Source organism: Ranitomeya imitator, chromosome 4, assembly GCF_032444005.1.
Source record: "Ranitomeya imitator isolate aRanImi1 chromosome 4, aRanImi1.pri, whole genome shotgun sequence".
Taxonomy (NCBI): Eukaryota; Metazoa; Chordata; class Amphibia; order Anura; family Dendrobatidae; genus Ranitomeya; species Ranitomeya imitator.
Window position 1 is genome coordinate 41,850,417 of NC_091285.1, and position 104,084 is coordinate 41,954,500.

General features: G+C 44.5%; 1 protein-coding gene across 1 annotated transcript; it reads right to left on the minus strand.

The window, feature by feature from the left end:
• Nucleotides 1-12,780: 12,780 nt before the first annotated feature.
• LOC138673934 (neuropeptide Y receptor type 2-like) lies at nt 12,781-92,168 on the minus strand. The gene is made up of 2 exons (XM_069761957.1): nt 92,093-92,168; nt 12,781-14,064 (listed from the first exon to the last, which is right to left on the minus strand). Exon 2 carries the CDS (start codon nt 14,049-14,051, stop codon nt 12,900-12,902), a length of 1,152 nt encoding a protein of 383 aa, XP_069618058.1. The 5' UTR covers nt 14,052-14,064; nt 92,093-92,168; the 3' UTR covers nt 12,781-12,899.
• Between the last annotated feature and the right edge of the window lie 11,916 nt (nt 92,169-104,084).

Genomic DNA, 104,084 nt, shown 5'->3' on the forward strand with positions numbered 1-104,084 from the left:
ACAGCCATGTAGTATGTAACACAGCCCACGTAGCATATAACACAGCAATGTAGTATATAACAGCCCACGTAGCATATAACACAGCCACGTAGAATATAGCACAGCCCACGGAGCATATAACAGCCCATATAGTATATAGCACAGCCACATATTATATAACACAGCCCACGTAGTATATAACACGACCCACGTAGTATATAGACCAGCCATGTTTTATATAGCACAGCCCCCGTAGCATATAACAGCTCACGTAGTATATAACACGGCCCACGTAGTATATAGAACAGCCATGTAGTATATAGCACAGCCCATATAGTATATAGCACAGCCACATAATATATAACACGGCCCACGTAGTATATAAAACAGCCATGTAGTATATAGCACAGCCCACATAGCATATAACAGCTCATATAGTATATAGCACAGCCACATAGTATATAACACGGCCCACGTAGTATATAGCACAGCCCACGCAGCATATAACAGCCCATATAGTATGTAGCACAGCCACATAGTATATAACACGGCCCACGTAGTATATAGAACAGCCATGTAGTATAAAGCACAGCCCACATTGCATATAACAGCCCATATAGTATATAGCACAGCCCACGTAGTGTATATAACACAGCCATGTAGTATTTAGCACAGACATGTAGTATACAGCACAGCCCCCCTCCCCCCAAGAACGGCCCCATAGTCCAGTACTCACTGTTATAGTTACAAAAAAAAACAAAACACTCCTCACCTCTCAACATGCCCGCGCTGCTTCCTGCCCTGGTCTTGCCGGCTGCCACTGCACTGCCTGACACACAGCGAGGGCGCAATGACCTCATCGCGCACCCGCAGCGGCAGTGTCAGAGGCAGAGTGGGGAATGATGGGAGAGGGAGCGTCAGGTGACGCTCTCTCCTCCATCATTTGCTTTGAACTTTACTGGCAGAGGCTGGTATAGTTCAATGCGGCAGCGGGGGAGTTGGCGCTGGTGTCAGACGGACCCCCTGCCTCACAGAGGCCCCATAGCGGCTGCGTGATGTGCCGGGGTCCCTAGGCAGCAGCGGGGGCCCTAGGCAGCTGCCTGCCCCTAACGCCGGCCCTGAATGGGCCCCCCTGTCACGCCAGGGCCCCGGCATTTGCTGGGTATGCCAGGTGCTGACGCCGGCCCTGGGTATGTGTATATAATGTATGTGTATATATTGTAGGTATATACTGTATGTGCATATACTGTATGCACATACAGTATATGCACATACAGTATGTGCATGTGCATATACTGTATGTGTATATACTGTATGTGTATATTGTGTATGTATATATAATGTACTAGCTATTGAACCCGTTCTACACCCGGGTGGCTAGCATCTATATTGGTATATGGTCTCCATCCTGGTATGTGCTGCTCCATCCTGCGTCCCCATCCTGTCATGAGCTGCTCCATCCTGCGTCCCCATCCTGACATGTGCTGCACCCATCCTGCACCCCCATTCTGACATGTGCTGCTCCCATCCTGCACCCCCATTCTGACATGTGCTGCTCCATCCTGCGTCCCCATCCTGTCATGTGCTGCACCCATCCTGCGCCCCCATCCTGCCATGTGTTGCACCCATCTTGCGTCCCCATTCTGTCATGTGTTGCACCCATCCTGCGCCCCCATTCTGTCATGTGCTGCTTCCATCCTGCGCCCCCATTGTGACATGTGCTGCTCCCATCCTGCGCCCCCATTCTGACATGTTCTGCACCCATCCTGCGCCTCCATTCTGTCATTTGCTGCTCCCATCCTGTCATGTGCTGCTCCCATCCTGTGCCCTCGTTCTGTCATGTGCTGCTCCCATCCTGTGCCCCCGTTCTTTCATGTGCTGCTCCCATCCTGCGCCCTCGTTCTTTCATGTGCTGCTCCCATCCTGCGCCCCTGTTCTGTCATGTGCTGCTCCCATCCTGCGCCCGTTCTGTCATGTGCTGCTGCCATCCTGCGCCCCCGTTCTGTCATGTGCTGCTCCCATCCTGCGCCCCCGTTCTGTCATGTGCTGCTCCCATCCTGCGCCCGTTCTGTCATGTGCTGCTGCCATCCTGCGCCCCCATTCTGTCATGTGCTGCTCCCATCGTGCACCCGTTTTGTCATGTGCTGCTGCCATCGTGCGCCCATTCTGTCATGTGCTGTTCCCATCCTGCGCCCCCGTTCTGTCATGTGCTGCTCCCATCCTGCGCCCGTTCTGTCATGTGCTGCTGCCATCCTGCGCCCCCGTTCTGTCATGTGCTGCTCCCATCCTGCGCCACCATTGTATTATATGCCCCCCATAAGATGCTCCATTATATATGCCCCGTATGCTGCTGCCATATATAAAAAAAAAAAATACCATACTGACCTATCGTCGCTGGGCGCCGAGTGCTGGGGGCCTGAGCAGGCGGGGACACCGGCGCGCTGTGGGGGTCAGGTGCCGGAGTCACCGCTAGCTCAGGCCCCCAGCACTTGCTATACTCACCTGTCTGTCCCGTTCCAGCGCTGTGCGTCGCAATCTTCCTGCTCCTCTGGCTGTGACGGTTCAGTCAGAGGGCGGCGCCGGCGCGCATTAAGCACGTCATCGCGCCCTCTGAACTGGGAACGTCACAGCAGAGGATCCGGGAGACGGAGCCGCACGCAGCGCTGGAACGGGGGACAGCTGAATATACTCACCCTCCTGGCGGTCCCTGACTCTCCGGTGGAGATCGCGGTGTGCGTTCAGTGTTTACGCATACCGCGATCTCCTGGGAGCGTCACTCTGTGAGGCCCAGACTGCGCCGGCGCTTGCGCTTGCGCAGTCTATAAAGGCTTCGGACAGAGTGACGCTCCCAGCGTTATATTATAGATGTGTATATAGGGTATGTGTATATACTGTATGTGTATATAGTGTATGTGTACATACTGTATGTGGATATAGTGTATGTAAGCAATCAGTATGCATTAAGTTATATTCAAACAATAATAATGATAAATTATATTATTTTGCTATAGTAGGTGAAGGTGTAAGATAAATGAGCAATGCATTTAGCAAATAAATGTGTTGAAATCCCATTCCCCACCTGCAAGAATTCTATGCAAATAATGACATTCAGCTAATTGAACGATCAATGCATGAAGAAACTAATGTCAGCTCTTCTTCAGGAAAATACAGTAGGAGAGAATTTCTGGTCTTCCACACAGAGGTGAAGCAATTATTATTTTAATATTTTTTTCTTTTTTTGTTTTTGAAGGCAGCAAATCATTCACAGAAATAAGATGATGGGAAAAAAGCTGTTTTACAAAAGAATTAAGTATTTTACATATCCCTTCTCGTTCTCCCCATCCCCAGGCAAGAGCAGGATGGATAATTGAGCGCAGTGTGGAAGCAGAAAGGTGTCCTCTGTAGATAGCGCCGCTCCACCTCTTATCTATGTGGCCCTTTGGTGTAGTGAGTGCCTTAATACACTGGGCTTAGTGCTTTCAATCAGTAAAAGAAATACAGTATTTATATACTAAAGGAAGAACTTTGTTACATAAAAATACATTCCCCCATGTAAATTACATTGCGTCGTCATTTAAAGGAGTTTAATTTTTTGTCAGGAAAGCGCAGGCAAGTTTTCCAAACTACACTCATCAACATTGAAATTGCAATAAAAAAAAAAAAAAGGTTGTGGAATTATGGAAATCACATCACCGGTAGACAAGTTAATGATATGGAAATGATCAAAAAAAGAAAACTAAATTTTCAAAACATCTCAATTTATTCAAAGTTGTGTATGAGTGCCATGTGCAGAAATTCTTACACACGTTACATTGATTTGGTGGTGAAACAGGTGGCACAGCCATTTCTCCAAAGTGTCCTTGGAGATGTTTTTCATCACGACAAAGCCAGGACACAGGTTGCTTGTGGCACAGTAAGCCATCTCGATGGCCTAAATGTGCTATCACACGTTACATTGGTTTGGTGGTGGAACAGGTGGAACGGCCATTTCTCCAAAGTGTCCCTAGAGATGTTTTTCAACACGACAATGCCAGGACACGTTGCTTGTGGCACAATTGGCCACCTCGATGGCCTAAATTTGCTATCACGCGTCACATTGATTTGGTGGTGGAACGGCCATTTCTCCAAAGTGTCCCTAGAGTTGTTTTTTAACATGACAAAATCAGGACCCATGTTGCTTGTGGTACTGTGAACCACCTCAATGGCCTAAATGTGCCATCACGCGTTACATTGGTGGTGGAACAGCTGGAAAGGCCATTTTTCCAAAGTGTCCTTAGAGATGTTTTTCAACATGACAATGCCAGGACACATGTTGCTTGTGGCACTGTAAGGCATCTGCATGGCCTAAGGCAGCATCCCTGGACTAATAACCAATTGAGCACATCTGGTACATCATTGATCAGCGATTACTAAGGAAGTTGCAGATCATGATGATTTGCCCAATGCATTCAGTGCAGCAGAACATTCCTCAGATCACCTAATGACCTCATAGATAGCAGCCAAGTTGTATATGTGTGTATGTTTCTATGCTTGGCGCTCATACTCGATACTGAATAAATTTAGATGCTTGGAATTTAGGCTTCTATTTTTTCATCATTTGCATATCATTAGCATGTCTATCCATCCTATGATTTCCATAACCCCACGACTTTTCCTTCTTGGTGTTGCAATTGTGATGTTGAGGAGCAAATTTCACTCCTTCAATAAAATTGTTAATCTGTTGATTTTTACTTTAGAGCTCACAGCAGTCAATGAGACATCTTTGTGAAAAATTGATGAAGGAAGATTTGATTTGGAACAATGCCACCTGTAGGGTAAGGTCAGGTATTGCAACCTAATAAAACATCCCAAAAATTAAATTTGAGAGTTAGAGTATAGGTATTTAGGGCATACTTATAAAAAACCCTTCTATAATGATGTTATAGTGTGGATGATTTTTAAAAAGTAAAAAAAATATATTCACTATTCACCCGACAAACAAGTATTTTGCTCATTCATTGGGCGATCGGCAGCATGTTTACACTGCACGATTATTGAGAAACAAGTGTTCCTAGGAAGCTTGATACCAATAATTGCTTAATGTAAATGCAATATAAGGGGGGGAAACATGGAGAGAAAGCTTTTGTGAAAAGGCTTCAGGGGAGAAAAAGACCAAAGGCACTAAGAAATGACCTAACCTAATCCCAACCTTTTAAATTGATGATAGTGGAATTTGTAGACCGTACCCTCTGCAAGTTTTGCAATGTTGTCCTAGAGTTTGCTTGTTTTTAGACCTCTGTGAAAACTCATGTTTCCAAACTTTTAATTATCTCAATTATATTGTCTCAATATTGATGCAATAGAGAGCTCAGCAAAAAAGGACATCCCTTAAAGGAGTTGTGCCCAAAAAATGTTTATATTTATTTATAAAGAAAATTGTATTTTTTACTTTTTTCAATGTACTAGTAAAATATTGAATGGTTCTAAAGATATTAATGTTTTATTATAAGGATGGTGCCCTATACAGTAAATTTTGCTTTATTGGTCATGATTAAGAGCTAGTGTAGCTTGAAATGCGTCGACCGTTATGTTTTTTAAAAATATTTCATTTTCATTTTTTAAATCTACTAATAAACGTGAAGTTTTATGACTTTTGCGGTTACTGGATTTTCCCATTTTCTTCACAGTAATGTATGCTGCCTGCCTTCTGGTTCTGTGTATACAGCTGTTTCTAGTTGGCCAACTTTATTCTTTTGTCACTATCTGTGCTCAGCTCTAAAAATATATAATTCTCCATCCGGCCAGAGTAGTATTTACAGAGCCAGCCAGGCTGGAGGGAGCTATAGTTATGGCTTTGGATTTGACTTGGACTTTTTCCAGACTCTATCTTTTGTTTGCTGCCTTCCCTGACCCATAACTGTTGTATGAAAGCTGCCAGGTCCGGCTCTGGATTTGTATGACTATGCTTCTGTTTATGGATTCTGGTGCCGAGCTTTGGAGATGCCATCAGGACGATCTTTTTCTATTAAAAACTAATTTGGGGGAAGTGCCTGGGGATTTCCTGCACAAAGTCCATGCTCCAGCGAAAATCTTTTTTTAGGCCTCCGTCACACGGTGTCATCAGTGTTTTCCATCAGTGTGTTACCCGTGTATCCGTTTTTACCTTTAGTCATCAGTGTTTTCCAGAATAGATAAAGAAAGAAAGAAATTAAAAAGCTTCTCCTCCTTAATAACTGTAATGTTAAACACAGACAGCACACAGATGGCAAACGTATGGCACACGAATATAGGCATTTTTCATGGACCCATAGACTTGTATTGACCCTTGTCATCCATGCTGCCGGAAAAAAATGAACAAGTCTCCATGTGTTTTGCACAGAAACACTGTCCTTCTAAAATCATGGACTTGGGCATTGCACCATAGATTAGAATGGGTATGTGTGGCATCCGGGAAAAAAACAAATATCACACATACTGTAAACAAGGACGCGTAAAAGAGGCCTAAGGCAGACTGTGATGACACAGCATTTAATCTTAATTATCCCGATTTCTGATTTCAGTAGATACAGAGACATAGGCTATTAGCTGAATGTTGACCATTGAATTTGTGTTTTTCTTCAGTTGGTCAAGAAACATAGACTATTGTCATACGAGTCTGAATGTTGACACTAGTATTGATGTTTGTGAAATTGATGAATGGCTGCTGTTTGCCTCTTATATAAGCTCCTACAGGTTATTGTCTGCTATCTCTGCACGACAGGGACGCAGGGTCATGCCCATGGGAAAGGAGAGCGGGCGTTCAGTGGGATGAGCCCTGGTCCATGCAGTCTCAGGGCAGCGGGCGAGAGCACCCACTGACTCCATGACTCCACACAGACATAGTAAAATCTTCTAAAGGATGTCCACATTTGTCGGATTTGTCTTTATTATCAATGCAAAGGATAAAATCTTCGATATCTGCAGCATGTACACAGCGGCATCTACAGCAACATCTGCACTGATTAACTGATCATACTGATTTTTATCCTGTTTGGGCATACCCATGAAATTCCCTTTGTTCAGCCTAGCCAAATATCCCAGTGACAATGTGTTTGTCGAGAGGACTCATTGTTTCGGAGGAAGGTTTACTGTATATACTAATTTCTTTCATGCCCTGTTTTTAGTTTAAAGATTAAGTGCTGTTTTATTTTTTTACTTATATTTTTCTTCAATCAATAGTACAAGTGAAAATGTGCTTCCGGACAAGCTCTTTCATTCCCAAAACTTTCATTTCACAGGTAAAATCTGTCTTCTGTGAATACAGACTTTCCGATTACTGATATAAGAGGTGACATTTGGTGCCTATAAAGTTATATGGAACCAGCGGCGGAATGTCTGTGTCGGATTCTACAGAATTTGAAAAAGCACCAACAACTGTCTTGTATCTCAGTAATGGAAAAATGTGTCTTCATTGATTACAGAAGTTAGCCGTAAATTGGGTGTTAAAGATCAGTCCAGAAGGTGAAAGAAGCAGATTTCTCTGATAAGATATATTACAAAGTTGCTCATTTTCATGTATGCTATTGATTTATATATGATAAAAATGAAAAGGGTCACTCTTTTAAGATTTTGAGCTTTGGTGAAATGTTAAGAACAAGGCAATTTATTTCTTATGACAGAAAATGCAGCTTGTTCCGTTTTTATAAATTATTGAACCTTCAAGCCTCTCTCAGCTTCTTTTAGCTTTAACCCGGAATGCTGAAGATGGTTGATGGATTAAATTTGTCTCAGGAGCAAAGTCAGGACATGTCGATTGTCAACGAGACCTAAAGCAATTATATTTTACAGTAGCTTCATTCTTGTAAATGGTGAGGGTCTCAGAGGCCAGACCTCACAGCTGAGAACGTCTGCCATGTACCTAATACATCTGAGGAGTCTTCTATGATTTGAGGTATTCGTTATTCTAACTCCCACTTTGGACTTGCAGTCCAGTGTAAGGCCACCATGGGTGAGTGGAATTCGGTTGAGAATCCAGTCGTACCTTGTGGTCTCGTCCTAAAGTTGGTTTCACACATCCGTGAAACATGGGTCATTCTCCGATGGAAAACTCTGCCCAACTAAAGGTCTTTCAACTTAAAAATTAAAACGATGGTTACGCTTTATTTCATAAATCAATAGTACACATGAAATTAAGCGACTTTATTATATATATTATTAGGGAAATCTGCTTCTTTCTCTTCCAAAACTGATCAGTCACTATCAAAATTCTCAATTGTGAGGTGCAAATTGCCTCTTCTGAGAAAAAGAGGACTTAAACTCTATAGTTGTGAGGTAAAATCTGCATTCAGTGCTGACAGATTATTACATTACTGAGATAGGAGATGGCGGCTGCTACTGATCAGATTCTATGTAGACGGGAGGAGGAGGGAGGAGCTCTGCAGTTAGGCCGAAATTTCACCCATCCATGGTAGCCAATGGCTGCTTGATTTTTTCCGTGTTTCTTTCAAACTATCATCTCTCACAGGTGGACAAGGGTCGGTCCCACAGCTAGCCACACAGTGAGGTCTCACCCTAGGATGCTATTACAATTCCTGGTTTTGATCAGGTTTTTTGAGGTCAAAAACAGGTGGGGATCATAAAGGAAGAGAAGTGTGAAGGACAGAAAGAAATTTTTATAGCTTTCTAACCCAATCCTGACTGTGACACAAGAAGCTGAGCAAAAAAACTGAACAAAATTTGGAACTAATAACATCAATTATACACAGAAGTTTGCCCAAATCCGACATTCTAAGCCACGAGAGCCTTCTCCAATTAAAAAACAAATTTCTCGTGAAAAGTGTTTTTCTACTGGTAGAGGTTGATGGACCGTTCTGGTCAATTGCTTCTCCTTCAGCGGTGATTGTGTGTACAGAGGGACTGTGCAGTCTGTGAAGAAGGAGGAGGAGACTTATATACAGTAGGTACGGAAAGTATTCAGACCCCTTTAAATTTTTTACTCTTTGTTTCATTGCAGCCATTTGGTAAATTCAAAAAAGTTGATTTTTTTTCTAAAAAAAAAACAGAAATGTAGTAATTTTAGCAAATTTATTAAAAAAGAAAAACTGAAATATCACATGGTCATAAGTATTCAGACCCTTTGCTCAGTATTGAGTAGAAGCACCCTTTTGAGCTAGTACAGCCATGAGTCTTCTTGGGAATTATGCAACAAGTTTTTCACCCCTGGATTTGGGGATCCTCGGCCACTCTTCCCTGCAGACCCTCTCCAGTTCTGTCAGGCTGGATGGTGAACGTTGGTGGACGCCATTTTCAGGTCTCTCCAGAGATGCTCAATTGGGTTTAGGTCAGGGCTCTGGCTGGGCTAGTCAGGAATGGTCACAGAGTTGTTCTGAAGCTACTCCTTATTATAGCTGTGTGTTTAGGGTCATTGTCTTGTTGGAAGGTGAACCTTTGGCCAAGTCTGAGGTCCAGAGCATTCTGGAAGAGGTTTTCATCCAGGATACCTCTGTACTTGGCTGCATTCATGCTTCCTTCAATGGCAACCAGTCGTCCTGACCTGCAGCTGAAAAACACCCCCACAGCATGATGCTGCCACCACCATGTTTCACTGTTAGGATTGTATTGGCAGGTGATGAGCAGTGCCTGTTTTCTCCACACATACCTCTTAGAATTATCACAAAAAATTCTATCTTCGTCTCACCAGACCAGAGTATCTTATTTCTCAAACTCTGTGCAGGCTTTCATATTTCTTGCACTGAGTAGAGCCTTCCGTCAGGCCACTCTGCCATAAAGTTAAATAGATCAGAGCAACAATTTATCCAGAATAAACCATGACAGTAACTCCCAGCAGCATATATCATTAGAAAAATGGAGTCAAAAGAGCTGTCTTTTTAGTATAAAAATGTAACATTTATTCAATAACAGAAAAGAATCAGCCCCCCGAAGAAGCCTGCGCAAAACGCGCATAGGGGCTGGCATTCCACTTCCACACTACGACCGTGACGGGTGAGGATCAGTCTTATACATGTATATACTACTAGACGTTTGGTGGGACATATAGTGCTTGTTATTTTACGTACTATATACTTTATGAACCTGATACCTTGGGTCGGATTGTTTGCTACTAGTGTGGAATTGTGGAGGTGTTACCTGTATCCTTTGCTTTTGTAGTGACCTCTAAATGACTGTGTGCTTTTTACAATTTTGTATATGGTGACTTTAATACTTTGATTCTTTTCTGTTATTGAATAAATGTTACATTTTTATACTAAAAAGACAGCTCTTTTGACTCCATTTTTCTAATGATATACACTCTGCCATAAAGGCCCGACTGGTGGAGGGCTGCAGTGATAGTTGACTTTGTGGAACTTTCTCCCGTCTCCCTACTGCATCTCTGGACCTCAGACACAGTGATCTTGATGTTCTTAGTTACCTCTCTCACCAATGCTCTTCTCCCATGATTGCTCAGTTTGGCAGGACGGCCAGGTCTAGGAAGACTTCTGGTGGTCCCAAACTTCTTCCATTTAAGGATTATGAAGGCTAATGTGCTCTTAAGGTACCGTCACACTCAGCAACTTTGCAAAGAGAACGACAACAATCCGTGACGTTGCAGCGTCCGGGATAGCGATCTCGTTGTGTTTGACACGCAGCAGCGATCTGGATCCTGCTGTGCCATCGCTGGTCGGAGCTAGAAGTCCAGAACTTTATTTCGTCGCCAGGTCGGCGTGTATCGTCATGTTTGACATCAAAAGCAACGACACCAGCAACGAGCATAGGGCCCCTAGATGTGTGTCAGATCGGTACACTCCGGCTGTTTGACATGGAGCTAACAACCAGAGAGAATGAGAAGTGAGTCGCCGTTACGTCACTGGATCGCTCCTGCATCATTCTGGAGTTGCTGTGTTTGACGTCTCTACAGCGACCTAAGCAGCGACGCTCCAGCGATCTAGTTTAGGTCGGTTCGTTGTCTATATCGCTGCAGCGTCGCTGAGTGTGACGGTACCTTTAGAAACCTTGAGTACTGCAGACCTTCTTTTGTAACCTTGGCCAGATGTGCCTTGCCACAATTCTGTCTCTTAGGTCCTTGGCCAGTTCCTTTGACCTCATGATTCTCATTTGGTCTCACATGCACTGTGAGCTGTGAGGTCTTATATAGACAGGTGTGCGCCTTTCCAAATCAAGTCCTACCAGTTTAATTAAACACAGCTGGACTCCAATGGAGGAGTAGAACCATCTCGAGGAGGATCACACGGAAATCGAAAGCACGTGACTTAAATATGAGTGTCTGAGCAAAGGGTCTGAATACTTATGACCATGTGATATTTCAGTTTTTCTTTTTAATAAATTTGCAAAAATTTCTACATTTCTGTTTTTTTCAGTCAAGATGGGGTGCAGAGTGTATATTAATGTGAAAAAATAAACTTTTTTGAATTTACCATATGGCTGGAATGAAACAAAGAGTGAAGAATTTAAAGGGGTCTGAATACTTTCCGTACCCGCTGTATCAGCAAGTGCCACAAAATCGTGACCCTAACACATTTTTAGAACACTGGTATCTTCTTAAGATGTGAAATTGCTACCCCTGTACCCCTATGGCTGCACCATGATGTTTAGGAGCATTCTAGTGATAATGGGGTTAAAGATGTAAAAATCAACCATTTACCAATATAATAATTTTTAAAATTGTGCCTCTGTTCATCATCAAGGGTAATGCATGGACACATGTAAATGTATTGTTTATAGTGCCCCATATCTGTAGCTTGTTATGCAATACTATTAGCGGAGTCTGCAGTCTCGGAGACCAGAATTTTAATTTTTACACATAACTGAAATACAGTGCCAATGTATAGCTGAAACGTGAAAGCAACCATCTCTTGTTGGCTAGAATGAAGCAACCAATAATTCTCTATTAAATGCTTTCAAACATTTTAAAAATATACATTTTCTGTACATTGGGTCTAATATACACAAATAATTTAATAAAAATAATACTGCAGTCTCTGCTCGGAAATATTTGGTTACAATTTGATGAATTGAATGTGTTTATGAATTAGAAATTTTAGTTGTAAATTTATGTATTTGGCTACCATATTAACATATCTACAACCAAGTTACTCATAAGGTTTTCGGATCTATATGTGTCATAGAACCCCTAACTCTAATGACTTACAAAACTGATTTGTTGGTCCTGATTCATCAAGATGCACAATTTTCTCTCTGGTCTTGATGAGGGGGCATGTTGGAGTCAGATGTGCCACTGCCCACCACTGAATAAATCAAGAGGATCTGATAAGTGGTGGGTGCCTCCGTATGCCACGACAGAACTCTGACTTGAGTCCCTGGCTGGAGTAGGATTTCTTTCATAAGAAATGGAATGGATTGTCTTGAATTAGGGTGATTTCACACTGCGTTCTTTGTCACATTCAGTGGTCAAGTCTGGGATTATGTCCGAACACCCCCCAGCAAAATGGGATTCGGGCATGTGCACGGATGTGGCCATTGACTACAATGGTGCACATAGAGTCTACGTGTGCCCTGTCGTGCATAATTTTTGGGTGAATATGCCTACTTGAAGAGTAGTAAACATAGTAAGTAGACTGCATCTCGGTGTTCATCTCCAGTAGGTGTATATGCCCCAAAATTATGCAAAGCATACTCCCAAATCACAGCTTGCAGAGCAACTGAACATGGTGAAGAACGCAGTGTGAAAGCACCTTTAGATGAACTGTTGAGTCACAAATCTGCCGTGTACCATCCCTCCCCAGCTCTGCCCAAATTGCAGAGCTGGGAGAAACTGGAAGTAAGTCAAATGCAAAAAGCTACAAGTTGGGCAAAAAATTGCACCTTTCAACTCAGTTTGCGCCAGAATTCTGGCCATAGACGAATCGAGACCATTGTGTTTATTGGATACTGTTCAGTGACCAAATGGCTTTTGAAAGAGATTTTGTGAGTAGCCAGGAAGCTTGTTACACATGAGCTGGAGGATGTCCATTTTCTCCGGCATTCCGAAAACTACCATGATAAGTGGTGGCACGGAAAGTATAAGAATGACCCCGGAGTGAGCCATCATGTTGGCCATTATGCAGTTTATTCTTGCATCCAAAAAACATAAGAAACCCATTTCTGTAATTCTTATTCATCCATCCATAAAGGAGAGGGTTAGCGAAGGTAGAACACATGGCAATAACATGAAAGATGGAATAAAGAAGTTTGTACTCTTGGAATACAAGGACCCAATCCAAGTCTATGGCCAACTGGAAGACATGAAAGGGTAGCCAACAAACGGCAAACAGGATGACCATCATCACCAGCATTTTAGTTGTGTTTTTTCTTCGCTGATGAGTGTCACTTCTTGGTGTTGGACTTATGTGGTTCTTCAGCTTCAACCATATTCTGGTATAAGCAAAGCATATTACAATGAGGGGAAGGACATACTGTAGAAGAAGCATCGAAATACTATAAATTGCAGCATCCCTGCTGTTATTTGAGGGCCACTTCTCCGCACAAACAGCTATTTTGAGTTTCAAAGCTGGCAAGTCCTCAAACCTATACTCTCGAAAAATAGCTAAAGGAATAGCAAAAATGGAAGCCACCACCCATGTGACTGTAACAATTAAGAAGCTGAATTTCTTGGAGATCCGACTACTTAGGTGAAATACAATACACCAGTATCTATCCAATGCGATGACAACTAAGGTCAGAGTTGAGACATTGACACTCATGGCTTGTGCATATGGTAACAAATGGCAAAGCACCGATCCAAATTTCCACTCATCCATCAATGTGTAGACCAAGGTGAAAGGCAGGCAAAGACTATCCACCATAAGATCAGCCACAGCCAAGTTGGCTATGAAAAAGTTTGTTACTGTCTTCATATTTTTGTATTTCAAAATCATGTAGATAACCAAAGAGTTGCCAACAAGTCCCAAGAGGATAATCAATGAATATGCTGTGATGAGGATCACCTGAACCCAAATGAGATTAGTGCTATCCGTCATGAAACTGGAGCCATGGAAAAACTGGATGGGGGAAACTGTGCTCTTTACATGCCGTCCTCTCAAATGAAGCTCTTCTGTCATGTTGCTTTGCTTTAATGTCCCCATTTGAGCTGAGAACATTCCTTGATTTTACCTACAATGGAAAGCAAGAGGGACAGTCTTTAAGTTGAGCTTGGAATTTCCAACAGCATTAATATATATATATATATATATATATATACTGTATATATATATATATATGTATATATATATATAGAAGAACACAGCAGCACATGTACATGAATCTAGGCCATGTGAAAACACAGACAAATATTCAATACGAATTATACTTCTCAAAAATATTTTTCATAAAATTTTTTTCATAAATACTGTCCAACAATGCCTAGTTTATTCATACATTTCTAGGAGGATTCACAGAGAAGTAGCCCGACACAAAGTTCTTAAAACAAGATGTTCAAAAATTATTATTTCATGCCTTGGAGAAACGAGAGTTATTGACCTGAAAGTAAATAACTGCCCATAACCAACCCTCCCAAAATACAAAAATATGTCCTCCTCGTAAGTGCTTTATTGTCAACCTTGACTCAACTACCCTAAGGCTATATTCCCGCAATGAGTATTTCGTACGTTTTTGATATTGCAGGTTTTCGGCACCTATTAGGTAAATTAGGTTTTCATTGTGTTTTTAACAATCGCTTTTATTGCCTTTTTGATGCTGCAATTTTTGTCTTTTTTTGGTCATGTTTTAAAAAAAGCTGCTTTGTTTTTTATACTTCTTGTCATTTGGCTTTGGCAAAGCTTTACTGAAACAGTCATATGCCTATTACATGTTTTAGTGAGTTTTCCCAGCAGAAACACCCTAAGAACTTACTGTATCTTTCGGACCATAAGATGCCCCGAACCAGAAGATGCAACCCAAGTTTAGAGGAGGGAAATAGGAAAAAAATAATTTTTATGTGAAAATGGGGGTCTGTTTTACAGTCCAAATATAGGTTACCAGGGTGTTGGCAGCGGTGGAGCAGGTCACAGGAGGCAGGGTCGCCGCTGCAGTAAGCCAGTGACGGCAAGAGTGAGGCGATGCTGCGGGCCCTAGTATGGGTGTAGGCAGTGTCCCAGTGGTACGACGAAGAAGCCATTGATCTCCCAGCATGGGCTTCAGGAAAATGTCAGTGCTGAGAGGCAGAAGCAGAATCCCTGCTGTTCACATTGATCTCCCAGCGGTGGGCTTCAGTAAAATGGCATAGAAGCTGGCGCATGCGCAGAATGAGATCTCAGATGTCACTGAGCTAAGATTTCAATCTGTGCATGTGCCAAAACCACTGCTGGGAGATCAATGGCTCCTGCCTTGCACTGCCGTAACACCTTCTCCTCCCTGCCAAGACCCGGCAGCATCATCCCCCTTCTGCTGCTGCCGGCTTCCCACAACTGCGACCCTGCCTCCTGTGACCCCACTCCACCGCATGTTCCCTGGTTAAAGCTGCGGTGAAGCACGCATTGGGCACATCAGTGAGAGCAGTTAAGCAGTCCATTGCACTATCTGGCACCTTTACATTGCCATCTTTAAGCACTTGTCACTTTACACATTTATTATTCTTATTTCTCATAGCTGGGTGCTATACATGTGCTTGCATTATGCTCTGCCATATGTTATTTCACTAAGGATAGAAGTACTGAATGGTCATAGAACCCCAGCACTTTGGATGTATTAGATACCTTGTACCATGAAATAATAATTATTATTAATACTGTTATATCCTTTAGTGAACCTCTGCTTTATTCTCTATCTTATTGGACATTACTTCATAATTATATCTCATGCTGCTATCCGTTTTACCTTGATTGATAATATATTGTATATTATCTATTATATATAGATTATATATTTTTTATAAATAATAATAATACTGTTATCTCCCATCTCCCGGATCATGTTCTGTTTAGAGATTTTTATTTTTTGATTGCTGTCCTTATATGTGCTATTATGCTAATAAATATTTATTTGCATTTTGGTCGAGTGTCTTAGTATAGGTATTCTAAGGCTTTAGGGGGTCACACGACAATCATAATCTATGTATATATGCTAATGGTTGGTACCTAGTGCCTTTTCAAAGTATCACGGCTTGAAAACGCTTTTTGTTTGAGCGTTTCTCATCCATTCATCCTTGTAAAATTCTTTCAGTTTGGTGACATTCCTGGGTCGCCTTGCATGCACTGCTATTTTGAGGTCTAGTCACAGATTTTCAATGATCTTCAAATCAGGGGACTGTGAGGGCCATTGTAAAAGCTTCAGCTTGTGCTTTTTGAGGTCGTCTATTGTTGATTTTAATGTGTGTTTGGGATTATTATCAATTTGAACAAGTTTTACAAGGTTAGAGGTAAACGTACGTTCTGAGGCCAGGTTCACACAGGTTCTTGGTTTATACATATACAACCCAAAATGAATAGACTGACCCTTGGTCTCCTGACCCAAACTTACAACCTCCTAGGTATTGCCATCCTTGTACCGCCCAAGAAATATATCCTTCTAAACAGGGCTTAAAGATGGAGCTGTCTCTGTACATCCTAAATTACAATCAGCATTCAGCTACACCTAGGAAAATGGTGACACTCATGAGAAAACAAGTATAGTATTAATCACTGTTTTCTGCTGTAGCCTTCTATACTGTTTCATTATGAAGTGTAACAAGATTTATTTTCAGTATGGAGTGTAAAACAGCAGGGAACAAATTTAGGTGTTTTATCAGCGTGTAACGTGGTGCGGGCGGTAGCCATGGGTAAGGCACTAGTCGGTGGTGCTCCAACACGTTACATGAAAGTAGAGGTCCTGGCTGGGTGTGTGGACTTGTGCTGTGAAGGCACTATGCCCATGCACGTCCCATGTAACTGATGTTGCTGGTTTGCCAGGACCAGATATTTCACAGTTCAATGAGGGAGACCATCAATCAAAAATAAGCTCTTTACTGAATGGGGATTTGGTAGGGATGATATACAATGGTTAGCGGGTACAAAATCTTATGAATATACTCATTGCTCTGTAGTAGCAGGCACAGTAGCAGCAGCCGCCAGCTTCCTGCAGCTGCCGGGCTTTCTTGTGTGACCGCTACTAAAGGGAACAAATATTCACCCGCCCATGGGAGTGGAGAGCAGTGAGTATTTATTCCCTTAACTAGCGGGCACACATGATCGCCCGGCATTTGCAGCTAGCCGATGACTGCGACCATTGTGCCTGAAATTAAACAGCAGTGAATTTTCATTTCTCTTTAGCAGCAGGCACAGGCTTTAGCCACAGCAGCTGGCTCCTGCCTCCTGTGACCCGCTGCTCTTCCACTGTCGCTCATCCTCCATATTGTGGGACCCTCACTCGAGTATAAGCCGAGGGAGGCTTTTCAGCTTTAAAAATGTGCTGAAAAACTCGGATTATACTCTAGTATATATATGGTACATATTGATTACCAATTCTCCTTGAGATCATCATGTATTATATACGTTTTTGACTCAAACGATTATATCCCCCATTCATATCACTGTTTTATGTCAGCTTATGTATGTATTTATTTCCGATATACAATTTTTTTCCTCCGTCAAGACATTTATTACTATGGTTTGCTATATTAATGATCTTGCTTTGATCCTAAACGTTATTTCTTTGCAAAGCCTTGAACTACAGGTCACTTTCAATGACAGGAATAACTAGACTGCGATCCAGCTCCTGTCTGTCTTTGTTTAACTAGCGCTATCACTGAGATCTTTAATTATGGAGAGAAAATGGGAAAAAAGGGTCTTTACTCAAGTTCTGTTTAACCCAGTACATGCTGGAAAGCGAAGAACTAATGAAACAATGGATATACAGTGGCTTGTTAAAGTATTCATCCCCTTGGCTTTTTACTTATTTTTTACATTACAATGCATGTTTAAATATAATTTAAATTCGATTTGTATGTGATGCATCAGCACTAAATAGTCCCAGTTGGTGAAGAAAAGTGAGAAAAATATAGGCATAAATGAAGTTTATGGGATCAAATAAGTAAAAATTGGAATGTGCATACGTATGTATTCACCCCTTTTTGCTATGGAGCCCCTAAAAATTTCAAAATTGCAAGCAATTGTCTTCATAAGTCCCATACATAGTGACAGGATGTCCACCTGTGTGCAATCCAGGGGCAGACTGGGCCGGGTGGCAAGAATGCATTTGCCCCCCGGGCCGGTGCCTAAGCCACTGCACAGGGCCGCTGGAGGACATGTGTTGAGCAGGGACACGCAGTGTGCACCTGTGGCCGGAGCCATGGCTGGCTTCAGTAATGTGCACGCTGCAGTGAGAGGGGGCAGCTCCTGGCACACAAGAAGAGGAGGAGGAGGCTGCATTACTTCCATAGTGATCGCACGCAGCCTCCTCCTCTTCTGTGTGCAGATCTGTCTTCGATGTCTGCTCAGCCAGGACCTGGAGGGGAAGGAGCTACAGCATGCAGGCTAGAGCAGCAGCACAGGACGGCAGGACATGGACAAGATGAGAGGAAGCTGCTCTGTGTGTCCACTGCCCAGCACAGTGCAAACTCCAGGTAACCTCTCCAACTGCACATCTCAACGCTTACTGTGTTAAGTGACAGGGGGAGGGGGGAATTTAACAAATTAAACATGGCAGGTCAGAGTATGTGTGTTTTCCTGAGCGTGTGTGTGTTTTCCTGAGTGTGTGTGTTTTCGTGTGTGTGTGTTTTCCCGAGTGTGTTTTCCTGAGTGTGTGGGCGTGTGTATGTATGTGTGTGTGTTTTCCTGAGTGTGTGGGTGCATGTGTTTCCCTGAGTGTGTGTGTTTTCCTGAGTGTGTGGGTGGGGGTGTGTACGTGTGTATTTTCCTGAATGTGTGTGTGTGTGTGCCCACCCGGCAGAATTTTTTTATTTTTACTGAATGCGGCAAGCTCGGGGCAGAATGGAGACATGGGGGCAGGAATGGAACCAACACGGGGCAGGATGGGACACGGGGACGTGATGGAGACACGGGGACAGGATGGGACACAGGGACAGGATGGGACACAGGGACAGAAATGGAAACAACACGGGACAGGAATGGAAACAACACAAGGGGCAGGAATGGAAGCAACACAAGGGGCAGGAATGGAAACAACACAGGGGGCAGGAATGGAAACAACACAGAGGGCAGGATGGAGACACAAGGGGCAGTATGTGAGACAGGGGGCAGGAATGAAAACAACACGAGGCAGGAATGGAAACAACACAGGGGGCAGGACCGGAAACAACACGGGGCAGGAATGGAAACAACACAGGGGGCAGGAATGGAAACAACCAATGGGGCAGGAATAGAAACAACCCATGGGGCAGGAATGACAACAACACGGGGGACAGGAATCGAAACAACACATGGGGCAGGATTGGAAACAACACTGGGGCAGGATGGAGACACAGGGGCAGTATGTGACACACAGGGGGACAGGAATGGAAACAACACGGGGGCAGGAATGGAAACAACAGGGGGCAGATTGGAGACACAGGGGGCAGTATGAGACACAGGGAGCAGGAATGAAAACAACACAGAGGGCAGGATGTGAGACATGGGGTCAGAATGTGAGACATGGGGCAGGATGGAGGCAGATGGGGCAGGATCATGATGCAGGATGGAGACACATGGTGCAGGATCATGGGGCAGGATGGATACGATGGAGACAGATGGGTGGTAGGATCATGGACAGATGGGGCAGGATCATGGGACAGATGGGGCAGGATCATGGGGCAGGATGCGGAGATCATATGGGGGCAGAATGGATCCTCATGAGGGCAGAATGGGAGAACATATGGGTGGAGCCAGGAATGAGATACACAGGGTCAGGATGGGAATATTATTACCATAGGGGCTAATTAAGGGATAATATTACTGCAGTGATGTATTTATTTTATTTTTTGAGGATACTGTTTTAAATGGGGGGGTCCTGTTACTGTGCAAAGCAACATTATGTCGCCTTTTTTCTTTATCTGGTGCAGTGTAGAAGTTGGGAAAAAATTAAGTAATGTGTTCTGCAAGCGGAGCTCTAGATAACTGTGTTATTTCCTGCAGAGCCCCGTCCTGGCTGGAAGACGTGATGGCGGTCTGTGCTGGTTGAAGATGAAAAGCAAAGCTGAAGGACTTCACATAGAGACCTCACTGGTGAGTCAGTGTGTCACCTGTACACTGAAACTATACACTATATACAGAGTTCCTGTGTACAATGTCACCAGTGATCACTGTATTACCTGTACACTGGCACTATATACAGAGGTCCTGTGTACAATGTCACCAGTGATCACTGTATTACCTTTACACTGACACTATATACAGAGCTCCTGTGTATATTGTCACTGATGATCACTGTATTTCCTGTACACTGACACTATATACAGAGCTCCTGTGTATATTGTCACTGGTGATCACTGTATTACCTGTACACTGACACTATATACAGAGCTCCTGTGTACATTGTCACTGGTGATCACTGTATTACTTGTACACTGACACTATATACAGAGCTCCTGTGTATAATGTCACTGGTGATCCCTGTATTACCTCTACACTGACACTATATACAGAGCTCCTGTGTATAATGTCACCGGTGATCACTGTATTACCTGTACTCAGACACTGCATACTAAGTACATATCTCCTGTGCATAGTGTCACTTTTGGTGATAGTATTGTGTTTTGTTTTGTTTTTTTTATTAATGATCAGTATTGTAGTATTCAGTCACTATGTGGTGGTAATATGTGGTCCGGTTATGGTGTTGCAGTATTTGTCCCTTGTATGTGCTATTATTCGGTAACTGTGGTGGTAATATGTTGACTGGTCATGGTGTGGCGGTATTTGTTCCCTGTATGTGGTATTATTGGTCACATGTGGTGGTAATATGTGATCTTGACATGGAGTGGTGGTGTTTGTCCCTTGTATATGATATTAGTGGGTCACTGTGGTGGTAATATGTGATCTGGGCATGGTGTGGCAGTATTTATTCCTTGTATGTGGTATTAAAGGACACTATGTGGTGGTAATATGATGTCTGGTCATGGTATGGTGGTATTTATCCCTTTGGATGTGGCATTATTGGTCATTTAAAAAATTGAAAAATACATAAAAATATACCTAAATTGTATTGCATATTTTAACAAATTTTTAATAGGTTAGCGTAGAGTAGGGCCTGGCCAAATGAGTCTACCTTGTCATGGTGGCAGATTTGAACAATCTTTTGGCCAAAACAAAAGCTGCTGGCTATATATGTGATCTGGTGATGTGAACTGTTAATGTGTGATTGGTGAGAAGTGGAGTTTTTCCAAGAGAGAGCAGTGGTACTGTGGACAGTTCGAGGGGTGGAGGTGAGGCTGGGGTTGGAGCCTGGGCAGAGTCCCAATGGGTCCCGAAAATTTGGCCAGTATGAGGCCATAAAATTACTAGTGACAGCCCTGTTTGAAGGTACTGTATGGTGATGATAAGGAGGTACTCTATGGTGGAGTTATGCAGGTTTTGTATGGTGCCATCATGGAGGTACTGTATGGGTGGCGGACAGCGGGAATGGTGAGCAGTGATCCACATACGAGCTGAAGATTACATGGACTGACAAGGGGAGAGGAGGGAAGGGAGTATTGGGCAAAGTGTTTTACTGCTAGCGCAGATTCAAGGACTGTGGTGTGTGTGTGTTATTGTACAGTGGGGCTGTGTGTGTGTGTGTCATTATATTGTGGGGCTGTGCGTGTGTGTGCCATTATACAGTGGGGCTGTGTGTGTGTCATCATACAATGGGGCTGTGCGTGTGTCATTGGTGCATTCACTCTGTGTCATTCTATGTGACTGCAGACTTGTGAAGCCTCACATTGCTTGCAGTGCTGCGCTTATTCAGCTGGTGTGTGACTGCAAGTTTGTGATTTGCATACATGCTGTCACATGCCGACTAGACTTGAATGGCCTAATGCAACTGTATTGAACAAGGCCAGAAACAGTCTAGTCGGAATGTGGCTGGGAATATATATAATCGCATGCTTGTGGTCACAAGACCACCTGTTCCCGGCGCCAGCACCAGAGAATCTTCACAGCGCACAGTGTGCACAATATGAGGATTCATACATAGTGACTGTAGACAAGTAGCATAAGTTCCGACAACCACTTTAAGGATGGGCCGCTACTCATGGGCCACTGCTGTGTGCTTGCCCCCCAGGCTAAAATTTGCCAGCCAGCCAATGGTGCAATCTAAGTGTCACATGTCGGTCAGTATATACAGTTTACCTTTTCTGAAAGGCCACAGAAGCTGCAACATCATTAACTAGAGGCACCACTAACCAAACACCATTAAGACCAAGGAGATCTCCACACAAGTCAGGGACAAAGTTGTTGAAAAGTACAAGTCAGGGTTAGGTTATAAAAAAAAATCCCAATGTTTGATTATCCCCGAGAGCACCATAAAATCCATTATGATCAAATGGAAAGAACATGGTTCCACCACAAATCTTCCAAGAGAGGGCCCCCCACAAAAACTCTCAGCCCAGGCAAGGAAGGCATTAATCAGAGAGGCAGCTCAGAGACCAAGGGTAGCCCTGAAAGACCTGCAGCGTTCCCATGCAGAGACTGAAGTATCTGTCTATACAACCACAATAAGTCATACAGTCCATAGAGGTGGTCTTTATGAAAGCGTGAATAGAAAAAAGCCTTTACTTACAAACAAAACCTGTAAGGCATGTTTTGAATTTGCCAAAAGACATGTGGGAGACTCCCCAAATGTATGGAAGAAAGTGCTGCGGTCAGATGAAACCAGATTTGAATGTTTTAGGCCACCGAGGTAAACGCTATGCTTGGTGCCAAATCAACACAACTCATCACCCCAAGAACATCATTCCCACTGTGAAACATGGTGGTGGCAGCAGCATGTTTTTTGGCAGCAGGCAAAGGGAAAATGGTCCAAGTAGAGGGTAAATTGGATGATGCGAAATACATGGATATTCTTGAGCAAAACCTGTTTCAGTCTGTCAGTGATTTGAGACTGGGATGGAGGTTCACCTTCCAAAGCTAAAGCAACACTCGAGTGGATTAACCCACTCGACAACTGTGGAGACAACTTATGATGTATAGGTAAGTCATATGCCGGCTCCAGCACTGAAGCCCGTGTGTTTTCAGGCACATGGGAGCTGATCTGATCAGGTGTCATGCGCTCCTAACAATCGTAGTTGGAATCGCAATCCACCCCCCGTGGCTGGTGTTCATAGCAGATGAGCATTTCTGCTACACAAAGCAGGGCTGAAACCTTGTGTAGTGCAAGTGATCAGAAGATCGCAGCTTCTTGTCTAAGGAGACTAATGAAGCAAGTGATAAGTACAAAAAACATTTTTTTTTTAAATATATAAAGGTTAAATCACCGCCCTTTTGCCCCATACAAAATAAAACAATAAAAAAATTTCATTGAGAAATGCCCAATCTATCAAAATGTAAAAAGAATTAATCTGATCAGTAAGTGGCGTAATGAGAAAAAATCTAAATGCCAAATATTTTTTTTCGCCGCAGCATTGCAATAAAATGCCATAACATATAATCAAAACATTGTATCTACCCAAAATGGTATCAACAAAAACATCAGGTGGACAAGTGCAAAAAAAAATCCCTCGCCCAGCCCCAGATCACAGAAAATGGAGACGCTACAGGTCTCAAGAAAACGATGACTTTTTTTCCCACAAACTTTGGATTTTGCTTCACCACCTAAATAATAAAGAACCTATACATGTCTGCCTGGGGAATCATAATGGCAGGTTAGTTTTCGCATTTAGTGAATGTTGTGAAAAAATAAAATTGTGGAATTGCACCAAACAACAACAACAATTATATTTCTTATTTCATTTAAAAATTAATTTATAGGAAAGCCTAACAGTGTGCTTTGCTATTTTCAGAAGTTTTGGAAGTCCGATAGAGAATGTCAAAGGAAGTGAATACTTTCGCAAGCCACTGTAAATAAGATTATTTAGTTGTGGTCCTATCCTAATCAATATCTATTTATCTCTCTGTATAGACATGTGAAACATTGTCAATGCAGCAATGTGTGAACAGCGCTCAGGACTGATTCACACCTAAAAATTAGTTGCCAACATTTTAGATTCTAATCCACAGACAATCTGCTGCTCAGTCAGTGCGTCTTCTGTAATCCTCATGTTCCCAGCGTCATACTCCAAAGATGTGAAATACTAATTTTAATCCTCAAATAAATTTTATTGTAACTAATTCTTCATTAACTCATAACTGCACAAGGACTAAATCTATAGTCATATGAATAATTGCTCCCACCCAATTGCCCCATTTAACCACAGCCTTGCAAAGGAAATGTAATACACCTAGACAGATTTTTTTATTAATGAAAATATATTGGAAAAGTTGTTATTCCGCTCTATATCCCCCCTATAAGTTCCTCTGTAAATGAGTTTTCCAAATTGTAACATTAATATGAAATCTCTAAGGGTATCGTCACACAGTGGCATTTTGATCGCTACGACGGCACGATTTGTGACGTTCCAGCGATATATCCGTGACGTTCCAGCGATCTCGCTGTGTCTGACACGCTACTGCGATCAGGGACCCCGCTGAGAATCGTACGTCGTAGCAGATCGTTTGAAACTTTCTTTCGTCGTCTAGTGTCCCGCTGTGACGGCATGATCGCATGGTGTAACAAAGTTGTGCATGATATTGTATACGATGTGCGCATAGTAACCAACGGCTTCTACATCGCACATACGTCATGAAATTATCGCTCCAGCGTCGTACATTGCAAAGTGTGACAGCAGTCTACGACGCTGGAGCGATATTGTTACGATGCTGGAGCGTCATGAATCGTGCTGTCGTAGCGATCAAAATGCCACTGTGTGACGGTACCCTTAGGCTATGTTCACATTGCAGCCAAAACCTGCTCTCTTGGCAGTATATAGCAGGTTCGGAAATGCAGTAACGCAGGGATTGCAAAACAATGCTGTATAACAACATTATTTAATTTTGAACAAAAGGATGAAACTGATCTCCTCGCGGGGAGTTAATAAACACTAAACAAGAAAGGGGGTTAAAGAGCTAACGCAACAGTCTGATAGTTAAACGGTACTTATCGTAGTCTTCTCTGATCCTCATCCACATACAGTCTGATGGGAATGGGAGTACCGGCAATGGCCGGCGTGGTGTCCTCAGATGAATCCCAAAAAAATCATGGTCCAACTTCTGGCAGCAACAGGCGGTCTCCAGTTTTGCCCGCTGAGCCCCTAGTCTATAAATCTGTACAGCCGAAGTGGGGAGCGCTGCGATAGTCTCTGTCCAACGCAGGGTGCTGCTGTGCGTCTATCAGAAATGAGGAACGCACCTCAGGGTCCTGCACCTGGCCCCCGCTCCTCTGCGAGAGCACTGTACTCTGTGCAAGTTCTGCCTCTGTAACTGCAGAGCGCGCCGCACACCTCCCACTGCTCTCACCGCTGGCGGGAAACTCTGACTTCTTTCCTGTGCTTCCTGTACACTACTCGGCTTAGCCATGCCCCCTCTACCCTGTCCAGTCCCCCATTCTTTCCCCCCTGCAATGCTGGACGTAGCCTCGACAGTTCCGGACCTGGCATGACATAGGTACCCGCAGCCCGGTCTTCCTCCTTACAGCAGTAAAAAAGCTATCTTCAAAATGACTGTCTTGAAGAATTTTTCGACTTTTTTTCAGTGAGGATTATGTGTGTGTTTTGTCTACAGCACATGTATAATAAAGTTAGTTTTAGTTATGAAAAACATTTCAACAATACCCCCCCAAAAAAAAATTTTGCATCTTTTTTTTTCACTTTTTCATTGTTTTTTATAGGTGAAAAAATGCTGAAGGAGTTGACATGCTACAGGTTTCAAAATTGAGGATGGATGCAGTAATGGACTGTACACAGACCAAGGATTTATTAAACAGCAGAAGCTCCACGCAGGGAGAAAACAGATGGATAATATTCCCTAATACAGCAAATGGCTAATGGGAATAACTTAAGGAGCAGCTACAAATAAAGCAGACAATTCAAATAAATATAACTTATCACTTAGACGCCAGTCACGGTCGAACTCCTGTCTGTGACTGGGGCCACTTAGATTGCGTTGCAGTGGGAGTCTGTCACAGTCCTGAGGAAGATGGGGTAGTATTGCCTGACGTTGGTGGTGTCCTCTCGTGGTCCTGATGATGGCGGCGACTCCTCGGGATCCTGATGCTGGTCTTGGGCGATGAAGACGGAAATGTCCTTATCTTCAGTGGTAAGTGTCCCAACACTACGGAGACCTGCATCACTGCCCAAACACAGTTTACAATGGGCAGCCTAGTTCGCTGTGCCGTATCGATGCATTCCTATGTCCCATTCACAGACCTTGTCTATGTGTTAAAATTGAATAGAAAACCTACATATCTTAAATTAAAGCATGATCCTGAAAGGCATTGTACAGGATTTGAAAAACATGGCTTCTCTATTTCAAAAACCATGAAACCTCAGTTCATGGCTTGGATCTGATATTGGATTTTAGCTTGATTATACTTAAAGGGAACCTGTCACCCCGTTTTTTCAAGAAGAGCTAAAAATAGCGTTAAATAGGGGCAGAGCTGGGCTTTACATTAGTGTATTTGGAGCCTTTATTCCCCACCTATGCTGCCGAAATACCTTTGTAAAGTCGCCGTTTTGGGCTGTCACTCACGCTGGTCAGGTCATATGGGCGTGGTGATAGCGCTGTTTCTCCCCCAGATCTCCGTTGGTGGCGTAGTGGTGTGCGCATGTCCAAGTGGCGAATCCACTGCGCAGCTTCAAGGAAAATAGCGAGATCTGCGCTATTCAGCCGTTTATCAGTGGGCGCGGCCATCTTTGTGAGGCAGCACGTGCGCAGATGGTTCTTCTCGGCTTCCCAAGGCTGCAGGAAAATGGCCGCGGGATGCCGCGCGTGCGCAGATGGAGATCGCGGCGGCCATTTTCCTGCAGCCGAAATGTGCACAAATTGGGCAATTTGTGTGTGACCACCAGATATGACATGGCAACCTTTCCTTGATGGGACCCTAACCTTTTTAGATGTGCCACTGTTCTTTAAAAACAAATCAGCCATATTTTTCCTAATTCCGTCCAACCCTTTGATTTCCAGACTTGGACATCAAACCAAATGATAACAAATATTGAACGTGATATTTGACATACACTGTGACTAGAAACAGGTCAGAGATGTGAGCTGAGGATGAAGTGCTCCATCAAGCTGCAGCTCGGATGTCTATCGGGGTCATATGGGATTGATTCGTTGGGATTTTAGCTTTATTCTACTTCTGAGTTTATCTCATCTACCAGATGGAAAATGGAAAACGACTCCATAATATGCTCCTTTCCTGCCAATTGGCTGTCTATAAAACATATTTCTCTTGCAGTATATGACCTACTGAACGGAAGGGAAACAGAGCAGAACGCAGTGTGAGTGAGTGACAGAATACAACACTGATTATTTTAGTTACTCCGTGTTTTGGTAGTTTGGGGGTCCAGCGACATGAAGGGTGACATAACATATTAATAACAAACCCCATAAATAATAAGACAACTAAATACAATAAAGTTGTAGGGTGCCCAAAGCCAAAGCAAGAACATAACAATGATTTTTCTATGGACAGTAGATAGAAAAAAAATATTGTTCCTGATTCAATATGACTTAATGAGAGTCATGCAGGTGTCAGATGCACCAAATTTATGAATTTGGCGCATGTTAATTGTATCATGCGTTTCCATGCACCTCGCTAGAAATATTACCCCAGTCAGGCTATACTAACGAATACTGACCAAAAGTATTTCCTGGAATATAAACTGCATGTAGTGCTCAAATGTGGTGTAAGCCTAAACCTGGCACGTTTCTGGTGTCTTTCTTCTGACAAAGAAAAATTAAAACTTCTGGATTGTTTGCCCTTAATCAAACAGGTTGTTCAGAATTATGACAGACTTAATCCAGAGTCCAAGTTCATTGCGCCATTGATAAATTGTGATTGCTCGGTATGGCTTCCAAATAGGCCCCAAAACAGTAGAATATCCAAAAATCTCAAGGCAACAGAGGATAATCCTTGAAAAGTTAGACCTTTATTCCATAGTATTAAAAAATCACAACGATGCAACGTTTCGGCTATATCTGGTATATGTGGGAATCAAAGTGTGTAAAATGCCTAAGATATAAACTCAGCAGGTACTCGCCTACCCTGGGTCCAGCGACGGATCCCTGGCTGCCACTGCTCTGGTTCTGGTGTTTTCACTTCACCTCTCTAGCCAATCACTGAGCTTAACCTCGCGTGCCGTCAACCACAATGCACTTTGGACGTGATGTCACCACGGCAGCTGAAACACAGGGAGTGGAGGACTGACGGGAAGCCAGTGCTGGACTCAGGCAAAGTGAGTACCTGCTTAGTTTAATATTTTATGCATGTTACACAATTTGAGACCCATTTTCCTGAAAGTGGACAAGCCCTCTAAGTTGAGCCTACTAGTCATTTTGACTCATTTGTATATGTCCTCCCTTTAGTCCCACCTACCAGTTACACCTAATTATCCATTCACACTCAAGCCTATCCCAAAAGCCAATATACCTCATTTTGATATATATGCTTTCCCCTTTACACCACCCACCAGTTACATTTGTGCTCAAAAGTTTACATACCCTGGCAGAATTTTTGCTTTCTTGGCCTTTTCTCAAAGAATATGAATGATAACACCAAAACTTTTCTCCACTCAATGGTTAGTGGTTGGGTGAAGCCATTTATTGTCAATCTACTGTGTTTTCTCTTTTTAATCATAATGACAACCCAAAACATCCAAATGACCCTGATCAAAAGTTCACATACCCTGGTGATTTTGGCTGATAACATGCACAGAAGTTGACTTAAATGGGTTTGAATGGCTACGAAAGGTAACATCCTCACCTGTGACAAATGCCAGGAAAATTGTTCGGGATGCAAAGAAGAGCCCACAAATAACATCAGCAGAAATACAGGACTCACTGAAAACTAGCGGTGTGGCTGTTTAAAGATGCACAATAAGGAGGCACCTGAAGAAAAATGGGCTGCATGGTCCAATCACCAGAAGAAAGACATGACTGCGCAAATGCCACAATACGCAAAACAGCACAGAATGCATTGTATGCATGGTGTGTTACGCATGATACAAATTATAGTCTGCAATTCTTTTGCTACTATTTTTCTTTATGTACCAATCATATGTTTGTAATTGTTAAAGGTGTTTTGTAACCTTTAGGGCTCATTCACATGTCCAAGATTCATGTACAACTGCTATCCTTGTTTTTTACAGATAGCACTTGCCTGTAGGGTTGAGCGAAACGGGTCGAACATTTTCAAAAGTCGCCGACTTTTGGCTAAGTCGGGGTTTCATGAAACCCGATCCGACCCCTGTGCGGGGTCGGCCATGCGGTACGCGACTTTCGCGCCAAAGTCGCGTTTCAATGACGCGAAAAGCGCCATTTCTCAGCCAATGAAGGTAAACGCAGAGTGTGGGCAGCGTGATGACATAGGTCCTGGTCCCCACCATCTTAGAGAAGGGCATTGCAGTGATTGGCTTGCTGTCTGCGACGTCACAGGGGCTATAAAGAGGCGTTCCCGCCGACCGCCATCTTACTGCTGCTGATCTGAGCTTAGGGAGAGGTTGCTGCCGCTTTGTCAGAAGCAGGGATAGCGTTAGGCAGGGTCCATTAACCACAAAACCGCTTGTGCTGCAGCGATTTGCACTGTCCAACACCACCCTCGGTGTGCAGGGACAGTGGAAGTTTTTTTTTTTTTTTTTTTCCCCTCAGCGCTGTAGCTCATTGGGCTGCCCTAGAAGGCTCCCTGATAGCTGCATTGCTGTGTGTACGCCGCTGTGCAAACCAACTGCTTTTTTCAAAGCACAAATCCTCTTGTTCCTTCCTTTCTGCACAGCTATCTTTTTTGTTTGTCCACACTTTTTATTTCATTTGTGCATCAGTCCACTCCTTATTGCTGCCTGCCATACCTGGCTGAGATTACTGCAGGCAGGGAGATAGTAGCTGCCTGCCATACCTGGCTGAGATTACTGCAGGCAGGGAGATAGTAATTGTAGGACATTCCCTGTTTTTTTTTTTTTTTTTTTTTTGGTGGGAGATTAAGATTGGCAATTTGGCATTTCTGCTAGAGTGCCATCCCTGTGTGTGCCATCTCTCTCACATAGTGGGCCATAGAAAGCCTTTTCATTTTTCTGTATTTTTTTTTGTGGGGTGTATAAATTCTCCCTGATAAAAATACAGTGGGAGATTAATATTGGCCTTTGGGCTTGTGTGCCAGTCCTGAGTGTGCCATCTCTCTCACAAATAGTGGGCCATAGAAAGCCTATTTTATTTTTTTTTGGGTTTTATAAATTCTCCCTGAAAAAAAGGGAGATTAATATTGGCCTCTGGGCTTGTGTGCCAGTCCTGAGCGTGCCATCTGTGCCAGCCCTGAGCGTGCCATCTCTCTCACAAATAGTGGGCCATAGAAAGCCTATTTAATTTTTTTTTTGGTTTTATAAATTCTCCCTGAAAAAAAGGGAGATTAATATTGGCCTCTGGGCTTGTGTGCCAGTTGTGAGCGTGCCATCTGTGCCAGTCCTGAGCGTGCCATCTCTCTCACAAATAGTGGGCCATAGAAAGCCTATTTAATTTTTTTTTTTGTTTTATAAATTTTCCCTGAAAAAAGGGAGATTAATATTGGCCTCTGGGCTTGTGTGCCAGTTGTGAGCGTGCCATCTGTGCCAGTCCTGAGCGTGCCATCTCTCTCACAAATAGTGGGCCATAGAAAGCCTATTTAATTTTTTTTTTGGTTTTATAAATTTTCCCTGAAAAAAGGGAGATTAATATTGGCCTCTGGGCTTGTGTGCCAGTTGTGAGCGTGCCATCTGTGCCAGTCCTGAGCGTGCCATCTCTCTCACAAATAGTGGGCCATAGAAAGCCTATTTAAATATTTTTTTGGTTTTATAAATTCTCCCAGAAAAAAAGGGAGATTAATATTGGCCTCTGGGCTTCTGTGCCAGTCCTGAGCGTGCCATCTGTGCCAGTCCTGAGCGTCCCATCTCTCTCACAAATAGTGGGCCATAGAAAGCCTATTTTTTTTTTTTTTTGGGTTTTAGAAATTCTCCCTGGAAAAAAAAAGGGAGATTAATATTGCCCTTTGGGCTTGTGTGCCAGTACTAAGCGTTCCATCTCTCTCTCTCTCTCAGTCAGTGGGCCATAGAACGCCTATTTTTGGTTTTATTTGTTTTCTAAATTCTCCCTGAAAAAATCATTTTATTTTATTTGGTTTCTAAATTCTTCCTGATAAAATCATATTTTTTTTATTATTTTTTTTTCTAAAGTCTCCCTGAAAAAAAAAAAAAAAAAAAAAAACAGTGGGAGATTAATATTGGCCTTTCTGCTTGTGTGCCAGTCTTGACTCCTGGGTGCGTCATCTCTCAGTCAGTGGGCCATAGAACGCCTATTTTTGGTTTTATTTGTTTTATAAATTCTCCCTGAAAAAATCATTTTATTTTATTTGGTTTCTAAATTCTTCCTGATAAAATCATATTTTTTTTATTATTTTTTTTTCTAAAGTCTCCCTGAAAAAAAAAAAAAAAAAACAAACAAAAAAAACAGTGGGAGATTAATATTGGCCTTTCTGCTTGTGTGCCAGTCTTGACTCCTGGGTGTGCCATCTCTCTCTCTCTCTCTCTCTCTCTCTCCAATTGTGGTCCATAGAAAGCCTATATTTTTTTTCCTTGATTTGGGTTCCAAAATCTACCAGAGAAAATAACTACATCAATCATTGGTAGAAAAATATTGGCCTCTGGGCTTGTGTGCCACTCCTGACTCCTGTGTGCGTCATCTCTCAGTCAGTGGGCCATAGAACGCCTATTTTTGTTTTTATTTGTTTTATAAATTCTCCCTGAAAAAATCATTTTATTTTATTTGGTTTCTAAATTCTTCCTGATAAAATCATATTTTTTTTATTATTTTTTTTTCTAAAGTCTCCCTGAAAAAAAAAAAAAAAAAACAAACAAAAAAAACAGTGGGAGATTAATATTGGCCTTTCTGCTTGTGTGCCAGTCTTGACTCCTGGGTGTGCCCTCTCTCTCTCTCTCTCTCTCTCTCTCCAATTGTGGTCCATAGAAAGCCTATAATTTTTTTCCTTGATTTGGGTTCCAAAATCTACCAGAGAAAATAACTACATCAATCATTGGTAGAAAAATATTGGCCTCTGGGCTTGTGTGCCACTCCTGACTCCTGTGTGCGTCATCTCTCAGTCAGTGGGCCATAGAACGCCTATTTTTGTTTTTATTTGTTTTATAAATTCTCCCTGAAAAAATAATTTTATTTTATTTGGTTTCTAAATTCTTCCTGATAAAATCATATTTTTTTTATTATTTTTTTTTCTAAAGTCTCCCTGAAAAAAAAAAAAAAAAAAAAAAAAAAAAACAAACCCCCCCAAAAAATGGGAGATTAATATTGGCCTTTCTGCTTGTGTGCCAGTCTTGACTCCTGGGTGTGCCATCTCTCTCTCTCTCTCTCTCTCTCTCTCTCCAATTGTGGTCCATAGAAAGCCTATATTTTTTTTCCTTGATTTGGGTTCCAAAATCTACCAGAGAAAATAACTCCATCAATCATTGGTAGAAAAATATTGGCCTCTGGGCTTGTGTGCCACTCCTGATTCCTGTGTGCGTCATCTCTCACTCAGTGGCCCATAGAAAGCATATAGTTTGTTACATTTGTTTTCTAAATTCTCCCTGCAAAAATCTATTTTTTTTTTTTGGGGGGGTTTCTAAAGTGTTCCTGAAAAAAATAAAAATAAAAAAAAAATAATAGTGTGACATTAATATTAACATTTGTGCTTCAGTGACAGTCCTGCGTGTGGGGCATCTCTCTAATGTGCAGCCACCAAAAAAAGAGTGTGTAACATTGGGCCTGATTTTCGCTGTGGTCTCACCAACCTGTAAAGGGGTAGCTAAATCATACTGAAGTTATAGCTCACCGTGTAAGTTGTGTGACTGCAACAAATAACGTTAGTTTGGTTACGTTTTTAAAACAATGAGGAAGTCTAGTGGAAGAGGTCGTGGCCGGGGGCGTTCATTGTCAGCTGGTAATGAGGGTAGTGGTAGTGGTGGAGCATCAGGTGGTCGTGGGGAAAAAAATATTGCACCTAAGTCTGGAGCTGTGGAGCCAGGTTCGTCGTCCGGCTACACAAGGCCTCGAACGCTCCCTTTTCTGGGATTAGGAAAACCGCTTTTAAAGCCGGAGCAGCAAGAGCAAGTTTTGGCTTATCTTGCTGACTCAGCCTCTAGCTCTTTTGCCTCCTCTCGTGAAACTGGTAAAAGTAAAAGCAGCGCGTCGTCAGTGGATGTTCACGGTCAGGGACAAGTCACTTCCTTGTCCTCTTCAGCAAAAACAACAACAGAGAAGAATGCAGCAGGCGACACAACGGGTTACTCCATGGAGCTCTTTACACATACCGTCCCTGGCTTAGAAAGTGAAGCAGTTAACAGTCCATGCCCATTACAAATTGAATCTGACATGGAGTGCACTGACGCACAGCCACAGCCAGACTACTATGCTGGTCCTTTGACTCAGACCACAACATTGCCCTCGCAGGGTGCTGATCAAGAATCAGACCCTGATGAGACTATGTTGCCCCATCACGAACGCTATACCACCGAACGACACGGTGACACAGACGAAGTTGCGCAGGAGGTACAAGAAGAGTTATTAGATGACCCAGTTCTTGACCCCGATTGGCAGCCATTGGGGGAACAGGGTGCAGGCGGCAGCAGTTCTGAAGCAGAGGAGGAGGAGGGGCCGCAGCAGGCATCAACATCGCCACAGGTTCCATCTGCCGGGCCCGTATCTTGCCCAAAACGCGTGGCAAAGCCAAAACCTGGTGGAGGACAGCGTGGCCATCCGGTTAAAGCTCAGTCTGCAATGCCTGAAAAGGTATCCGATGCTAGAAAGAGTGCAGTCTGGCATTTTTTTAAACAACATCCAATTGATCAGCGCAAAGTCATCTGTCAAAAATGTTCTACTTCCTTAAGCAGAGGTCAGAATCTGAAAAGTCTCAATACTAGTTGCATGCATAGACATTTAACCACCATGCATTTGAAAGCTTGGACTAACTACCAAACGTCCCTTAAGGTTGTTGCACCCTCGGCCAATGAAGCTAGTCATCAACGCAACATCCCTTCCGGCAGTGTAGGACCACCATTTAGCGCACCACCTGCTGTATCTGTGCAGGTATCTTTGCCAGGCCAAAGCAGTCAGGGTCAGGGAATCACCAGTTTCGTAGTAGGAAACACTGCATCTAGGGCACCGGCGGCAACAATACCATCTCCCACCGTCTCTCAGTCTGCCATGTCCACCGGCACCCCCGCTAGTTCCACGATCTCCAGCTCTCCAGTCCAGCTCACCCTACATGAGACTATGGTTAGAAAAAGGAAATACTTAGCCTCGCATCCGCGTACACAGGGTTTGAACGCCCACATAGCTAGACTAATCTCGTTAGAGATGATGCCCTACCGGTTAGTTGAAAGCGAAGCTTTCAAAGACCTGATGGACTACGCTGTACCACGCTACGAGCTACCCAGTCGACACTTTTTTTCCAGAAAAGCCATCCCAGCCCTCCACCAGCATGTTAAAGAGCGCATCGTCCATGCACTCAGGCAATCTGTGAGCACAAAGGTGCACCTGACAACAGATGCATGGACCAGTAGGCATGGCCAGGGACGTTACGTGTCCATCACGGCACACTGGGTAAATGTGGTGGATTCAGGGTCCACAGGGGACAGCAAGTTTGGGACAGTTCTGCCTAGCCCACGGTCTAGTAAACAGTTGTCTGTAGCCGTTCGCACCCCCTCCTCCTCCTCCTCCTCCTCGTCCTCCTGCAGAAGCAAGAGCTCGTCCACAGACCGCAGTCGCACAAACACTCCATCCGCACCTGCCACTGTTGCACACCAGGTCTCCCATTATGGGGCAGCTACTGGCATACGTCAGCAGGCTGTATTGGCTATGAAGTGTTTGGGCGACAATAGACACACCGCGGAAGTTCTGTCCGAGTTCTTGCAGCAAGAAACGCAGTCGTGGCTGGGCACTGTAGATCTTGAGGCAGGCAAGGTAGTGAGTGATAACGGAAGGAATTTCATGGCTGCCATCTCCCTTTCCCAACTGAAACACATTCCTTGCCTGGCTCACACCTTAAACCTGGTGGTGCAGTGCTTCCTGAAAAGTTATCCGGGGTTATCCGACCTGCTCCTCAAAGTGCGTGGACTTTGCGCACATATCCGCCGTTCGCCTGTACACTCCAGCCGTATGCAGACCTATCAGCGTTCTTTGAACCTTCCCCAGCATCGCCTAATCATAGACATTGCAACAAGGTGGAACTCAACACTGCACATGCTTCAGAGACTGTGCGAACAGAGGCGGGCTGTTATGTTTTTGTGGGAGGATACACATACACGGGCAGGCAGTAGGATGGCAGACATGGAGTTGTCAGGTGTGCAGTGGTCGAAGATTCAAGACATGTGTCAAGTCCTTCAGTGTTTTGAGGAATGCACACGGCTGGTTAGTGCAGACAACGCCATAATAAGCATGAGCATCCCCCTAATGCGTCTGCTGATGCAAAGTTTGACGCACATAAAGGATCAGGCGTCTGCACCAGAGGAAGAGGAAAGCCTTGATGACAGTCAGCGATTGTCTGGTCAGGGCAGTGTACATGACGAGGTACCGGGCGAAGAGGAGGTGGAGGATGAGGAGGATGATGGGGATGAGTATATTTTTAATGAGGAAGCTTTCCCGGGGGCACGGGAAATTGGTGGCGTGGCAAGGCCGGGTTCTGGTTTTTTGAGGGACACAAGTGACGTAGATTTGCCTGCAACTGCCCCTCAACCAAGCACAACCGCAGATTTGACAACGGGAACTTTGGCCCACATGGCGGATTATGCCTTGCGTATCCTCAAAAGGGACACACGCATTACAAAAATGATGAACGATGACGATTACTGGTTGGCCTGCCTCCTTGATCCTCGCTATAAAGGCAAATTGCAAAATATTATGCCACATGAGAACTTGGAACTAATATTAGCAACAAAACAATCAACTCTTGTTGACCGTTTGCTTCTGGCATTCCCTGCACACAGCGCCCGTGATCGTTCTCACACGAGCTCCAGGGGCCAGCAGACCAGAGGTGTTAGAGGGGCAGAAATCAGAAGTGGCGTTGGCCAGAGGGGTTTTCTGACCAGGTTGTGGAGTGATTTTTCTATGACCGCAGACAGGACAGGTACTGCAGCATCAATTCAAAGTGACAGGAGACAACATTTGTCCAGTATGGTTACAAACTATTTTTCATCCCTTATCGACGTTCTCCCTCAACCGTCATTCCCATTTGATTACTGGGCATCCAAATTAGACACCTGGCCAGAATTGGCAGAATATGCATTGCAGGAGCTTGCTTGCCCGGCAGCTAGTGTCCTATCAGAAAGAGTATTCAGTGCTGCAGGTTCAATACTAACAGAAAAAAGGACTCGTCTGGCTACCCAAAATGTAGATGATCTAACCTTCATTAAAATGAACCACAACTGGATTTCAAAATCTTTTGCCCCACCCTGCCCGGCTGACACCTAGCTTTCCTATGAAAAGGTCTTGCCTGTGGACTATTCTGAATGACTTTTACAATCTCGTAATTTTCTTCACCTGATTGTCCAGCATACGACATGTTTCCACCTCACGAAATGGCCAAACTCCCCACACGGGGCCGTGCTATCGCCACTTTGCGCTTGGACCCTTGAGAGTGCTGTTTGTCTGAAGAGGTGGGTGTGGCCGCTTTTGGTCGACGGCACTGCCACTGGGTCCCTCATAGTACAATAAAGTGTCTCTGGCGGTGGTGGTGCGCACCCAACGTCAGACACACCGTTGTAATATGAGGGGCCCTGTGCCTGTACCGCCGGCCACAAGACAGTTCCCCCCCCCAGCTCAAACAGTGCTCTACCACTAGCAAAATTATCTCTCACAGCTTCACCAATGTGTAGTCTAGGCGCTGACATCCTTCAATGCCTGGCACTGACAATACCATTGTTTTGACATTTTTGTTATGTTAGGCCTTCGAAGCCTGTCTGCGGTCCCTTCTTTCTACAACTACTACACTGACCAGGCCACTGCTGGCCGTGTTACCCTGGAACCAATTTAAAAGTGCCTACAGTCAGCCCAATTTTGTTATGTTAGGCCTTCGAAGACTGTCTGCCGTCACTCCTTCCACTAGACTTCCACTGACCATACACTGCTGCCCATGTACCCCTGGAACCAATTTAAAGTGCCTACAGCCAGCCCAATTTTGTTATGTTAGGCCTTCGAAGCCTGTCTGCGGTCACTCCTTCCACTAGACTTCCACTGACCAGACCACTGCTGCCCGTGTACCCCTGCAACCAATTTAAAAGTGCCTACAGCCAGCCCAAGTTTGTTATGTTAGGCCTTCGAAGCCTGTCTGCGGTCACTCCTTCCACTAGACTTCCACTGACCAGACCACTGCTGCCCGTGTACCCCTGGAACCAATTTAAAAGTGCCTACAGCCAGCCCAAGTTTGTTATGTTAGGCCTTGGAAGCCTGTCTGCGGTCACTCCTTCCACTAGACTTCCACTGACCAGACCACTGCTGCCCGTGTACCCCTGGAACCAATTTAAAAGTGCCTACAGCCAGCCCAAGTTTGTTATGTTAGGCCTTCGAAGCCTGTCTGCGGTCACTCCTTCCACTAGACTTCCACAGACCAGACCACTGCTGCCCGTGTACCCCTGGAACCAATTTAAAAGTGCCTACAGCCAGCCCAAGTTTGTTATGTTAGGCCTTGGAAGCCTGTCTGCGGTCACTCCTTCCACTAGACTTCCACTGACCAGACCACTGCTGCCCGTGTACCCCTGGAACCAATTTAAAAGTGCCTACAGCCAGCCCAAGTTTGTTATGTTAGGCCTTCGAAGCCTGTCTGCGGTCACTCCTTCCACTAGACTTCCACAGACCAGACCACTGCTGCCCGTGTACCCCTGGAACCAATTTAAAAGTGCCTACAGCCAGCCCAAGTTTGTTATGTTAGGCCTTGGAAGCCTGTCTGCGGTCACTCCTTCCACTAGACTTCCACTGACCAGACCACTGCTGCCCGTGTACCCCTGGAACCAATTTAAAAGTGCCTACAGCCAGCCCAAGTTTGTTATGTTAGGCCTTGGAAGCCTGTCTGCGGTCACTCCTTCCACTAGACTTCCACTGACCAGACCACTGCTGCCCGTGTACCCCTGGAACCAATTTAAAAGTGCCTACAGCCAGCCCAAGTTTGTTATGTTAGGCCTTGGAAGCCTGTCTGCGGTCACTCCTTCCACTAGACTTCCACTGACCATACACTGCTGCCCATGTACCCCTGGAACAAATTTAAAAGTGCCTACAGCCAGCCCAAGTTTGTTATGTTAGGCCTTCGAAGCCTGTCTGCGTCCCGTTCTTTCAACTACAACTACACTGACCAGGCCACTGATGGCCGTGTTCCCTTGGAACCAATTTTAACTTGCCTACAGCCAGCCCTATGTTATTATGTTAGGCCTTCGAAGCCTGTCTGCGTCCCGTTCTTTCAACTACAACTACACTGACCAGGCCACTGATGGCCGTGTTCCCCTGGAACCAATTTTAACTTGCCTACAGCCAGCCCAATGTTAGGCCTTTGATGCCTGTCTGCCGTCACTCCTTCCACTAGGCCTCCACTGACCTGTCTATTGCTGCCCGTGTACCCCTTGAACCAACATCATTAAATATAAAAAAAATTAATTTGATTATAAAAAATAAGATCGTGTTGAGATCTCAAATGCAGACATTTTAACAATCAAAACAAACACACAACAAATATCTGGAACTGTACTACAAAGGTCCAACAGCTACAATTTCTTTCTCCTGCAAGAAGTTAACTGAAAGTTTTTTGGAGTTGTTAACACAGATATGGCATCCACCGAGTGTTGTCCTGTCGCGTCTCCTTTAAATTATTTCCAATAAGATGTTAAACTATTAATTTAATAAAATCAATAATTAAAAAAATAATTGAGTAAGTCAAAAGCACATTGCAAATAAACATTAATTACAAATCAAGAAGCATGGCGCGTCCGAGGGTGAGTAGATACCGAATAAGAATATAATCACCCTCGGACGCGCAATGCTTATTTACAACAGCCTTCCTTCCTAAGAATCAGCCCTTTCGTGGTGTAGAGAGAGGTTGTGTTACACTCCAAGGTGTTCCCCGGGTTGCCTTTCATGAGCTTCGATCTTCCGGCTCTCGTTTAGTAGTTGGTGGAAACTACGCTGCATTAGGCCTACAAATTTGGTATGGGGTGTAGAGACAGGTTGTGTTACACTCCAAGGTTTTCACCAGGTTGCCTTTCCTGAGCTTCGATCTTCATGCTCTCGTTTAGTAGGTGTCGGAAAGTAGGCTGCATTAGGCCTACAAATTGGGTATGGGGTGGAGAGAGATGGTGTGTTACACTCCAAGGTGTTCCCCAGGTTTCCTTGCCATTGCTTCGGTCTTCCGACTCTCGTTTAGTAGTTGTAGAAAAGTACACAGCATTAGGCCTACAAAATGGGTATGGGGTGGAGAGAGATGGTGTGTTACACTCCAAGGTGTTCCCCAGGTTGCCTTTCCTGAGCTTCGATCTTCATGCTCTCGTTTAGTAGGTGTCGGAAAGTAGGCTGCATTAGGCCTACAAATTGGGTATGGGGTGGAGAGAGATGGTGTGTTACACTCCAAGGTGTTCCCCAGGTTTCCTTGCCATTGCTTCGGTCTTCCGACTCTCGTTTAGTAGTTGTAGAAAAGTACACAGCATTAGGCCTACAAAATGGGTATGGGGTGGAGAGAGATGGTGTGTTACACTCCAAGGTGTTCCCCAGGTTGCCTTTCCTGAGCTTCGATCTTCATGCTCTCGTTTAGTAGGTGTCGGAAAGTAGGCTGCATTAGGCCTAAAAAATGGGGAATGGGGTGGAGAGAGATGGTGTGTTACACTCCACGGTGTTCCCCAGGTTTCCTTGCCATTGCTTCGGTCTTCCGACTCTCGTTTAGTAGTTGTAGAAAAGTACACTGCATTAGGCCTAAAAAATGGGTATGGGGTGGAGAGAGATGGTGTGTTACACTCCAAGGTGTTCCCCAGGTTGCCTTTCCTGAGCTTCGATCTTCATGCTCTCGTTTAGTAGGTGTCGGAAAGTAGGCTGCATTAGGCCTACAAATTGGGTATGGGGTGGAGAGAGATGGTGTGTTACACTCCAAGGTGTTCCCCAGGTTTCCTTGCCATTGCTTCGGTCTTCCGACTCTCGTTTAGTAGTTGTAGAAAAGTACACAGCATTAGGCCTACAAAATGGGTATGGGGTGGAGAGAGATGGTGTGTTACACTCCAAGGTGTTCCCCAGGTTGCCTTTCCTGAGCTTCTATCTTCAGGCTCTCATTAAATTGTGGTTAAATGGAACAACTGCATTTGGCGTACTAGTTGGTTTGGGGCCTACTATCGGTGTCTGCCACTCCTTGCTGTTCTCCTGGTTTCCTGTCCTGAAATACCATTTTCAGCCTCTCGTTAAGTAGTTGTTAATGTTAGACTGCATTTGGCCTACTAGTTGGGTTGGGGCCTACTATCGGTGTCTGCCACTCCTTGCTGTTCTCCTCCACTGAACAAAGCTGTGCCGCCTGTTTACTACGGTTGCCAATTTTGAACTGCATTTCGACTACTTACTGATTTGGCCCTACTCTCTGTGTCAGCCTCTCATTCCAGTTGTCCTCCACTGCAATGCCCCCTGGTTATTCCTGTGTTACCAATTTTGAACTGCATTTAGCCCACTTTCTTCTTTGGGCCTATATCTGTGTTTCCACTTCATCGTGCCCATTGCCCAGCCAGTGATAGATGAGTCTGCTGGTACATTGACCCATAACGCAACATTCCCCGTGCACGCTACACAACAACATTGTGACCCTGCTGAAAGTCAGGTTGCTCTTCCCGCATACCATACCACCTTACACGGGGACAAAGAGGAAGGTGCAGATGAAAGTGCAGGTTCCTTCATCAGGTGGGGGGAGGAATACTAGTTGGCGACGTCACTGGCACAGGGCCTCTCATAGTACGCAAAAGTGTTGCTGCCGGTGGGAGGCGCCCCCGCCGTGCAAACACACCGCTGTACTTTGAGGGGCCCTGTGCCAGTGCCAATGCCAACGAGTGGGCCCCCCCTGCTTGCTCAGGTTCACAGCACTTGCAAAGTTGAAATACTTACCTCTCCCTGCTCCACTGCCGTGACGTGGTCCAGATTTCCTGGGCCCACTAATTACTTGAACCAGCCCTACCCCCCACAACTTTAGCCAAATGACCCCCAATTTCAAATGCCTTCCAATTATTATAAGGTAAATTACGCTTGACAAGCTTCATTAAGAAGAATGGATGGTTTTGACATTAAAATGGGCACTCTAGGTGTTTTCCTGGCCCCCACTCACTGCCGACTATGCTGCCCCATTGACTTGCATTGGGTTTCGTGTTTCGGTCGATCCCGACTTTACGTCATAATCGGCCGATTTCACTCGACCCGACTTTGGACATAGTCGGGTTTCGCAAAACCCGGCTCGACTCTAAAAAGGTCAAGGTCGCTCAACTCTACTTGCCTGTGATAATCTATGGGGCCATTCACATGTCCGAGGGGTCTTTAGAAAATAATGGAGACAAAACCTATACACACAAGGCCTATATCCACAAACCAAAATAAAGGTGTGGAATGGAAAGGATAGATTGAGTGCTAAATAGACATGAAAATCATATAGAGGACAAGCACCACCACCAGGAATCAATAAGTGTAAAAGGATCAAAGCTTTATTTTAAACAATTACATAAATCAAGATTATAAAGGAATATGACAGAGGTAAGCCAACCTATGTGTGATCACGCTAAGCACCAGCCACCAGCAGGTATATAAGAATTAAGTAAGTTGCTCAATGATTTACACATACATATTATAAGTAGTGAAAGTAATTCTATAATATAGAATCTTAAGTGAAGAGAACCAGAGCAAAGTCTCCAAAAGGGCTGTGTGCCACATCTAGAAAGAGTCGAGCAAGAGGTGTCTGAATAAGATCATAATAATTACCTGGAAGTGCCTGGAGCCCCGTGATGCCCACCGTCCCCAACGCGCGTTTCGACGCTCAGCCTTCTTCCGGGGGAGACATGAATAATGGAGACAGCAAATAATGAAGACATGCCCAAACTAAGGCCACGTTCACACATTCAGTATTTGGTCAGTATTTTACCTCAGTATTTGTAAGCCAAAACCAGGAGTGGGTGATAAATACAGAAGTGGTGCATATGTTTCTATTATACTTTTCCTCTGATTGTTCCACTCCTGGTTTTGGCTTACAGATACTGATGTAAAATACTGAACAAATACTGAAGGCGTGAACATGTCCTAAATCTGAGGGTCAGATCAAAATTTGTAATACAACTTAACGGGTCCATGAAAAAAATTGGACCACACTCGCTCAGATGACCGATTTTCACGAACTGTCAAAAATGCAGAAAGTGGAGAATTTTGTTTAACATTTCCAACATACCAGAAGATTAGATTATACTCGTCCAGGCGCTGATCAAACTCTGATCAAAGTCTGATCAGAATAATCGGTCAATTTTTCTCGTACGTGGAAAAAAACGGACGAGTGAATGAGCCCTTAAAGTACATAAACAGGTGTGTTAGGTGGGGCGCTACTTAGGACCAAGAAGAAGTGTGTATCAAGCTCTTGTCTGTGTATTTTGAGTACTTTACATGCCTCCTCATTGTATTTTAATGCTTTTGGAATAATATTTGCTGGATTTTTACGTACTCGTGAATGTCTCAATTAATCTCTTATTTTATGTTTTGTTACTGTATGAATGTGAAAAACTGTAGACAATAGCTGTACTAACAGATCTTGAGAACGTTTATATACAAGTCACATGGCTAAAACATTTTCCCCAAAATCTGTGACCCAGAGAATATTTGACCCCCATTGGATTAGTAATATTTTATTGAGTCCGGTTCTGTATCTGTGTACTCCTTGTACTCCCAAGTAACCAAACAGAGCCCAGACTCCAGGGTGCTCATAAGCGGAGGATGTTACTTTGCTTCAATCATATTATTACGCATTTGATAATTGTCACCGTGTAAATATTTACTTGAAGGATTATGGGGCCGTGCAGGCTGGTCTGCGAAAAGCGATAATCCAAACAAAGTTTTCTCCATTTCCCGTGGCAGGTTGTTTTTCCGCTCTGTGATTACAACAGCAGGCAAAAGCAATTGGCAAAGTAATCTACTAAACAGGGAACATTACAGAACAAAAAAAAATCCCTTTGTGTGAAATGAATATAGAAATGTAGGTGAAACAAGTGGATTGCTTGATGAGAATTGCCTGCCTCTCAACATCCTACAATGTAAGCATTCACAGCTTACGTAGGAAATCCCATCTTCCACAGTCAATGCCTTCTAATTAAAATCAGTAGGTGTGCAAACAACAGCAATATACACGCTCCACCACTCACCAGCGCTAAAAAAAAAATGTCTACAAGCAGTAGGTCACCTTGTGCAAACCTTTTTATTCTCCAGGCAGTGTATAGTTTGTAGAAAAAATGTAGCTGCCCCCTTACACTATGGGCACACAAAAGCTTTTTTCTGTTTAAAGTTTTTGGAGAGGGTCCTCTCCAAATAAACAGCCTGAATAAAACAAAAAAAAATAAAACCGTGACATACTATTTTTATTAATTTTTATTTTAAAACCACTTCGCTGTTAATATTTTCAGTGTTTTGAGGTTTTCTTTTATGCTTCAGGTTTGAAAAATGTCTAGTAGGAAAAAAAAAGAGAGTGTATATTACATTTTTGAAAAGGCTCCCGATGGAATACGGTCCAAACTAGGGGAAAAAAACCTCTTCCAAATGTTTCAACTAACTCTTCAAAACTGCTTCAGGAAGAAAACAATAACTCCTCCAAAAAAGGGAGAACTTTTTTTCAATGGGGTTGTCAAGGCTTGGAGTGCAAACTTGTGAATCCTCACAGTGTGTCCACTGCGCACTGAAAGGATGTTTCGATGCCAGCACAGGGGGTGGGTGGTCGTATTTCTGGCCACATTCCAACTAGACTTATATTGAGCAAGAATATGCAAGTCTAGTTGGCACCAAGCCGCATGTATACAAATTACATACTTTCGTTCAGGCATCCATCTGCGCCGGCACCGCAGAATCCTGACAGGGTAAACACTGCATACTATGAGTATCCATATAGCGTTAAGGTACCGTCACACATAACGATATCGTTAACGATATCTTTGCTTTTTGTGACGTAGCAACAACATCGTTAACGAAATCGTTATGTGTGACAGCGACAAATGATCAGGCCCCTGCTGGGAGATCGTTGGTCGCTGGGGAAAGTCCAGGACTTTATTTCGTCGCTGGATCTCCCGCTGACACACGCCGATTCAGCGATGTCTTCAGTGGTAACCAGGGTAAACATCGGGTTACTAAGCGCGGCCCTGATGTTTACCCTGGTTACCAATGTAAAAGTAAGAAAAAAAAAACACTACATACTTACATTCCTGTCACGTTCCTCAGCGTCAGCTTCCCTTTGTCCCCCAGTGTCAGCGCCGGCCGGCCGTAAAGCAGAGCACAGCGGTGACGTCACCGCTCTGCATTCTGGCAAGCGCTCTTACACAGAGCAGGGAAGCTGACGCTGTGGGACGCGACAGGAATGTAAGTATGTAGTGTTTTTTTTTTACTTTTACAATGGTAACCAGGGTAAACATCGGGTTACTAAGCGCGGCCCTGCGCTTAGTAACCCGATGTTTACCCTGGTTACCCGGGGACTTCGGGGTCGTTGGTCGCTGGAGAGCGGTCTGTGTGACACCTCTCCAGCGACCAAACAGCGACGCTGCAGCGATCGGCATCGTTGTCTAGATCGCTGCAGCGTCGCTTAATGTGACGATACTTTACTGCAGACTTGTACCTCAAGCCCAGACAACCCCTTGAAGTGATTTCTTTATGGAAAATGTGTTGGGGTTGCCCACTCCGAACTTAACTCTGTGTGCACATAGCCTTTACAGTGTTGTTCAGGATTATAAAATTGTTGGCTGGTTTTTTTCAATAACAAAACACGGTCACACCTGAAATGTTGAAGTAATAAAGCTGAGCTACAAAATCACACACAACCGGAGGACAGATGTAACACTGTTTTAGGGATAAAGTATGCAAGATTTTCTGACCCTGGGCAACCTTTTTAAGGGGACTGCCATATTCTTATAAGGATTCACTGGGTGTTCCACTGCTTGAATCTCACAAAAGAGCAATTGTCAAATGTGGAGAACTTATCAATAAGTGCTTAAGACTAGTGATGAGCGAATATACTCGTTACTCGAGATTTCTCGAGCACGCTCGGGTGTCCACCAAGTATTTTTTAGTGCTCGGAGATTTAGTTTTTTTGCCGCAGCTGAATGATTTACAGCTACTAGCCAGCTTGATTACATGTGGGGATTCCCTAGCAACCAGGCAACCCCCACATGTACTCAGGCTTGGTAGCAGCTGTAAATCATTCGGCTGCAGCGATGAAAAATAAATCTCCAAGCACTAAAAAATACTCGGAGGACACCCGAGCGTGCTGGTGAAATCTCGAGTAACGAGTATATACGCTCATCACTACTTAATACCCCTCCTTGGCAAATAAGGTACTACATGATGCCAATTATGAGTAATCCATAAAACTAAAGAATTTGCCAGGTCCTCCAGAGAGACAGACATTTAAAATGACTTTTCAGATAGAACTGAAAAGTATGTTTCCTGAATAAGGCATTCTTTGTGAGAGGTTTCCTGGTTTTATAAAGTATCAAACTGAAAGAAGCACACCTCCTCCCATCAAAGTTTTTCTCCTCTTAATACACTGCAATCACCATATTATATGGCATTGTGTACTTACAATTGCTCATTTTTCTCTTCTACCCAGTTAATTCTTCTCTTTTCCATTAGGCAAGTTGGAGCATGTGTCCTCATCACCCTATAAGATCAATAATGGGTTAAAGGCTTGTGACTCAAGGTTGCAGTCACTCTTTGTGACTTCAGAATCATGAACCCTCACAGTGTGCAGAATGCACACTATTAGGATTCTCCAGTGCCAGTGCCAGGAGCAGACTGTTTCGTGACCACAAGTATTTGATTTGAAAACATGCGGTCACGTGCTGACTAGATGTGTGCATCCCGAACCTGGCACTGGCACCGGAGAGTCCCGACAGTGCGCACTGTGAAAGTTCAGTCACATGGACTGATTGCAGACTTGAGGCCCAAGTTTTGGATAATCCCTTTAGGCTCATTAGCTGCAGACTTTTCTACTCCTCGATCCCTCTGTGCATAATGGGTGAATGCAATTTAATTTCTATGATTTACTTAGCATCTCCTGTAACCGGAAATACAACCCTCCCTGTGTGTGGGTGATTTTGGCAGGGGCGTATCTGGGGGGGGGGGCAAAGTGGGGAATATACCCTGGATGCAGTGGGCTGAGTGGGCGCTGGCGGGGCCACTTCTGTCATGATCGTGGAGAAAGAAAAGTTATTACCACACGAAGTGACATTGGTCAGATTTCAAAAGTTTGGTCTGCTCTTTAAGGTTAAAATTGGCTTGGTCTCTAGGGAATAAAAAGTGTTTTTTAGCTCATTGCTCAGGAATGCAGCAACAGATAGAAGAAATAAAGGTGTCAATGGATTTACATTTCAAAGAACTGTATTACCATATATACGGTTTGGGGGGGTTGATCCTACTGATAAATTCAATTTAATGGGTAGGAGAAGCTTAGACAATTTTTTTTTTCATATGAGAAAAAACGGGTGAAACAAGGATTGTAAAACCTGACACCAAAAATGGATTGAGAATGAAAAATCTACAAACTGTTTTTAAAGAATGAGGATTTTCCTCCCACACTCCAAAGACATACCGATAGGGAATTTAGATTGTGGCCCTAAGGATAATGTCTGTAAAGCGCTGTGGAATAAAGGCGCTATATAAATGAGTAAAGTAAATTAAAACAAACTGCGAAACCGGACGAAACAATAGTTTTAATAATCGATTTTGAATTGTTCAAGCTAATAGGTGTTTTCATTTAGTGCTAATTTGCATACAAACGAGTTGTTTTTCCAGAGCTGTCACTAGGAACACATTCTCCTTGCAGCGGTGTTAGACGTTCACAGTAAACCCAGGAGCGGGTGAGTTCTTCAGCACCCGGCGCGGCTCCTGCTTATTAACTGACAAAACGTGGCAAATTCTTATCTACAGAAATAAACACAGCAGGCGGCGAAAATGCCGGAATATATAAATAGACGTGAACCACCGATAGCAGGAAAGTTGCAGTTTTTGTGAGTAGCGGTATGTAACCCCAGTATAACATAATGAAGTCAGTTTCGTATTATAGTGCATTGTATTCTAGCATTGTGTGGGAATTATATGGGGAAATGTATCAAGACGGGCGAAGATTTCAGCTTCTATGTACGTGGCATACGGTAATTTTTTGTGCCGCTTTGTTTCCTTTAATTAGGCACGGCCCACTATTATTAATAGCGTAAAAAGGGCAGAAAAATGCAAAATTTTGTTTCAAATTTTGAAACTTTTGATCAAAGAAAAGTGGTGTAGAGGGAATGATCAGTTCCCCCCTATGGCTGTACAATGTGACCTCTTTAAAAGATTTATTATATAAATACTGCATGTTATGTGGGCGCTATATGGAAGGAGTATGTTGGCATTATATGACGGTATACTGGTATAATGAGGGTTTAAACTATGAAAAATTCTGAAAAAAAGTTACAATTTTCAAAGAATACTGCAGTGAAATCAAAATACCATACCCGGGCTGGTTTATACCTATGCTCCCTATTTTCACTTAAGTCACTGGATTTTTGCAAGCCGAGACAAAAGCAAGGCTGAATCAATACCGATAATTAAAATCAAATTCCTTAGCCAATTAGTTTTGTAATAAGTAATTAGGGGCTGGAGTAAAAATATTCTAATATATTGCTCCAAATAGATATAGAGTTATATGATAGCATGTTAGTAAACTGCTGGCATTACTAAGGGGTTAACGGTAATATAAGAGTAAACAAAGCGCCTAAACTCCCTCTAGTGGTTGCAGCAGGCGGATGGGCCACCGGTATGCCCACAACACCCACAGAAGTCAATAAATCATTTTCAGACTATTAGTCTCTATTAGAGATGAGCAAATATATTTGAAGGATGTTGGACCAGTATCAAGGTCAGTATTCCATGGTCGCTGGACGGGAGCCTTGTGAGCTTCCTCCTACCTGTCAGCATCCCTCTTTTGATTAGATGGCCTGGCATGACGTTGTGGGCATCACTCCACAACGGTGATGGTGTTCCAGGCAGGAAAATCAAAAGAAAAGCCAATTGGTATTTTAACACCATTACTTTTTCATTTATTATGCCTTTGAGTAAGGACAAGAATGGTCTGAAACGCGCGAGATGCTTCATGTCCGGAGTCAGGATGAGCAGATCCGTGGAAGTTCGGGTTCGATGGGTTGGACCGAACTTTAGTTCAAAGTTCGGGTACCAGAACTCTACCCAGACTATTACCAGAGCCAGAAACCCATAGAAGTCAATGAGGACCCAAACTTTAGTCTTGTAAAATGGTTATAGTAAGTGCTAGGGGGCTGCCAAACGAAGCAGAGTCTCACTCTCTTACAGTTCGGATTGGATCATCTCTAGTCCTGACTCCTGAGTTCCCTGTGGGTGTGGGTTTTTTATTACCCTTGTGTTTTTATGCATTTTATTAAATAAACTTTGGAATTTTTTATCACTTCCGGAGCTGGATTATATTCCTCCATATTTTATTATTCTGTCTCCTCGGGAACACCAGTTTCGAAGATCCGTGCTTTGGACATCCTCTGAATCATTGGTCTTTTCCTGTGGCATTTTGATAAGTAGATGGTTTCCTTTTTTATTGGATCCATATTCTGTAGCCACTGGACTGGAGCCTTGTGAGCTTCTTCCTACCTGTCAAAATCTCTCTTTTGATTAGCCAGCTTGGCATGACGTTATGTGCATCACTCCGCAATGATGATGATCTTCCAGGCAGGAAAATCAGAAGAAGGGCCAGCAAAAAGGAGACAGCTTGCAGGGCTTGTGCACTCAGGTAGTGCAGCTGAGCTCATGGAGTGGAAGGAAGTAATGGTCAGTGGTGCAGACAGTGTCGTTGTGAGGAACTTAGATCCAGGGCCCCAGCCCCGAATCATTAGTGCACTGCCCTGAATCTCCTGTTCCTGTTTTTTAAATGAATAAACTTTATTATAATTGCAGGCAAGTACGCACACATGCAGGGATTGTCTGATCTGACACAGCTCCGCATGGTATGGCTGTGTGATAATCTTGTAGCTTCTCCCTGCTCCTCCTCCTAGGAGCCAGCTATGGCGGAGGATTTATCCATTCAGGTATTCATGTGCAGAGCGGCTGCACAACATCAATGAAGTCATGAGGTATCTCCTCTTCCCTCTGTATCAGTTATGCAGCAGATTCATTTTAAACATTAATTCTGTTTGTGTGGCACCCCAGGAGTTCGGGTACCACAGTAGTGCTGCCTTCCCCTCGGGGAGGGTAGTGCTATGCCTGGAGATAAGTGAGATTCCCTTTGGCAGGTTATCACACACACAACACCTTCCAAATCCAGACCAGGAGCGAGAGCTCAAAACCCTGTTTTAGGGCAGCTTCCCTGGATAAAGATCCTGGTTTGGAGGAGGAGTCAGACAGTTGGTCCCAGGAGACCAGTGAGTGCAGTTCAGTCTGTACAGAGAGTCTGTGAGCGAGGACACAGTGGACTAAAACGTGAGCACTGCTACGATGGTGCACAGGTAGGTTTCCACACCTTAATACCATAAAGAAGAAAGAACCTGGCACTCAACTTCAATGCGTGTAGCTTGAAAATTTATTGCGTAGTACCAACAAAAATGTTTCGGTCTATCCGACCTTCCTCAGTTACGTACTTAATGGGTAATTGCGTGTCACTTTGTGATAATGTCCAGCTGGTCTGGTAAGGGACACTGAGTTAGCAGTGTGCTGCTTGTGGAAAGAGCCGTGCGCTCTATCTGTCCGGAGCTTGACGCGGTGTCCACCGCTGGTCCAAGATTGTGCCGGAGACTCAGTGTTAACTCAGTGTCCCTTACCAGACCAGCTGGACATTATCATGAAGTGACACGCAATTACCCATTAAGTACGTAACTGAGGAAGGTCGGATAGACCGAAACGTTTTTGTTGGTACTACGCAATAAATTATCAAGCTACACGCATTGAAGTTGAGTGCCAGGTTCTTTCTTCTTTGTGAGCGAAGACAGACAGGAAGGGAGCGGAGAGGAGATACAGGACTCAAGGAGGCTACGAGTAGACCTCCAAGGAGTCAGTGCACATAAACCGGGTACCGGGAACCCGAGGCTTTGGTGGAAATTCTAAGACACAGAGCAGAACCGGAGGGCATAGGATTTCACGGACATTGCCTATTTGCACCTGTGGTACAGCAGCACCCTGGAGCCTGGAGTCACCATGCTGAGACCCTCGGAAAAGACGGCTCAAGCTGCCTACCATACAAATATCTGTCCCAGGACAAGGGAAACTACTAGGACCTTGTTTGGAGCACTTAGCGGCAGCAGGGACCTCAGACACAGCAAGCGCAGAGTGGAAGGCCCCCAACCTGACGTGCCAAGGGGATTCCACTTGTCTCTGGACTGCCTGGACTCCTAATGTACCTGTTGTCGGTGCCCTGGACTGTGGCCTACTGGATCACCCCGTCAGGGCAGCGGGGTACTCGGTACCGGGTCCTGCGGTTCACAGGGAGATGTCACGGTGGCTGACCTGGTCCGTGGCCCTGGGACATCCGTGTAAAAGGGAAAGATCTTTAAAGGGGAAATGTTTGTGACGCCACCTGTGATATTCGGTCAGGGTGACCGACGCTGCTTTAAGGGGTCTGCTGGGGTGATGTTATAGCAGCTAGATGGTATACCTTCCCACAGGTGAAGTGTATCCCCAGGGCTTCCCGGTGTGTAGATGGTGAATGGTGAGAGGCGCAGTGAAGAACGAGGACACAAGGTTGCAGTCTCTTTACCTTTACTGAAGACTTCAGCATCCACAGTCCAGGGCACCAGATCACAGGGTAAGCAGAGACCGGCCGGTTTGGAGGCAATTCCAGAGTTCCCTTGTCCAGGTGGAAATCAGTAGCCTTCCTCTAGCGCCTGGGTGTTGTAGTACCTTATTGCTAAGCCTCTCATAAGGTCCTTGCAGATGTTGTAGATGTTATCGATGTTATCTCTCTCTGTCCCCCAGATGGATAGGACAAACCCATATGACCACTGGCTTGAGGCTTTTTACAGGGACTCTATCATGCCCCGGCCTCTCGTGGGTGCCACCTTGCCTCCTGGGTATAGGGCGGATCAGTAACATGAAATTAGCTGTCCTGCTGGTCTCTGGAGCAAGGCATAAAGGACTGTTGCTCCCTCGGTGTTCCGGCTACCAGGATCCTGCGCCTCAGAAGGAGGCAGCCTGTGTAGGGAAGAACTCATTCTGGTATCCACTCCTTTGCTATGACTTCTTCACCCTCTCTACAATACAGTTCTCTTTTCGTGTCCTTTCTTAGGAACTGCCGCACGTGGGGAAGGTGCAGCTCCGTGACCTTCTGTCTAGGCCTCTGACAGGATCCCATCCCTGTCAGGGACCAACTACCTGAGCGGAGCTCAGATAGCAACTGCCTAACTTCCTCTCCAGGCCACCAGTTTTACCTAAGTGTGAAGAGTGCTCTAATAAATAGGAGCATAGCTCCCCCTGGTGGACTGGAGTATGAAATGTGTTGTATGTTTGTGATACCTGGTAAAGAGATGGAAGTGAATGGTGAGAGGCGCAGTGAAGAACGAGGTTGCAGTCTCTTTACCTTTACTGAAGACTTCAGCATCCACAGTCCAGGGCACCAGATCACAGGGCAAGCAGCGTCCGGCCGGTTTGGAGGCAAGTCCAGAGTTCCCTTGTCCAGGTGGAAATCAGTAGCCTTCCTTTGCACTGCAGTGTTGTAGTCCCTTACTGCTAAGCTTCTCACAAGGTCCTCACAACTGTTGTAGATGTTATCGATGTTATGTCTCTCTCTCTCTGTCCCCCGGTTTATAGGGACTCTATCATGCCCCAGCCTCTAAGGAGTGCCACCGTGCCTCCTGGGTGTAGGGCGGACAGGTAATGTGAAATTAGCTGTCCTGACGGTCTCTGTAGCAAGGCATAAAGGTCATTACTCCCTCGGTGTTCTGGCTACCGGGATTCTGCGCCTCAGAAGGAGGCAGCCTGTGTAGGGCTGGTCCCCTTTTGATATCCACTCCTTTGCTACGACTTCTTTGCACGCTCGCTGCAATACAGTTCTGCCTTGGATGTGTCAGCTCTGAGGACATGCACAGCTCCGTATCCTTCTCCCTCAATCTCTGACAAGATCCCACCCCTGTCAGGGACCAACTACCTGATCCAGCAACTAACTAACTATTCCTACAAGCAACCAGTTTTACCTAAGTGTGGGGAGTGACCTAATAAATAGGAGCAGAGCTCCCCCTGGTGGCCTGGAGTGTGAAATGTGTTGCATGTTTGTGATACCTGGATGCAGTTGTCCTTCTTTGCCTCCAAACGTAACACCACTCTCCCCTAGAGGAGAATGACATTACTGCAACGACTAGGACCCTGGGGCGCTGCACTACCATCTGCAGTAAACAAGGTAAAGACTTACAACTTGTCTCCCCCATTTATTCACCGGCACAGACTATCCACGCCTTACACCATGAGACCCCTGGGGACCCCACTTCACCTGTGGGAAGTGTAACACCCGGGCTGCCACAACAACCCCCAGGGGATCCCCTTCAACGCAGCGTCGGTCCCACTACTGACCGAACACCACAGGTGGCGTCACGACAGACTTTGAACATTTTCCCCTTTAAAGACCGTTCCCTTTTAACGTTGAGCCCCGGGGCCACGGACCGGGTCGCAGCCACTGTGACATCCCCTTTAATAGCCGACCGGTCCCAGTACCGAGTACCCCACTGCCCTGGCTGGGCGACTCATTTGCCTATATCTAAAGACAGGACAGATGTCTGGTATTTCAGAATACAAGTGAAAAAGTAGTCCATGATATTACATCTATGAGGTTCCATTCAGACAGATCTATGGCGCTGATGATGATCACATCGCAGTGCATGAACTGGCCGGCGGCTCTCCTGACCTGAGCGTAACAGCGTCATGTGTTTCTGTGTAGCTGTCATGCTCGTTTCAGGAGAGCCACCAGCCAGTCCATGCACTGTGATGGATTTGATCATCGTCCGTGTGATACGTCCATCTGACTGCGCCCTTACATTCACAGTTTCCAAGCAAATTTTTTCCAACATGTTGCATTTATCTTTGCACTTTGTCTTGGTTCTGTTGCTGTGTATAATCATTGTGTTAACTGTGTTGTTACGTGGGACCGTAGGTTTCATATTTATGATCTGACTAGCTGAAGAGCCCGGCGTTGCCTGGGCATAGTAAATATCTGTGGTTAGTTATAGCACGTCACTTCTCTTATTTTCCCATCACGCCTCTCATTTTCCCAATCATATCTTTAATTTTCCCCCTCACATCTCTCATTTTCTCCCTCACACCTCTCATTTTCTCCCTCACTCCTCTCATTCCCGCCTAACACTTGTCATTTCGACCTCACATCTGTCATTTTCCGATCACTACACTATTTTCCCTCACTCCTCTCATTTTGCACTCACACCTTTTCATTTTCACCTCACACCTCTCATTTTCACCTCAGTATATACATGTTTGTCATCTCCCTTATATATAGTATACACCTGTATGTCATCTCCTGTATATAGTATATACCTGTATGTCATCTCCCCTGTATATAGTATATACCTGCTGTGTGTCATCTCCCCTGTATATAGTATATACCTGTATGTCATCTCCTCCTATATATAGTATATACCTGTATGTCATCTCCTCCTATATATAGTATATACCTGTATGTCATCTCCTCCTATATATAGTATATACCTGTATGTCATCTCCTTCTATATATAGTATATACCTGTATGTCATCTCCTCCTGTATATAGTATATACCTGTGTGTCATCTCCCCTGTATATAGTATATATCTGTGTGTCATCTCCTTCTGTATATAGTATATACCTGTATGTCATCTTCTATATATAGCATATACCTGTATGTCATCTCCTCCTGTATATAGTATATACCTGTAGGTAATCTGCTCCTGTATATAGTATATACCTGTGTGTCATCTCCTCCTGTATATAGTATATACCTGTATGTCATCTCCTCCTGTATATAGTATGTACCTGTATGTCATCTCCTCCTTTATATAGTATATACCTGTGTGTCATCTCCCCTGTATATAGTATATACCTGTGTGATCTCCTGTATTAGACCTCGTTAACACGTTATTTGCTCAGTATTTTTACCTCAGTATTTGTAAGATAAATTGGCAGCCTGATAAATCCCCAGCCAACAGGAAGCCCTCCCCCTGGCAGTATATATTAGCTCACACATACACATAATAGACAGGTTATGTGACTGACAGCTGCCGTATTTCCTATATGGTACATTTGTTGCTCTTGTAGTTTGTCTGCTTATTAATCCGAATTTTATTTTTGAAGGCTAATACCAGACTTGTGTGTGTTTTAGGGCGAGTTTCGTTTGTCAAGTTGTGTGTGTTGAGGTGTGGGTGGAGACATGCATGTAGCGACTTTTGTGAGATGAGTTTTGTGTGGCAACATGCGTGTAGCAACTTTTTGTGTGTCGAGTTGCATGTGACAGGTTAGTGTAGCAAGTTGTGTGCAGCAAGTTTTGCGCATGGCGAGTTTTGCGCGTGGTGAGTTTTATGTCTGGTGCCTTTTGAGTATGTGCAAGTTTTGTGTGAGGCAACTTTTGCATGTGTTGCAAATTTTGTGCATGTGGCAATTTTTCCGCATGTGCAAGTTTTGCGTGTGGCGAGTTTTCCATGAGGTGAATTTTGCACTTGTGGCGAGTTTTGCGTGAGCCTATTTTTTGCATGTGGCGAGTTTTGCGCGTGGTGAGTTTTGAGCGGCGACTTTTGTGTTTCGACTTTTATGTGGCGAGGCTGGTGTATGTGTGGTGAAATGTGTGCTGAGGGTGGTATATGTGTTCAAGCTCGTGGTAGTGTGTGGCGCATTTTGTGTGTGTGTTCGTATCCCCGTGTGTGGTGAGTATCCCATGTCGGGGTCCCACCTTAGCAACTGTACGGTACATACTCTTTGGCGCCATCGCTCTCATTCTTTAAGTCCCCCTTGTTCACATCTGGCAGCTGTCAATTCGCCTCCAACACTTTTCCTTTCACTTTTCCCCATTATGTAGATAGGGGAAAAATAGTTTGGTGAATTGGAAAGCGCGGGGTTAAAATTTCACCTCACAACGTAGCCTATGACACTCTCGGGGTCCAGACGTGTGACTGTGCAAAATTTTGTTGCTGTAGCTGCGACGCCTCCAACACTTTTCCTTTCACTTTTTCCCCATTATGTAGATAGGGGCAAAATTGTTTGGTGAATTGGAACGCGCGGGGTTAAAATTTCGCCTCACAACATAGCCTATGACGCTCTCAGGGTCCAGACGTGTGACTGTGCAAGATTTTGTGGCTGTAGCTGCGACGGTGCAGATGCCAATCCCGGACATACACACATACACACACACACACACACACACACACACACACACACACACACACACACACACACACACACATTCAGCTTTATATAGTAGATCTCAGAGAGTTATCACAATGGTGTTACATAGGACTGCAGGTGACATTACTACGTTATCTGTACTCAGATATTATATCACTGTGGTGTTACATAGGACTGCAGGTGACATTACTACGTTATCTGTACTCAGAAATGATATCACTGTGGTGTTACATAGGACTGCAGGTGACATTACTACGTTATCTGTACTCAGATATGATATCACTGTGGTGTTACATAGGACTGCAGGTGACATTACTTCATTATCTGTACGCAGATATGATATCACTGTGGTGTTACATAGGACTGCAGGTGACATTACTACGTTATCTGTACTCAGATATGATATCACTGTGGTGTTACATAGGACTGCAGGTGACATTACTACGTTATCTGTACTCAGATATTATATCAATGTGGTGTTACATAGGACTGCAGGTGACATTACTACGTTATCTGTACTCAGATATGATATCACTGTGGTGTTACATAGGACTGCAGGTGACATTACTACGTTATCTGTACTCAGATATTATATCAATGTGGTGTTACATAGGACTGCAGGTGACATTACTACGTTTTCTGTACTCAGGTATCACTGTGGTGTTACATAGGACTGCAGTTACAGTAACATCTACTACATTATCTGTAGTGAGTTATCACTGTGTTATCTGTGATGTTAATTTTTTTTGTTTGCCGGTGGTAGTTAGCTGCAAAACATATGCCTTTGGCCTCTGATCTTTTCTGACCCTAACCTTGCCCCTTGGTGCAGACAATTAAAGGCAGCAGCAATATGGAACCAGTGCTGGACCTGGGGAGGGTGAGTAAAATGCTCTTTGTTTTTAAATAAACTGCACTTGGGGACAGGATTTTTTTAAAAATGAAATTCCCTTTGGACTATGTGCACACGACGTCTTTTCCAGGCTGATTCCTCCTGAAAAAGTATCATAAAACTGCTGCAAAATATGGACATAATGTCATATAAATTTGACATTTCTGTGCATGTGTTCCGTCTTATGTCACATCTTTTAAACACTTCAGGGATTGAAAACCTTGGAGCAGATAATAGAAGTCCTTAGTTGGAAGTCGGCCGCTCTGTATGGCTATGTGCCTTAGACCCTATGTGTTTTTTTTAGTGGAAACTGAGCAGAATCTGTAAGCTTTTGATCGCCATCCAGAAGTGAACGTCTGCTGTGGTGATCGGAAGGCGTGAGTGACCCGGGCTGTTACTTCCAATTCTGATGTACGGTACAGGGTTTGGACCGGAACTGTGCATCAGACAGGACGGTGACCCGCCAGTGTGGGGAGGGCCCATAGAGCATTTTGTGACTTTGTCAGAAAGACTTGTTGCTTTGCGTGAAATATCGGTGACACTTATTAGCATCTATAACCTAAGTTCGTGTTAGGAGGTGAAGCACAAGAAGAGTCTAGGGGCGGTTACCTTCTCGGCTCTGTGCCTGGAACCATTGAGCTGTGCTACAGGTTCCCCATGGGGCAAACTTAGAGACTGGGACAGGAGGAAGGAAGCCGGGCAAAGAGCGGGAAAGGCACGCGCGCAAGGAACAGAGCAGCGTGAGCAGCGGTCAGAGCAGGTTGCAGCTGTGCTCCGGGAGAGAGAGAGAGCTCCCGGTCAGAGGACAAATACAGGGAGATTGCCCAGAAAGACTGCATCTTGTGAATACATGAAAGCGGACTCTGCTGTGACTGGAGAGGGGTGCTTTGAGACATGTGTAGAGACTGCGACCTCTTGGTACCCGCGGTATCAGTACAGAGACTGTGACCCCTGGTACCCACGGTATCAGTGCAGAGCCCCTGATTCCTGGTGAGAGACTTAATAATAGACTGACCATCGTTTTCCCGGGATAGACTGTGCTGTAAAAGCGAAAGACTCAGAGCCTGTGCATATCACATTAACTCCCGAAACCCCAGGCAGCGGGCTCCTAGAGACTACTCAGCCCACGAACAACAGAGGGACGACAAGTGCTGCTGTTTCTCGACGCCTACGTTGGAGAAGACGACCCTTCAAGCAAGTCTTCATCAGACTGATAAGTGTTCTTTTCTCAAGAAATCCTGCTTACTTCTGCTACACTGTTTTACTCCCATATTTTTGCACTGTTTTATTGCTAGTTATATTCCACTCCTTCCCCCCTGCGAGGAGAACCTGATTCCTGTTATTAAACCCCTCAACTGTTGGTCTGTCTGTTCCGTGGTGACATACTCAGTACCTGCATACTATTACAGTGGAAACGTGCTGAAGAGACATTCTCGCGTGGCCAGAGTTGGACTGGCCCTTCAGAGAACTGGAGAATCCTCCGGTGGGCCCCGGCTTCTCCTTCAGGAGAGTTCATAGTGCAAACCTTGCAGTTGCTATGGGGCTCTTCAGTGTGGGGGGGGGGGGAGGTGGGCCCTCAGAATCAAATCCTCTGGTGGGCCCAATGTTCTTCAGTCTGACACTGCGCATGGCCTTATAGTTGTTAGCGCCATCCTCGGAAGTTATCACAGAAGGGACATTAGGGCATCACTCCTACTGGAAAACATAGGATGGAGAATCTGTTCAGCAACTATTAAAGTGTGTTTATTGTCATTTTTGCTAATATTGTATTACTTTATATCCTGTTCACTTTCAATAATTGATTCCTTGCAAAATTAACCCCTTCATTTCTTAACCTGCTTACACATTCACCTTGAGAATTCACCTTGTGAGGAACATTCTAAACTGGTCCACCGTCAGTGTGTCACTATAGATTGCTGCCTGACACTTGGGGTAGACAGAAGCTATGAAATGCAACCAAAGGGTTAACGCTTATTATTTTCGATCATAACATAAAAATGTTTATTTCCAGTTATAAAGTTTCACAAATGGGGTCACCATATCTGTGTCCGGTAAATTTTCCGAAGCTCATTTCCAGTTGTTTGCAATTTCTTGCAGGATACTAAAAAGAAAAACTGTTTAGTTCTCATCCCAGGAAAAGAAAATTTGGTTGGCATTATAGATTTACTACAATTAAGTGATTATATGGTGTCAGGCGGCATCACCGGAGGACAGTAGTGAACGTTAGGAGTGAATTACCGATCCTTGTGTTCATTAAATCACGTTATTAATTGTCCACAGCGTAATTACAATGTAATTTCCTTAATTTGTTTCTTTTTTTTTTTTTTTTTTTACCAGGACTGGAGAAACGTAGATCAGCTACTAATGTTATAGAGTATAAAATACCATACAATGCCTTTATAAATACTTATAAGGGTAAGTAAGGGCGTTTTTTGCAGTTTTTTATGCTAATTTTCAGCTGCTTTTACAGTACCAGCAAAGCCTATGAGATTTCATAGATCTCATACACACGCATTGTTTTTTGTGTCATCAGTATTTTGTGCTTTGCTGCGTTTTTTGGACATAGAGCGTGTCCAGTTTTTTTTCACCCATTGACTTGAATGGATGGTGAAAAAACGCTGCAAATAAGCAAGGTTGAGCGTATTTGCTGCAGAAAAGTCAAGGACAGCCGGATGTGACGTCACACTCGGTTCTGCTACATCTAGATGGCAGGCTGCATGATGCGTCCACACAGCCTGTCATCCAGCAGAGCGGACCCGATCCCCATTCACTTGAATGGGGGGTCCGACATTACAGTGTTTGACACGCTGTCATATACATAACAGTGCTGCAAACACCGCTTCTGATCGGCGGTGAAATTATCCCCGCCGGTCATAGAGCCACAGTTCCCACGCTGTCAAAAGAGCGGGAGCGCTCAGCTGTGATCGGAGGTATAAACTTTACCTCCAGTCACTGGTGTCAGCTGATGGGATTACTGATCCCATCATCCGACCCCTACAGCCGCTAATTACAGTGACAGCATGAGCAGCAGATGGGAGTTTTCATCTGCCGCTCCTGCGCTATAAATAATTAAAAAAAAACCTTTTGTGGGTTCCCCCCTAATTTTGATAACCAGCCAGACAAAACTCACAACTGGGGGCTGCAACCCACAGCTGTAAGCTTCAGCAAGGCTAGTTATCAAGAAAAGAGGGATCCTCACGCTTTTTTAAAAATTATTTAAATAAATAATTTTTAAAAAAACGGCGTGGGGTTCCCCCCATTTTTGACAACCAGCCTTGCTAAAGCAGACAGCTGGGGGCTGGCATTCTCAGGCTGCTAAGGGGCCATTGATATAGGCCCCCCCAACCTAAAAATAGCAGCCCGTAGCCGCCCAGAAAAGGCGCATCTATTAGATGCGCCAATTCTGGTGCCTTGCCTGGCTCTCCCCACTTGCCCTGTAGTGGTGGCAAGCGGGGTAATGAGGGGTTAATGTCACCTTGCTATTGTAAGGTGACATTAAGCCAGCTTGGTAATGCAGAGGCGTCAATAACACACCTAACCATTACTAATCCTATAGTATTTAAAGGGTTAAATAAACACACATACAGTAAGAATAAAGTCTTTTAATGAAATAAAACACCACACAGTTTTGCAATCTTTTTATTGTTCTGCCATTCCAAGCGAAGCCATCGATCTTCTGAAATAAAAATAAAATAAAAAAGCAAAAGTATAGGCCGTGATCCTTCGCAGTCCAATATACCGAGTGTCCCACACAGTATCTGGGGGCGATAAAGCTAACAATCGGGAGCGATGATAATGAGACCGCTGCCGGCTGTAAGCGACTGGGGAATGAATGAGACGGAGCGGGCGCAGGCTCAGTAACTAGCAGCGACGTCACCGAGCCTGCGCCCGCTCACAGCCTGGTCTGAGGCAGCCTCTGCACCGTGGGGAAATGCCGGGGAAGAGGATACCGCAGGTAATGTATCTATTCTATTCTATCTATTCTATCTATCTATCTATTCTATCTATCTATTCATTCTATCTATTCTATCAATCTATCTATGCATTCTATCTATTCATCCTATCTATTCTATCTATCTACAGGAAGTTATTTTTTGTTTCTCTGTATGCACTCAACTTTATTGGCATGCACAAAAAGAAAAAAACCCATGAAAAAAACGCGCCAAAAACGCAACTAAACCTGCGTTTTTGGCGCAGATTCTTTCCTGCCAAGATGATCAGGTATTGCTGCAGTAAAATAAAGCAGCAAAAACGCCCTGTGTGAACTTACCCTAAGAATGTGTCTAATCTAGAAAAACTACTTTATGATGGCCACCATATTGAATTACTGGGCTATTGAACTTCTGACTGTCATTCATGGAGTTATAACTATACATACAGAAGGTTGGGAAAATGGCTCCCTGCTTGCACCCCCAGCTGGGAGCAGGTCATTAAAGCAGGTTATTTGATAAAGAGCAGACATGGAGTGAGCACAGAGAGTAATTAACAGGTAGCTGTCAATATTGGAGAACCATCTGGCCCAACCGAGGTGTTCTGTAAGGTTCCACTGGCAAATACTGTAGGTGTTAAATGCCAGATGTCAAAGTTTTCACCATTGTGACTGACAGCAAAAGGTAAAACTATATTTTAAGGTTTTTCACAGAATCCATGGATCTATTCATGATCAGGGAACATATTCATTTGTGTGGGTACCATAGCAAAAGTTTTGGTATTTGGCAACCCACAGGAATGCAATGTCTCCCTAAATTATGGATATATCATATTCATGCATGGTATGGAATGCTTGACGTGTGTTCGGTATGATGGCGGCAATATTGTTTATCTAGGAGTTTCCTGTGGAATAATATGACCTTGAATAGGAATTAGGGACAAAACTGAGGATTAAGCACAACTAATCAGCCATATTCCTCTGACCTCATCTGAGGGAGAATTGAAGAGTTAGGGGTCGGGAAGACCTCCTTATAACATCTCATCAACCGAATATCATTGTCAGACCCCAGGAGAAGCAGTGAGCATTGCAGATCTGTCCATATTTCCTGCGGTGTCCTCCTCTGCCAGAAGCTCTGACGCATCCAACTCCTAAGACTTCTGTATTTTATACTTTTATTTTATGCTGTTTTTGCCTGTATCTATATATTGTCATTATTTCATCTTTTGTGACTTTTTCAGCACTGTTCTTCATTTTGTATATTAATTCTAAATATTTATTCTAAAATATAGCAAGTTTGCTGCTTGCTGCTCATTGTGAGACTATTGCGATAGGTGAGTGGACGGGTGAGTGTTGGAAGCGGAGTCCCTCTTCGGTAGCATCCAAGGCACTTGCTGATAACACAGCACTGGTTTCTGGCACCATAAGGCCTTGGGGATAAGCGGGAATCATATTCAGGATATAGCCAGAGGTCGGTACATGGAGCAGCAGTATAGTAGGGAGGATAAGCGGGAATCATAGTCAGGATATAGCCAGAGGTCGCTACACAGAGCAGCAGTATAGTAGGGAGGATACGCAGGTAACATAGTCAGGATATAGCCAGAGGTCGCTACACAGAGCAGCAGTAGGATCTTGGGCATAAGTGGGAATCATAGTCAGGATATAGCCAGAGGTCGCTACACAGAGCAGCAGTATAGTAGGGAGGATAAACAGGTAACGTAGTCAAGAAATAGCCAGAGGTCAGTACACAGAGCAGCAGTATAGTAGGGAGGATAAGCGGGAATCGTAGTCAGGAAATAGCCAGAGGTCGCTACACAGAGCAGCAGTATAGTAGGGAGGATAAACAGGTAACGTAGTCAGGAAATAGCCAGAGGTCGGTACACAGAGCAGCAGTATAGTAGGGAGGATAAGCGGGAATCGTAGTCAGGATATAGCCAGAGGTCGGTACACAGAGCAGCAGTATAGTAGGGAGGATAAGCGGGAATCGTAGTCAGGATATAGCCAGAGGTCGCTACACAGAGCAGCAGTATAGTAGGGAGGATAAACAGGTAACGTAGTCAGGAAATAGCCAGAGGTCGGTACACAGAGCAGCAGTATAGTAGGGAGGATAAGCGGGAATCGTAGTCAGGATATATCCAGAGGTCGGTACACAGAGCAGCAGTATAGTAGGGAGGATAAACAGGTAACGTAGTCAAGAAATAGCCAGAGGTCAGTACACAGAGCAGCAGTATAGTAGGGAGGATAAGCGGGAATCGTAGTCAGGAAATAGCCAGAGGTCGCTACACAGAGCAGCAGTATAGTAGGGAGGATAAACAGGTAACGTAGTCAGGAAATAGCCAGAGGTCGGTACACAGAGCAGCAGTATAGTAGGGAGGATAAGCGGGAATCGTAGTCAGGATATAGCCAGAGGTCGGTACACAGAGCAGCAGTATAGTAGGGAGGATAAGCGGGAATCGTAGTCAGGATATAGCCAGAGGTCGCTACACAGAGCAGCAGTATAGTAGGGAGGATAAACAGGTAACGTAGTCAGGAAATAGCCAGAGGTCGGTACACAGAGCAGCAGTATAGTAGGGAGGATAAGCGGGAATCGTAGTCAGGATATAGCCAGAGGTCGGTACACAGAGCAGCAGTATAGTAGGGAGGATAAGCGGGAATCGTAGTCAGGATATAGCCAGAGGTCGCTACACAGAGCAGCAGTAGGATCTAGGGTATAAGTGGGAATCATAGTCAGGATATAGCCAGAGGTCGCTACACAGAGCATCAGTAGGATCTTGGGCATCAGCGGGAATTATAGCCAGGATATGGCCAGAGGTCGGTACATGGAGCAGCAGTATAGTGGGGAGGATAAGCAGGTAACATAGTCAGGATATAGCCAGAGGTTGCTACACAGAGCAGCAGTAGGATCTTGGGCATCAGCGGGAATCATAGCCAGGATATAGCCAGAGGTGGGTACATGGAGCAGCAGTATAGTAGGGAGGATAAGCAGGTAACGTAGTCAGGATATAGCCAGAGGTCGCTATACAGAGCAGCAGTAGGATCTTGGGCATAAGCGGGAATCGTAGTCAGGATATAGCCAGAGGTCGGTACATGGAGCAGCAGTATAGTAGGGAGGATAAGCAGGTAACGTAGTCAGGATATAGCCAGAGGTCGCTACACGGAGCGGCAGTAGGATCTTGGGCATAAGCGGGAATCATATTCAGGATGTAGCCAGAGGTCGGTACATGGAGCAGCAGTATAGTAGGGAGGATAAGCGGGAATCGTAGTCAGGATATAGCCAGAGGTCGCTACACAGAGCAGCAGTAGGATCTTGGGCATAAGCGGGACTCATATTCAGGATGTAGCCAGAGGTCGGTACATGGAGCAGCAGTATAGTAGGGAGGATAAGCGGGAATCGTAGTCAAGATATAGCCAGAGGTCGCTACACAGAGCAGCAGTAGGATCTTGAGGATAAGTGGGAATCATATTCAGGATATAGCCAGAGGTCGGTACATGGAGCAGCAGTATATTAGGGAGGATAAGCAGGTAACGTAGTCAGGATATAGCCAGAGGTTGGTACATGGAGCAGCAGTAGGATTTTAAGGTTAAGCAGCAGGTGGAAAGAAGGTAGACTAAAGGCTGGAAGCTCAATAATCTCACAATGAAGGAAGTGCAGTGCCAGGTTTAAGTAGGGTGCTCAAACAGGAGATCACAGGATGAGCTAATCAGGAACTTGGGGTGGAGACATCAGGAACAACACAGTTACTAGTATCTGATTTAGCAAGGAACTGTCAAGCGAGCTGAATAGCTCAGAGGGAAGAGCCGGTGCACAAGAGCTGCTGGGTTCGAATCCTGGCACCAATCTGTGTATATCACTTCTAGCTCTGGGCCTGATACAGTAGGGCCTTTCCTTTGTCAGTACATGGCCAGAATTGTTTGATTAGGGGGGCTGACCGACTGCTCTTTTTGAATCACATAGACCTGTGATATGAGGAGTATTTAGCAAAATACCGTATATAACTTTTTATATATAAAATAAATATATTAACTTGACAACCCCATCCATCCACCCCCTCTGCCCCTAAACATGTTGTATGTATTGATAAGAACCTCATTTAGACACCATGTAATCATTTTTTTCCTTTTTATCACAAGGGATGAGTGGTATGAAAAAATCTGAACTATGAGGGGGTGTAGATGGTAACATGAAAAAAAAAAATCTGTTCCTCTTCACAAAGGAGAGAATGAGCTCCTGTCGTGTCGCTTTCAGAGTCTCAGTTTTTCTCTTCTCACCTGCACATGCGGCAAGAGCACTAATTTATTCTCATCAGTGTCATTGTCCTCTAGCTCAATTAGCCATTTTTTTCTCAGTGCAATTACACCAGGGAGGGAGCAAGTCGCAGCTTAAGTAGACACTAGTTCTGTGATCCCTCACCCCGTGCCTCTTCATGTCCATCACTTGCTGTGCCCGGGACATAATGGTAAAAGCTGTGCAGATCTTCCCTGGTCACAAACTTCAGGATAAAAAGGACGCGGAATCCAGCAGAATCTGCAGCTGTTCTGCTCTTTCCATTGCTTTTCATTCGCTAATTTGTAATTTAGTATAGAGAACATGTCAGACTAGCTGAGGATATGGATACAGCTGTATGGCATATGATGGCACCGCAGAAATAATACTATAAGGGGTTGTCTGATGAGGGAAACCACTTCATATGCTCTTATCAGGACACATTGACATCATGAATTGAGTCTGCTCGAGACCCCCTCCATTAGTCAGAGATGGAAGCCGCTAACAAAAATCTGCTCTTCTCTGTCTATTTATTATATTGATGGCTATTCATTCTCTTAAGGGGGGTGTCTCATTAATGTAATTAATTTTGGCCTTTTGCAATCTTTATTAGGCTACTGCAAATTAAATGTATTATTACATCCAGTCCTCCTTTAAAAAGGACCTATCATTTCCCAAAATAGTCTAATTTTTTTACATCACTGTTCTCCTGGATTTGGCGTTGTTTTTCATTTGTTCCTGCTCCTCCATTTCTGAGATATGGCCCCATCTTCCTTGTATATGAATTTAGTCCTTTCGCCCAACTGGGTGTGAATCTCAAGTAGACGCCCACAGAGAAGAACTTAGGACAACACCCTATTGTCTAAGAGGAATAGGTCTACATTCAGGGAAAATGGAGCCATATCTCAGGAGTGGTGAGGCTCAGGATCAAAAGAAAAATAGCCAGATTCAGGAGACCAGCGGCATTTATACCAACTAAAAAAAATTACATATATATGGCAAATTGTCTCTTCAGAGAGGAAGAGGACTAGAACTCTTGTGCCACCTATTGGAAGTAGCAATCCTAAAAGTAAATATCCACCCTTTAACGAGCCTTGTCACATGACTTAGGATAAAAGCCAAAGCCAAAATCTCAATTTGCAGACACTGTGTTTCGGGGTACTGTCCCTCATCAGTGCAAGGCGTGAGATCTGGCATATATATGATATATATGGCAAGTGACGGGTTCTCTTCAAATTCATCCTTTTAAATTAAAGGTTATCCCACATATCAAAAAAAATTATTCTGTTACGTAATGCAAAAGTTTTCAATTCTAACAATTTTAAAAATATTTTGAGTCTGGGCATTGACTTTATAGACTTCTAAGGCGCCTTCTGGTTTTTGATTCCTTCTCAGAACATTCTCATAATAATCCCTTTGCAAAAAAACCCCTTTATTGGTTAAAAGAACCCACCATTGGTTCACTCCACAAAAATTGACTAAATGAAAACTCAAAATGGATTATTATGAGAATGGTTTAAGACCCTGATTGTATATTCCTTCTCAGAACATCCACCTAATATGTCCATTGCCAGGGAACACACATATTAGGTGGTCATTGGAATCGACCGAATAGCAGGAGGGTACCATCAAATGTATGTATGAAAAATGATTCTAAAAGAAAAATTGTCTTATTTTGTGTTTTCTAAGTGAAGCATATTTTGATCATGGAAGAACCATTTTATCCATTATGGGATCCTTTGGCAGAGATTCACATAGTCTCCTTGCTCTACAGTAAAGAATCCCTCTTGTGTCGACTTTGAAACCTTCTTTCCAGTAAATGTATTCCATGTCCCCTTTTTACAGCTACAGTGCCTCTTAATTATTGTTCCTTTATGACTTTAATTCATAAACTATGACATTATAAAGAACTAGCCAGTAAAGGTCCTAACATTCTTTCACCTGTAGCCCAGTAACCACCTTATCGCGAGACCTTAGGAAACAGGTAATTTTTGGGTTATAGGAGTAGAGGCTATGAAGGGACTGGGTTAAATGTCTCACTTTTTGGAAAATTCTATTATCTCAATTAGATGGGTGGAAAATGAAGTATTACTGTAGTATAAACTAAAATTAACATGGATAAACCTTTGTGTATGTAATAATGATTGTCTCTGTAGTCCAAAGTGCTTAATATCAACCACATACAAAGAATCACAGCCTGATCAGATAAAACTCCAAATTAAATTCTCCCAAATTAAATAGAAGGGACTCTGGAATATTAATTTTAAAGATGCAATAAAAACAAATTACCGTACACTCATTCCATATCATAAACCCGGCAACCATAACAACAATCAGCCTTCTAATTTAAGAGAAAACATAATCAAGGGGTAGGGACAAAGGATGCATCATAGCCCTGGGTTCTGATGGGGTTAAAGTCCACTGTGATACACATAAGCAAATCAAAATTATTAATGTCTTATGGTAGGTGAGCGACCCTGTAGCAGAATATGCATCAGGGCCAAGCTTCTTTAAAGTGTGCCCTATCTAACTTATTAACATGGGCATACAGATTATTGTCTCCTGAACAAGGTCATACGTGTGTAAACAGGTCACTTGGATGCAACAGCGCAGACAATGAGGAGGCAGTGGTAATCAATCAACACCACTTGTCTAGCACATAAAAAGTATCTATCTATAGGTGTGTGTATATATATATATATATACTTCTCAAAAAAATAAAGGGAACCCTAAAATCCCACATCATAGATATCACTGAATGAAATATTCCAGTTGTAAATCTTTATTCGTTACATAGTGGAATGTGTTGAGAACAATACAAGCTAAAAATGATCAACGTAAATCCCAACTAATATCCCACGGAGGTCTGGAGTTGGAATGATGCTCAAAATCAAAGTGGAAAATGAAGTTACAGGCTGATCCAACTTCAGTGGAAATGCCTAAAGACAAGGAAATGATGCTCAGTAGTGTGTGTGGCCTCCATGTGCCTGTATGACCTCCCTACAACGCCTGGGCATGCTCCTGATGAGGCGGTGGATGGTCTCCTCAGGGATCTCCTCCCAGACCTGGACTAAAACATCCGCCAAATCCTGGACAGTCTGTGGTGCAATGTGATGTTGGTGGATGGTGCGAGACATGATGTCCCAGAAATGTTAAATCGGATTCAGGTCTGGGATACGGGCGGGCCAGTCCATCGCTTCAATGCCTTCATCTTGCAGGAACTGCTGACACATTCTAGCCATATGAGGTCTGGCATTGTCCTGCATTAGGAGGAACCCAGGGCCAACCGCACCAGCATATGGTCTCACAAGGGAGGTCTGAGGATCTCATCTCGGTACCTACTGGCAGTCAGGCTACCTCTTGTGAGCACATGGAGAGCTGTGCGGCCCTCCAAAGAAATGCCATCCCACACCATTACTGACCCACTGCCAAGCCAGTCATGCTGAAGGATGTTGCAGGCAGTAGAACGATCTCCACGGCATCTCCAGACTCTGTCACGTCTGTCACATGTGCTCAGTGTGAACCTGCTTTCTTCTGTGAAGAGCACGGGGTGCCAGTGGTGAATTTGACAATCGTGGTGTTCTGTGGCAAATGCCAAGCATCCTGCACGGTGTTGAGCTGTGAGTACAACCCCCATCTGTGGACGTTGGGCACTCAGACCATCCTCATGGAGTCAGTTTCTAACCGTTTGTGCAGACACATGCACATTTGTGGCCTGCTGGAGGTCATTTTGCAGGGCTCTGGCAGTGCTCCTCCTGTTCCTCCTTGCACAAAGGCTGAGGTAGCGGTCCTGCTGCTGGGTTGTTGCCCTCCTACGGCCCCATACATATCTCCTGGCCTGTCTCCTGGTAGCACCTCCAGCCTCTGGACACTATGCTGACAAAGCAAACCTTCTTGCCACAGCTCGCATTGATGTGTCATCCTGGATGAGCTGCACTACCTGAGCCACTTGTGTGGGTGATAGAGTCTGTCCCATGACACCACGAGTGTAAAAGCACAACCAACATTCAAAAGTGACTAAAACATCAGCCAGAAAGTATTGGTACTGAGATGTGGTCTGTGGTCTCCACCTGCAAAACCACTCCTTTATTGAGGGGGGTCTTGATAATTGCCAATAATTTCCATCTGTTGCTGATTCCATTTGCACAACAGCATGTGAAATTGATTGTCAATCAGTGTTGCTTCCTAAGTGGACAGTTTGATTTCACAGAATTTGATTTACTTGGAGTTATATTCCGTTGTTTAAGTGTTCCCTTTATTTTTTTGAGCAGTGTATATAGGCAAGTAAGCACGATATTGTGGGCAACAGAAATAAGGGTACTTCAGTATATTATGAGACAGTATCAGAACTAAATGTGATATCTTATTCATCGTTCTATTTATATACATTGTCTTTATTATCTAGCAGTTGAACGACCATTAATGAGTAATGCTTAGCCTTCATGTCTCAGCGAAACGGGCGTCACTCTGAATACTAGACCCGTCATCGTCATATTCTCTTTAAGTGTCTCTGATCGTTACACTGGCCCTAATGAGGGTCACGAGTACTTCTCATTAGGCTCCAAGTCCTAAATATATGAGTCAATTGATACAGAATGTGCTTCTCATTCTGGCCGCCTTTGTTCCCTGAAGCACGTACCGTACGTCTATGCTGGAAGTAACAGCGCTGTTCACTTGAGGTCTTCTTTTAGGGATGACAGCCGTTTCTCTCTGGCCGGCGATCAGCATCTGAATTTCAGGGATTGACCTACAAAGTCAGTTTTTAGTGCTTGACCTAGAAAGTCAGTCTTTTCAGTGCTTGACTTAGGTTGCCGAGACCTCGACAGGATCAGACAGCTCTCAGGTAGTTCTAGAACAATGTTGACAATGAGCCCATTGTGTTGCCCTCATATGCTCTTCCTTTCACATCCTGACATCAACTGACTTGTGCTTTGCTATCTCAGCCTTTTATATTTAGCAACTGCGCCACAGCTACCTCCTGACCCGGCATCCGCCTCAAATTCTTCCATCCAGGAAACACTCTCAGTCCTTCAGTTTCTGCCTATCCAGCCCAACCAGCAGATGTCAGCATTTACTTGCAGGTGCTGTGCAATGCTGATTAAATGCATCTTTCATTCACCAGACCCTTACACCTGTATGCCTCATATCAGATGCCTTGTGGAAAAATCAGCTTTCATCTCTTCATGTAAATGACCACTTCCAGGCTATTGGGAGGATGTTGCCCGGAAGATCATACTGCCTCCTCTCTTCATTATCCTATCTTTCTCTTCCCCTATTGCCACTCTGTCCTTGTGACATCAGGCGCACGGCTGGAAATCCCGTGCCTGCGCATTCTGACTGCCATCGCTCCTTTTCAGCGTTGTCCCAAGTGATTTCCCAATGATTTTATTAAACTGAGGCATCGGAAATTACATTCTTACTCTGCAAGGTGAGAGGAAAGAAATTGGGAGGGCACCCTTTTCTGTGAGCCAGAGATCACTGGGAGCGGAAGTACCATTGACTCTCTGGGATTGTATCACCAGGACTTTAGTGAACAGTTGTCTACAGTGTGAGGGAACTCAATTGTGTGTATTGAAGGAAGCAATGGTCAAAATATTGGGACTTAAACTTTCTTACAGAGAATAGTGGACTTTCAAAGCTTTAGTGAGAAGTTTTACCGATGCACCTCAGGTAGTTGGGTCCTCATGAAACAGTTGGGAACTGAGAGTAGCTGGTAGCAGCCGAAGCATTACACCCGACCCATGCGGCACTCTCAGGGGAAGACAAAGTCTTCCATAATAGTTTGCTGGATTGTCATGAGATGTAAGAGTCTGAAAAGAGAAATTAATTAGTATCAAATGTAAGCAAAAAGAAGTTTATTTTTTAAGTTTGGGCTACCTCATTTTCTTCCTTAACATCTGTTCCTGGCCTGCCCGATATAGCAACACCATGCAATCTGCAGAGGCGTGTCTCCCAGCTAGCAAGAGCACACACAAAGCCAGGATCCCGATCTTCATATAGTATGCATGAAAGACGAGTATCTTGCTTAAGCTTCCACCTCGCGCCACGTTACACTTCCACAACAAAGCATCTGATATGAGGCATACAGGTATGACTTTTCGGCAGTCTATAACCTGTATGCCCATATTAATAGGTTAGATAGTTCAAATGTTGTGATAGATTCCCTTTAAGTTACAAAGCTATTATAATCTAATATCAGGGGAATACACTGAAAGCTAGAGACATGGAATAATGAAGTTATGAGATAAGGTAAGAGACCCATAGACAGTGATGAACACCTTCACAGTAATTAATTTTAATAAAGACTATAATCTGATAATGAGCAGACAAGTGCAAACCTAATTACAGACATTTTCCTGATAAATTTTCTTTCTGTTATACATGCACAGAACTCTGAAAAATATCATTACAATCTTACAAAAAATGAATCTTATTGTCACGGCGCTTCCGCGACAGAGAGGTTCCAGAGAATCGCGGCGCTCTGGGCCTCGTTCACACACGATGAACAGAAGCTCTTCTCCTGAATTCTGACCTGGCTGTCTTTTGCCAGCAGGGCAGGAGATAAACCTTGTGGCTAAATTTGCTGAGGGCTTGGACTCTCAGCTGAATTGGTTTTTGCAATCTCCTCTCCTATATAGACTCAGCCTTGACTACAAAAGATGTCAGTGATCAGTTCTGCTGCCTGGCTTGGAGGTTGAAGGAGCGTGGTATTAGGAGCTTGGAGGTTTATTTACAGAGATTGGTGTCTGCTGTTTTGGTTGCATGTTAAACCTGTTTTCCTTCCTAGTTTTTTCCTTCTCTTCCCTTCTCTGTGTATCCTCTGTGGTTGTGTGAGCATTTGGTGAGTTTGAGACTTTTAGTCACCTTGTCTGTATACCCTGTTTGCTTGTCATATTTATACACTGGTGCAGTCCTCCTCCCTGGGGGGGAGAGGGGGCCACTGATAGGGCCTGCACAGGAGACAGGGATACGCTGGTGGCTTAGCCCTTCTAACCATCATAGGTACCCCTGAGATAAGGGAAAGCCAGGGCCCCTTATAGTGGCAGGGACAGGTGCGGGTCCCAGTACACCGTCCTGCCCCTTATCGCCGTTATCGGCGTGACACTTATATTCAGCCCAATTTCAGACAGCCATGAATTAAGGTCCATACGAGCTCTAAGTCTCATCCAGTAGCAGGCTCTAGGTGCGACCGTAAGAGGGACCCTGCTACAGCCACCTGAAATGGGCTTTACCAACATGGGAAATCCTGATTTTATATTTGTGAAACTATTAACATAGATATAATCACTGGAGACTTAAAGAGGTTGTTCCCTTTCAAAATATTTTGTCTGCGGACAAAGTTTGCTATAAAAAAAGCCATACTTTACTCGCCCTCCTTGGGTCCAGCACTGAGTCTCTGTTGCTTCTCCCAGTGTTTGGTATTGGCTGCGCTGCTGATCTCATGTTGATAGTGCGGCAGCCAATAAGTGAGCTCAGTGGCTTTGCCTATGTAATCAGAATGCTCCACTCAGAGCTGCAGTACAAACTGATTGGCTGCTGCTCAGTCTATGTGGCATCAGCATCACAGCCATTACCATACATCTGGAGCGGACGGGGAGACCCAGCACTGTACCCAATGACCGTGATTACAGGTTTAAATATTATGAGGGTTTCAGCTCTCTGGTCGCTGCTTGGATAAACACAGGCACAGGCAATCAAAACAAAGTAAAGTTTATTGTGCTTCATGAACTTTTCAGCTCCAAAAAGGAAAACCGCTTTCTTCAGCACAAATGAACAACAAACCAGTCCTTTCTTTTGGGTAAGGCAAAACAAATCAAATAGTCTTGCCAACTTGCGGTCAAAGGCTTTTCTAAGACAATGTCTTTCTCTAGCTCAACATCATCTACTGAGCTATCCCTACTGCCTGTTATTAGGCCTCTAAGTCCTGAATTGGAGCATGGAAACGACATTTCCCTCCCAGCTTCTTTTAGTTGCTCCTAAATCCTGGACCCAAAATCCAGTCAAAAATAAAATCATCTCATTAATTTATTGTTACTGATGGACTTACTCCGGGGACTTACATCACCGAGGCCAGCCACCTCAGTGACACACACCTGCCATCCAGGACCTTAGCGCCTGCTTTCTTCCAATATATATGACTAACTGCGCAAAAGGACTAAGATTTTGATAGTGGATAACTCCTGTAGGTAAAAGACCTTCTTGTGATATATTTGTAAGGAATCCTGAGTAAGACATAGATGTTGCTGTTCAGCAGAATTGATCTTTGTGATTACCTGTTTAGCAGGTAATTGATCACTGTGCATTCTTGAGTGATCTACACTCTTCCTCGCCTTTATGCCACTTGCATCAGTCACTTTAAAGAGAACTACTCAGCTATTCCTTGTGTTCGCTAACACTTGCCATGTAACAAGCGATAATTCGATTACACAACTTGGTGACAGACACTCCAGAAGAGGAGTAATTATTCAGGAATTGATCTCCTTGCCTCCCCAACGTATTCATAATAGGGGTCTTCATTGGATGGTAACTTTATGTCACTGGCTATTTATCAAAATTCCTCAAGATCTCACTTTTTTTTGCTGACTTTAGCTTAGGTGCATTTCTCTTCTTTCTGACACATCAGATGATGGCTGCTTCCTTCATTAGTCCTTTATTAAGTTCCTCTGTCTGCACACAGGGTTAGAGTTGCACTCTCAGCACTTCATGTCCCCACTTCCTAATATCATCTCTGTGCCACATTGTTGCCCCTGCCTCATCCTTGATCTATGTTGCCATAGAAGCTACTGTAGTTGCAGAATTTTGTCTTTCAGCAGAATCATCAGGAGATAGTGTGGGGGAAGAAGCCTTAGAAAATACCCCAATCATTACATGAATCATCTCAACATAGAGTTCAACAAGAAGGACAAACAAAACTGAGGACGTACACACATATCAACAACTCCTATATCACATATCATATCAACTCCCCTATTATCTACTCTTCCCACAATCGCATACAAGATTTCTCTCGTGCATCCCCCCTACTCTGGAATTCTCTACCACAACATATCAGACTCTCGCCTACCATCGAAAACTTCAAAAAGAACCTGAAGACCTACCTCTTCCGGCAAGCCTACAACCTGCAGTAACCACCGATTGACCAAACCGCTGCACGGCCAGCTCTATCCTCACCTACTGTATCCTCACCCATCCCTTGTAGATTGTGAGCCCTCGCGGGCAGGGTCCTCTCTCCTCCTGTACCAGTTGTGACTTGTATTGTTCAAGATTATTGTACTTGTTTTATTATGTATACCCCTCCTCACATGTAAAGCGCCATGGAATAAATGGCGCTATAATAATAAATAATAATAATAATAAAGTGTAACAGTTAACATAGCGCCATCTGCTTTCTGCTAAACACATTCCCACTCTTTAGCATGAGCCTGCAGCTGTTGTATACGGTAAAATTGAAAAATTTCCAAAAACTAATTGCAATTGGTAAAACGAACACAAGCCAAGGTCAAGGAAAAACAAGCCAAAGATGGAGGACAAAAATTTCACATTTATTTGCCCTTTTAATAATGCACGTCAAGCGAGACAACCTGGGATAAGCCATAAACCTTGAATGTACTGAACACAATAATCATATTCATCTACCATCAGTCAATTTGAGAATAGGATGAGTATCGATTCAAAAGAGGAAATAGAGATCCACATTAATGGATTTCTTTGTATAGATAACTCATTTCAATACATGAAGACCTGAAGAAGGTAAATCATGCGAAACATATGATCAGGTTATAAAGGTTACAGGACAGACCCTTGACAAATTGCCCTGGTTTATATCTGTTCTTCTGAGTAATTAGTTTTCTCCAGCTGCTGAGGATCTATCAATACAGTCAAATGATTCTTTTTTCCCAGTATCATCCCTTCTATGTGGGCAGCCGACCGAGGCCATAATGACTATTCACAGAAGTTTCGATTTTCTCAAGTGAAAAGTCCCATTTGCTTGAAGTCTTCTACAATGTTTGATAACAAAGTCTTCGAAATCATCGAAAAAAAGCAGAAAAACTGATATATTTACAGAATCAAGAGCACTATCTGCTCATCTCATGCAGAAGTTCTGGCGCATCTAATATTTGTCTTAAAGAATCCTTAAAGCTTTGGAAATCATTGATGAACTTAGATCACAGACGTTCTCCTTTCATCTGATTCTCCCTGGAAAATATGTTCACATGTGGATTTTATGTTCGGACTTGTGGATGGATAATCTGGTACAGTAATACCATGGCAGCAAGTTGGGTAAGATTTTGCCAAATTGAAAACAAGCGTTGCTGGAAAAATCGGCAGCAGAAGTGAACTTGAGGTGTTGATTTTATCAATGCAAAATATCAATTTATGCTGTGAATTCGCCATTTGCAATTCTTAGAGAGAAGTCCAAGGCAAATCATCATCTCAGCAAATCTGTGAGAAAAAAAAAATGTGAACGTGAGATTTCTGAAATCTCATAGCTTTTGCTGGTGCTGTAAAAAGCAGCTTTTAATTTGCATAAAAAAAAAATAGCAAAAACACAAGATGTGGACATAGCCTTAAGTTGCATGCACACACATCAAGTTTGCTTATTTGCTGCTATATCAGCATCTGTTACACGCAGGTTTTTCTGATAATTTTATTGCTTAATTTACAAAGACTTCTCTCTGTGCAATTCAAGTCCCCAATGGAATTTGAAAATCAAATAGTCATTTTTCAGATTTGAAAATTGGTGCCAACATGTCAATTGACAGACAAAAAATATCATCTACATTGTATTAACAGAGTTATGCTCCACAATACAGGACAGGGAACATTGTTACAGAGTTGGAGTCGGGACAGTGGTCATTATTATAGGATGGTGCCAAGATGAGGGACATTATAACATGATCAAGGCCATTATTACAAGAAATGGCCCCGACAGAGGACATTATTACAGGATAGGGGTCAGGATGTGGGAGTTTATTACATAAATGAGCAAGGAATTATTACAGAATGCAGACATCATTACCAGAAGGGGCCAGGATGGTGGACATTAATACAGGATGGAGCCAGCAGGAGGGGACATTAGTACAGGATGGAGGATATCATTACAAGAAGGGTGCAGGATGTTGGACATTATTACAAGATGGGGCCGGCATGGGAGACATTATCACAGTCTTTAGCCAGGAAGGAGAACATTATTACAAGAAGGGGCCAGGAAGAAAGACATCATGACAGGAAATAGTCAGGATGTTGGACGTTATTACAAGATGAGGCCAGCATGGGGGACTTTATTAGTTTTGAGACATGATGAGGGACAATATAACAGTTTGGGTGCAGGATGGGGAACATTATTACAAGAAGGGACCAGGAAGAAGGACATTATTACAAGAAGGAGCCAGGAAGAAGGACACTATTACAAGAAGGAGCCAGGATAGAAGATATTATTACAGGATTGAGGACATTATTACGGGGTGGGGACATTATTACAGGATGCATTAAATATTTTGCATACCTAGATAATAAAAAAATGCAAATTTATTAATGTCTATTGTCTTGCTGCTTGACCTGAAGATTGAATAACATGATGAGGATTTATATTGACCTCTTTACGTTGACATACTTGGTATACGCTTTCTGGATTCATAGACAGTACATGTAAAATTTCAGTATGTATTTGGATCGCAGTTTGCATAAATGCCCCCAGCGTGACATCCAGCTGCTGTGTATCACCTGTCAAAGTCTCTACGTAAAATCTCAGACACTCCAGCGCAGAGTGTAATTCCATCTCTCATCTTTCCCTGCCTCCGGGTGCTACCATTTTCTGCTCCACTAAAATCTTTGTTCCGCTACATATTAGAAAAATGCTGATTATTGAACCAAGAAAAATAACCCATCTCATGCAAAAGGACTTCTCTTACGCTAACAAATTGAATTTACCTGTTTCTTTTTGTAACAATTGCATTATAGGAATTTATTGAATCATCCTAAGTGACCTATACAGCCTTTGAAGGCAAGCACGATCTAATTATCCAATACAGGGGCCATTGAAAGTAACCTCTGTAACCCGTCTCCATAGAGATCAATATTATGAAGGCAGGGTCCATACCACAAGTCTACATATATCATAGGCTGTTTTCAGTATAGATTTGCTCATAAAATGCCAATGACTAAAATCATTCATATCAGCTCCATATTTTCCATCATGTTTAGGTGGGAAATATTCTCAAATTGCTCAATGTTAGAATAACCTTAATGTGCATGTCCACTGTTGAAGATCATTTTTTAAAATATATCTTTATAATGGTATTAGCCTAGTTTTCCGACTTAAATATAGCTAGAAAGCAATATGAATCTTAAAACGGTTCCCCGGGAACAGAGAAAAATTACTTTATTAAATAATATTAGAAATAAATTCTAACAAAATAAGCTATTTTAAATCAAAGATCTCAATAATTTTGTTTAGAAGAAATCAATATACCGGTAATTAAAATGTTCACCATCTTGCATCACTGACAGAGGCTGCTCACACTGCCACCCTGCTGCCCTCCCTGTCCGTCTGATCTAATATTGGAGATTCCTGGACTGCTGAGGTAAGAAAAAGCTTACAACATCCTGGCCTCTTCTTGTAATAATGGCCTCCATCCTGTACTAATGTCCCCTCCTGCTGGCCCCATCCTGTATTAATGTCCACCATCCTTGCCCCTTCTTGTAATAATGTCTGCTATCTTCCCTATCTGATCTAATATTGGAGATGCCAGGAGTGCTGAGCTAGGAAGAGGCTTCTCACACTGCTGTCCTCCCTGTCTGATCTAATATTGGAGATACCAGGAGTGCTGAGCTAAGAAGAGGCTGCTCACACTGCTATCCTCCCTGTCTGATCTAATATTGGAGATACCAGTGGTGCTGAGGTAAGAAGAGGCTGCTCACACTGCTGTCCACCCTGTCTATCTGATCTAATACTGGAGATACCAGGGGTACTGAGGTAAGAAGAGGCTGCTCACACTGCTGTCCTCCCTGTCTGATGTAATATTGGAGATACCAGGAGTGCTGAGCTAAGAAGAGGCTGCTCACACTGCTATCCACCCTGTCTGTCTGATCTAATACTGGAGACATCGCAGTGCTGAGGTAAGGAGATTCAGCTCTCACTTCTGTCCACCCTGTCTATCTGATCTAATACTGGAGATACCAGGAGTGCTGAGCTAAGAAGAGGCTGCTCACACTGCTATCCTCCCTGTCTGATCTAATACTGGAGATACCAGTGGTGCTGAGGTAAGAAGAGGCTTCTCACACTGCTGTCCTCCCTGTCTGATCTAATATTGGAGATACCGGTGGTGCTGAGGTAAGAAGAGGCTGCTCACACTGCTATCCTCACTGTCTGATCTAATACTGGAGATACCAGTGGTGCTGAGGTGAGAAGAGGCTGCTCACACTTCTATCCTCCCTGTCTGATCTAATATTGGAGATACCAGTGGTGCTGAGGTAAGAAGAGGCTGCTCACACTGCTGTCCACCCTGTCTATCTGATCTAATACTGGAGATACCAGGGGTACTGAGGTAAGAAGAGGCTTCTCACACTGCTGTCCTTCCTGTCTGATGTAATATTGGAGATACCAGGAGTGCTGAGCTAAGAAGAGGCTGCTCATACTGCTATCCACCCTGTCTGTCTGATCTAATACTGGAGACATCGCAGTGCTGAGGTAAGGAGATTCAGCTCTCACTTCTGTCCACCCTGCCTATCTGATTTAATACTGGAGATACCAGTGGTGATGGCGTAAGAACAGGCTGCTCACACTGCCATTCACATTATGTCTGACCAAATACTGGAGATACCAGGAGTTTTGAGGTTAAAAGCTGCTCACACTGCTGTCTACCCTATCTGATCTAATATTGGACATACAGGAGTGCTGAGGTAAGAAGAAAATGTTTACACTTCTATGCAACCTGTCTATCTGATCTAATACTGGAGATACCAGGAGTGCTGAGCTAAGAAGAGGCTGCTCACACTGCTATCCTCCCTGTCTGATCTAATACTGGAGATACCAGTGGTGCTGAGGTAGGAGAAGAGGCTTCTCACACTGCTGTCCTCCCTGTCTGATCTAATATTGGAGATACCAGTGGTGCTGAGGTAAGAAGAGGCTGCTCACACAGCTATCCTCCCTGTCTGATCTAATATTGGAGATACAGTGGGGCAAAAAAGTATTTAGTCAGTCAGCAATAGTGCAAGTTCCACCACTTAAAAAGATGAGAGGCGTCTGTAATTTACATAATAGGTAGACCTCAACTATGGGAGACAAACTGAGAAAAAAAAATCCAGAAAATCACATTGTCTGTTTTTTTATCATTTTTTTTGCATATTATGGTGGAAAATAAGTATTTGGTCAGAAACAAACAATCAAGATTTCTGGCTCTCACAGACCTGTAACTTCTTCTTTAAGAGTCTCCTCTTTCCTCCACTCATTACCTGTAGTAATGGCACCTGTTTAAACTTGTTATCAGTATAAAAAGACACCTGTCCACAACCTCAAACAGTCTGACTCCAAACTCCACTATGGTGAAGACCAAAGAGCTGTCAAAGGACACCAGAAACAAAATTGTAGCCCTGCACCAGGCTGGGAAGACTGAATCTGCAATAGCCAACCAGCTTGGAGTGAAGAAATCAACAGTGGGAGCAATAATTAGAAAATGGAAGACATACAAGACCACTGATAATCTCCCTCGATCTGGGGCTCCACGCAAAATCCCACCCCGTGGGGTCAGAATGATCACAAGAACGGTGAGCAAAAATCCCAGAACCACGCGGGGGGACCTAGTGAATGAACTGCAGAGAGCTGGGACCAATGTAACAAGGCCTACCATAAGTAACACACTACGCCACCATGGACTCAGATCCTGCAGTGCCAGATGTGTCCCACTGCTTAAGCCAGTACATGTCCGGGCCCGTCTGAAGTTTGCTAGAGAGCATTTGGATGATCCAGAGGAGTTTTGGGAGAATGTCCTATGGTCTGATGAAATCAAACTGGAACTGTTTGGTAGAAACACAACTTGTCGTGTTTGGAGGAAAAAGAATACTGAGTTGCATCCATCAAACACCATACCTACTGTAAAGCATGGTGGTGCAAACATCATGCTTTGGGGCTGTTTCTCTGCAAAGGGGCCAGGACGACTGATCCGGGTACATGAAAGAATGAATGGGGCCATGTATCGTGAGATTTTGAGTGCAAACCTCATTCCATCAGCAAGGGCATTGAAGATGAAACGTGGCTGGGTCTTTCAACATGACAATGATCCAAAGCACACCGCCAGGGCAACGAAGGAGTGGCTTCGTAAGAAGCATTTCAAGGTCCTGGAGTGGCCTAGCCAGTCTCCAGATCTCAACCCTATAGAAAACCTTTGGAGGGAGTTGAAAGTTCGTGTTGCCAAGCGAAAAGCCAAAAACATCACTGCTCTAGAGGAGATCTGCATGGAGGAATGGGCCAACATACCAACAACAGTGTGTGGCAACCTTGTGAAGACTTACAGAAAACGTTTGACCTCTGTCATTGCCAACAAAGGATATATTACAAAGTATTGAGATGAAATTTTGTTTCTGACCAAATACTTATTTTCCACCATAATATGCAAATAAAATGTTAAAAAAACAGACAATGTGATTTTCTGGATTTTTTTTTCTCAGTTTGTCTCCCATAGTTGAGGTCTACCTATGATGTAAATTACAGACGCCTCTCATCTTTTTAAGTGGTGGAACTTGCGCTATTGCTGACTGACTAAATACTTTTTTGCCCCACTGTGCCAGTGGTGCTGAGGTGAGAAGAGGCTGCTCACACTGCTATCCTCCCTGTCTGATCTAATATTGGAGATACCAGTGGTGCTGAGGTAAGAAGAGGCTGCTCACACTGCTGTCCACCCTGTCTATCTGATCTAATACTGGAGACATCGGAGTGCTGAGGTAACGAGATTCCGCTCTCACTTCTGTCCACCCTGTCTATCTGATTTAATACTGGAGATACCAGTGGTGCTGAGGTAAGAAGAGGCTTCTCACACTGCTGTCCTCCCTGTCTGATCTAATATTGGAGATACCAGTGGTGCTGAGGTAAGAAGAGGCTGCTCACACTGGTATTCTCCCTGTCTGATCTAATATTGGAGATACCAGTGGTGCTGAGGTAAGAAGTGGCTGCTCACACTGCTGTCCACCCTGTCTATCTGATCTAATACTGGAGACATCAGAGAGCTGAGGTAAGGAGATTCCACTCTCACTTCTGTCCACCCTGTCTATCTGATTTAATACTGGAGATGCCAGGGGTGATGGCGTAAGAGCAGGCTGCTCACACTGCCGTCCACATTATGTCTGACCAAATACTGGAGATACCAGGAGTTTTGAGGTAAAAAGCTGCTCACACTGCTGTCTACCCTTTCTGATCTAATATTGGACATACCAGGAGTGCTGAGTTATGAAGAAAATGTTTACACTTCTATGCAACCTGTCTATCTGATCCAATACTGCAGATACCAGGGGTGCTGAGATAAGAAGAGTCTGCTCACACTGCCTTGCACCCTGTCTATCTGATCTAAAAATGGAGATTCCAGGAGCGCTGAGGTAAGAAGAGGCTGCTCAAACTGCTGTCCACCTTGTCTATCTGATCATACTGGAGATTCCAGGAGTGCTGAGGTAAAAAGAGGACGCTTACACTTCTGTTTACCTTGTCTTTTTTTCTAATACTGGAGACAACAGGGTGCTAAAGTAAAAAGAGGCTGCTCACACTGCTGTCCATCCTGTGTCTGACCTAATACTGGAGATACCAGGAGTTCTGAGGTAAGACAAAGCTGCTTACAGTACTGTTTACATTGTCTAGCCAATCTAGTATTGAAAATACCAGGGATGCTAAGGTAAGAAGAGGCCGCTCACACTGCTGTGCACACTATCGATCTGATGCAATACTGCAGATTAAAGTGGTGCTGATGTAAGAAGAAGCTGCTCACACTCCTGTCCACTCAGTTTATCTGATCTTGTATTGGAGACACCAGGGATGCTGAGGTAAGGAGATGTCGCTCACACTTCTGTCCACCCAGTCTATCTGAACTAATACTGGAGACAGCAGGAGCGATGACGTAAGAAGAGGCTGCTCACACTGCTGTCCACCATGTCTATCTGATCTAATATTGGAGATACCAGGAGTGTTGAGGTAAGATGAGGCTGCTTACACTGCTGTCAATCCAGTCTATATGATCTAATACTGGAGATTCCAGGGTGCTGAAGTAAGAAGAGGCTGCTCACACTGCTGTCCCCTCTGTGTCTGACCTAATACTTGAGATAACAGGAGTTATGAGGTAAGAAGAAGCTACTCGCACTGCTGTCCACCGTGTCTATTTGATCTTATATTAGAGATACCAGAGGTGCTGAGGTAAGAAGAGGCCACTTGCACTGCTGCTCACCTTGTCTTTTTTATCTAATACTGGAGATACCGGGTTGCTGAAGTAAGAAGAGGCTGCTTACACTGCTGTGCATGATGTCAATCTGATCTAATATTGGAGATACCAGGCATGCTGAGGTAAGAAGAGGCTGCTCACACTTCTATGCGTCCTGTCTATCTGATCTAATAATGGAGATACTGGAGTACTGGGTTAGGAAGAGGCTGTTGTTCACACTGCTGTCCACCATGTTTATTTGATCTAATACTGTGGATACTAGGTAGGGAAGAAGATGCTGCTCACACTGATGTCCACCCAGCCTTTCTGAATGACAATACATGTTATAGGCTCCTGTCTTATCATTCCAGGACAGGTTTTTGTCTGTGTAACAAAGTGGTGGCCATCCTAATTGTAAGATGATTATCTCTCTAGAAATAACAATTGTAATTTGGTAATTAAAAGTCTTAAGGAATTTATTTATAATGGCATTCTCTTAGGTTATATACTTTTCTCGGAAAACATCTTCAAATTCTGTATTCTTGTAGCCACCATTAGGGGAAGCTTAAGAGTTTACTGCATACTGTCATACGTTGACCTCAACAACAAAGCAGTATGGAGAAATTTTTAAGACTGAAGTTACATACTCAAATCCTGAACAAATAGAATGGTGGAGATGAGTGTTCTAAAACCTCTTAATAAATTTGGCCTATCTGTTGGCTATCCGTGTACCAGAAAATGAAATCTATGGATGGCATAGAATTGATATGAAACAATTTTCAACAATTTTCTGTAATTATTGTAAATTTGTTGAGTGTCTGCTGGCCATGGTCTTTCTGATAATCTCCTCCTGTTTGTGTCAAGTTAAAAAAGTTGTAACATTTTACTCAACATTACGCCAGAGAACTGGTACAGAATGATTATCTGCCCCTATGTACTAAAGCTTCTAAGCTGCTCCTAGTTTTGTAGGTGAACAGTCTGTATCATTTACAGGGAGTCTATCTGCGCATGTTTCCCGAACAGACTGCTAGATAGGTAATGTGAAATTAATGAATGTTGCCATTAATATGAGTATCATAATTGACAAAATCCACTGGACATTATTCAGGAGTCTTGAGGTTTGGATGTTAAATTCGCCAAAACACCTGCATCGGGTCTTGATTGACAGCTTTGGTGCGTCGTCCAGTAGTGATATGGTGCATGCGCAGTGCCTTTTTTTTGGGCCATTGGTTTCAGTCTTCCTTATGGATTAGAGTCACAGCTGAAGCTGCCCATGAAAACCAGAAGGGAAGGATTTAGGAACGTTTACGGACCGAACCTTGGGGCACAGTCTAGGCTGGAGTAACTTCCGGAGGAGACTTTTCTCCTTATGTTAACATTATAGCTAAGAACATATTTTATTTATTGAATTATTTCATGTTTCTAATTACATGTCTGCTTACTTTCAGAAATAGCGCCACTCCTGTCTATTGGTTATTTTCAATATTTAGCTCCATTTACTTTAATAGGACAAAATTGCAGTACCAGACACAACCTGTAGACGGAGGTGGCGCTGTTTTTGAGGCAAAGTGTCAGTGTTTATCAAAAACTGAAACAATCCTTTTCATTAAATAAGCTTTCAAGGCATCTATCTAGTGGAGGGAGCTGTATGATGGGGTAAAACATCCTGACAGACTCCTGTAGCTAAGAAGACAGAAGGACAGAAAATGAAATTTTACCATTATAATTATATTTTTGCCATTTTGAATGAGAGGGATTTTACTGGTGCGAAAGTGACCACTGCAGGGTCAGATGACTGTTAAAGAGCACATCAACAATGAAAGCAGCAGCGCTGGGGCACGGATGGGGTGAAGCGTTGACTGTTTCCTTCTTTTCTAAATTACCTTTAAAGAAGGGGCAGAAATACCCCATAAACTTATCAATGATCTCAAGAGTCCCAGATAAAAAAGAAACATTAGATCTTGTATTGACATGTCGAAAACCAGCAGTCCTTATAATAATAAAATGAAAAGGGCAGCACATGAAATTCAGACTACACTAGGGTTTGTTGTAGTCTGTTACCATGGAGACACACAGATCAGCATTTGAGCTGCATACATAAAACGATGGAGTATTTTGTCTGAAGACTATTTGGAAAGTTGTGTTACTTTTTTACATTACATATTTTACATGGATTGAAGCAACAAAATATGGTTGAAAAAGTAAACATACCCCAGAAAAAGTATACATACCCTCTAAACTTACATATGGAGTCACATGCGCAGCACATAGATATAATAATAATACAAAGCACATCTGAATCAGAATTCTCCATACTGTAGGTGTACGTAGTGATAATGGACTTATTACTATACAGGAGATTAATTGTCTTTGCGGTCATATTGTTATTTTTATTCATTTGAGACATGCCATACATACCTCCCTGGTCCACCAGCCAGCACCGAGCTCCGTCCCGGGCTGACGCACAGGGAGACACGCCATACGTACCTCCCTGGTCCACCAGCCAGCACCGAACCATGGAGACAATTGACGCCAGAGCACCTCCCTCTCCAGGGGACGCTCGGCACCAGACTAGAATACATCCCCGTGCCACGGCGCTGGCCGCTGGCCTGCCATCTTCATCCTCCTGGGCGGGCGGCCAGCACCAGGACAGCGCCACGGCAGGAGCCAGAGTACCTCCGTCCAGAGACACTCGGCCGGCATCTGACAGCGGTGAGTTCTTTGATGTTGGTGAGCATTCTACAATGCAAAATGTGGGAGAAAGCGAGCTGGCGGCCGCTATTAAGACCCTAGTTCAGCAGTTGACACGCCCAGGCGTACCAACTGACACTAGCACCACCCAAGCAGCTAGTCTGCACAAGGATGCATTTTTCTGTGGAGTTAGCCCACTGGGAGCGCATGTTGACTTGGAGACAAAGCAAAAAATTTGGGATAATGGTTATGTGGATATATAGTCACTGTTATCGGCCGACCAACAGTCTGTAGACAAGGAAAGGAGGATTGGTGAGCGGTTGCAAGATAGGAGCAAACCAAAAATAGCTCAAACAATGAATAACTGGCTCCAGGCATTCGCGGTTCTCGGATGTATAATGGGCCAAAAGCACCCAGAGCGTTGTTCCGAATTATTTATTTACCAAGATCTAATTTATAATTCATATAAGTGTCACAGCGGGTCGGCATGGAAACGGTACGACGAGGAGTTCCGTAGTCGGTTGGCCATGCAACCGGATTTGGGCTGGGGGGTAAAAGCGACGGACGTTTGGTTACGACTGATGTTGTCCCAAAAACAGCCCCCCTTTTCGGCAGCGACCACTTATCACTCAACAGCAACAGGCCAGAATACAGTGGTCGCACGCGGACCTGGGGCCTGCTTACTGTTTAACGATGGATACTGCCGTTTCCAAGGGTCCTGTAAATATAGACACGAATGCTCCTCCTGCGGAGGTGGACACCCTGCGGCCAGATGTACCCGCCAGTCAAATAGAGCACCTGCGAGGTTTAACCCCGGTGAACGTAACCGCAATGGGCCCTTGGCTAAGCCTTTATCCCAATAAAGAAGCAGCGGAACAACTATATTTTGGTTTTAAACACGGTTTTTATATCCCTTTCAAACCCAGCCCCTCGCCAACTATTGCAAATAATTTAAAATCGGCACGCGAATTCCCTGATATTTTACAGCAAAAAATCCAAAAAGAAGTTGAGCTGGGCAGGATGGCGGGACCTTTTAGTTCGTTGCCATTTAAAAATCTCAGAATCTCGCCTTTAGGTATCGTTCCCAAAAAGGAGCCAGGAAAATATCGGCTAATACATCACCTTTCCTACCCAAAAGGCGCATCGGTTAACGACGCGATACCCGCGGAAGAGTCATCCGTAACCTACTCTTCTTTTGACAGGGCGGTCGAGCTTGTGCGCGCAGCTGGGCCCGATGCCCTGCTGGCGAAATCCGACATAGAGTCAGCCTTCCGCCTTTTGCCCGTTCACCCGGAATGTTTTCATTTATTAGGCTGTGAGGTGGACAGGCTATTTTATTTCGATATGTGCCTACCAATGGGCTGCTCCATTTCCTGTCATTACTTCGAGCTTTTCAGCACCTTCCTAGACTGGGTATTACGATACGAAACCGCTAGCAACTCAACGATTCACTACCTCGACGATTTTTTGTTCGTCGGTCCCGGGGACTACAGACTCTGCTCCTTTCTTCTCCAAAAGTTTAAGTTTTTAGCCGGAAAATTTGGGGTACCACTCTCACCGGATAAAACAGTCGGCCCTTGTAATGTTTTGCCTTTCCTCGGTATTGAAATAGACACCAATGCAATGGTGTTTCGATTACCAGCAGATAAACTACAAAAAACTCTGCAAATGGTTAAAAATTGCTACGACGCAAAAAATGTAACCCTGCAGCAGATGCAGTCCCTGCTAGGATTGCTCAACTTTGCCTGTCGTGTAATGCCGGCGGGCAGAGCTTTTTCACGCCGACTATCACTAGCAACCAAGGGCATAGCCCAGCCGAGCCACAGAATTAGGCTAAACCGCTCCCTGAAGGCAGACTTGCTGGTCTGGAGGACATTGCTGGAGTCCTACAATGGGCATACATGCGTTATGGCGCAGGAGACGCCAAGCAAAGATTTAGACTTGATGGTTGGTGGAAATATTAATGATGGTTTCGCGGCGATATACAAAAACCAGTGGTGCAAAGGCCAATGGCCTGAACTATGGACCACGGCCGCATGGGGCCGTGACCCAGCACTGGTGGAAATTCTGGCGATAGTAACATCAGTCGAGCTATGGGGTGCCCAATTGGAAAATACAAACATCAGATTTACAACAAAGCAGCTGAGAACAGCAAAAGCCCTAAACAGCATGTCCTCTTCTTCTCAGCCGGTACTCGCGCTGTTGCGCCGCCTAGCACTATTATGCCTGAAGCACAACATCTGGTGCCGGGCCAGATTTACAGCGATTGTAGATGACAAAATTGTTAACTCTTTGTTATCTTCCGATTGGCAGGCATTCAAACTCTTCCTCCCCAGGGCGCGAACGTCGGGCCTGCGGTGTCCTCCTTCTCTCTTGGACATGGTGGCCAATCATTGATGCCCTTGATCCGCGCTTCAGTGACACCGGCGACTTGGCAGGTTTATGGTAAGGCGTGGGAGGAGTGGTGCTCGCTAACGCAAGGAAGACCAGTCGATAGGTGCGACCAGGCGAGATGCGACGTCTTAGTAGAACTCTTAGAAAAGCTCAGGCGGGGAGGTGCGTCGGGGACATTAGCACAACGTCATCTGTCCGGAATAGCCTTCTTCTTTCAGCTGCTGGGGTGGGTGGACGTAACCAAATATTTTTTCATCAAACAAGCCGTTAAAGGCTGGAGAAGGCTGCAACCTAGTCAGGAATGCCGCCGCCCAGTTTCCTTAAGGCTGCTGGCCGACATAATTGCAATTTCTTCATCGGTGTGCAAATCACAATACGAGGCAGCGCTGATATCCGCAGCGTTCGCAATCGCCTTCTTCGGTGCACTTCGCATCAGCGAATTAGTGCCGCAGTCAAAAACAGCATCAATAGGCGGCTTAATCAATGAAGACCTCGTCATATGCAGCGAAGCTCTGGGCATTAGAGTACGGAGATCCAAGTGCGACCCCACCGGGAGGGGGACATGGGTATTGGTCAAGGCGTCAGGCGGCCCTATATGCCCCGTAAAAATAGTTAAAAACTATGTGCTAATAAGACATCCGGGTAGATTCCTCCTTTCACACACCGACGGGTCCCCTCTTACTAAATATCAATTTCAAGCGATTTTTAGACAGTGCCTAGAGGCACTCGGCGTGGCTCCAAAGGAATATGGGACACATTCCTTCCGAATAGGGGCGGCGACCGAAGCAGCTAGAGTGGGGGTATCGGAAGTCGAGGTGCAGAGAATGGGCCACTGGAAATCAGCATGCTTTGCAAGATACATAAGACCAGACCTGCTCTAACACTTCTTGTCTCTTACAGGCAGCTTTAAGCCCACAGTTTGGGTATTGGGGCATTCTTTTGTCTACTGGGCGTGCAAAAGGGCCAAACTCAGGACGGGGGGAACCAATTTTGGCTTCCCAAATTTGGAAGTCAACTGGAGAGGCGTCAGAGGGCTTCGGTGGCGTCAGATCTTCCCGGAGTTGGTCGACATCGCTAAGAAGACCAAGGGGCCGGTGGTTCTGGTGCTACATGCCGGAGGCAATGATTTGGGCAAGCGGAAAGGGGCCGAGCTGTACACAGTAATGTCAACGGACATCGAGCGGTTTGTCTGTTTATTACCAGATATGGTGGTGGTGTGGTCAGAGATAATACCTCGAGCGGTCTGGCACGGAGCTAAGGATGTAAAAGCCATCGAAAACGCAAGAAAAAGGATTAACACAAAGATGTCGAAGTTTGTGAGAGAAAAGTACGGCATTGTGGTTCGACACCAAGAGTTAGAAGGGAACAATTTAGCTTTACTAAGACCGGACGGCATCCACCTCACGGACATCGGGCTGGACATATTCTTGGAGGGTTTGCGGGATGGTGTTGAACAGGCTCTAATGATGTTGTGTGGGGGTCGGAGTCTTGTGTAGGTCATACACATGATCCTCCGTGGCGGTAGGTAGAGGGGGGCAAAGGTTCGTAACCTCTCATCGGCTTGCTGGCCCAGCGGTCGTCGGCTGGGGCCTTCAGCAATGAGTGCGTCGCGATGTGTAATTGCCCTTCTCTACTTTGCAAATAATAAAACTGTGACCGACCTGTTCAACCCATCCTGGATTGTTGGTATCTTTTATTACGGAGTGGTGGGACGGGGGAAGGCACTGGTTACGACACACGGGTCTCTGCAGTCTGGTAGGCACGGTACTGTATAAGGTGCGTGCCTCTGACTGCAGAGCCCCTAAGGGATAGCTAGGGGAAATCTGTGCAGTGCCCAATTCCCCCCTCCCACTACCTCCCCAGGTGAGGTCATGATTGGGACGCCCAGCGGACCAACCGGGGAGAGGAGGTGAGTCAGGCCACACCCTCAGGGGTTAAATTCTAGTGACGGGGCCAGGTTCTCCCTCTTTCTCCCCGGTTGACCCTTGGAAGCTGTTGTCCCACCCTCCCTCCCTTATAAATTGGTAAATGTGCTGTGCAATTACTGTTAAAATGTTTTGAATTTTAAATTAAAAAAAAAAAAAAAAAGAAATTTTGATGTTCTTTTATATACGTCACAGTGGCGGTAGGTAGAGGGGGGCAAAGGTTCGTAACCTCTCATCGGCTTGCTGGCCCAGCGGTCGTCGGCTGGGGCCTTCAGCAATGAGTGCGTCGCGATGTGTAATTGCCCTTCTCTACTTTGCAAATAATAAAACTGTGACCGACCTGTTCAACCCATCCTGGATTGTTGGTATCTTTTATTACGGAGTGGTGGGATGGGGGAAGGCACTGGTTACGACACACGGGTCTCTGCAGTCGGTGTACGTAGTGATAATGGACTTATTACTATACAGGAGATTAATTGTCTTTGCGGTCATATTGTTATTTTTATTCATTTTTTTCTTATACCCATGATCCATCTGATGACATTTCTGCCTCGTTGAAACCATATGACAGAGAGGAGGCACAAACGCCGCAGCGAGGACGCCCATCAGATCGGACGCCCATCGGATCGGATGCCCATCGGATCGGCCACCCATCAGATCGGACGCCCATCGGATGAGACGCCCATCGGATCGGACGCCCATCGGATCGGATGCCCATCGGATCGGATGCCCATCGGATCGGACGGCCATTGGATCGGATGCCCATCGGATCGGATGCCCATCGGATCGGACGCCCATCAGATCGGACGCCCATAGGATCGGACGCCCATCGGATCGGACGCCCATCGGATCGGACGCCCATCGGATCGGATGCCCATCGGATCGGACGCCCATCGGATCGGACCATCCACATTTAAAGACATCACAAAAGCAATTAAAACGGTGTTTTGGGGGACTTAGAGGGGCAGTCAGGAGATGATAGCACATGTGTGCAATGCAGCACAGGAGCAGATATGATGGTGGCAGGCGTCCAGAGACACAAAAACCGGTGACAGGTTCCTTTTAAGCTATAGTAGATGAGAACAATTCATTTGTGATAATGCATCCATGTCCCAAACCCAGCACAGTACAAAGAACCTGCCAATCACCAAACTAATCGGCGACTCTGATCCCTCCGAGTGGAAAATAAAGTGAAATGTGTGAGCAGTAATTCGGAAACATTTGTGACTATAGACAGGATACTTTCTATGTTCAGATTCCATTCATTGCAAATATATGAAGCGTGCAGCACTCAAACAGTTAAAGCAGTTTACCTGCAGTCCTATGCCAAGCCACTGAGCAATGTGATATAAAGGTGAGTGCTGTCAGATGACAACCCCAGGGCTGAGACATCTGTATATGTATATGGTAAAATATAGGAACTAGAGGACGCGGTTATATTTTCATCAAATGTAACTGTGTCCTGCAGGTCCTAGAGCTCTGCTGACCGTTGTACTATATTTTATCATCAGACCCATCCTCTGTAGGAGGCGACGGCCGGAGCTGCTGTGGACCTCTTGCCTAATCAACCTGGCCAGTCTGCCCAGCGACCGCAGCTCATCCTACTGTTATCTGTATAGTTATAGACTTTTCTGAATTTTGGGAGAGGGCTATAATGTGCACATTAATGTCCAAATGTAGGTTTACACATCAGGATATCTATCTATCTATCTATCTATCTATCTATCTATCTATCTATCTATCTATCTATCACATATCTATTATCTATTATCTATCTATCATCTGTCTATCTATCTATTATCTATCTATCTATTATCTATCTATCTAACTATATATCTATCTATCTATTTATCTATTATCTATCAATCTATCTATCACATATCTATTATCTATCTATCTATCTATCTATCTATCTATCTATCATCTATCTATTATCTATCTATCTATCTATCTATCTATCTATCTATCATCTATCTATTATCTATCATCTATCTATCTATCTATTTATCTATCTATCTATCTATCTGTCATCTATCTATCTATTTATCTATTATCTATCTATCTGTGTGTCTGTCTGTCTATCTATCTATCTATCTATTATGTATCTATCTATCTATCCCATATCTATCTATGTATCTATCATCCATCATCTTTATATATGTCATTTTATCAATTATTTATCCATCTATTCTTCAAATATTTATATACAATCAATCTAACGATCTATACTCATCTATTCATTATCTATACATCTATCTCCTTCTATGTCTCTTTCATCAAGCTCACATTTATCTATGCTTACATATCCATTTCCTCTCTATTGATCATCATATCCTTCTATCTATATCTCTATTATCTATCTATGTATTATCTATCTATCTATCTATCTATCTATCTATCTATCTATCTATCTATCTATCTATCTATCTCTTATCATCTGATGCACTGTGCCATGATGCATTTTCTGAGCATTTCTACAAGATTACAAATGAACCTTTACCACCTGAGTGTAGATAGAAACCTTGGCGGTAAATGTGTCAGTCTCTGCCTCTTATTACAATGTGTGATCTTTGACTTTACATAGGACTGCAGGTTAACCCACTACATTACCATCACCCTATCAGCACAATGCACAGACCATCCACCCCATTACAATACATGTTATAGAAGCCATACAATGTTCTTTAGCCATGTCTGGTAAGTTGCTTTGTTCTTACTGTTCCCCCCTGGATCAATTGCACAGATATTAGTCAGATCGCACAATAATCACATCTTGATATATCAAATACCCAAAAGCATGAACTCTGTTGTGTGACCGGTGCCCTATTCTCCCTGAAATGACTGGAGGTTTTGCTCCCTAGTAAGATGCAGACAGGTACACAGAATGTATAGAATAAGATATAGGACGTTACCTGTAGGATTTACATCCCTGAGTCCTTGGACCACAGCATGGAGTATGGCTTCAGATGTCCACCAGGCACAGAGCCCACCACCAGCCGGAGACATGTAGATGCTTGGAGGGAGAGAGCAGAATTGAGGGGAGGGAGGTGAACTGAGCCTGAATGCTGCTGCTCACTGTTCCTCCATGCCAAGGGTTGCATCCTCCAGGGAACACACTTAAATACTTATCTCCATTGTCACCCTCTGGATTTACTGGGGATGGCAGGCGCGGAGATGATAGAATAGTCAATGAGGTCCTGGAGAGAAGGGACACAATAGATTGAGCACAGTCGGGGTCAGCGCAGAGGTCCCCAATCAACGCAACTCATTTCACACTCTCCCAATTCTGAGATTTCAGTTTTCTCTCCGCCGTCACAATCATTTCATGACGCTGGGTGTCAGGAAGGAATTGGGTATGCAATGAGGAGAACACTTCATTTCTGAAAGTGGCGTCTCCTTCAGGAGAATGAAAAAAAGCAAAAAAGAAAAGACACGCAAGAAGCACCGAAAAGTCAAAAATTAGATACAGATACTAAACTTTTACCATGGAAACTGTCACTGCCAAAATGTAAAATGTTGATTCTCTCTGATGTACAGTTGAAACCAGAAGTTTCCATACACTATATAAAAAGACACATCTGCAGGTTTCTCTCAATATCTGACATGAAGTCAGATTAAACCTTTCCCGTTTTAGGTCAATTAGGATTACCATAATTATTAATATTTGCCGAATGCCAGAATAATGAGATAATGTTATAAGGTATTTTTATTACTTTCTGCAAAGTAAAAGTTTACATACATTTCTTAAACTGAATGACTTGGGTCAGACGTTTGGGATCTCCTTCCACGAGCTTCTCACAATAGTTGGTCGGAATTTGGGCCCATTCCTCCTGACAAAACTGGTGTAACTAATCCAGGTTTGTAGGTCGCCTTGCTCGCACCAACCTTTTCAGCTTTGCCCATAAAGTTTCAATAGGATTGAGATCAGTGCTTTGTGATGGCCACTCCAAAACATTGGCTTTGTTATCCTTAACCCCTTAGTGACCGAGCCAAATTTTTGAAATCTGACCAGTGTCACTTTATGTGGTAATAACTCTGAAACGCTTCAACAAATCCCAGTGATTTTAAGACTGTTTTTTCGTGACACATTATACTTTATGATAATGGTAAATTTTGTTCAACATTTTTTGTGTTTATTTATAAAAAATATCAAAAATTTTAGAAAAATGTTAAAAAATTAGCAATTTTCTAAATTTGAATGATTATCCCTTTAATCCAGATAGTCATACAACAGCAAACCATTAATAAATAACATTTCCCACATGTCTGCTTTACATCAGCACCATTTGTAAAATGTTATTTTATTTTGTTAGCATTTTAGGAGGTTTAAAAATGTAGCAACAATTTTTCATTTTTTCAAAGAAATTTACAAAATTTATTTTTTTAGGGACTTATCCATGTTTGAAGTGACTTTAGGGGTCCCGTATATTGGGAAACCCACAAACGTGATACCATTTTAAAAACAGCACCCCTAAACATATTGAAAACTGCTGTCAGGTAGTTTATTAACCCTTCAGGTGCTTTACAGGAATTAATGCAAAGTGGTATGACAGAAATCAAAATGTGTATTTTTACCACCTAAATGTTGCTAACTTCTAAACAGATTACTATAGCCGTCAGACTCTAAGGCCACTATTTGGTCATGAATTGCCATGGCAAACATCAGGACAACAAAATCATGATCTGAGGGCACCAATTGTGACAAAGAAGAAGCCCCCACACACTGTTAACCATTTATAATGATGTAGTCACTATTGACAGCAGCATCTAAGGGGTTAAACAGATTTAGATGGTGCAAATACTGATCGTGGCTGGTACAGCAAGTTGTCAGCTATAGTGTACAACCGACAGATGCTGGATTGTCATCTGTATGGGGAGGCTATTCTCTTATATCTCAGGTCAGTTAAAAGACGTATTGGCGGTCATTAAGGGGTTAAGCCACTTTGTTACCATTTTGGCAGTATGCTTCGGGTCATTGTCCATTTGGTAGACCCATTTCTGCCCAAGCTTTAACTTCCTGATTGATGTCTTGAGATGTTTCTTCAGTATTGCTACATAATCTTCTATTCTCATGATGCCATCTATTTTATAAAGTGCACCAGTTCCTCTTGCAGCAAAACAATCCCACAACATGATGCAGCCACCACTGTGTTTCACAGTTGGGATGGTGTTCTTAGGCTTCCAAGCTTCTCCCTTGTTACTCCAAATGTATCGATGGTCATTATGCCCCAAAAGTTCAATTTTAGTTTCATCAGAGCAGAGGACATGTCTCCAAACATTAAGGTATTTGTTCCTGTGTGCATTTGCAAACATTAATCTGGATTTTTTTAAGTTTCTTTTGGAGTAATGGCTTCTTCCTGGCAGAGTGGTCTTTTAGCCCATGTTCATACTTGTTTCGCTGTGGATATTAATACAATCTTACCAGCTTCCACCATCATCTTCACATGGTCTTTTGCTTTTGTCCTTGGGTTGATATGCACATGTCGGATCAAAGCACGTTCATCTCTGGGACACAGAACCTCTCTCCTTCCTGAGTGGAAAGATGGCTGGACATTCACAACTTGTTTGTACTTGTGTATAATTGTTTGTACAGCTGAACAAGGTAACTTGAGGTTTCTTGAAATTGTACCCAAGGATGAGCCAGACTTGTGCAAGTCCACAATTCTCTTCCTGATATCTTGGCTGACTTCTTTAGACTTTGCAATGATGCTACACATAGAAGCAGTGTGTTTCAGGTGTGCATTAAAGTACATCCACAGGGTAGATGCCCTGAGATCCGGTGCAAATTGGCTGAAGGAACACCCAGTGGCAGTGGGTGTGGACAGGGAGGATGCCGAGAAAATGTACAGTGCGGTACGACCTGATCTCGAGATGTGTGACAGGGAGTGACGCAAGGGGAAATCTGTAATGACGTGTAATGAGAAATCTGCTGAGAATGCTGTGTTGAACCTGGATGTGCTGCGAAGTTATGAAAGTAGAGTTCTGTAATATGAGTTACTACTGGACTGTGTGTATTTCACAAATGGCCAACGGTGACCCTGGAGAACCAAGGAAGAACTGTGACGGCGCAGTGTATGGAGAAACAAGCTGAAAGTGAAACATTATTTATATGTAAAGGGAGGTCATGGCATGCAAAGCCTGATAAACTCATCCACGAATACGGTCCGGGCTGACCTCTACACTGCCCCACAGGAAGCTGGCGACTGACACTGTGTGCGCTACTGAAGAGCAATGAATACTCAGTCTTCTCTACGCACACAAGCCTGCATGCAGAGCACTGAGTATTCTGGCAGCTGCCCTCCGACTTGCAAGCAGCGCATGACATCCCTGCCATGCGCTGCTTACAACCATAAAGCAGCTGCTGGCAATGGAGCAGGACGCTGCAAGTGAGCGACGGGATGGTAAGTGTAATTTTTTTTCTTTAAATGTTTTCTGATGGGGCTATGCATACCAGGATAGGTGTGAGGGCAAATCATATCAGGATAAGGATGGGGCCATGCACACCAGGAACGGAATGGGGGCCAATCATACCAGGCTAAGGATGGGGCCCTGCATACCAGGAGAAAAATGGGGCCATGCATACTAGGATGAGATGAGGCCATGCATACCAGGATAGCGATATGAGGAGGCATGCATACAAGGATGGAGATGAGGGGACCACTCTTACCAGAATAGGGATGAGGGAACCATGCCTACCAGGCTAGAGATAAGGGGGACATGCACACCAGGATGGGATGAGGGAGCCATGTATACCAGGATGGGGACGAGGAGGCCATGTGTATCAGGATGGGGATGAGGGGACCATATATACCAGAATAGGGGATGTTAAGTACAAAATTGACCACACTTTTTGCTTCATTTTTTTTCCTAATTTCCTCCTCTAAAACCTAGGTGCGTCTTATTGTCCGGTGCATCTTATAGTCTGAAAAATACCGTATGGTATTCTGATTTCATGTCAGATATTGAAAAAAACATGCATATGTGTCTTTTTATATAGCGTATGTAAACTTCTGGTTTTAACTGTATATATAAAATCACAGCACTATGACATACAGCTTTGCTGCACACAAACACCGCTCTGCTGCATACACATACACTGCTGGAACAGCACATACTTGTATACACACAACACAGAACTGCGTCACGCACAGTCTGCTACATACATACACAATCAGAGGACTACAACATACAGTCTGCTACATATACACACAGTCACAGCAGTAAAGCATACACAGACCACTACATATATACACACTCACATCACTACAACACACATCTATGCTGCATACAAACACATCTCTGCTGCATATATAATTCATGCACTACCATGCCATAGGTCGCCCACTATGTGGTGTGCGGATGTTACCACTTCGCTATGGTAGGGACAAAAAATAAAAGAAAATAAAGTTTGTGGTGTCAGGCTGCACTTAATTAACCTCTTCTTCCTGGTAATGGGATGTAATGTGGTACACTCCAAATAGTCCAGAAAACAGGGAGGCTGTTAATAACTTTTACTTACTGCACAAAAACACAGGTACATACAGATAAACGATTCAGCTTTCCTAGGCCACTAATCTTGTACACAAAATGTTTCCTACTCTACTAAGCCCAAGACCCTGTCATGTGTTCTAACTAGTGATGAGCGAATATACTCGTTACTCGAGATTTCTCGAGCACGCTCGGGGGTCCTCCGAGTATTTTTTAGTGCTCGGAGATTTAGTTTTTCTTGCCGCAACTGAATGATTTACATCTGTTAGCCAGCATAAGTACATGTGGGGGTTGCCTGGTTGCTAGGGAACCCCCACATGTACTTATGCTGGCTAACAGATGTAAATCATTCAGTTGCGGCAAGAAAAACTAAATCTCAGAGCACTAAAAAATACTCGGAGGACCCCCGAGCATGCTCGAGAAATCTCGAGTAACGAGTATATTCGCTCATCACTAGGTATAACCACGTGACCTTATGGACACATATGGTAATCAGGACTGCTTTGTTAACTCTTTACAACCTACTGAAAACAGAATATAATACATGCATAACTTTCTGCATAAATAAGCCACTTCGATGTAATGAATTCTCATGTACATTATCTGCAAAGGGAAAAGAAAAGGCCGGAGCAAGCCGTACCCCTTCCCCCACGGCGTAGGCGAAGGCCTGCATGACAATGGGGGGGAGAGGGGTAGGAATTATGATAATGAGTGGGGGGGAAGGTTTCAGGCCCGGGGGTTTATGGGATTTGGGGGAGGGAACGGTCACTTCCCGCTCTCTGAGGATCGTGAGCAGACATACCTTAAGATGTCTGGCATTGATACGATCCTCGAGAGCCTCAGGACGGCGGCAGCCTCTCATCCTCCCGGCTGGCTTCAAGCACAGGTGGCCCGCATCATGGCGGACGGTGCGGGGCCGTCCGGCGGTGACGGATCATCCGGTGCGGCGGCGCCGCTGGAGCGGCGTTCTCGGAGGACGCGGCCCCCCGAGCGCCTTTCCCCAGACTCCGGTCCTCGAGCCCCCCGAAGGCGCCAGAGCCCCGCTCGGGACCCTCCAGGCCGGGTGCCGGTAAGATCAGCGGCGGCACGGCCCCGGCCTGGGAGGAATCCATCTGCTGGTTGGGGCTCAGCGGCGGTTAGGAGGCCTACACCTCGCAGTGCGGCGGGGGCGGGGCCTCGGCGCGCCGGGCAGCGCCTGGGGCCTGTTGGAACGGAGGCCGCAGCGGTGATGCTCCTGCCGCGCGGCCTGCCTCGGCTGCATCTGGGAGTTCGGCGGTGTCGGTGAGTGACGGCGGGGCGGGCGGCCCAAGGCTGGACGGACCCGGGCTGGCTCGATCTTCAGCGGCAGGGCCCTCTCCTGCAGCAGGTCGGCGCGGGGGTAGATGGGAGCTGGTGCGCTGCCAGCTCACCCACGCAGGCACCGTTCTCTCCTGGTATTCAGAGCATGGACCCCTTACCTGCCGTGCCTGTACCTGGACAGGGTACGCAAGCGGACCTCCCGGGCCTTCATCAGCGTCTGGATTCGGGTGGATCTTTCCTGGATACGGCGAGTCGGGGACGTCTGGATGCCAGCACTTCGGCTGGAGGGACCACAGACCCCTTGCAGCCCGGCGAGTATGCGTCTGTGTCCTGTCTTTGTACTCCTAATTTGGCGTCGCCCGCTTTAATGGGAAGTCAGGGGGTTAGTAGTGTGGAGAGGGTGGCGGGTGACATAGGTGCAGCGGGGGTGCGAGAGCTTTTGGGTAGCGTGCAGGGTTTGTTATCTAGATTAGAGCAGGGTATGTCCGCGCAGAGACATTTGGGGGCTTGGTTGAGCCCACAGGTGGGGGCTTTTGGGACAGTGGTGTCGCCAGTGGCGGCGCCTGCACCGATATCGGTTTCAGTGCAGATGGAGAAAGAAAAGGAGTGTAGGGTGCATTTAGATGATAGGGCCCATGGCGAAGTTTATGTTTGTTTTGAGGGTCCGTTGGGGGCGCATCTTAAGAAGGAAGTTAAGGAAAAGATTGCAAAGGATGAATACGTCAAAATATTTTCGTTACTTCCGTTAGAGAAATTTAATTTGGATAAGAAGAAAAAGGAGGAGGGTAAAAAGGAAGATGAGGAAAAGCGGCGGTGGCGCTTGATTCCTCAGACCTTTAGTAACTGGCTGCAGGCCTTTGCGATTCTGGCTAGTGTGATTGGTGAAAAGGCACCCGAGAATTGCTCGGGTCTGTTCTGTTATCTGGATTCGATTAGCGAGGCTCATATGGTTTATGGTGGTCAGTTGTGGCTCAGGTATGATGAGCAGTTCAGACAGAGGAAAGCGGTTCGGCCAGCAATTCGCTGGGATCAGAAGGATATCGGGCTATGGCTGCGGGTGATGGCGCAGTACAAGTTTGGCAATCCCTTTCACGGGGGGGCCGGAGGTTCCGGCCAGGGTTTTCAGTCCGGTTCCGCAGGGTCCTCTAGTTCCGGCAGTCAGGGAGGGGGCCAGAAGTTGGGGGTTTGCTGGCAGTTTAATGAAGGTCAGTGTAGATTCGGTGTTAACTGCAAATTTAAGCACTTGTGTTCCCATTGTAGCGGCTCCACACATGGGGCCGCAAAATGTTTTAAAAAGGGGAAAGGAAGGCCAGGAAGCGGTAATTCCCATGGGGGAGACACCGGTGAGGTGGGAAAGGATGGTCCCTTATCTAAGTAGATACCCAGATAAGGAGAAAGCGGAGTTATTGTTGTCAGGTTTTCAGAGGGGTTTTGTAATCCCGGCCCCTCCCTTCGATGTTCCCTGTGTTAGGAAGAATTTGCGGTCGGCTTTGTTACACGCCGATGTGGTTTCCGAAAAGTTGCGGAAGGAGGTTGCATTGGGTCGCATGGCTGGCCCGTTTGAGCCGCCGCCTTTTGTGGATTTGGTGGTTTCCCCTTTGGGGTCATGCCTAAGAAAGAGGAAGGAAAATTTCGTTTGATTCAGCATCTGTCTTATCCCAGATGTATGTCGGTTAATGACGGGATTGATCCTGGGCTTTGCTCGGTGGTTTACGCGTCGTTTGACATGGCGGTGGAATGGGTTAAAAAATCTGGAAAAGGAGCTATGCTAGCTAAGACAGATATAGAATCCGCCTTTCGTTTGTTGCCGGTTCATCCAGACAGCGTTCGGCTGCTGGGTTGTTTTTGGGAGGATCGTTTCTTTGTTGATAGGTGTTTGCCCATGGGGTGTTCACTGTCTTGCGCGTTGTTTGAGGCATTTAGTTCATTTTTGGAGTGGGTGGTGCGTGATGTGTCAGGTTGTGATTCTGTCATTCATTATCCAGATGACTTTTTGTGCATCGGCCCGGCCGGGTCTGACCGTTGTAGGATGACTTTGAGAGTGATTGAGTTGGTGGCGGGTCGCTTCGGGGTTCCGTTGGCCCCGGGTAAAACGGAGGGCCCGAGCACGTGTTTATCGTTCCTTGGTATCGTAATCGATACCATTCAGTGGGAGTTCAGGTTGCCCATTGAAAAAGTTGTGAGTTTGCGCGAGGAAGTGTTGCGGGCTTGTCATTTACGGAAGTTGTCATTGAGGGATTTACAATCGCTCCTTGGTAAGCTTAATTTCGCTTGTCGAGTTATGCCCATGGGCAGAGTTTTTTCTAGGCGATTGGCCATGGCTACGGCAGGAGTTCGGGCTCCTCATCATTTTGTGCGGTTGTCACGGTGTGGAGTAGTTTTTTGCAGAACTACAATGGCCGGTCGTTGTTACAGGAGGGAGTGGTTGATAACGAGTCGTTGGATTTGTTTACGGACGCCACCGGGGGGTCAGGCTTCGGTGTGTATTTTCAGGGGCAATGGTGCGCAGCATCTTGGCCCGCATCGTGGATTTCTTCGGGTTTAGTTCGGAATATCGCTCTCTTGGAAATTTTTCCTATCTTGGTGGCGGTACATTTGTGGAGGCAGGTTTTTCAGAACAGGCGTGTCCGTTTTTACTCCGATAACATGGGGGTGGTTGGTGCGATAAACAACCTGTCAGCTTCATCGCCCCCTGTTGTGCAGGTGCTGAGACAGCTGGTCTTGGCGTGCTTGAAATTGAACGCGCATGTTACGGCGTCACCTGTTCCTGGTGCCCACAATTCCATAGCAGATTCTCTCTCTCGTTCACAGTTCGATCATTTTCGGTCGCTGGCTCCGGATGCGGAGGTCGTTGGGTTGGAATGCCCTGCAGAGCTTTGGCTTGTGGTGTCCGAGACGCGGAGGCGTTGATCAAGTCGTCGTTGGCTCCCAGAACGTGGGAGGCTTACCAGGCTACTTGGCTGGAGTGGGTGGAGTTGTTGGGGGCTGTTGGGCGCAGGCCGAGCGAGCAGGAGCAAGTTGGAGTGTTGTTGTCTTGGTTGAGTCGGGGAGCTGCGGCGGGTTGGTCTCCTGCTAAGGTCTCACGTGTTATGTCAGCTTTGGCATTTGGTTTTAAATTACGTGGTCAATCAGATTTAACTAAGACCTTTCTGGTAAAGCAAGCCGTAAAGGGTTTTCGGTGGCGGCCGCGGCGGTTGGATGCCAGACGTCCCGTGTCTTTCAGCCTGTTGGAAGGTTTGGGCGGGGTCTTGCCTTCGGTCTGTGTGTCGAGTTTTGAATTGTGTTTATTTCGGCTGGCTTTTTCTTTAGCCTTTTTTGGGGCTTTGCGGGTGGGTAAGTTGGTTTCTCCTAGTAAGAATGTTGTGGGAGGTCTGTTGGCTCGCGACATGTTTTTATCGGCAGGCAGGGTCGAGTTGTGGTTGCGGCGGTCTAAGTCTGATCAGGAAGGTAGGGGTAGTAGGATTGTGTTAGGTGCAGTTCCGGGGTCGGTTATGTTCCCGGTTACCTGTCTGTCAAATTTTTGGGATTTGCGGCCTAGTCGTGATCGGTCGTTGTTATGTCATATGGATGGTTCATTGCTGTCCCGGTATCAGTTTACAGTGATTTTTAGAAAGGCGATCAGGTTGCTGGGGTTGGATGGGGGAGGTTTTGCTCCTCACTCTTTCAGGATTGGGGCAGCGACGGAAGCGGCGTTAGGGGGACTTGGGGTTCCGGCAATTCAGCGCATCGGTAGGTGGCATTCTGATAGATATCGGAGTTATGTGCGCCCGTGAATCAAGGTGCGCTTGGGTAGGTGGGGGTGGTTTGGCCGTTGGGTTTGGGTGTTGATCTTGAGTTCTGCTTTATGTTTTTTCAGGTTCCTCGCCTTTGTTGGTGTGGATCTTCGGCCATTCGTATGTCCATTGGGGAGCGCAGCGGGTTGACGTGCGGAACGAAGGGAGGCAATTGGGCTTTGATCGTGAGGTGGCGGTAATTCGTTGGTTGGGTTTTAGGGGGTTGGTTTGGCATAGAGTTTTAAAAGAAATTAGTGACAGTGTCCGGCTGGACAGGCCTCCTGATATTTTAGTTTTGCACGTCGGGGGGAATGATTTGGGTGCCCGCCCATTTCGGGATTTGATAAAAGACATTAAGCAGGACTGTCTGCGTTTGTGGGTCCTGTACCCCGGTTTGACCATTGTTTGGTCTGAAATCGTGCCGCGGAAATGGTGGAGGAACATGAGGTCATTGGACAAGTTGAATAAAGCTAATAAAGGTCAATCGGGCGGTGTCCGGTTTTGTGGCTAGGAACAGTGGCGTGGCGGTGCGGCACTTCGAACTCGAAAAGGGGGAAGGGGTTTTTTGGTTGGCTGATGGGGTCCATTTGAATGCGGTGGGAATGGACTTTTGGGCCCTCGCTATTCAGGAGGGCATTGAATGGGCCATATTTTTTCGGAGTGGTGGGGTCTCGGGCCTTTGAGGTTTTCAAAGGGCCTCTCGTTGTGGCGGCTGGGGGGAGTCCTGGGAGTTGGTAAAAATTGGTTTTGGGGGATCCATTTTGGCATATGGTTCCTCTGTTTTAGTGTTGGTATCTTTTGAATCTGGTGAATGGTGGTTGGGGAGTTCCGGCAGGGGTGACCGGATCTCCTGGGATTTTTTACCGTGAACAGTGAACCCTCTTTTGGGTTTTTGGTGCTCCCGAGCCAGGGTTTTGATCGGCTGGGAGTAAATTTGGTGTTAAGTATGTTCGCGGTATGGGTTGTCAATCACCAGATTCTTGGGGCTCCAAGGACTCCTTCTAGCCTTTGAAAATGTTATTATTGCTTTGTTATAATGTATTTATTGTTATATGTTTAATAAAAAAAGGCTACTGTGGCCTATATCATTCCAAAGAATTACGGTGGTTGCGTTTTTATTCGTGGGCTGGAATGGTAGGGCCACGGGTGGGGATAGATGGGTGGGGGGCATTTTACGGTGAAGGACTACTCCGTCGACAATACCAGGGTCAAGAAAAGGCCGGGGGAAGCAGTATCCCTCCCCCCACGGCGTAGGCAAAGGCCTGCATGACAATGGGGGGGGAGAGGGGTAGGAATTATGATAATGAGTGGGGGGGAAGGTTTCAGGCCCGGGGGTTTATGGGATTTGGGGGAGGGAACGGTCACTTCCCGCTCTCTGGGGATCGTGAGCAGTCCCGCCCTCCCACCCTATTACTGTTTTTCTTTAAAAAAAAAAAAAAAAGGGGGTCTTTTTTAGGTTTGCTCATTAAATGGCAAGGTTGTTTTTTTTTGGGTCATTGTGGCCGTGGTGGCTGGGGGGAGTCCTGGGAGTTGGTAAAAATTGGTTTTGGGGGATCCATTTTGGCATATGGCTCCTCTGTTTTAGTGTTGGTATCTTTTGAATCTGGTGAATGGTGGTTGGGGAGTTCCGGCAGGGGTGGCCGGATCTCCTGGGATTTTTTACCGTGAACAGTGAACCCTCTTTTGGGTTTTTGGTGCTCCTGAGCCAGGGTTTTGATCGGCTGGGAGTAAATTTGGTGTTAAGTATGTTCGCGGTATGGGTTGTCAATCACCAGATTCTTGGGGCTCCAAGGACTCCTTCTAGCCTTTGAAAATGTTATTATTGCTTTGTTATAATGTATTTATTGTTATATGTTTAATAAAAAAAGGCTACTGTGGCCTATATCATTCCAAAGAATTACGGTGGTTGCGTTTTTATTCGTGGGCTGGAATGGTAGGGCCACGGGTGGGGATAGATGGGTGGGGGGCATTTTACGGTGAAGGACTACTCCCTCGACAATACCAGGGTCATGTGGACATTGTGCAAATATAATGATGTAGCAGCGAGCTCCACTACATCTTAAGGGCACATATACTGCAGCTTTGACAATTTTGGGGCATTGCACATGCATACACATTCTCACACAGTACTGCTGTGCACACACACATAAGCACACAATCTCATGCCTGCGATCACATGGGAGGTCCTGCAGCTAATTAGGACATATTGTCTCCTGCTCTTTTCTGTGATATGCTTTTTTCATACAGGTCCCTTACATATTCTTCTCCTACCCTGCACTGATAGATCAGTGTGGGGCAGGGAGCGAGAATCTTGTATGGCTGCACAATTATCTGAGCAATCTGT

Excerpts from the sequence above, each read along its gene's own strand:
- LOC138673934 (XM_069761957.1), bottom strand. The coding sequence starts at position 14,051 with ATGTTCTCAGCTCAAATGGGGACATTAAAGCAAAGCAACATGACAGAA.